This window comes from Chiloscyllium punctatum, chromosome 29, assembly GCF_047496795.1.
Source record: "Chiloscyllium punctatum isolate Juve2018m chromosome 29, sChiPun1.3, whole genome shotgun sequence".
NCBI classification, from domain to species: domain Eukaryota; kingdom Metazoa; phylum Chordata; class Chondrichthyes; order Orectolobiformes; family Hemiscylliidae; genus Chiloscyllium; species Chiloscyllium punctatum.
The window spans coordinates 77,432,442-77,576,620 of record NC_092767.1 but is presented as its reverse complement, the minus strand read 5'-3'; the positions used below and the strand labels follow the sequence as shown (position 1 = coordinate 77,576,620).

Genomic DNA, 144,179 nt, shown 5'->3' with positions numbered 1-144,179 from the left:
GCCTGCACACACTCTTTCTATCTCTCTCTCTCACACACACACATCTTCTTACACACATACACATGCACATTATTTCTCATAGAGACACACTCATTCTCTCACACACGCAGACACACACGCACACGCACACACACGCAGACACACGCGCACGTACACACACGCACACACACACAGACACACACACGCAGACACAGAAATACTGTTCCCTATTGTTTCTCCCTGTGATCCTGAAGACCTTGGCTGAAGGTCCTCTTCATCTTTTCTCAAATCTGCCAGCAGTGAAAGTTTCCTCAGATGGTGGGTGAAGGAGGTGTAACCCAGTGCAGTAAGATTCACTCGCTGTGGGGTCGAAGGCTGATTGGTTAAATAAACCCATGGCATTATCTCATCGTACAAGTCCCTCCTGGACTTGCAGAGCTGTATCTGACGGGGATCTGTGGGACTTGTTTCTGAACATCAGGAGAAGCTAGTTTCAATTAAAATGATGATGGGATCGTGTAGGGGGACGAGCTGAGAATAGTTCACAGGTCGGCGCAACATCGAGGGCCGAAGGGCCTGTCTGCTCTGTATTGTTCTATGTTCTAAAACTGCGAGAAGTTTCCATCACTGTCAGTTAGAGGCTAGGTGTTGTAATCACAAGGTCACTCTCAGTCTAAACCATTCACCTCGGATGTGGGAAGATGCTGTTCTCTTCAGTTAATGTTCAAGAGCAGTTATCCAGGACAGGGCAGATTGCTCTTTGGTATTTCCCGATGTAGATGACTCTGTGCTGAGTATTTTTTAAAGAACAAAAATGGTCTGAGTTTCCGTGTTTCTGGCCTTCTGTCTCCTGCAGCTGGACTGAATGCTGTCCCTTGGCACTGACTGATCTCTCAGTGCTTTCTGTATCCTCAATCCCCTCAATTCACACCATCTCTTTGATGCTGCAGAGTGGGAACAGACCTCACTGTGCTATATCTACATTTTCAATTTATCTGTGGGATGAGATCTTTATTATCCCATCCCTAGTTGCCCCCTTGAGAAGGTGGGGGTGAGCTGCCTTCTTGAACCCGCTGCAGTCCGTGTGCTGTGGGTTGACCCACAGTGCCCTTAGGGAGGGAACACCAGGATTCTGACCCAGTGACACTGAAGGAACGGCCATATTTCCAAGTCAGGATGGTGAGGGGCTTGGAGGGGAACTTGCAGGGGGATGGTGTTCCCATGTATCTGCTGCCCTTGTCCTTCTAGATGGAAGCGGTCGTGGGTTTGGAAGGTGCTGTCTGAGTCATAGAGTGATAGAGATGTACAGCATGGAAACAGACCCTTCAGTCCAACAAATCCATGCTGACCAGATATCCCAACACAATCTACTCCCACCTGCCAGCACCCGGCCCATATCCCTCCAAACCCTTCCTATTCATATACCCATCCAAATGCCTTTTAAATGTTGCAATTGTACCAGCCTCCACCACTTCCTCTGGCAGCTCATTCCATACCCGTACCACCCTCTGTGTGAAACGTTGCCCCTTAGGTCTCTTTTATATCTTTCCCCTCTCACCCTAAACTTATGCCCTCTAGTTCTGGACTCCCCGACCCCAGGGAAAAGGCTTTGTCTATTTATCCTATCCATGCCCCTCAAATTTTGTAAACCTCTATAAGGTCACCCCTCAGCCTCCGACGCTCCAGGGAAAACAGCCCCAGCCTGTTCAGCCTCTCCCTGTAGCTCAGATCCTCCAACCCTGGCAACATCCTTGTAAATCTTTTCTGAACCCTTTCAAGTTTCACAACATCTTTCCGATAGGAAGGAGACCAGAATTGCATGCAGTATTCCAACAGTGGCCTAACCAATGTCCTGTACAGCCGCAACATGACCTCCCAACTCCTGTACTCAATACTCTGACCAGTAAAGGAAAGCATACCAAACACCGCCTTCACTATCCTACCTACCTGTGACTCCACTTTCAAGGAGCTGTGAACCTGTACTCCAAGGTCTCTTTGTTCAGCAACACTCCCCAGGACCTTACCGAGGAAGTGGGTGTTTGAGCTGGTGGATAACGCCATAAGAAATTGGAACAGGAGGAGGCCATTCAGCCCCTCGTGCCTGCTCTGTCAGCCAATTGGATCATTGCTGATCATCCAACTCAGTCCCCTGTTCCCACTTTCTCCTTGTCCTTTGATTCCTTTAGCAAGATTTACCCAGATGTTGCTGGGAATGGAGGGCTTGAGATGTGAAGGAAGGCTATGAAGAAGCTTAGGAGGTTAAGGGGTGACCTTACAGAGGTTTATAAAATCACGAGGGGTATAGATAAGGTGGATAGCAAAGGTCTTACCCTGGGGTGGGGGAGTTCAAAACTAGGGGGGTGCATGTTTTTAAGGTGAGAGGAGAAAGATTTAAAAAGATGAGGGGTAACCTTTTTGCACAAAGGGTGGTTTGTGTGAGGAATGAGCTGCCAGAGGAAGTGGTGGATGTGGGTACAGGTTCAACTTTTAAAAGATATTTGGATAAGTTCATGAATAGGAAAGGTTTGGAGGGAGATGGCCCATGTAAGTGGGACGAATTTAGTTTGGGATTATGGTCAGCATGGACTGGTTGGGCCGAAGGTTCTGTGTCCGTGCTGTGAGATGGGTTAAAAGAAATGTTTCCATCTCTGAGTGGATTACCCCCCCTGCTCCTCCCGCATGTCCCCTGTCCTGTGAGTTAATCCGAGTGCCATGGAAGTGGAGGAGATGGGATTTCAACTTTGTTCTGATGATTTCCTTGTTTGGTTTTTGCACAGTGTTTGGTCTCAGAGGGTTTAATCACTGCTGTCACAATGATGTCTGCACGAGAGCTGTGCGGGTGTTAAACATTCAAAGCAGTGTCCTCGTGTACACACGTGCCCGTTGATGAACTCTGAGCGGTGAGGTAACCAGCATTGACTCAGCTTCAGGGTGAGGTCCCCCAGGGCTGGGCTGTGCGCATCATCGGTACGCCCTCCCCAAGGGCATTGTGGGTCTTCCTACACGCCACACACTACAGCTCAGCACCCCCTTGAGTCTGAAACTAGAGTGGCAGGAGAGTGGAAACCAGAGCTACAGATCAGAGGATGGAGGAGGTACTGAACAACCAGGTACAGTTTATGTGAGGAGGGATAGACAGTTGATTGGGCAACATTGCAGTCAGTGTGATGGGTTGAGGTGTGTCTGTTTTAACACTGGAAGTGTCAGGAATAAGGGTGATGAACTCAGAGCATGGATCAGTACTTGGAACTATGAGATTGTGGCCACTGTGGGGATTTGGATATCACGGGGATAGGAACGTTGGATGTTCCAGGGTTTAGATGTTTCCAAAGGGATGGGGGTGGTAAAAGAGATGGAGGAGGTGGCATTACTAGACAGGGATGGTATCACAGCTGCAGAAAGGGAGGTTGTCGAGGAAGGTTTGTCGACTGAGTCAGTATGGGGGCAAGTCAGAAACAGGAAAGGAGCAGTCACTTTCTTGGGAGTCCCCCAATAGCAACATAGACACAGAGGGGCAGATTAGGAGGCAGGTTTTGGAAAGGTGCAGAAACAACAGGGTTGTTGACATGGGAGACTTTAACTTCCCTAATATTAGTTCAAATTGTTTGGATGGAGCAGTTTTTGTTAGGTGTGTCCAGGAAGGGTTCCTGACGCAATATGTAGATAGGCCAACTAGAGGGGGAGGCCATATTGGATTTGGTGCTGGACCATGAACCATGCCAGGTGTCAGATCTCTCGGTGGGAGAGCATTTCAGTGATAGTGCTCACAACTCCATGACCTTTACCACACGCATGGAGAAGGATAGGAGCAGATGGTATGGGAAAGTATTTAATTAGGGGAAGGGGAATTACAATGCTATTCAGCAGGAACTGGGATGCCTAAATTCGGAACAGAGGTTCTCAGGGAAATGTACGTCAGGAATGTGGAGGTTGTTTAGGGAGCACTTGCTGATACTGCTGGACAGGTTTGTCCCACTGAGGCAAGGAAGGGATGGTAGGTTGAAAGCATCTTGGGTGACAAGGGCTGTGGAACATCTAGTCAAGAGGAAGAAGGAAGCTTACTTAAGGTTGAGGCAGTAAGGATCAGACAGGTCTTTAAAGGGTTATAATGTATCCAGGAAGGAACTGAAGAATGGACTTAGGAGAACTAGAAGGGGCATGAAAAAGCTTTTAGGGAGTAAGATTAAGGAAAACCCTAAGGCGTTCTACACTTATGTGAGGAACAAGAGGATGACCATAGTGAGGGTAGGGTCAATCACAGACACTGGTGGGAATTTGTGCCTGGAATCAGAGGAGGTAGGGGAGGTCCTTAATGAGTACTTTGTTTCAGTCTTCATTACTGAGAGGGACTTTGACATTTCTGAGGACAGTATGAAACAGACTGATATGCTAAAACAGATTGATGTTAGGAAGGAGGATATGCTGAAGATTTTGAAAAGCATAACAATAGATAAATCCCTTGGGTCTGACGGGATATACCCTAGGTTATTACAGGAAGTGAGGGAAGAGATTGCTGCACCATTACCGATGATCTTTACATCCTCACTGTCCACTAGAATAGTGCCAGATGATTGTAGGGTTGCAAATGTTATTCCCTTGTTCAAGAAAGGGAATAGGGATAATCCTGGGAATTACAGACCAGTCAGTTGGCTACATAGTCAGTTGGTCCATCTTCCGTAATTACACCGGCACCACTCCCCCCCCCTTCCTCCGCTACATTGATGACTGCATTGGCGCCACCTCATGCTCCCACGAGGAGGTTGAGCAATTCATCAACTTCACCAACACATTCCACCCTGACCTGAAATTTACCTGGACCATCTCTGACACCTCCCTCCCCTTCCTGGACCTCTCCATCTCCATTAATGATGACCGACTTGACACTGACATTTTGTACAAACCCACCGACTCCCACAGCTACCTGGATTACACCTCTTCTCACCCTATCTCCTGCAAAAATGCCATCCTGTATTCCCAATTCCTCCGCAGTATCTGCTCCCAGGAGGATCAGTTCCACCACAGAACACACCAGATGGCCTCCTACTTTAGAGACTGCAATTTCCCTTCCCACGTGGTTAAAGGTGCCCTCCAAAGCATCTCATCCACATCCCGCACCTCCGCCCTCAGACCCCACCCCTCCAACCGTAACAAGGACAGAACGCCCCTATCTACGCATATCTCCCCTAAACCTTTCCCCTCTCACCTTGAACTCGTGACCCCTTGTAATTGAGTCCCCCTCCCCACTCTGGAAAAAGGTTTCTTGATATCCACCCTGTCTATACCTCTCAGGATTTTGTAGACCTCGCCTCAATCAGGTCCTGCCTCAACCTCTGTCTTTCGAAAGAAAATAATCCTAATCTACTCAACCTCTCCTCATAACTACCACCCGCCATCCCAGGCAACAGCCTGGTAAGCCTCCTCTGCTCCATCTCCAAAGCACCCACATCTTTTTGGGAATGTGGCGACCAGAACAGCATGCAGTATTCCTAATGTGGCTGAACCAAAGTGTTATACAACTGTAACATGACCTGCCAACTCTTGTACTCAGTACCCAGTCCGATGAAGGGAAGCATGCCATATGCCTTCTTGACCACTCACTGACCTGCGTTGCCACCTTCAGGGAACAATGGACCTGAATACCCAGATCTCTCTGTACATCAATTTTCCCCGGCACTTTTCCATTTACTATATAGTTCGCTCTGGAATTGCATCTTCCAAAATGCATCACCTTGCACTTGTCTGGATTGAACTCCATCTGCCATTTCTCTGCCCAACTCTCCAATCTATCCATATTCTGCTGCATTCTCTGACAGTCCCCTTCACTGTCTGCTACTCCACCAATCTTAGTGTCATCTGCAAAACACGTCAATCGGACAATCCATACCTTCCTCCAAATCATTTATGTATATCACAAACAGCAGTGGTCCCAGCACGGATCCCTCTGGAACACCACTGGTCACAGGTCTCCATTTTGAGAAACTCCCTTCCACTCCTACTCTCTGTCTCCTGTTGCCCAGCCAGTTCTCTATCCATCTGGCTAGAACAACCTGGACCTTCTCCATCAGCCTACCGTGGGGAACCTCATCAAACGCCTTCCTGAAATCCATGTATATGGCATCTACATCCCTTCCCTCATCAATCAACTTTATCACCTCTTCAAAGAATTCTATAAAGTTGGTAAGACATGACCTTCCCTGCACAAAACCATGCTGCCTATCACTGATTAGCCCATTTTCTTCCAAATGGATATATATCCAGTTCCTTAGAATCTTCTCCAGTAGCTTCCCTCCCACTGTCAGGCTCACAGGTCTGTAATTATCCGGATTATCCCTGCTACCCTTCTTAAACAAGGGGATAACATTAGCAATTCTCCAATCCTCTGGGACCTCACCCGTGTTCAAGGATTCTGTAAAGATATCTGTTAAAGCCCCAGCTATTTTCTCTCCCGCTTCCCTCAGTAACCTGGGATGGATCCCATCTGGACCTGGGGACTTGTCCACCTTAATGCCTTTTAGAATACCCAACACTTCCTCCCTCCTTATGCCAACTTGACCTCGAGTAATCAAACATCTATCCCTAACCTCAACATGAGGGGTGACCTTATAGAGGTTTATACAATTATGAGGGGCATGGATAGGATAAATAGACAAAGTCTTTTACCTAGGGTGGGGGAGTCCAGAACTAGAGGGCATAGGTTTAGGGTGAGGGGAGAAAGATATAAAAGAGACCTAAGGGGCAACTTTTTTCACACAGACGGTGGTACGTGTGTGGAATGAGCTGCCAGAGGAAGTGGTGGAGGCTGGTACAATTGCAACATTTAAAAGGCATTTGGATGGGTATATGAATAGGAAAGGTTTGGAGGGATATGGGCTGGGTGCTGGCAGGTGGGACTAGATTGGGTTGGGATATCTGGTCGGCATGGACGGATTGGACCGAAGGGTCTGTTTCCATGCTGTGCATCTCTATCACTCTATCCACCATGTCCCTCTCCCTGGTGAATACTGATGCAAAGTACTCGATAAGAATCTTACCCATTTCCTCTGACTCCCTGCATAACTTTCCTCCTTTGTCCTTGAGTGGGCCAACTCTTTCCCAAGTTACCATCTTGCTCCTTATATATGAAGAAACGGCTTTGGGATGTTCTTTAACCCTGCTCACTAAGGATATCTCATGACCCCTTTTCGCCCTCTTAATTCCTCATTTCAGATTGGTCCTACATTCCTAATATTCTTCCAAAGCTTCGTTTGACTTCAGTTGCTTAGACCTTATGTATGCTTCCTTTTTCCTCTTAGTTTCTCAATATCACCTGTCATCCATGGTTCCCTAATCTTGCCATTTTCACAGGAACGTATCTCTCCTGAACTCTAATCAACCTCTCTGTAAAAGCCTCCCACATATAAAATGTGGAATTCCCTTCAAACAGCTGCTCCCAATCCACATTCCCCAGCTCCTGGTGAATTTTGCTATAGTTGGCCTTCCCCCAGTTTAGTGCTCTTCCTTTAGGACCACTCTGAAACTTCACCCACCTGGCCGGGCTCATTCCCCAACGACAGGCCCAGTATGGCCCCTTCCCGGGTTGGGCTATTTACATACTGCTCTAGAAAACCCCCCTGGATGCCTCTTATAAATTCTGCTCCATCTAAACCTCTAACATTAAGTGAATCCCAGTCAATGTTGAGAAAATTAAAATCTATCGCCACCATCCTGTTGTTCCTATGTCTTTCCATAATCTGTTTACATATTTGTACCTCTATCCACGCTCACTGTTAGGAGGCCTGTAGTACAGCCCTGACATAGCTACCGCACCCTTCCTATTTCTGAGCTCTGTCCATATTGCCTCGCTCCTAGAGTCCTCCATAGTGCCTTCCTTCAGCACAGTTATGATATCCTCTCTGACCAGTAATGCAACTCCTCCACCCCCGTTACCTCCCTCTCTCTCCCACCTGAAGCATCTACATCCTGGGATATTTAGTTGCTAATCATGTCGTTCCCTGAACCAAGTCTCAGTAATAGGAATACCATCATACTCCCAGGTAGTAATCCAAGCTGTAAGTTCATCTGCCTTATCTACTACACTTCTCACATGAAACCAAATGCACCTCAGACCACCAGTCCCTCTGCATTCATCATCTGCTCCCTGCCGACTCTTCCCCTTAGTCACGCTGACTTCATTAGCTAGTTCCTTACAGGCTTTAGTTACTGCCTCCTTCCTGTCTATTAATCACCTCATTTGGTTCTCATCCCCCACAGCATTAATTTAAACCGTCCCCAACAGTATTAACAAAAGCACCCTCTAGAACATTGGTTCTAGTCCTGCCCAGGTGTAGACTGTCCAATTTGTAATCATCCCACCTCCATCAGAACTGGTCCTAATGTCCCAAAAATTTGAATCCCTCCCTCCTGCACCACATCTCAAGCCATCCTGAATATTTGTTCATTTCTACTCTGGCTAGCACGTGGCACTGGTAGCCATCCTTAGATGACTATTTCTGAGGTCCTACTTTTTAAGTTGGCTCCTAACTCCCTAAATTCTGCTTGTAGGAACTCCTCCCATTTTTTTACCGATATCGTTGGTGCCTGTATGCACCATGACAGCTAGCTGTTCACCTTCCCCCTTCAGAATATTCTGCAGGCGATCTGAGGCATCCCTGACCCGTGCACCGGGGAAGCAACATACCATTCGGGAGTCTTGTTTTTGCCCACAGAATCGCCTATCTACTCCCCTTACAACAGAATCCCCCATGACTATAGCCATTCCACTCTTTTATCCCACCCTTCCGAGCCAGCCACGGTGCCATGAACCTGGTTACCGCTGCCTTCCCTTGGTGAGCCATTTCTCCCAACAGTATCCAAAACGGTAATCGAGAGATGACCGCAGGGGACACCTGCACTGCCTTCCTCCTATTTCCCTGCCTTTTGGTCACCCGTTCCCTTTCTCCCTCAGCACTCCTAATCCGCGGTGTGACCACTTCGATGAACGTGCAATTCACATCCTTCCATCCGCAGCTCCAGAGCCAACATGCTGTCTAACAAGAGCTGCAACTGGACACACTTCCTGCACATGAAGGAGTCACGGACATCAGCCGTGTTCCTGAGCGCTCTCATTGAGCAAGAGAAGCATAACGTGGGTCTGAGATCTCCTGTCATTTTTACTCTTAAGCTTAACTTAGTCGAACTATAATATCAAATAATAGATAAATGAAAAAAGAAATTTTTTTTCCAATCGCACAATAAAAAAGGAGAACCATCAGCCACTGCCCAAATATATCAGTTCACACACCTTCCCTGAATGCAATTCAAAAGCTCACACTCAGCCCCTCACTCTCCCCTCTCCCACTCAGCCCCTCACTCTCCCCTCTCCCACTCAGCCCCTCACTCTCCCACTCAACCCCTCACTCTCCCCACTCCCACTCAGCCCCTCACTCTCCCCTCTCCCACTCAGCCCCTCACTCTCCCCTCTCCCACTCAGCCCCTCACTCTCCCACTCAACCCCTCACTCTCCCCACTCCCACTCAGCCCCTCACTCTCCCCTCTCCCACTCAACCCCTCACTCTCCCCTCTCCCACTCAGCCCCTCACTCTCCCCTGTCCCACTCAGCCCCTCACTCTCCCCTCTCCCACTCAGCTCCTCACTCTCCCCTCTCCCACTCAGCCCCTCACTCTCCCCTCTCCCACTCAGCCCCTCACTCTCCCCTCTCCCACTCAACCCCTCACTCTCCCCTCTCCCACTCAGCCCCTCACTCTCCCCTGTCCCACTCAGCCCCTCACTCTCCCCTCTCCCACTCAGCCCCTCACTCTCCCCACTCCCACTCAGCCCCTCACTCCCCCCTCTCCCCCTCAGCCCCTCACTCTCCCCTCTCCCACTCAGCTGCTCACTCTCCCCACTCCCCCTCAGCTCCTCACTCTCCCCACTCCCACTCAGCCCCTCACTACCCCCTCTCCCACTCAGCCCCTCACTCTCCCCTCTCCCACTCAGCCCCTCACTCTCCCCTCTCACACTCAGCCCCTCACTCTCCCCACTCCCCCTCAGCCCCTCACTCTCCCCTCTCTCTCTCAGCCCCTCACTCTCCCCCCTCCCTCTCAGCTCCTCACTCTCCCCTCTCCCACTCAGCCCCTCACTTCCCCCTCTCCCCCTCAGCCCCTCACTCTCCCCCCTCCCTCTCAGCCCCTCACTCCCACCTCTCCCCCTCAGCCCCTCACTCTCCCCCCTCCCTCTTAACCCCTCACTCCCCCCTCCCCCTCAGCCCCTCACTCTCCCCCCTCCCTCTCAGCCCCTCACTCCCCCCTCTCCCCCTCAGCCCCTCACTCTCCCCCCTCCCTCTCAGCCCCTCACTCTCCCCTCTCCCCCTCAGCCCCTCACTCTCCCCTCTCTCTCTCAGCCCCTCACTCTCCCCTCTCTCTCTCAGCTCCTCACTCTCCCCTCTCTCTCTCAGCTCCTCACTCTCCCCCCTCCCTCTCAGCCCCTCACTCCCCCCTCTCCCCCTCAGCCCCTCACTCCCCCCTCTCCCCCTCAGCCCCTCACTCTCCCCTCTCCCCCTCACCTCCTCACTCTTCCCTCTCACACTCAGCTCATCACTCTCCCCCTCCCACTCAGCCCCTCACTCTCCCCTCTCCCCCTCAGCCCCTCACTCTCCCCTCTCCCCCTCAGCCCCTCACTCTCCCCTCTCCCCCTCAGCTCCTCACTCTCCCCTCTCCCCCTCAGCTCCTCACTCTCCCCACTCCCCCTCAGCTCCTCACTCTCCCCTCTCCCCCTCAGCTCCTCACTCTCCCCACTCCCCCTCAGCTCCTCACTCTCCCCGTTCCCCCTCAGCCCCTCACTCTCCCCACTCCCCCTCAGCTCCTCACTCTCCCCATTCCCCCTCAGCCCCTCACTCTCCCCTCTCCCACTCAGCTCCTCACTCTCCCCTCTCCCCCTCAGCTCCTCACTCTCCCCACTCCCCCTCAGCTCCTCACTCTCCCCGTTCCCCCTCAGCTCCTCACTCTCCCCACTCCCCCTCAGCTCCTCACTCTCCCCTCTCCCACTCAGCCCCTCACTCTCCCCTCTCCCACTCAGCTCCTCACTCTCCCCACTCCCCCTCAGCTCCTCACTCTCCCCGTTCCCCCTCAGCCCCTCACTCTCCCCTCTCCCCCTCAGCCCCTCACTCTCCCCTCTCCCCCTCAGCCCCTTACTCTCCCCTCTCCCCCTCAGCCCCTCACTCTCCCCCTCAGCCCCTCACTCTCCCACTCAGCCCCTCACTCTCCCTCTCAGCCCCTCACTCTCCCCCTCAGCCCCTCACTCTCCCCCTCAGCCCCTCACTCTCCCCCTCAGCCCCTCACTCTCCCCTCTCCCCCTCAGCCCCTTACTCTCCCCTCTCCCTCTCAGCCCCTCACTCTCCCCCTCAGCCCCTCACTCTCCCTCTCAGCCCCTCACTCTCCCCCTCAGCCCCTCACTCTCCCTCTCAGCCCCTCACTCTCCCCCTCAGCCCCTCACTCTCCCCTCTCCCCCTCAGCCCCTCACTCTCCCCCTCAGCCCCTCGCTCTCCCGGTGAAGTCAGCCTGTGGGTTAGTTAAAAGTGATGCTCCTTCACATCCCCAGATGTGGCAATGCTGGCTCTTACGCCTGTACCTCAGCCTCTCCCCGAGCTCCCCTCCTCCTGAGGCACTGTCACTGAGTACTATCCTGATATCTCAGCTGTGATGGTATCGCACTCCCTCTGGAGATGGGGAAAGTGAGGACTGCAGATGCTGGAGCTCAGAGTCGAGAGTGTGGTGCTGGGAAAGTACAGCAGGTCGGGCAGGATCCGAGGGGCAGGAGAATCAACGTTTCAGTCATAAGCCCTTCATCAGGAATCTCGGGGTGGGGGCAAGGGGGCTGAGAGATAAATGGGAGGGGTGTGGGCTGTGGGGTTGAGGTAGCTGAGAAGGCGATAGGTTGATGAAGGTGGGGGAGAAGGTGACAGCTCGGAGAGGAGGGTGGAGTGGATAGGTAGAAAGGAAGATGTACAAGTAGGACCATTCAAGAGGGTGGTGCCGAGTTGGAGGGTTCAAGTTTGGGTAAGATGGGCGGAGGGGAGCTGAGGCAACCGGTGAAATCCTTATTGATGCCCTGGGGTTGGAGGGTCTTCCCAGGGGGACACTAGTCAGTCCGACGTAACAGGGTGTCATTAACTCCTGAACAACGCTGTCCTTGGATGCTGCAGGATGTACATTGGTACCATTTCCGGCATCATGAGAGTTCAGGACACAGCGAGATCAATCATCCCGGGGACAGGACAGGTGCTAGATAAAGGCAAAGCTTTCAGCCTGACAAATAGATTTGATTCAGGCCTGAGCAAACAGATGTCTGGCAACGGTGTGACACACATCGAGTGCAAAGCTCAAATTAAAACCAAATCCAAAAGGTTCAGAATCATTCTGAGGATGATAAATATTTACCCTTTATTTTCTCTTCAGTTAAAATACCTTCCAAACACTGCACGGTGTGATAAAACACCAAACTGGGGAGCTTGGAGAGAAACAAAGAGAAACATATTCCTCCAAATTGGCTTTATTTTATTCAATCCTCGTTCAGCTCAGAATTAAATATCAATCTGTTCAGGTTGCCGGGGTAACCATTCCACAACCGACCAGATTTTTGCAATTGTTTGAATTTTTCTCATCACGACCTTTGCTCTGAGAGAATTAAATCACACATTCGGAGACAGGGCAAACAATCCAGGGTCAGTGCTGAGGGAGTGGGCACTGTCGGAGGGTCAGTGCTGAGGGAGTGGGCACTGTCGGAGGGTCAGTGCTGAGGGAGTGGGCACTGTCAGAGGGTCAGTGGTGAGGGAGTGGGCATTGTCGGAGGGTCAGTGCTGAGGGAGTGGGCATTGTCGGAGGGTCAGTGGTGAGGGAGTGGGCATTGTCGGAGGGTCAGTGCTGAGGGAGTGGGCACTGTCAGAGGGTCAGTGCTGAGGGAGTGGGCACTGTCGGAGGGTCAATGCTGAGGGAGTGGGCACTGTCGGAGGGTCAGTGCTGAGGGAGTGGGCATTGTCGGAGGGTCAGTGCTGAGGGAGTGGGCACTGTCAGAGGGTCAGTGCTGAGGGAGTGGGCACTGTCGGAGTGTCAATGCTGAGGGAGTGGGCACTGTCGGAATGTCAGGGCTGAGGGAGTGGGCACTGTCGGAGGGTCAGTGCTGAGAGAGTGGGCACTGTCGGAGGGTCAGTGCTGAGGGAGTGGGCACTGTCGGAGGGTCAGTGCTGAGGGAGTGGGCATTGTCGGAGGGTCAGTGCTGAGGGAGTGGGCACTGTCGGAGGGTCAGTGCTGAGGGAGTGGGCACTGTCGGAGGGTCAGTGCTGAGGGAGTGGGCACTGTCGGCGGGTCAGTGCTGAGGGAGTGGGCACTGTCAGAGGGTCAGTGCTGAGGGAGTGGGCACTGTCGGAGGGTCAGTGCTGAGGGAGTGGGCACTGTCAGAGGGTCAGTGCTGAGGGAGTGGGCACTGTCGGAGGGTCAGTGCTGAGGGAGTGGGCACTGTCAGAGGGTCAGTGCTGAGGGAGTGGGCATTGTCGGAGGGTCAGTGCTGAGGGAGTGCCGCACTGTCGGAGGGTCAGTGCTGAGGGAGTGCCACACTGTCGGAGGGTCAGTGCTGAGGGAGTGCCACACTGTCGGAGGGTCAGTGCTGAGGGAGTGCCGCACTGTCGGAGGGTCAGTGCTGAGGGAGTGCCGCACTGTCGGAGGGTCAGTGCTGAGGGAGTGCCGCACTGTTGGAGGATGAAGTCCACATTCCTGTCAACCCTGGTCAGTCTCTTACTGGCTAAGAATTTCTCTCCCTCTGCCATAAAAATATTCAAGGAGTCTACTTTCCACCAGTTGTTCAGGGACGGAGTTCCAAAGACTGAAGACCCTCTCATGACCCTCTGCGGGAAATCCCTTTCCTGACCTGACATGGATGAGGCTCAATTTTACAGTGTCCCCACATTCTCCCGTAAGGAAACATTATCTCCCACACCTCTCGGACAGTTCTTTGCCTGGTATTGTGTGTTCCCCAGGGTTCAGTGCGGATTCTCCTGAACTCTGTTGTGTACATTGCAGGGTCGGGGGGGGGGGGCGTTGGGATCCGAATGAGGTGTATAAACTTCTAAGGGACATATACTGGGTCGATAGGGAGACACCTTTCTCTCCTCGGTAGAGGGGTCAGTGAGCAGGGGACAGAGGTTCAGGTCAGGAGCAGGAAGTTCAGACGGAATTTGAGGAAAATGCTTTTCACCCAGAGGATGGTCGGAATCTGGGAACTCAGTACCTGAGAAAGGCAAGAACGCTTGGGATATTTAAGATTAGATTCCCTACAGTGTGGAAACAGGCCCTTCGGCCCAACAAGTTCACACCAACCCTCTGAAGAGTAACCCACTCAGACCCAACACCCTCTGACTAATGCACCTAACACTATGGGCAAAACATGGCCAATTCACCCTAACCTGCACATCTTTGGACTGTGGGAGGAAACCCACACAGACACAGGGAGAATGTGCAAACTCCACACAGACAGTCACCAAAGGCTGGAATTGTACCCACGTCCCTGGTGCTGTGAGGCAGCAATGTTAACCACTGAGCCACCGTGCCACTTAGGCAGCTAGGGACAGGCAATAAATGGGATAAGAATTGATGATGACCAGTCTGGGTACGATAGACCGAAGGGCCTCGCTCTGTGCTGTAAAAAGCCTGGTGGCTCAATAAATGATCGAATACAGCTTGGCTTTGTTACCCCATCCCCTTCCCTGCTGGGGTTTTGTTTTGTTTGATTGTCAAAAGATCAGTGCAAATAAACACCATTGTAACCCGCAGAATTAAAGAAGCAGGGATTCTGGAAGTGGTTTGCTCTGAGAGTAAAACTCCATTAGAGAAACAGCTTTGAATATCACTGCTTTCTGATCTTTATCTGACGCACTTTGCTGTATTGATGTGGCCGCCATTATAAGGGAGAGAGGGAGGTTCTGTCCAAGTTCGGCTGCTGCTGTTTGATTACACAGTCATCTCTTTAGAGGTGGTGCTCTCTGTCTCAAACACAAGGCCCTTTGATGTGAACTTGCAAATGAACTGTTCAGTGAATTTCACCGGCTTTGAATTCAGGTTGTGATTTATTTCAGTATTAGATAGCAATCCAGCCTTTGTCTGCTCCAGCAAGCTGCCCACACTGATCACTCCCAGCATCTCAGGGCTTGGGTGCTGTCTGTGGGGAGAGTGCATTTGGTACCAGTCTTTGTCAACATGAAGGGCAGGGCTCTGTCAGACAGTGAATGACTGGATTCACTTTACTGTCATGTGTCCTCACACAAGTCCAGTTGCTCTTAGGTACAAGGGGTACAGAGTCTGGTTTGCAAATGCTGAGGGAACAATCATAGAAAAAAAATCAAAGTAATAGGAAGTTCAGAATTTAAGACCAAATGACAAAATCTGCTCCCGTGTGTAGGGTTTGTAGGGTACAATTTGCCTGTACAGCACACAAAACCACACTGTTCACTGTACCTCGGCACATAGAACAGTACAACACATGAACAGGCCCTTCGGCCCACCTGACGCCAAGTTAAACTAATCCCTTCTGCCTGCCCTTGGTCCATACCCAGTGGCGAAAGTGAGGCCTGCAGATGCTGGAGATCAGAGTCAAGATTAGAGTGGTGCTGGAAAAGCACAGCAGGTCAGGCAGCATCCGAGGAGCAGGAGAATCAATGTTTCGGGCAGGAGCCCTTCATCCTGAGGCCTCATTCCTGATGAAGGGCTTTTGCCTGAAATGTCGATTTTTCCTGCTCCTCAGATGCTGCCTGACCTGCTGTGCTTTTCCAGCACCACTCTAATCTTGACCTTGCCCCTCACATCTCCTTTTGAACTTTTCCTCGCTCACCTTAAATCCATGCCCCATAGTATTAGACATTTCAATTCTGGGGAAAAAGATTCTGACTGTCAACCCTATCTATGTATCTCATCATTTTATAGACTTCTATCCAGTCTCCCCTCAGCCTCTGCTGCTCCAGAGAAAACAGCCCGTGTTTGTCTAGCCCCTCCTTATAGCTCATACCCTCTAATCCAGGAAGCACCCTGGTAAACCTCTTCTGCACCCTCCCCGAAGCCTCCACATCCTTCCTGTAATGTTAAAAATCACACAACACCCGGTTATAGTCCAACAGGTTTAATTGGAAGCACTAGCTTTCGGTTGTGGTCTCCACAACCACCTGATTAAGGAGCAGTGCTCTGAAAGCTAGTGCTTCCAATTAAACCTGTTGGACTATAACCGGGTGTTGTGTGATTTTTAACTTTGTACACCCCAGTCCGACACCGGCATCTCCAAATCATTCCTGTAACGTGGGTGACCCAGAACTGTGACAACAAGAAATCAAATTAAGATGTCCTCCACTTGCCCTTCACATGACTCATGTTTGCATGTCAGAGGGAGACAGAGAGGCTGGGGAGTATGGACGCAGGGGCGGGGAGAGGGGGGTGGTGAGGAAGGAAAGGCAAATGCAAAATGACAACACATACCTGACAAAATGAGCTTTACCCTCATCTGCTCATAAAATATTTTGTAATACACGTTCTCCAGCCATCGAGAATATGCTGAAATCCTCCAGGCCTTGATCTGTGACCGGTAACTATATTCTCCAGAGAATGAGGCAACATTTTGGAAAGCATCTTTAATATAAAAGGATTAAAGTTCCATCATCGTCATAAAACAAACAAATCAAAATAAATGAAATCAGAGCAGGAGGAGCCCATTTGTCCCTTTGATCCTGCTCCCCCACTCAGTACGATCATGGTGAATCATCCAATTCAGGTCCCACTTTCTCCCCCATATCCTCTGATCCCTTTAGATTAGATTCCCCATATGTGGAAACAGGCCCTTCGGCCCAACAAGTCCACACTGACCCTCCGAAGAGTAACCCATCCAGGCCCATTCCCCTATCCTATATTTACTCCTGACCAATGCACCTAACACTATGAGCAATTTAGCACGGCCAATCCACCCTGATCTGCACATCTTTGTGACTGTGGGAGGAAACTGGAGCACCCGGAGGAAACCCACGCAGACATGGGGAGAATGTGCAAACTCCACACAGACAGTCGCCCCAAGGTGGGAATTGAACCCAGGTTTCCTGGTGCTGTGAGGCAGCAGTGTTAACCACTGAGCCACCGTGCTGCCCCAAGAACTATCTCTAACTCCTTCTTGAAAACATTCAATGTTCTGTTTTCCTGTGGCACAGAATTCCCCAGGCTCCCCATTCTCTGGATGAAGACAGTTCTCCTCAGTTCAGTCCAAAATGGCTGACCCCGCATCCTTAGACTGTGACTCCCCGGTTCTGGATTCCCTAGTCACTGAGATCATCCTTCCTGCATTAACCCTGCCCGGTCCTGTTCGAATTTTATACGTTCCGATGAGATTCGTCCCACATGTTCTCAGCTCCAGTGATCACAGTCCTAACTGATCCAGTCTCTCTCCATCCGTCAGTCCCCCCATTCCGGGAATCAGTCTGGGAAAACTTCGCTGCACCCCCTCCATCACCCTTCCTCAGATACGGAGAGGGAGATGTTGCCAAGTGCAGAATAGCTGCAGTTGCTTTTCCTGTGTTAACACCTCATTCATTGGCCGTTAGGTGGTTGGAGATGTCTCTGATGGTCATGATGCCAAAAGGCCCAATAGAAACGTGGGTCTTGCTTTTGCTTGTTGAGGGACCATGAAGCCCTCTCAGGTGGGAGCCCCCTGCCCTCTCAATCAAACCCCCACACCCTTTACCAAGACTCCTTGCAATGCCCTCTCCCTCCTCTCTCTCCCCACCTCTCTTCTTCTCTCTCTCACTCTCTCCCACAGTCTCCCTCTCTCTCCCCCTCCTCCCTCTTTCCTTTCTCCCACTGTCTCCCTCTCTCTCTCCTCACTCCTCCCCCTCACTCCATCTCCATCTGCCCCTCCATTTTGTCTCTCCCTCTCTGTCTCCCTCTATCTTCCCCCCCCACACTCTTTCCCTTTCTCTCACCCTCCCAACCTCCCTCTGCCCTCTCACTCTCTTTCTATCTTTCTCTTTCTGTCACTTTCCCTCCCTCCCTCCACTTTCTCCCACTCTCCCTCTCTCCCTCCCTTTCTCCCCCTCTTTCTCCCTCTCACTCCCTCTCCCATCCCAACCGTTTAAGTGTTGAGCCCACGTAGAGTTGAATTCCCTCCCTCAATCCCTCTGCTCTCTTCCACCTCCCCCTTCTCCCCGACACCCTCCTTAGACCTCACCGTACGGAGTCAGCCTCCCCCCAGGTGAGGGCTGTTTTCGATTGGCTCCCGACCCATTTCCCTCACCTCCGTGATTCTCCCTCTACTCGAAGGCAGTATGTAAATGCGAGTTGTTGTTGTCGCTCGGGTTTCCATTCCCCAGACCTGACCCGCAGGAGGGTTGACGCCAGGTTGATGTCGGGTGTGTGGAAGACCTGGTCTCGGCTCCTCTCCCAGATATTTAACGAGCTGGGTGTGGTGGGGGGTGAGGGGGGTGAGGGGATGGAGTTCCCACCCATCGACTTGGAATTTCCCCGGCAGGGGGATGTGGTGCCTCATGCCTTCAGGGGAGGGGTAGAGCAGCCAATGGTGGTGACTGAGAGCCATCAGGAAGGTCAGGCACTAACAATAGTTTTTGTCTCCTCTCTCCTTGCCTCTCTCTCCTACATCTGGTAACAGGAGCACAGCTGAAGGTAAGAGAGTTCTGACTCTATTTCCTCTTGGCCTTGTTCGAGTGTCACCATCACAAGATTGTAAGATGTAGGCCATTCAGCCCATCGACACCAGGTTATAGTCCCAACAGGTGTGTTTAAAATTACCAGCTGCTCCTTCCTTAGGTGGAGTCCACTCCCAGGGGCAGCGCTCCGAAAGCTTGTGATTTCAAATAAACCTGTTGGACTGTAACCTGGCGTCATATGACCTCTGAACCTTTAGACCGAAATACTGGAGGGAAAAAAAACTTGCTTAGTTTGGGAACTATGTACTTGCTTGGCATCAAGTTGCCTGACCTGACTTCGTTTTTAGGAACAGGCAGGAATCAATCGCTCTGTCAGTCCATCACCACACTGACCTTCACTTCGGGACGGGGAATATTCTCGATTGATCCAATCACACGGATGCTTGACTCTACCCAGCGACACTGCCCCTCTGTTATTGGAGGCATCATTACTCTTCCTGTGATTGATGTGGACAGAGGACGGACAGAGAGCCCCCAGTTCTTGCTTTCTCAGTCACTTGCCTGTTCTGTTTACAGCACACACTCCCTACATAGAATCCCTACAGTGTGGAAACAGGCCATTCAGCCCAACAAGACCGCACTGACCCTCCAAAGAGCATCCCAGCCCCCCCCACCCTACCCATGGCTAGCCCACCTAAGCCTGCACATCCCTGAATACTATGGGGTAATTTCCCATGGCCAATCCACCCTAACCTGCACGTCCCTGAATACTATGGGGTAACTTAGCATGGCCAATCCACCCTAACCTGCACATCCCTGAATACTATGGGGTAACTTAGCATGGCCAATCCACCCTAACCTGCACATCCCTGAATACTATGGGGTAATTTCCCATGGCCAATCCACCCTAACCTGCACGTCCCTGAATACTATGGGGTAACTTAGCATGGCCAATCCACCCTAACCTGCACATCCCTGAATACTATGGGGTAACTTAGCATGGCCAATCCACCCTAACCTGCACATCCCTGAATACTATGGGGTAATTTCCCATGGCCAATCCACCCTAACCTGCACATCCCTGAATACTATGGGGTAATTTAGCATGGCCAATCCACCCTAACCTGCACGTCCCTGAATACTATGGGGTAACTTAGCATGGCCAATCCACCCAAACCTGCACATCCCTGGATACTATGGGACAATATAGCACAGCCAATCCACCCAAACCTGCACATCCCTGGATACTATAGTACAATATAGCACAGCCAATCCACCCAAACCTGCACATCCCTGGATACTATAGTACAATATAGCACAGCCAATCCACCCAAACCTGCACATCCCTGGATACTATGGGACAATATAGCATGGCCGATTCATCCTAATCTGCACATCTTTGGACTGTGGGAGGAAACCAGAGCACCCGGAGGAAACCCATGTAGATGCGGGGAGAATGTGCAAACTCCACCCAGTCACCCGAGACTGGAATCGAACCCGGGTCCCTGGCGCTGTGAGGCAGCAGTGCTCACCACTGACCCTCCGCACCCCCTTGATAACCAACGACCTCCCTCCCGTCCGGAGCTCCTTAGCCAGTCTGCCTGAAGGTTTGGACCCATAACCCCATGGATTGGCATGGTCCACCCAGGGCAGCGGTACAGTCAAATTACTGGACGTACCTGAGAGATTTCCTGATCACTGGGTCCAGGTTTATAAAATCAGGAGGGGCATGGAGAGGGGGGAACTAGAGAAGGTCTTTTCCCTGGGGTGGGGGAGTCCAGAACTAGAGGGCGTCGGTTTAGGGTGAGAGGGGAAAGATATAAAAGAGACCTAAAGGGGCAACTTTTTCACACAGAGGGTGGTACGTGTATGGAATGAGCTGCCAGAGGAAGTGGTGGAGGCTGGTACAATTACAACATTTAAAAGGCATTTGGATGGGTATATGAATAGGAAGGGTTTGGAGGGACATGGGCTGGGTGCTGGCAGGTGGGACTAGACTAGGTTGGGATATCTGGTCGGCATGGATGGTTTGGACCAAAGGGTCTGTTTCCATGCTGTACATCTCAATGACTCTGTATCATTCAGGGAGTAGTTAAGGTGACTAATCTAGACAATGACTTTGTGGTGAATGGAGTAAAAGGAGATTGAGATAAAATAGCAACATGGCAGTGAGCCAGGTGAAGAGCCATGATCATATTGAATGATGGAGCAGATTTGAAGGGCTGAATGACCTATTCCTAATTTCTATGGCATGCTGATTGGGTGAGATGGAGGGAAGGGTGTGAAGTATAAGAGCCAGCATGGATCAGATGGGCCGAACTGCCTGTTTCTCTTCTGGACATTCTGTGTCGGTGTTGACAGCCCAGTCTGTTCCCTCTCGTTTCCAGTACACAGGCAGTGAGGATGATTTACTCTCCAACATGGAGACGCTGAGCTTACTGGGTAGTGCCACCACACTGACATCCAGCATGGTAGAGATGGAGGTTGGCACGGAAACCAAGGCTGGAGACTCAGGTTCACTAGAGACGCCTGACTGTCCATTCAGAGATGAGGCCTCCCCAGACCGAATAGCCCAGAGCGGGGTGGACAAGCAGGAGGATGCGGAGCAGTATGAAGAAAGTCCAGAATTTGGTGGCATCGGCAACATTGATCTGGAGATGGAACAGGTTGGCGATGCTATAGTCTCTTCAGATTGCTCGCTGTCTGTTTTGAGTTGGTCTTTTCAAATTGGGATGGTGCATTTTGAGGGAATCGCTGGGTCAGCTTGCAGACAGATACGGGGTCAACTTCGGGTATTCCTGGACGGTACGCGGCAGAGAAGAGAGCTCCCACCCTCACAGAGACTGTGACCATAGGGGGACACCACCGCCGGGCTCAAAGATGGTGCCGTAAGTGGGGTGCGCAGGTGGGCGGGAGGAGGGAGCGTGGTCCGGGGAAGGAGTTACAAGGCAGAGGTCCTGTTTGCCCGAGGACTCAGGGAAGCAGAGGCTGATGGGGGAACCAGAAAGGCCAATAGAGGGAACATCGATCATAATATAAGCTGTGGTCACAATCGTGTGGAGCTCATGTAGGGGCTTCAAGGGATTCTCCCATCGGGCTGCTGCCAAAATTGGAAATGCTGTAAGATTGCTTGAAACCTTCTGAAATAATTCTGTGTTTCCTGTCTCTTATTGATGCACAGATATTTGCGAACATGGAGTTGTTGCAGAAGAAAGCCCCTGAAGATCTGGGCTCCATTGTGGAAGAGCCCTCATTTCAACTAGGAGCTGTGAGCGGGGGTGACTCCCTGCTGGATGTTTATGAGGACACCGATGTTGAAGTCTCCGGGATTTCACTGCTGGATATTGCCTACGTTAACGGGACGGAGGAAAGTCAGACCTGCAACAGTGAATCGTCTGAAGACAACGACCTCCAGAGGCAAACGCAGGGCGTGGGTGAGGCGGGGCGAGCTGCCCAGGGCTCTCGAGGTGTCTGCACGTGTTCTGAAGGTGTCGGCACGTGTTCTCGAGGTGTCTGCACGTGCTCTGAAGGTGTCTGCATGTGTTCTCGAGGTGTCTGCACGTGCTCTGAAGGTGTCTGCACGTGTTCTCGAGGTGTCTGCACGTGTTCTCGAGGTGTCTGCACGTGCTCTGAAGGTGTCTGCACGTGTTCTCGAGGTGTCTGCACGTGTTCTCGAGGTGTCTGCACGTGCTCTGAAGGTGTCTGCACGTGTTCTCGAGGTGTCTGCATGTGCTCTGAAGGTGTCTGCACGTGTTCTCGAGGTGTCTGCACGTGCTCTGAAGGTGTCGGCACGTGTTCTCGAGGTGTCTGCACGTGCTCTGAAGGTGTCTGCACGTGTTCTCGACGTGTCTGCACGTGCTCTGAAGGTGTCGGCGCATGTGCTAATGGAAGGCAGGCGTGTGGAGGCACTGCTTGTGAGGGTCAGAGGTCACCACTCGACCAGCACAGCTCCCGCCATGACGGTGAGGGGAGCCAATCAGGGAGTGAGGAGAGTTTCAAAGTTAACGGCTACCCCGCGGCGATGAAATTGGAAGGTCCCGCCCGGGGGGAGATGGAAGATGAGCCGAATAGTGGACACTCCAATGGCTTGGCTGAAGTGACTGGGGTTATAAAGGGCTCGGTCCGGATGGAGAATGACAGGCTGCTGATCGAGAAGATTAAGAAGTATTATGAGTCAGCAGAGATGGCCAACGACCAGTCCTATCTTCAGCGGAGGGAGAGCATCTCCTTCATTCCGACCGGCGTGGTGAGGGACTCCATCCTGCGGTTTAATTACCAGATGGCACATGAGAGCATTCCAGAGGGGCCGAGCGGCAAGGCTCCCGGTCACTCCCGCTCGGCGGTCAGCGGCTCAGACCCCCACCCCCCCCCGGGGAGCGGTCAGCTTCCACTGGGCTCGGTCCAAGTGCCCGCGACGCCTCGTGCAGCCGCTGAGCCACCACCGAACCTCCGCCCCGTTGAAGCCGGACCGGAGCTGGCGGAGTTCAAATCCTCCGCCGAGATTCTCAAGGTCTGGCGGGAAATGGAGAAAGCGGCTCATTTTTGTCACCGACACGAGGCGTGGGGTAGCTGCAGGAAGGCCGTGGCCGAGAGCAAAGGTCCCCGGCAGGGGGGCTACACCGAGCCCCTGCTCATCGTGGAGGACTCTGACCTCTGCCCCTCCGCAGACTTGGCCAAAGCACCGGCCGACAGGCTGGAGGGGACGGACGGGGATCCCGAGGTGGACGCCAGTCAGGGCGACGAGAACCTCCCGAGAGACGGGGTGCCCTGTACTCCTTGCTGGGTCAGCCACAGACCGCCCCGCTGTGGCGACGTCCACAGCTGCCTCTTCCAGAGCTCCGAGAAAATCAGGAGCAAAGTCCAAGTGCTGGCCAAGATGTACAGCCAGCGGGTCAGCAGGAGGAAGGCGGCGATGCCGCGGAGGATCTGGGAACTGGAGCCCCAGGCCAGAGCCGAAGACCAGCCGCGGAGGAGGAGGCCAGGGCTGAGAGTGACCAGAGCCCGTGAGGAGGTCTACGTGGAAACTGGCGGTGAGTTCCTGAGTGTGGGCGGCAAGAGGGACAGCTACAGCGACACACAGTGCGGATACAGACCCTTCGGCCCAACCAGTCCATGCCGACCATAACCCCAAACTCACCTAGTCCCGCCTGCCCCGCTCCTGGCCCATCCCCCTCCAAACCTTTCCTACCCATGAACTTAGCCAAATGACCTTGTAACTGTCCCCACACCCACCACTTCCTCTGGCACTTCATTCCAAACATGAACCACCCCCTGTCAAAACATTTGCCTGTCATGCCTTTTTCAAATCTCTCTACTCTCGCCTTAAAATGTGCCCCCCCCCCAGTCTTGAACTCCCCCACCCCAGGGAAAAGACACCTGTCATTCACCCTATCCATGTCCCTCATGATTTTATAAACCTCGAGAAGGTCACCCCTCAGCCTCCGACGCTCCCACTCTATCCAGCCTCTCCTTATAACTCAAACCTTCTGTTCCCGGCAACATCCTGGGAAATCTCTTCTGAACCCTCTCCAGATTAATAATCTCCTTCCTATAACAGGGTGACCAGAACCGGACACAGTATTTTCGAAAAGGCCTGACCAATGGCCTGTACAACCTCAACATGGCGTCCCAACTCTCTGGAACGCTTGGCCGTTCTGTGGTTGGCTCTGGGGTGGGACTTGTGAAGACGTCATTGTTTTAGCCTTCCCCATGTTGATTGATTGTGGGGTGGGCGAGTGGTCACTGCAGCATTATACCAATCCCCAACTCAGCTCACTAACACCCTCGAGTTAAGGCAGTAGCCAGTTCTCCTCAAACTCCAGGTAACTCCAGCCCCTCAATTTACTGCTCCTATCCCTGGAGACCAGAGATTTGGAGGCTGGGGGTGAGTAATATCAGGTGGGATATTGGGAAGCCAAGGTGCCACTCACTGGTGTCTTACCACCTGCACAGGTGGGTCTTGGATGATCCTGGGTGAGCTAAAGCAACCAACTAATGGCCTTCCTGTCCCTCAGCAGTTAACTGTCAATCTTTTCTCAGGCCAGACTCGGCAAGTGAAGACTGACAGTTCACTGTTCTGGCCACATCTCTGAGCTGATGATGCCCCAACCAATCAGGATTTGGAAATGCCGGTTTTGGACTGGGGACCAGGCAGATAGACCTGGGATATTGGTGAACACACTCAAGTGACCCTTGGACAGTGCCCAGCCACTCAGCACTGAACCCCCGACAGTTCAGCACTCCCTCAGCACTGAGCCTCTGATAGTTCAGCACTCCCTCAGCACTGAGCCTCCGACAGTGCGGCACTCCCTCAGCACTGACCCTCCGACAGTGCGGCACTCCCTCAGCATTGACCCTCCGACAGTGCCCAGTCCCTCAACACTGACCCTCCGACAGTGCCCAGTCCCTCAGCACTGAACCCCCAACAGTGCGGCACTCCCTCAGCACTGACCGTCCGACAGTGCAGCTCTCCCTCAGCACTGACCCTCCGACAGTGCGGTACTCCCTCAGCACTGACCCTCCGACAGTGCGGCACTCCCTCAGCGCTGACCCTCTGACAGTGCGGCTCTCCCTCAGCACTGATCCTCTGACAGTGCGGTGTTCCCTCAGATCTCACTCAAGAGTGTTACTTCATCGTGCGATTTGAACCTGACCCCTTTGTGACCTGGAGTACCCTCCCTCCGGTAGTGGAGAGTGGGAGTGCCCATGGTAGCCAGGCTGTGGTATTTGTTGGGGGGGGGGGGGCAGTGCAGAGCAGAGGAAGACATGTCCGATCTGCCTGTGCTCAGCACACAGCACCTCCTGCCAATGCTCCATTTCATTCAGTTGCAATCAAATCAGCTCCTTCCTTCAGGTCCTTAATGTTCAGAGTGAGCCCAATGTTGAAGCTTGTTACTCACAATGTTAATGCAAGATAAAAAAACTTCAACTGTAATAATTACTAGACAGAGTATTTTCCTTTGAAATTGCTTTTAACTGTAAGGCATCGTTGATCCGAGTCTGTCTCAAGTCTTCTTTGGACCATCTGAACTGCATAGTTACGCACTCAACTGAGATTAAGGTACAGCTTTGAGGAATTTCCACAGTTTTGCCATTTGGAAAAATTATGGAAATTAAAATGCAGCAATAAGTCCTCGAGGGAGCCTGTCTCTGCGCTCCCGTGATCCTCACGTGGGTTTGGAGTCATTTGAAGAGACAAGTGCTGAAAGTTCCTGGTCCTGAGAAATCTGTCCCCCGGGGGGTGGGAGGGGGGTTAATGTCACTTTAAATCAATGTTATTGTGTTTGTCAGCTTTTTACAGAGTGTGCTGCTGGGATCGTAGGGACAGGAGGGGCAGCCAAACCGCTCCCCGCCCTCTTCCAAAATTCGATTAAATTGTGTCGTAAAGTGTATTAAAAACTAAAACAGATTTTTTAATCAGGAAGGGAATCGAGGGTTATGGGGAAAAGGCAGGGAAGCAGATTTGAGGATGATCTGATAGCCATGATCGCGTTGAATGGGAAAGCTGACTCGATGGGCTGAATGGCCTCTCTGCATTCTTGTAGCTCATAGTCTGAGATGTGGGAGTTACTCTCCCAGCTATTTCCCAGATTTCAACAACAATTAATACTCTCTCTGAACAAATCTCTGCGTACTGATATTTCTAATTGACCCCCAGACTCCATAGTTTTTGGGTGGGGAGTGACTTAGGGATTTTCTAACAGCTCCCTGCTATTATAAGTGTGAAAAAGTTCTGTAGGAAGATGAAGCACGTCAACTCCACAAACACTTCCTTCTGTAAGTTAGCTCGCTGAGCTGGAAGGTTTGATGTCAGAAGTTTCGTCACCATGACGAAGGAACATCATCAAATAGAGAGATGAGCCATACCACCAGTGCTTCACCGGAGACTCTCCCTGATGATGTTCCCTAGTCATGGTGACGAAACGTCTGAAACTAAACCTTCCAGCTCAGTGAGCTAACTTATAGACTTATCATTAACCTGAGCTACAAATCTGCTCAAAAATCACTAAACACTTCGCTCCTTTTGATGAAAATGGGGACAGATTATTTTGGGATTTGAACATGTTTATGATGGTGATGGTTTGTGTTATATCAATGTTGGCTTGAACCACACTGGGAGTCATTTGAATTCCTTACACACTATAATTGCAGCACCCTGTACGGTCCCTCACTCCCTCTGCCATCAGATTACAGACCATTACAAACAGCTCATTGGCTTATGTTCAGGAAATGATCCCCTTCCCGCCCTTTTCCTTTACTAAAGGTACATTTTCCCCATTCATGTCCCAGCTCTCAGTCTCCAGGAAGGTGTCGGTCTTAAATCAGCTGCAGCTGAGCTTCAACTGAATAAACCTTCAAAAAAATTGCTGGAGAAACTAAGCAGATCAGGCAGCATCTCCCGAGAGAGAAACACACACAGTTAATGTTTCAGGTCTGTATTGACTCCTACAGAACTGGACATCTTCCAAGTAACCAAACTGGACTCAAAACATTTGCTCTGTTTCTCTTTCGAGAGATGTTGCCAGATCTGCTTGAGTTTCTCCAGCAATTTCCGGTTTTATTTCAGATTTCCAGCATTTTCTGTAGGTTGCTTTCACCAGAGGTTTATGCAGCCTCACCCTCCCTCCCAATCTCTGTCACCTCCTCCAGCCCCTCCCTATCTCTGTAACCCCTCCAGCCCCAACACCCCCTCCCTATCTCTGTAACCCCCTCCAGCCCCTACACCCCCTCCCTATCTCTGTAACCCCTCCAGCCCCTACACCCCCTCCCTATCTCTGTAACCCCCTCCAGCCCCAACACCCCCTCCCTATCTCTGTAACCCCCTCCAGCCCCAACACCCCCTCCCTATCTCTGTAACCCCCTCCAGCCCCAACACCCTCTCCCTACCTCAGTCACCCTCACCAGCTCCTACACCCCCACCCTATCTCTGTATCCCCCTCCAGCTCCTACACCCCCTCCCTATCTCTGTCACCCCCAGATGGGTTTTTCCAACAGATTAGATTCCCTATAGTGTGGAAACATGTCCTACTGCCCAACAAGTCCACACTGACCCTCCGAAGAGTAACCCACCCAGACACATTCCTCTATCCATGATTTACCCCTGACTAACACACCTAACACTATGGTCAATTTCCCATGGCCAATTCACCTGACCTGCACATTTTTTGGACTGTGGGAGGAAACCGGAGCACCCGGAGGAAACCCACGCAGACACAGGGAGAATGTGCAAACTTCACATAGTCGCCTGAGGGGGGAATCAAGGGAGGGAGCAGTACCTACCACTGAGCCACCCTGCTGGACAATGGATTCATGGTCATCATTAGATGCTTAATCTTTATTGAATTTACATTCTCCTTTGCAGATGAAGTGACGGCACTCCAGCACCCAGGTCCATTTGGACATGTGGTCATTCAAGATCCAACCCCTCTCCTCTACGCCCAGGAGAACATTGTCCAGCTCTCCGTTTCCAAAGCCAAGTCTGAAGTCTCCAGCCTGCAGCTGCACGATCCCAGAGAAGATGCATCATCACAGCAAAGAGCCAACTCAACAGCAAGGGGCATCTCCTCACTGGAGACCTCCTTACCCACAAGCCCTCAATCCCCCAACATTACCTCCCCTGACTCGCTGCCTCTTGGGGTCACTCGGATTAGCTCAGGACCCCCGTCACTGACTTCCACACCCCCTGGTTCCTCTTCAGCAAACCTTCCTGTGTCTGGAGTTGGCCCCTCATTGACGACAGGTCTCACAGCGCAGTCACCTACCTCAGAATGTCTGGCTCACACTCAGCACAGCCCACTCCCCCCGTGTAAGACCAGACCAGTTCCTCCCCCCTCTCAGACAGGTCCCAGAGCATCCTCCCCCCTCTCTGGGTGTTCCAGCCCACTGCCCTTGGTCAGACACATGGACCAGTCTCTGGTCTCGGACTGGTCCGATACGGCACTGAAGGGAACTTTACAAACAGGCACCCAGACGACAAACCCAAAAACTCCGCCATCCCTCTCTCCAACTCCTGACCACTCTCAGCCTCCGTCCTTGCTGCTCTGTAACCCTCTGGAACAGACCCCCCATGCCAGTGCTCTCAGGGGGTATGGTGTCAGGGAACTCCGCCCCAAGGGATGTGGTGTTGGGGAGACCTGCCCAGGTAGGTGTAGTTTGGAGGTGCCCCACCCTCATGGGTGTGGTTTGGAGGAGCCCTGCCCTGGTGGGTGTGGTTTGGAGGAGCCCTGCCCTGGTGGGTGTGGTTTGGAGGAGCCCCACCCCCAGGAGAGCGTAGCCGCTCATCGGGGCAGGGGCTCGGTGGCTCGCTCGTTGTCGTGCCCGGTCCCTGGTGCCACTCACGAGGCCGCTCTGCCCAAGCCTGGCAGCCCGCTGGCGTGCGGAGGCTCCGAGTTCTGCTGCTCGCTGCCGCCATGGGTCAGCCTACGGGGCAGGTCCCCATCCCCCTCTGCCATCCGGCAGCTGGAGCAGTCTGCCAGGGGCACCGCCAACCCAGGCCGTGCCACCCACACCGTCCAACCCTCGCCCACCATGGGTCCTGAGGCCAAGCCTCCGCCTTCCCCTCTGCCATCGCGGACAGACCCCTTCTCGCAGGTGTGCCCGCCCTCAGGGCCCGGGCCCCTGAGCTCCGGGAGCCGGGCAGGAGGTTCCCCTGGTCCAGGGGACAGTGTGGAGACCCAGCCTCTTTCGCTGAGCCTCCGCCTACGATCACCTTCCCCCTATCGACGTCAGCAGTGTCTGCGGGTACCGGACACAATGGGCGCCAACCCACGTGAAGAACTGCCAATGTTTAGCAATCTGAGGCCTGCCTCCCTCCAACTGTGCCCAGCCATCGGGCCCACGGTCCACTCCCCTCCACCCCGTGCTAGCCCTCCACCGGGACGGGCTCCCTCCCTGTTGGCTACAAATCCTCAGTCACCTTCTCCGGCTTTCCCTGTCCCCAGGCCTCAGTTCCCAAGAGGGGGAGTTAACTCCTTACCTTTGCCTGATGAGCCTCAGGCCTACCACTGGGACAAAGCGGACCAGGCCCAGTTTCCAGACTCCGGCCTCGGGGTCTGCTTACCTCCCCCCACGGTCAGATCCTGGTCAAGCCGAGACTCCTCCCTGAGGGGGTGCGAGGACCCAGGTACACCCTCCAGGCCTCACTCTCCCGGCGATCGGAATGTTCCGGAACCAGCCCCGAGGTTACGTTCCCCCTCTCCACCGTCTGGATCCCCCTGGCCGGAGTCCTCCTCTCCCCATCGTTCCGTGTTCCCGACACAATCCGACAGAAAGCTCAGGGAACGGCGCCCCTCGGAAGACACAGAGGTACCGGACGCAGTGGTCTCCCCTGGGGCCGGCTCGGCGCTGTGCTCGTCCGCTGAGGATCCGGAACTTTCCGTCAGCCCTCAGCCTCGCGCCAGTCCAGGGCGCCAGCCCCCAGTGCGCTCCGAGACCCCCAAAGATCCGGCGCCCTCGGTCAGGGGCCAGTCACTGACCTCTCCGTCGGCAACAGCCCCTGCCTGGGCACTCTGTTTGCCGACCCGTGGTCACTCAGTCGAGGTCTTCTGCCCCATGCCCTACCCTAGGCCCAGGGTTCGCTCCCCAGTGTCTGTCACGAGGCTTGACTTCACTTCCCCAGAAATGTCCGCCTCCAGGTGTCCATCTCCATCGCCCTCCCAGAGCTCCTCAAGGTCGGGCTCTCCTACCCCACCTTGGGCTGGACGGCAGAGCCAATCGCCACCCTCCTCATCCTCAGACCCATCGTCCTCCTGTCAGAGACCCACAGCAATGTCCCCAATGCCCTCTCCCTCCAGCCCAGGGACTGGGGCCTACCACTCAATGACTCAACAAACAGCCAACAGCTCTTGTGTTGGCGTCAAGGACCAATGGGGCACCCCGTTGGGCGGTAGTGTTGGCAAAGACTGTGCCCAAGTGCGATTGGAGCACAGGGAGCAGCCCTGCCCTGTCTCTCCCCCTCAGCCTCGGGCCGGGGGTGAAACTATCCGGTGGACTGAGGGTCTAGATGCTGTGGTGTGTCCCCTCATCAGCCCAGAGCCAGTCTCCATCGTGGGACCATCTCCATGTGACCAGGAGGCTGAGACGGAGGACGGAGACAGGGATATGTTTACGGGCGTGGAGTCGGCTCACCCTCCGAGCACCAACCCTAGCAGCGGTCAGATGGAGCAGTGCCATGTTCTGAGGCCTGGCAGGGAGCTGGGCAGAGAGAAAGGGAACATAAAGACCAGCTATTCGACCACAGTGAACCTGCAGATTGGGGGCAGTGGGAAGAGAGCGACTTTCAGCAGAGCTCAAGTCAGTCTAACCCAGATGTTCCTCCCAGCGGCTGGCCAGTCAATCAGGAAGGTCAACGGGAGCAGTGTGACCTCCCGGACAACGTGATGACAGACGGACAGCTTCAAACTGCCAAAGAACCTCATTTTTATTCCATTAGAGAAAGTCACAAAGAGCGAGCACACACACCAACCAACTCACACACACCAACCAACTCACACACATCAACAAACTCACACACACACACCAACCAACTCTCACACATCAACCAACTGTCTCTCACACGTACACACCAACCAACTCATACACACACTCAGACACACGGACACACACACACACATATACACACACATACACACACACATACACCAACCAACTCTCTCTCACACACACACACACCAACCAACTTTCACACACACCAACCAACTCACACACACACACCAACCACTCACAAACATCAACAAACTCACACACACTCAGACACACACGCTCACTCAGACTCGCGCACACACATGGACACGCACGCACACACACACACACACACACACACACACACACACACACACACACACACAGGGACACAGACAATCAGACACACAGAAAGTGTCCGGACTCACCAGCACAGGCTCTGGCCCCAACCAGGAAGACTGCTACATTCCAGAAACACTTTGGGGAAGAATGGAAATGATGAAACATTGACTTTGAGAACGTGGGAGCACCTTACTGCTAACGATGGAATCTGCACTGGAAACAAGGAACACTGGAGATCTGAGCAGGTCAGGCAGCACCAGTGCAGAGAGGGAAAGCTAAAGTCGAGTCTAGATGACTCTTCATCAGAACTGAGGGGAAGTGTGGAGAATTCTCACATTCCAATCATTTAATCTGAACCATCAACACCTTCCCTTCCACCTCCCCTGCACTATTGCATCAACGTTGCCCCCACCACTCTCCATCTCAGCTTGGATGAAGATTCAGCTAGATTCGAAATGTTCACTTGCTCTCTCTCTCTCTCCATGGATGCTGTCTGACCCGCTGTGATCTCCAGCATTTGTTGCTTCCAGTTGACTTTGAGAATGTGGGAATTATCAGAAAAGCGAGAGACATTTTGATGGGACTCTCCCGGGGGGGGGGCAGTGAAACGAAATGAGTATTCTGTGGGGGGGCTGATCCTAAACAAACAGGCAAGCTGCATGAATGTGACACAGATTGACGGAGTGGGCTGGGGTGGATCTGATTCACCAATAAAACCTTTCCTTTAGTGGGTATGACTTGACAGCAAGGAGGAAAATCAAATTCGAATTATCCGAACAGCGTAGAAATGGGCGACTCTCTGTCCCGAATTGGAACTTCCAAGGCTGAGATCAACAGGGTTTTTTTTCCCCCCTCCAGTTGGATTAATTTACCAAAGGATACGGAAGCAGAAGTTGGGAAGTAGAGCTGGATCAATCACGATCTCATCCATGTTGGTAAGGAGCCAGGGTTGGACTGGGGTAGACAAGGTCAGAAGTCACATGACACCAGGTTATAGTCCAGCAGGTTTATTTGAATAAATTTGTGGAGCATTAATAATAGAAAAGACATTTGAGCCTCTTACAGAGATTGGAGGACCTACAAAAACTCACTTCCAGGGATGATAAAAACTCACGTTGAGAACAGGAAGTTGAAATGACAAGATTAGCTGCAGAGATAATAGATTAATAAATAGTGCATAAACCGAAACCTACCTTCAAATTATTGCTCAAACGTGTTAGAATGAATCAAGCTTGTGATTTCAAATAAACCTGTTGGATTATAACCTGGCGGCGTGTGACCTTGACCAAATTCAATAGCACAGCAGACTCGAGGGGCTGAATGGCCTGTTGCTGTTTGCTGATTTTCGAAGGGTCAGGTAAGGTCAGGTTATACTGTAAGTGAAGGCAGGGATGTCTCCAGATGGCGATGGAATTGATAGAGACAGTTTGAGGATGTCTGAGATCGGTGTCGTGGGAGGAGTCAGAGAGTTCGGAGAACCGCTATTCAGCCGACAGCTCGGGATGGGGTGAGGACACTGCTCAGTGTGGTGCTGTAAGGCACAGCAAGAGTTCATCATTGGTCTAAGGTTCAAGAATCAGTGGGAGGACAGCACATCTATTGGCATCTTTTCATGTAGCTTCTCAAATAGAGACAGGAATCCCGACTTCGTTCTGATGCTCTCACACATGCTGTTCCAAACCTCTTCCCCCCCCACCCCCAAACCAAGTCAAACTGTCTGTCCATCAAGACTCATGTCGGTGAGTAATTCCCACATCCACCTTCCTCCCCAGCAAATTCCTCAACATTTCCAGTGCACTGATTTTCCCACTCTGAGTGCATTCCATGGTGCCTGTGGGACAGACGTGTAGATCTGACAGGAAACCTCCCCCCGTCTATTCCTCATCCTCAATCCATGAACACTGCCCAAGTGAGATCGCAGGGATACAGTGTGCCTCAGCTCCCGTCATTGGTGGAGGCGAGGGAGTCAGAGAGGGAGGATGGGATTAGAGATAGCAATGAGGATGGAGTGGGAGGGGAAAAGCACATGTTGGTCCAAATGGACAGGGTAGGACTGACTCCTTGACTCTAAGTGGAAGCATAACTAGCTGACTGGGAGCTGGTCTGTACCACACACACACACACGGGCTACAGTTAAATATGTTACAGTATTAATTCAAAATGTTCCTCATTATCCATGGAGCTGGCTAAAATCAGCACGATATCTTGGATTCAATCTAAACAATGGCCAAGTCTCAGAGAGCGACATTCCCTTGAATCCAAGAGAAGGCACTTAGCATTTTGACTTGCACTGTGCACCATGAAGGCCATAATGACATGGTGTCTGTGTGTGTGTCTGCCTGTGCCTGTGTGTTAGTGTGTGCGTGTGTGTATGTTCTTGTGAGTGTTTAGGTGTGTGTGTGTGTCTGTGTGTGAATGTATGTCTGTCTGCCTGTATGTGTTTGTGTGTATGTCTGTGTGTGTCTGTGAGAATGTGTGTGTGTGTGTGTCTGTGAGAATGTGTGTGTGTTTTTTCTAATACTTATGAGAGGCTTTGTTTTTGTTAACTGCGAAGTGCCATCTTTAATATGTACCGTTATTTGTCACGAACTGTTTATGAAAAAGACAAGGCACAGCTCTGTAAATATCACATCGAAATAATGTGCCATTTCAATCTTGTTGTTCTAAGATTCATTTTGTCTTTTCAATTTATATGACCTTTGTTGAAATAAAGGCAACTGTTAAGGCAACGTGATGTGACATGGTAACCTTCCTAGGTTAAGGTAGTGAATTCTTATTCTGACATTTTGTGTATTAATAGAGTCTGTCACAGCTCACGCTGAACCAACGGCTGCAGCTGCACAATGACTTTTGTACACAGCAACGTGACAATGACGGAGCTTCTTCAATTCAGTGCTGTTCGTTCCTGGATAAATCTCAGTCTTTTCTTCCAACTGAGTCATGGAATCCTTTGCATCCGGTCACAGACAGAGGCAGCCTTGAAACACGTTACCCGAGAGGTAGTTAGGGAGGGTCAGTCAGTCATGGCACGGGTGGGTGACCCTCTCAGGACATGACAGGATCAAAGCAGATGAAGAAAAGAAGGGGAAGGTTGTGACTCAGATATCCAGTGGGTCTCACTGTAAATAATGGAAGATGATTGGGAATAATCCATGTTCCAATGGATTAGAGAAAACAAGGGTGGCTAGGAGTTGGAGAATCTGACCTTCAATCACGAGAGTGGGTAACCACAGAGTGAGGAGTTAGCCGTTGAAGACAGAGGTGAGGAGGTGTCTCTCTGAGGAGGGTGAATCTGGGGAGTGAATCTGAAGGCTGAGAGAGATTCTTAAATCAGCAAGGAAAAGGCAGGAAAATGGAGAGCAGGATGATCAGGTCAGTGAGTGGTGCAGCAGACTCGATGGGCTGAATGTCCTACTCCTACAGTTTGGTGTCTGCAGGAAGTGGCTGAGAGATACCCTCAAAGACAGGCGTGCAGAAACCTGAGAGAGAACCGGCCATGACCTTCCCCAGCCCATGACACCCTCCACATCTTCTCCCAAGTCCCTGCTTACCCCCATCTCCTGGGTTCCCTCGATCTTGAATCTATTCTACAGCTGACCCCACAGAAGTAACTGGGGCAGAGACTTCCAACATTCCCTGTCCCTCCGAATGGAGATGCTTCTTCTCATCTCAATGTAGCCCTTACCCCGTGACAGTGGGCCCGAGACCTGGGCAGTCCAACCTGGCGAGATACTCTCTCTCTCTCTCTGTCTCTCTGTCTCTCTCTCTCTCTCTCTCTCTCTCTGTCTCCTTCTCTCTCTCTCTCTCTCTCTCTCTCTCTCTCTCTGTCTCAGTCTCTCCCTGTCTCTGTTTCCTTCTCTCTCTCTCTCTCTCTCTCTCTCCTTCTCTCTCTCTCTCTCTCTCTCTATCTCCTCTCTCTGTCTCCTTCTCTGTCTGTCTCTCTCTGTCTGTTTCCTTCCCTCTCTGTCTCTCTGTCTCTCTCTCTATCTGTCTCTCTCGGTCTGTCCCTCTCTGTGCCTCTCTCTCTCCCCTTCTCTCTTTTTTATTCATCCTCAGGATGAGGTTGTTACTGGTCAGCCCAGCATTTATTGCCCATCCCTAATTGCCCAGAGGGCAGTTAAGAGTCAGCCCCATTGCTGTGGGTCTGGAGTCACATGTAGGCCAGATCAGGTAAGGATGGCAGTTTCTTTCCCTAAAGGACATTAGTGAACCAGATGGGTTTTCCCAACAATTGACAATAGATTCATAGTCATCATTAGATTCTTAATTCCAGATTTTACTGAGTTCAAATTCCACCGACTGCCGTGGTGGGATTTGAACCCGGGTCATATAGTACAGAGCTGTACAGCATGGAAACAGACCCTTCAGTCCAACCCGTCCATGCCGACCAGATATCCCAACCCAATCTAGTCCCACCTGCCAGCACCCGGCCCATATCCCTCCAAATCCTTCCTATTCATATACCCATCCAGATGCCTTTTAAATGCTGTAATTGTACCAGCCTCCACCACTTCCTCTGGCAGCTCATTCCATACACATACCACCCTCTGGGTGAAAAAGTTGCCCCTTAGGTTTCTTTTATATCTTTCCCCTCTCACCCTAAACCTATGCTCTCTAGTTCTGGACTCCCCCACCCAGGTAACAGACTTTGCCTATTTATCCTATCCATGCCCCTCATAATTTTGTAAACCTCTATAAGGTCCACCCTTCAGCCTCCAACGCTCCAGGGAAAACAGCCTCAGCCTCTCCCTGTAGCTCAAATCCTCCAACCCTGGCAACATCCTTGTAAATCTTTTCTAAACCCTTTCAGGTTTCAGAACATCTTTCCGATAGGAAGGAGACCAGAATTGCACGCAATATTCCAACAGTGGCCTAACTAATGTCCTGTACAGCTGAAACATGACTCCCAGCTCCCTGTACTCAATACCCTGACCAATAAAGGAAAACATACCAAATGCCGCCTTCACTATCCTATCTACCTGCGACTCCATTTTCAAGGAGCTATGAACCTGCACTCCAAGGTCTCTTTGTTCAGCAACACTCCCCAGGACCTTACCAGAACATTGCCTGGGTCTCTGAATTAACAGTTGAGAGTGTGGTGATTAACAGTCTAGCCATAATCTCTCTCTGTCTGTCTCTGTCTCTCTCTCATCTGTTAAGAAACATATAAAGTTAAAAGAGAAAAAGTATAACATAGCAAAGATAAGTGGGAAAACGGAGGACTGGGAAGCTTTTAAAGAACAACAGAGGATTCCTAAGAAGGAAATACGCAGAGAAAAAATGAGGTACAAAGGTAAACTGGCCAAAAATATAAAGGAGGATAGGAAAGGCTTTTTTAGGTATGTGAAAGGCAAAAAAATGGTTAAGACTAAAATTGGACCCCTGAAGACAGAAACAGGGGAATATATTACAGGGAACAAAGAAATGGCAGAAGAATTCAATTGGTACTTCAGATCAGTGTTCACTGGGGAAGACACAAGCAATCTCCCTGAGGTAACAGTGTCTGAAGGACCTGAACTTAAGGGAATTTATATTTGCCAGGAATTGGTGTTGGAGAGACTGTTAGGTCTGAAGGTTGATAAGTCCCCGGGGCCTGATGGTCTACATCCCAAGGTACTGAAGGAGGTGGCTCGAGAAATCGTGGATGCGTTGGTGATTATTTTCCAGAGTTCGATAGATTCGGGATCAGTTCCTGAGGATTGGAGGGTGGCTAATGTTATACCACTTTTTAAGAAAGGTGGGAGAGAGAAAGCAGGAAATTATAGACCAGTTAGTCTGACCTCAGTGGTGGGAAAGATGCTGGAGTCTATTATAAAGGATGAAATTACGACACATCTGGATAGAAGTAACAGGATAGGTCAGAGTCAGCATGGATTTATGAAGGGGAAATCATGCTTGACTAATCTTCTGGAATTTTTTGAGGATGTAACTCTGAAGGTGGATGAGGGAGATCCAGTAGATGTAGTGTACCTGCACTTTCAGAAAGCTTTTGATAAAGTCCCACATAGGAGGTTAGTGAGCAAAATTAGGGCTCATGGTATTGGGGGCAAAGTACTAACTTGGATTGAAAGTTGGTTGGCTGATAGGAAACAAAGAGTAGTGATAAACAGCTCCATTTTGGAATAGCAGGCAGTGACCAGTGGGGTACCGCAGGGATCAGTACTGGGACCGCAGCTTTTTACAATATATGTTAATGATGTAGAAGATGGATAACATTAGCAAATTTGCTGATGATACGAAGCTGGGTGGCAGGGTGAAATGTGATGAGGATGTTAGTAGATTACAGGGTGATCTGGACAAGTTAGGTGAGTGGTCAGATGCATGGCTGATGTGGATAAATGTATGGTTATCCACTTTGGTGGCAAGAACAGGAAGGCAGATTACTACCTAAATGAAACCAATTTAGGTAAAGGGGCAGTACAGAGAGATCTGGGTGTTCTTGTACACCAGTCAATGAAGGTAAGCATGCAGGTACAGCAGGTAGTGAAGAAGGCTAATAGCATGCTGGCCTTCATAACAAGAGGGATTGAGTATAGAAACAAAGAGGTTCTTCTGCAGCTGTACAGGGCCCTGGTGAGACCATACCTGGAGTACTGTGTGCAGTTTTGGTCTCCAAATTTGAGGAACGACATTCTGGCTATTGAGGGAGTGCAGCGTAGGTTCACGAGGTCAATTCCTGGAATGGCGGGTTTACCTTACACTGAAAGACTGAAGCGACTGGGCTTGTATACCCTTGAGTTTAGAAGACTGAGAGGGGATCTGATTGAGACATATAAGATTATGAAAGGATTGGACACTCTGGCAGCAGGAAACATGTTTCCGCTGATGGGGGAGTGCTGAACCAGAGGACACAGCTTAAAAATACAGGGTAGACCATTTAGGACAGAGATGAGGAGAAACTTCTTCACCCAGAGAGTGGTGGCTGTGTGGAATGCTCTGCCCCAGAGGGCAGTGGAGGCCCAGTCTCTGGATTCATTTAAGAGAGAGTTGGATAGAGCTCTCAAAGATAGTGGAATCAAGGGGTATGGAGATAAGGCTGGAACAGGATACTGATTAAGGATGATCAGCCATGATCATAATGAATGGTGGTGCAGGCTCGAAGGGCAGAATGGCCTAGCACCTATTGTCTATTGTCTATTGTCTCACGCCCTCTCTCTCACTCTAGCCCTCTCTCTCTCTGTCTCTCTCAAGCCTTCTCTCTCTCAAGCCCTTGCTCTCTCTCTCCCACAGAGCAATATATTTTTTAATGTTTCCCCCTCAGTTCTCTGAACCCCAAAGAACATAAACTGTTTCACTTGAACGTTCCTCTGAGAAAGCCCTGTCATTTCAGGGAGCTAACCTCACCCTTTCCAACACCTCCACCTGCGGAATCTTATTGGAGGCTCACGTCCTGTTCTCATTCCCAGTGGTGTACCGTGGGGCTTTAAATCTCTGCAGCTGTCTTGTCTGGGAATTGCATCTGAACGCGACAGCTTTGAAATCGCATTTGGCACAGTCAACGGGAAGCGTTTCACACCTTCGAACAGGACTGTCATCCCTGCTTTTCACACAAGGCCTCACAATCTCAACGTGCATCTCCCAGGGCGATGGGGTAGGACAGGCTGAGAGACAACGAAAGAGAGTTTGACCGAGAGGACACACACATACAGTCATCCAGCACGGAAACAGACCCTTTGGCCCATTCAGTCCATACTGACCATAATCTCAAATTAAACTAGTCCCACCTGCCTGCTTCTGGCCCACATCCCTCCAACCCCTTCCCATTCGTGAACTTATCCAAATATCTTTTAAACATTGTAACTGTCCCCACAACCAACACTTCCTCTGGAAGTTCATTCCACACATGAACCAGTCTCTGTGTAAACAAAATGTCTCTCGTGCCTTTTTTTAAAGATGAAAACAGAAATTGCTGGAAAAGCTCAGCAGGTCTGGCAGCATCTGAGGAGAGAAATCAGAGATAACGTTGTAGTGACCCTTTGGAAGGTTCACCCGATCTGAAACGTTGACTCTGCTTTCTCTCCTCAGATGCTGCCAGACCTGCTGAGCTCTTCCAGCAATTTCTCTTTTTGTCTCAGATTTACAGCAGCTGCTTTTGGTTTTTATGGCGTTTTTAAATCTCTCTCCTCTCACCTTAAATAAATGCCCCCAAATCTTGAAACCCCCCCCCCCCCCCCACGCTGGGGAAAGGACACCTGCCATACACCTTCTCTATACCCCTCATGATTGTATAAACCTCTATAAGGTCACCTCTCAACCTCCTACACTCCAGTGTAGAAAGTTCCAGTCTATCCAGCCTCTCCTTATAACACAAACCCTCCATTCCTGGCAACAGCCTGGTAACTCTCTCCTGAACCCTGTCCAGTTTAATAATATCCTTCCTATAACAGCGACCAGAACCAGACACAGTATTCCAGAGTAGGCCTCACCGATGTCCTGTATAAGCTCAACATGATGCCCCAACTATTATAAGAACATAGAAACTAGGAGCAGGAGGAGGCCATCCGGCCCCTCGAGCCCACTCCCCCATTCTATAAGATCATGGCTGATCTTTATCAGGGACCCAGCTCCACTTACCAACCCCCTCACCGTAACCCTTCATTCCTTTACTGTTCAAAAATCTCTCTTTGCCTTAAAAACCTTCAGTGAGGAAACCTCAGCAGCTTCCCTGGGCGGGGAATTCCACACATTCACAACCCTCTGGGGGAAGAGGTTCCTCCCCAGCTCAGTCTGAAACCCGCTCCCCCGTTATTTTGAGGCAATACCCCCTGGTTCTAGTTTCACCTCCCAGTGGAAACACCCTCCCTGCTTCGATCTTATCTATTCCCCTCATAATTTTATATGTTTCGATAAGATCTCCCTCATTCTTCTGAATTCCAGTGAATGTAATCCCAGTCTACTCAGTCTCTCCTGATAAGCCAACCCCCTCAACTCCAGGATTAACCTGGTGAACCTCCTCTGCACCCCCTCCAGGGCCAGTATATCCTTTTTTAAGTAAGGAGACCAAAACTGCACTCAGTACTCCAGGTGTGGCCTCACCAGCACCTTGTACATCGACAACATAACCTCCCTGTTTTTAAACTCCATCCCTTTAGCAATGAAGGATAATGTTCCATTTGCCTTCCTAATGACCTGTTGTACCTGCAGACCAACCTTCTGTGATTCATGTACAAGGACACCCAGGTCCCTCTGCACAGCAGGACGCTGCAATCTTTCACACACTGATCTCTGTCAGGATGGACATCCTTTACTCATTGACAATAGGGCTCAGAGAGTATGGAGGAGAAAGCAGGAACCGGGGTTATGGTCAGGGTTAGGTGATCAGCCAGGACTGTATAGCAGGCTCGAGGGGCTGAATGGCCTACTCCTGTTCCTACTTTCTGTGTTTCGATACACGTATAATTTCAAAATTCACAGCTGAGGCTCCCTGAAGTGTTGTCAACAGAAGAATGACGAGATCAGAGCAATATCCAACAAAATAGCTACCATCTCATTGAGGGGCAATACATTACATTGGTGTCAGGCAGGGACAGCTCTGTAACAAACTCTCTCTCTCTCTCTCTCTGGCTGTCTCTCTCTGTCTGTCTATCTCTCTCTCCACATCTGTTCGTCTTTCTCTCTGGCTGTCTTTCTGTGTCTCTGTCTGTTTCCCTCCATCTGTCTCTCTCTCTCTCTCTGTCTGTCTCTCTCTCTCTCTCTCTGTTTCTCTCTCTCTCTGTCTCGCTGTCTCTCTCTGTGTCTCTCTCTCTCTCTGTCTCTGTCCCTCTGAGTTACTTTCCAAAGGTACTGTCTGAAAGGGGGTGGGTGATGGGTTTATCCCCCCAGTCCCAGAGGGCAGGATGGAGCGTGCTCTGTGACTCTGTGAAAGTCTGTATTGATGGTGATGGCTGAGACAGTGGGAAGCCAATTACAGGCAGCGAGCTAACAGCTGCTGACAGCACTGTCTCGGGGAAAACTGGGACCTGCACTCACAGTGCGATCAGGACAGGCTCATGTACTGCTCAAAGATTCATTAAAGGCCATCTGCATTCTCTCAACGGGGGAAAAACAATTATTCCAGACAGGCACTGCAGCTGCTAGTCCACTGCATCTCTCTATCAACTATACACTCACACAGACACACAAACATACTCACAGACGCACACACAGACACACGCAGACACACGCACACAGACACACATACTCACATTCAGATGCACACACAGAGACACACAGACACACACAGAGCCACACACACATCACATACAGACACACACATAGACAGACACACACACAGACAAACAGACAGACATACACATTCACAGATACACACACACTCAGAGACACACACATACAGAGACACAGACTCACTCACTCGCACTCACATACACACACACCCAGGGTTCGGTCTCACTTTGAGGAGGGCACACTGCCCAGATTGGGGGGGTGGAGGGGGGAGGTGAGGGTGGATGTACAAAACCACGACCGAGTCATGATGGGCCAAATGGCCTGGAACCCAACTGAATGGGGTTGTGGATGTTGGATAAACAACCTATCCCAAGACACCTCAAGTGGAACTTGAACCCAGGTCTCCTGGCTCTGAGAGAGGGGAGGTGATGGCCCAGCCTGTCAACCCAGAGACACAGATAATGTCCTGGGGACACGGGTTCAAACCCCACCCAAAAAAAAGGTGGAATTTGAATTCAATTTAAAAATCTGGAATTAAGGTCTAATGATGACCAGGAATCCGTTGTCAATAATTGGAAAATCCCATCTGGTTCACTAGTGTCCTTTAGGGAAGGAAACTGCCATCCTTACCTGGGAGCTCACTAGCTTTCAGAGCTTCCCTCCTTCATCAGATGGTATGACTACCACCTTCATCAGGACTATCACCTGATGAAGGAGCAGCGCTCCAAAAGCTAGTGCTTCCAATTAAACCTGTTGGACTATAACCTGGTGTTGTGTGATTTTTAACTTTGTACACCCCAGTCCAACACCGGCATCTCCAAATCAACCTTACCTGGTCAGACCTACACGTGACTCCAGACCCACAGCAATGTGTTTGACTCTTAACTGCCCTCTGGGCAATTAGGGATGGGGTAATAAATGCTGGGCTTAACCAGTGACAACCCTGAGTGTCAATCCCATTACACCAGGAAACAGCCTTCCAGTGAGATACTAACAGGCTCAGAACAATCCATCACTCTCCAAGTAAATGTCAACCAATTCAGATCAATTAACTGATAACAATCCAAACAGGAAAGTCACAGTAACCAGATTAATGAACATTAATCTCCTTTTCCGGGCTTCAATTTCATAAAACAATAGTTAACCAGGGCCATCTGGATTGAGACAGACAGTATTCATTAATCCAGTGACCTTTAGCATCATTGGAGTCTATCTTTCATTTGTAGAAACTCTCCAACTCTCCACTATCAGAACTGATTCTCCTGCTCTGAATGAGAGTGAGAGTAATAGTGACAGAGAGAGAGACAGAGACACAGAGACAGAGAGACAGAGAGAGAGAGCGAGAGAGGAAAGGGACAGACAGAGACAGAGACAGAGTGTGTGAGAGAGAGACAGAGAGAGAGAGAAAAAGCATGAGTGTGTGTATATGTGAGTGTGTGTGTGTGTGTGGGGGGGGGAGAGAGAGAGAATCAGTGAGTGTGTTTGTGAGAGACAGTGGGTGTGTGCATGAGAGAGAATGGGTGTGTGTGTGAGGGAGACAGTGGGTGGGTGTGTGTGAGGGAGACAGTGGGTGGGTGTGTGTGAGGGAGACAGTGGGTGGGTGTGTGTGAGGGAGACAGTGGGTGTGTGTGAGAGAGTGTATGTTGTGAAGAGAGGGAGGTGGGCAATGCTAGGGCAGGCGTCTGTCTCCCCGTCAGTTCAGTGAGACTGCTCCCCCCCTCCCTTTCAGCCCTGTGTCTGGTCTCTGAGTGTGACCCAGTCAATGGGGAAGGAGTCCTAGACTGAGAAACAGTGCCTTCACTGAGGCCCTGGGAACCCTAGAGCTGAAATACGTGCAGCCCAGCGTGAATAGACCTGTGGGGAAAGGCAGAGATCTGAGCACTAGACAGACAGACAGAAACTGCTGGAGAAACTCAGCAGGTCTAGCAGCATCTCTGGAGAGAGAGAGAGAGAGAGAAGCAGAGTTAATGTTTCAAATTGTGTTCGACTCTTCAAACAATTTGGATGAGAATATAGGAGGCATGGTTAGTAAATTTGTAGATTGACACCAAAACTGGACAGTGAAGAAGGTGGTCTAAGATTACAATGAGATCTTGATAAATTGGGCCAAAGGGCTGAGGAGTGGCAGATGGAGTTTAATTTGGATAAATGTGAGGTATTGCATTTTGGTCAAACAAACAAGGGATGGCAGGGCCCTGAGCAGTAGTGTGGAACACAGAGACAGGTCGTTCTGCTATAATGCACAAGGCGTTAATGGGAATTCACTGTCACGTGATTGATGAACTGGGGACACTGTTTCTAAAGCGCAACCTTTTAAAATGTGTGTTGGCTCTAACGTGATTACATCACCCACATTTTAAGCACTGTTTCTAAAGCGCGATTTTTCTATAATGGGGTGGGGAGGTTATGCAAGAGCACGATTATTGTGTTATAGGAGAACTACCCATACATAATTTTGCTTCACATTTAGACAGGGTGGTTAAGAAGGCATTTAGCACACTTGCCTTCATTGCTCAGTCCTTTGAGTACAGGAGTTGGGACGTCACGTTGAGGTTGTACAGGACATTGGGGGAGGTTTCTCCTGGAATACTGTGTCCAGTTCTGGTCACCCAGTTATAGGAAGGAGATTATTAAACTGGAGAGGGTTCAGAAAAGATCTACCAGGATGTTACCGGGGTTGGAGGGTTTGAGATATAAGGAGAGGCTGGGGCTGTTTTCCCTGGAGTGTAGGAGTTTGAGGGGTGACCTTATAGAGGTTTATAAAATCATGAGGGGTGTCAATAAGATTGAGCAGCATTGAGTCAACATTAAACCCAGACATGACGGTGTAGCTCTGACTCTGTTAAAACCAGCCAGCTGTGCTGGATTCTGAATGGGTTCAACCATCAACCTGCAAAAACTAGTCTGCAAGATGAGAGATCAGAGTCGAGAGTGCGTTGCTGGAAAAGCACAGCAGGTCAGGCAGCATCCGAGGAGCAGGAGAATCTACGTTTCGGGCAGGAGCCCTTCATCGGGAATGGGTGAGTAAAGTGTCAACAGCTGGATAACAACTGAAGAGATGGCTTATAATCTGATTAAATGATCCTGTGACTCCACTTGTTGAAGGAGCAGTGCTCCAAAAGCTTGTGATTTTAAATGAACCAGTTGGACTATAACCTGGTGTCATGTGATTTCTGACCAACTCCATTCACCTCTCTGACAATCTGCCAGATACTTGGCCTTATAGCTAACTCCTATGGGTGAAGGTGAGGGAAGTTTCTTGGTTTGCACTGTGGCAGTGAGCACTTACCACAAGGGTTTCACTTTCTGAGATGTAGTAAAGCACTCAGGGACTTAAGGAAAATCCGAGTGTCATTATCTCTAATTGGCTCATTGACATTCTAGAGAGGCACAGATTTCTTTTTGTTCTGGGTAGCTCAGAGACTTTATTCTCATTGTAAAGATGTCATTAGGAATAAAACAACAGGCAGGGGTCCACCTCCAGCCCATTTTTCACACTGCATGGAGACGACTTCATCAATCTGCATTGTCAGTGCTGTGTGCTGAAACCCTTCCTCCATCAGAGCTGGCCTTTGTAACAAGGACACCTGCGGTTTTCAGAAAGAGCTATGTGGCTCCAGAATGTTCTACGACATTACAAATCTGTGATGAAGAATAAAGAGGAAATGAAGTGCAGGAACCAGTCAGCCAGTGAGGCAGACACGGAGAGAGTTTGTGACTGAGCGTCAGTTATATTGAAGGCATGAGTGGTTTTCTTTGCAAAGGTATAGTGTGTCACCCAGTGAATATATCCCTGTCCCCTCACCACTCAGCTCAAACTGAAACCCTCACCCATGCTTCGAGAAACTCCTGCTGTCCTCTGGATCCCATTTCATTTCCCCTCCCTCGTGAGTTTGAGTTTCATCCAAGTGTTTGCCCATGTCCTGAACCCTCACCCCCATCACCCTTTCAGCTCCCTGAGCTACGTTGGCTCCTAATCATAGAGTCATACAGCGTGGAAACAGGCCATTTGGCCCAACGTGTCCATGCTGACCCGGTTTCCAAAACTGAACCATTCCCATCTGCCTGCCTTCGGCTCAGATCCTTCCAAGCCTTTCCTATCTATGTCCCTGTCCAAATGCCCTTTGTGGCTCAGTGGCTCAGTGGTTAGCACTGCTGCCTCACAGCGCCAGGGACCAGGGTTCGATTTCACCCTCAGGTGACTGTCTGTGTAGAGTTTGCACATTCTCCCTGTGTCCGTGTGGGTTTCCTCCTGGTGCTCCGGTTTCCTCCCACAATCTAAAGGTGTGCAGGTTAGGGTGGATTGGCCACGGGGAATGCAGGGTTACAGGGACAGGGTGGGATGCTCTTCAGAGGGTTGGCGTGGAGTTGATGAGCTGAATGCCCTACTGTTGGGATTCTATGAAATGTTGTAACTGTACCTGCCTTGACCACTTCATCAACATCTGAGTTTCTGTGGGATGTGGGCATTGCTGCCAGGGGCCTGTATTTGTTGCGCTCTCTAATTGCCCCTTGAGAGAGTTGGTTCAGAGGGCAGTTAAGAGTCGACACATTGCTGTGGGCCTGGAGACAAGTGTAGGCCAGACTGGGTAAGGATAGCAGTTTCCTTCCCTAAAGGACATCAGTGACCCAGGTGGGGGGTTTTGACAATCACCATGAGTCTCATTGGGCTAATAATCGAGAATAACATTCTGAGGTCAATGGTTCGAATCCCACCAGGGGAGATGGTGAAACATTTGTGGAATTAAAGGTTATTCTCAGTGATAAATATGGCTGAGGGACATAAAACCTCTTGCATCACTAATGTCATTCGGGAAGGAGGTCTGCCATCCTTCTCTGTTCTGGCCATTAATTGCCTTCTGGGCAATTAGGGATAGACATTAGCCACATCCCAGGAATGAACAAAAAGGAATGGGATAAAATCGAGTGCACAGGCTAAAAGTGAAAGTGGAATCATTTAAGAATTGGAAACTGCAAAGATAACTGGGCTGGAAGAATTGGCGGCATGTAATTAGGGTATCTAACAGAATGTTATCATTTATTGCAAGGGAAATTGAACAGCAAAATAGTAAGGATATATTTCAGTTAGTGGGTTTGGATTTGTAGCTCAGGTTGAGGTTCAGGATGTGGGTTTGCTCGCTGAGCTGGAAGGATCATTTTCAGACGTTTCGTCACCATATTAGGTAACATAGTGGGCCCAGTGCAGTAACATTACCACAAGTAATATCTGTGGACGGCACGGTGGCACAGTGGTTAGCACTGCTGCCTCACAGCACCAGAGACCCGGGTTCAATTCCCGCCTCAGGCGACTCTCTGTGTGGAGTTTGCACATTCTCCCCGTGTCTGTGTGGGTTTCCTCCGGTTTCCTCCCACACTCCAAAGATGTGCAGGTCAGGTGAATTGGCCATGCTAAATTGCCCGTAGTGTTAGGTAAGGGGTAGATGTAGGGGTATGGGTGGGTTGCGCTTCGGCGGGGCGGTGTGGACTTGTTGGGCCGAAGGGCCTGTTTCCACACTGTAAGTAATCTAATCTAATCTAATCTAATCGTGAGCCTAGTGTCGTAACATTACCACTATTAATATCACGGTCCTAGTGCAGTAACATTACTACTAGTAATATTGCAGGCCTAGTCCAGTAACATTACCACTAGTAACATCATAGACCTAGTGCAGTAATATTACCACTAGTAATATCATAGGCCTAGTGCAGTAACATTATCACTTATAATATCACGGGCCTAGTGCAGTAACATCACCACTAGTAATGTCATGGGCCTAGTGCAGTAACATTATCACTAGTAATATCGTGGGCCCAGTGCAATAACATTACTAGTAATATCACAGACCTAGTGCAGTAACATTATCACTATTAATATCACGGGCCTAATGCAGTAACATTACCACTAGTAATATCACGGGCCTAGTGCAGTAACATTATCACTAATAATATCACGGGCCTAGTGCAGTAACATTACCACTAATAATATCACAGGCCTAGTGCAGTAACATTACCGCTAGTAATATCATGGGCCTAGTGCAGTAATGTTAGCACTAGTAATATCGCGCGCCCAGTGCAGTAAATTACTAGTAATATCACAGACCTAGTGCAGTAACATTATCACTAGTAATATCACGGGCCCAGTGCAGTAACATTACCACTAGTAATGTCATGGGCCTAGTGCAGTAACGTTAGCACTAGTAATATCACGGGCCCAGTGCAGTAACATTACTAGTAATATCACAGACCTAGTGCAGTAACATTATCACTAGTAATATCATGGGCCTAGTGCAGTAATATTACCAGTAGTAATATCATGGGCCGAGTGCAGTAACATTATCACTAGTAATATCATGGGCCTAGTGCAGTAATATTACCACTAGTGATATCACGGGCCTAGTGCAGTAACATTATCACTAGTGATATCACGGGCCTAGTGCAGTAACATTACCACTAGTAATATCTCAGGCCTAGTGCAGTAACATTACCACTAGTAATATCACGGGCCTAGTGCAGTAACATTAACACTGCACCAGCATCACCTCTGAACAGCCTCGGGGGTTGGGGGAGGAGCTCCGTTGTAGGGGTATGCTTTGGAACTTGGAAGAATGACTCGTTGCTGTTCAAAAGTCAAGCAGGGGATATTCCTGAAAGTCTGGAGAAAGCAGTGGGCCTCGCTGTCAAAGGGGCTTCGTTATTTCCTGAGAAATCCACGACCCATAGCCCTGCACACCTCCCCGGAGCTAGACCCTAAAGAGCTGCAATTAGTTGCAGAATCTTTCTTCATCACGGCCAATAGCCAGATCTTCCAAAGCGGCATGCTGCAGAGATCTCCCCTGCTGACATCTAACCTTTGTAACGATATCATTGTGCATTAATGGGCAGCTCCTCTGTTGTGGGGATTTGCTGAGTGCCAGGAAACAGCTCAGATCAAAGGATCGAATAAACGAACTTGCCTCACCATTGGAGCAAGGTCCAGGCAGTGAGTAAGGACTCTCTGCATGGTCAGTGTCCCAGTGTCAGACAGAGCTTTTTTTTATTTCAAAAATATACTTTATTCATAAAAAGATTTGATGGTCTGTACATTTGATCATGCCATACATATGTCCACATTTCCAAACACAGATTCAAATTTATCAATGTCATTTACAATCCTGTGCATTTTCCAATCTTGTACATATATTTGGCTGAGGCATCAGCAGAGCCCAAAAAAAACGTCTGTATGGGCCCCCTGTTCTTCTTTCGGCAGGCCGATCTTACACGGTGGTCTTTCCCCACCGCGCCTTGGCGGCAGCTGCCCCAAGCTTCAGCGCGTCCCTCAACACGTAGTCTTGGACCTTGGAATGTGCCAGTCTGCAACACTCGGTCGGGGTCAACTCCTTCAGCTGGAAGATCAACAGGTTTCGGGCCGCCCAGAGAGCGTCCTTCACCGAGTTGATGATCCTCCAGGCGCAGTTAATGTTCGTCTCAGTGTGAGTCCCGGGGAACAGGCCGTAGAGCACGGAGTCCCGCGTCACGGCGCTGCTCGGGACGAACCTCGACAAGCACCACTGCATTCCTCTCCAGACTTCCTCTGCATAGGCACATTCCAGAAGGAGGTGTGTGACAGTCTCGTCCCCCCCGCAGCCACTTCGAGGGCAGCGTGCGGTGCGGCAGAGAGTCCGGGCGTGCATAAAGGATCTCACAGGCAGAGCCCTTCTCACCACCAGCCAAGCCACGTCTTGGTGCTTGTTGGAAAGTTCTGGCGATGAGGCATTCTGCCAAATGGCTTTGACAGTCTGCTCAGGGAACCGCACGACAGGATCCGCCCTCTCCTTTTCCCGAAGGGTCTCAAGGACGCTACGTGCTGACCACTTCCTGATGGACTTGTGGTCAAAGGTGTTTTTCCTCATAAATTTCTCCACGAAGGACAGGTGATACGGAACGGTCCAACTACTCGGAGCGTTCCGCGGCAGCGAGGCCAGGCCCATCCTTCGCAACACCGGGGACAGGTAGAACCTCAGTACGTAGTGACACTTGGTGTTTGCGTACCGGGGATCCACGCACAGCTTGATGCAGCCACACACAAAGGTGGCCATCAGGGTGAGGGTGGCATTGGGCGTGTTTTTTCCCCCATTGCACCGGTCTTTGTACATTGAGTCTCTTCGGACCCGGTCCATCTTTGATCTCCAAATGAATTGGAAGATGGCCCGGGTGACTGCGGCGGCACAGGTCCTGGGGATAGGCCAGACCTGTGCCACATATAGCAATACTGAGAGGACCTCACACCTGATGACCAGGTTTTTTCCCGCGATGGAGAGCGACCGTTGCCCCCATCTGCCTAGTTTCTGTCTCATCTTCCTGATCCGCTCCTCCCAGGTCTTGGCGCACGCCCCAGCCCCCCCGAACCAAATACCCAGCACCTTCAGGTGGTCAGTCCTGACGGTGAAGGGGATAGAGGATTGGTCGACCCAGTTCCCGAAGAGCATGGCCTCGCTCTTGCCTCGGTTTACCTTGGCCCCCGAGGCCCGTTCGAACTGGTCGCAGATGCACACGAGTCTGTGCACGGACAGCGGATCCGAGCAGAAAACAGCGACGTCATCCATGTACAGGGAGGCCTTAACCTGCAGGCCCCCGCTGCCAGGAATAGTCACCCCTCTCAGGCTCGCATCCTTCCTGATGGATTCGGCAAATGGCTCTATGCAACACACAAACAAGGCGGGTGAGAGGGGGCATCCCTGCCTGACTCCAGATCTTACAGGGAAGCTATCTGATTCCCACCCATTGATTGAGACTGCACTGACAATGTTGGTGTAGAGCAGTCTGATCCAATTTCCGATTCCCTCCCCAAAGCCCATTTTGGAGAGGACATCCCTCATATATGTATGCGATATCCTGTCAAAGGCTTTCTCCTGGTCCAGGCTGATGAGGCAGGTGTGCACCCCCCTGTCCTGCACGTAGGCGATCGTATCCCTGAGGAGTGCGAGACTCTCAGAGATCTTCCTGCCCGGTACAGCACAGGTTTGGTCCGGGTGGATCACCGATCCCAGAGCAGACCTGACCCGGTTGGCGATGACCTTTGACAGGATTTTGTAGTCTGCATTTAACAGTGAGATCGGTCTCCAATTTCTAATTTCCTCCCTCTCCCCCTTCCGCTTGTAGACGAGGGTGATGATGCCTTTCCTCATGGATTCACTCATGGTACCTGCCCGAAGCATACTGACATACACCTCCAGCAGGTCCTGGCCGATCAAGTCCCAAAGAGCGGAATAAACCTCGACCGGTAAGCCGTCGCTTCCGGGAGTTTTATTCTTTTCGAAGGACTCGAGGGCCTTGGTCAGTTCATCCAGAGATAGCGGCTGGTCCAGCCTCTCTCGTGTTCCATCATCTAGGACCTCCGTGATAGAGGACAGGAACGACTGGGAGGCCGCGCTGTCGGTCGGCTTCGAGTCATACAGGCTGGCGTAGAAGGATTTGCTGATCCTCATGACGTCAGCCTGAGATGACGTTACCGAGCCATCTTCTTTCTTCAGGCTGCTGAGCACGGAGCTCTCTTTGTGCACCTTCTGGAAGAAGAAACGTGAGCACGTCTCGTCCTGCTCCACCGAGCGGACCCTGGACCGGAAGATTATCCTGGAGGCCTCCGAGGCAAAGAGCGAGGCTTGCTGGCCCTTCACCTCCTTGAGGTCCTCCGTGACATCCACCCCCATCGTCTGCAGCAGGAGCAGGTTCTGCATACTTTCCTGGAGCTGGGACAGTTTTCCCCGCCTCTCTCTCGCCTCCTGGACACCTTTGAGGATAAAGAACCTCTTGATGTTCCCTTTTACTGTTTCCCACCAGTCCGCTGGGGACTCAAAGAGGGGCTTCACGGTTCTCCAACCTGCGTAATCCCTCTTGAGCTCTTCGATGTTTCCCGGGGTCAACAGCTTAGTGTTCAGTTTCCACGTTCCCTTGCCCGCCCGCTGTTCGTCCTGTAGGTGACAGTCGGCCAGCAGGAGGCAGTGGTCAGAGAAGAACACCGGCTTGACGTCGGTGGATCTGACCGAGAGCGTTCGGGACACAAACAGGTAATCTATCCTTGAGCAGATAGACCCGTCTGCCCGTGACCAGGTGTATCTACGCTGCGCTCCGTCTGCAGGGGCGCTGAAGACGTCGTGCAGCTTGGCGTCTTTGACCGTTTCCATCAGGGCCCTGGACGTAGCGTCCGGTTTACTGTCCCCCCCGCCGGATCGTCCATCTGCATCAATGATGCAGTTGAAGTCTCCGGCCAGAATGACCGGCCTGGACGTAGCCAGCAGCAGTGGAAGCTGTTGCAGGACGGCCAACCGTTCACTCTTACCCACTGGGGCGTACACGTTGATTTGTCTCACGGGAGCGTTTCTGTATTTGACGTCCACGACGAGGAGGCGCCCGCCCACCACCTCTTTAACCTCGGAGATGGTGAAGTTGCCTCCCCGCAACAGGATACCCAGGCCGGAGGTGCAGCTATCGTTGCCCCCCGACCACACTGACGGCCCGTGGGCCCACAAGCTCGACCATCTCCTGTAACTGCTGAGGTGCGGTATCCCACACTCCTGCAGAAACAGGACATCGGCTTTGACGTTGGCCAGGAAGGCCAGCGTTGAAACACATCGCGTAGCCGCTTTAATGCTACGCACATTTATGCTGGCAATTTTAAACCCCATTTTAACAGTTTACGGGGTTACCAGTGTCCATTTTCTTCTGGTCTTGCTCCAGTGGGGTAGCTGCGTGCATCCCCGTGGTGACAGCAAACTGCTGGACCTTCCCAGGGCTGAGGTAGTTGTCCGGCTCCACGCTGGAGTCATTTCCCCGCTCTGGTGTCATTGTGTCGGACCCAGGGTCCGCATCGCCCCGTTCTCCATCTGACAGCAGGGCTGTCACTGGGACGCTGCTCCCAGTTCCCTGGAGCTGTGGGCCGGTGGGTACCCCTTGGTTCTCACCGGGTAGGGGGAGGCCTTCACCCATCCCCTCAGAGGGATCGCCTTTTCCTTCTTGGGCGGTGCTGCCCTCCTTTCTCCCCACGGCGCTCTGCCTCTTCCTCCGGAGGCGACCCTTCTTGCGCCCGTCCTCACCCTCGGAGGAGCTGCCTGTATCCTCCTCTTGGAGGTGTCTCTTCCCCCTTCGCTTGGTGGCTTTGGGGCCCTCGAGAGGTTTCCTTTTCCTGTTTTTAACGATAATCCACTGCTCTGCCTCCTTTGATCCCTCCTCTTCCATTTCCTCCGTCTGTCCTGCAGGAGCTTGGGTCGGCTGCTGCATCTCCCCGCTGTCTGCCGCCTGCTCCTCTACAACCTTCCCTTCCTTCTGGGTGCCTCCAGGCACCGTTCCTTTGCTGATTCGCGGTACCTCGTTGGACTTTGTCGGTCCGCGGCTCGTGTTGCCACCTCCGGCCATCTGTGCGTAGGTGGCGGCTCCTCGTCTTGGGCAGGCCTTGTACATGTGGCCCGCCTCCCCGCACAGGTTGCAGCTCTTTTCCTCCCGACAGTCCTTTGTCAAGTGACCCTCCTGTTTGCAGTTCCTGCAGATGGTCACTTTGCAATCCACCGCCACGTGTCCCGACTTCCCGCAGGTTCGGCACACTTTGGGCTGCCCTGCATATGTCAGGTAGCCTCTGCTCCCTCCGATTGCGAAGCTCGAGGGTGGATGGAGGATGTTCCCACTGCCATCGGCCCTCAGAGTTACCTTGACCTGCCTCTTACTGGTCCAGATCCCAAAGGGGTCGATCACATCAGTGGCTTCTCCCTCAACTTGGACGTACCTTCCCAGGAAGGTCAGGACATCAGCCGCTGGAACGTAGGGATTGTACATATGGATTGTAACAACCCGATTCCTCTGTGCAGGAAGCACACACAATGGGGTCGCCGACAAGATGGAAAACAGCAGCTCCCCTTCCTTCTCCTTGAAGACCTTCAGGAGCTGTTCGCACTGCTTCACGCTTCTGAAGGTCACATCGAAGTAGCCTGCCCCAGGGAAATCCTGCAGGCAGTACACATCTGCGGCTGCAAGGCCGCAACACTCCAGCAGAACTTTCTTCACAAACACCCAGTGTCAGACAGAGCTCCTCGAATACACAATACCCGCACTTTCTCCATTGGTGCCACACAGCAGAACAGAAATCCCAGCCAACTCCCACCTATTCACCTCACACTCCCACTGACTGACTCCCCAAAACCTCCCCTACTCCCCCGCGCACTCTCACTGACTCCCCCAACACTCCCACTGACTCCCCCCAAATTCCCACTGACTCCCCGCGCACTCCCACTGACTCCCCGCGCACTCCCACTGACTCCATTCACTCCCACTGCCCCTTGACACTCCCACTGACTCCCCCAACACTCCCACTGACTCCCCCCAAATTCCCACTGACACCCCGCACACTCCCACTGATTCCCTACACACTCCCACTGACTCCCCCCAAACTCCCACTGACTCCCCCAACACTCCCACTGACTCCCTGCACACTCCCACTGATTCCCCGCGCACTCCCACTGACTCCATTCACACTCCCACTGATTCCCCCCACACTCCCACTGATTCCCCCCACACTCCCACTGACTCCCCCACACTCCCACTGATTCCCCCCACACTCCCACTGATTCCCCCCACACTCCCACTGATTCCCCCCACACTCCCACTGACTCCCCCAACACTCCCACTGATTCCCCCCACACTCCCACTGATTCCCCCCACACTCCCACTGACTCCCCCAACACTCCCACTGACTCCATTCACACTCCCACTGACTCCATTCACTCCCACTGCCCCTTGACACTCCCACTGACTCCCCCCACAGTCCCACTGACTCCCCAACACTCCCACTGACTCCCCCAACACTCCCACTGATTCCCCCCACACTCCCACTGACTCCCTGCACACTCCCACTGACTCCCCCCACACCCCCACTGACTCCCTGCACACTTCCACTGAGTCCCCCATCTCATCTCTCTCTTCAATCCACCAACCCCCAAACCCCTCGCCAAAACATTCCCCCCCTCCCCCCACCGAGATCTGCATGCTCCAGAGAGCAGACCCTTCTGCCCATCGCTGCACTGATTGCTGAAAGAGTGGGGGTGGGGGGGTGACGTGGATGCAGTGGGTGGTTGCCAATCCTAGCCCTGCACCTACTGGGATTCTGACCTCCCCCGGGCACAGGATCTTTCAGTGAACATTGACCCAGTCAGTCCCACTCCACCCTCTCTCCCTCGCTCATCTCTCCATTTCTCACTCCTCCGCTCAGACCCACACCTTCACTCAGTCAGCCTCTCATTCTCTTTACTCTCAACTATTCCCCCACTCACTCACTCACTCTCTCCCTTACTCTGTCTGTCACTCAGTCTTTCACTCTCCCACTCTGTTACTCCATCATAAACTCCTTTCTCGTCCTGTCTCTCTCTCTCCTATCACCTTTTCTTATCGTCCCTTTAATCTCTGTCTCTCCCCAACAGGCGCCTTTCTCTCATCTCTTCATTCTCTCTGCCCCACCCCCCCCACTAATTCTCCAATGCTGTCTCCATCTCTCAGTCTCACTCTCTCTCTCCCTCTGAGCCCCACTCTCTCGCTCTGCCTCTCCTTGCCCCTCTCTCTATCTCCCCTCTCTCTATCTCCCCTCTCTCTATCTCCCCTCTCTCTATCTCCCCTCTCTCTATCTCCCCCCTCTCTTTCCCCTCACTTGCCCTCTCCCTGATGTTCACTTTCTTTTTGCTTATTTCTCTCTCTCTCTGTCTGCAGCCCCCTCTCTCTCCCCCTTCCCTCCTTCTCCCTGGCACTGTATTCCTTGACTTCTCCTCTCCCTCCTCTCCCTCCCTCCCTCTGTTCTCCCACATTCTCCTTTTTATCTTCCCTCTCTTGCCCCCACCTCCCTCTCTCTTTCCCTTGCCCATCACAACCTTTCTCTATCCCTTTATCTTCTCTCCCCCTCTCTCTCTGGTTCCCCCCCCCCTCCTTTTCTCTGTCTCCCCTCTCTTCCCTCTGACATCTCTCTCCCTCTCTCACTTTCTCCAACCCTCACTCTCTCACCCCTCACTCTCTCCATCCATCCCTCACTCACTCCCCAATCTCACTCCATCGCTCACTCTTTCCAATCCCTCTCTGTCCTCTCCCACTCTCAACCCTCCCACTCTCTCCCCACCTCACTCTCCATTCTCCCTTTCTCTCCCTCTCTCCATCCCCCATTCTCTACCCGATTATCACCTCCTTCCCTCTCTCCCCCCTCAACCTCTCCCCACTTCACTCTCTTTCCTCCCTCTCCATCCCTCACTTTCTTCCCTCCCTCACCATCCCTCACTCTCCCTCCCTCCATCTCCATCTCTCACTCTCTTCCCTCCCTCTTCCTCCCTCGCTCCCTCTCCATCCCTCACTCTCTTCCCTCCCTCACCATCTCTCCCTCTCCATCCCTCACTCTCTTCCCTCACTCTCTTCCCTCCCTCCCTCCCTCTCCATCCCTCACTCTCTTCCCTCCCTCACCATCTCTCCCTCTCCATCCCTCACTCTCTTCCCTCCCTCCCTCCGTCACCATCCCTCCCTCCCTCCCTCTCCATCCCTCACTCTCTTCCCTCCCTCCCTCTCCATCCCTCCCTCTCCATCCCTCCCTCTCCATCCCTCACTCTCTCCTCCTTCACTCTGTCTCCCTCCCCACTCCCACACTCTCTCTCCTCCCCCCCCCCCAGCCCTCCCTTCCCTCCCCAGCCCTCCCCAGCCCGTCTCCTCCCCCTTGCTGTCGGTGTTGATGCTGTGCTCTGTTCCCTCAGTCTCTGAAGGGACTGTGTGAGTCTCAGTCTCCCCGAGAGCAGCGTGTTCGATCCCGGGCTGTTTCCGGCTCCGAGTGCGGCTTTCTCCGGGATTGGGGAATTTCAGGGGAAGGGGGTTTAAGGGAAGGTGGGCTGGGAATCATTAACTCGCCCGGATTTGAGGATGGGAGCGCTTTGAGTGGGTTGCAGCTCAGGAGAGATGCTGGGGGTTTAATAACAAGTGAATCTTTTTTATTTCTCGGTCGGTTGGGAATTTAATCTCGGGGGTTTGTGTGGGGGGTTTTTGGGGGGTGGGGGGGTGGGGAGTGCTAGGGTCGATCATGGGCTGTGCTCTGTCCGGGACTGGGCTCGATCCCGGGAAAGCCGCTGGGGATGTGAACGGTCCGGTTCCTCGCTCAGAGGCAGCAGGGTCAGAGCTGATAGCCTCGGACTCTGACCCCCCTCTGCCTCTGTCCGAGCAGCAGAAAGAGCTTATTCGGCAATCCTGGGTGGTCCTGCATCAGGATATCGCCAGAGTCGGCATCATCATGTTCATCAGGTGAGCTTTTCCACACCAGCAGCAGAATTAGGCCATTCGGCCCACCGCGTCTGTTCTATCATTCGGTCGTGGCTGATATGTTTCTCAACCCCATTCTCCTGCATTACTCTTCCTAACCCAAAACCGATCTATCTCTATCTTCAGTGCACTCAATGACTAGGTCCCCACAGCCATTGAGTCACACAGCACCCTTCAATCCAACCCGTCCATGCTGATCAGATATCCCAACCTAATCTAGTCCCATTTGCCAGCACTTGGCCCATATCCCTCCAAACCCTTCCTATTCATGTACCCATCCAGATGCCTCTTAAATGCTGTAATTGTACCAGCCTGAGGAGGGTCAGTGGTTCGCACTGTTCCCTCACAGCGCCAGGGACCTGGGTTCAATTCCAGCCTTGGGTGACTGTCTGTGTGGAGTTTGCACATTCTCCCCATGTCTGCGTGGGTATCCTCCCGCAGTCTATATATGTGCAGGTTAGGGTGGATTGGCTGTGGGAGATTGTCCTTCAGTGTCCAGTGATGTGCAGGCTAGGTGGGAGCCATAGGTATGGTAGGGGCTGGGATGCTCTTTGGAGGGTCAGTGTGGACTTGATGGGCTGAATGGCCTATCTCCACACTGTCTGGATTTTAAGAGCTCGTTTCATATATGCACCATGCTCTGTGTGAAAAGGCTACCCCTCAGGTCCCTTTTAAATTCTTTCTCCTCTCACCCTAAACCTACACCCTCTAGTTCTGGACTCCCCCATCCCAGGGAAAAGACCTTGTCTATTTATCCTATCCATGCCCCCCCCATGATTTTATAAACCTCTATAAGGTTACCCCTCAGCCTCTGATGCTCCAGGGAAAGATATGACAAATGATCCAGCCTGTCCTTATAATTTAAACGCTCTAGCTCCAGTAACATCCTAGTAAATCTTCTCTGCATGCTCTCCAATTTAATAACAATCTTCCTGTAGCAGGGTGACCAGAATTGTGCACAGTACTCTACAGCTCTGTGTGGGAAAGAGTTCCACAGAGTCCCCACCCTCTGGCTGAAGAGATTCCTCCTCATCTCAGTCCTAAAAGGAGGTCCCTTCACCTTGACACTGTGCCCTCGGGTCCTGGTCTCTCCTACTAATGGGAACATCTCCTCCCCTCGGTGTTCTAGAAGTTTCAGTTAGATCACCCCTTATCCTTCTAAACTCCATCGCGTACAGACCCAGAGTCCTCAAACGCTCCCTCATATAAGTCCTTCATCTCCGCAATCATTCTTATAAACAGCCCCCTGCCCTTTATTTCCTGTCCTTTCGCCCCCCCCCACCCTCAACTTACCAATATCTCCCCAAAATTCCATCCAAACCTTCTTTGTATTGTGACAAAACTCAGCCAACCGTTCAGTCCAGGAGGAGGCCATTCAGCCCTCTTTTGGTACCTCTGCTAGCACTTTGACAGACCCTTCCTGCTCCCCCTGCAGGGTGTACCCGCGCTCAGGGACTGCAGATGTTGAAAATCCGAGAACTCTCTAAAATTAAAAAAAAAAGAAAATACTGGAAATTCAGTGCAAAGGAAGGGGTTAAGTTTTAATGTGGATGACCTTGCAATTGGCACTGCCTTCTGTGAGGATTTGGTAAACAGTTTCCCCAGTTTACAGCAGCTTGGTCCAAAATCCACAATCCCATTCTGATCTTGTCCATTCTGTTTGAAGGGTAAACCTCTCCAGGTGGTTTACAGCACAGCTCAGGAGAAATGGTTAATTAACCCAGGTGTACTGGCTCAGGGTAAGGACACTACCACTGTCCACAAAAGCCCCTCCTCGTCAGATTTGATGAGAATATTTCTGATTCCAGTTTAATATTGCTCATAACCGAGAGTAGGAACCATCGTCATAGAGACACACAGCACGGAAACAGACCCTTCGGTCCAACCCATCCATTCCGACCAGATATCCCAACCTAATCTAGTCCCACCTGCCAGCACCTGACCCTTATCCCACCAAACCCTTCCTATTCATATACCCATCAGGTGCCTTTTAAATGTTGCAATTGTACCAGCCTCCACCACTTCCTCTGGCAGCTCATTCCATACATGTACCACCCTCTGTGCGAAAAAGTTGTCCCTTAGGTCTCTTTTATATCTTTCCCCTCTCACCCTAAACCTATGCCCTCTAGTTCTGGACTCCCTCACCCCAGGGAAAAGACCTTGTCTATTTATCCTATCCATGCCCCTCATGATTTTATAAACCTCTATAAGGTCACCCCTCAGCCTCCGATGCTCCAGGGAAAACAGCCCCAGCCTGTTCAGCCTCTCCCTGTAGCTCAAACCCTCCAACTTCTTGTAAAGCTTTTCTGCATCCTATCAAGTTTCACAACATCCTTCTGATAGCATTATTTACTTCTGAGTGTGGAACAGGATGGTTGGGGATTGGAGAGAAATCAGGAGATACTCAGAGCAGATCAGAGGGTTCCTCTGGAAATATCCTGGTGTATCTGGTGTGGTTGCTAATCGCTAGTGACTGGGACGAGACAACAGACAACAAAGGCTGAGGGAACGAATCAATCTCAAGCTTTAACATTATCTGAAGTCGCACAGACGTCGAGAGATGTTTTCTGAGAGTGTGAAGCAGAATGAAAGGGTCCAGGAATTTAAAACAATCACAAGTAAATCCATTTTAGAGTTCAGGAGAAATCTCCCTCCCCCCCACCGGCCACCTCGCAGAGATTGGGGTGAATGTGGGACTGACTCCCACAGGGAGGGGTGAAGGGGAGTGGTGTTGATGGGGCAGGTGGAGGGGAGACCAAGGTGGATAAACCCAGGGGAGAGAGAGGGATAGAAGGAAGCGAAGATGGGGTGAGATGATGAGAGGGTGGGCAAGGAGCGGAAGCCCCAGAAGATGGGCTGAATGGCCTGTTTCTGTAGATCCATTTCTCAGACTTGCTTCATTTGATTGAGTGAGGAAATTGATCAGTTTTGTTCCTCCTGGTATTATTTCTGGATGCTTTGTTTAACAGAGGCACTGCGCTTAAAAGACCAGGATCCAACACTATACAGCATGGACACTGACCCTTCGACCCAACCAGTCCATGCTGACCAGAATCCCAAACTAAACTAGTCCCAGCTTCCTGCCCCAGGCCCTATCCCTCTGAACCTTTCCTATTAATGTATCCATTCAAAAATCCTTTCAACATTGTAATTGCAAACATTGTAATTGCAAAGGCATCCATTTGCACAGGAGGTTCATTCCACACACGAATTACCCTCTGTGTACAAAATTTGCCTCATGACCCCTCTCACCTTAAATCTGTATCTCCACGTTTTGAAATACCCTCATCTGAGGGAAAAGGTAATTTCAGCCAAGCCAGTTCTAAAGAAATGTTCACTCACTGACGGTCAACAGGAACTTCCACCTGAATCTGGAATCACTGCTCTCCTCTCGCAATGATAACAATTAGGAGCTTGTTTATCACCATTAGGGACACGATGGGCTGAAGAGCCTTTTTCCTGTCCTGTTGATCGATATAACGCCATGATCCCCTCGCTTTATCTAACACCATGATCCCCTCACTCTATATAACACCCTGACCCCCTCACTCTGTATAACTCCCTGACCCGCTCACTCTATATAACACCATGAACCTCTCACTCTATATAACACCATGAACCTCTCACTCTATATAACGCCATGAACCTCTCACTCTATATAACACCATGAACCTCTCACTCTATATAACGCCATGAACCTCTCACTCTATATAATGCCATAATCCCCTCACTCTATATAACACCATGAACCTCTCACTCTATATAACACCATGATCCCCTCACTCTATATAACGCCCAGAACCTCTCACTCTATATAACGCAATGATCCCCTCACTCTTTATAATGTCATGATCCCCTCACTCTATATAACACCATGATCCCCTCACTCGATAAAATACCATGAACCCCTCACTGTATATAACGGCATGATCCCCTAACTCTATAAAGCACCATGATCCCCTCGCTCGATATAACACCATGATCCCCTCACTCTATAAAGCACCGTAATCCCCTCACTCGATATAACACCATGATCCCCTCCCTCTGTATAATGCCATGGGTGGTGGGGCTGGGTGATGGAGTTGGGTGGTGGTGCTGTAGGATGGTGCTGCGTGGTGGGGTAGGGTGGTGGGGTTGGGTGATGGGGTTGGCTGATAGCGTTGGGTGATGAGGTTGGGTGGTGGGGCTGGGTGGTGGGGTTGGGTGATGGGGTTTGTTGGTGGGGTTTGGTGATGGGGTTGAGTGTTGGGGTTGGGTGATGGGGTTGGGTGATGGGGTTGGGTGATGGGGTTGGGTGATGGGGTTGGGTGATGGGGCTGGGTGATGGTGCTGGGTGATGGGGTTGAGTGGTGGGGTTGGGTGATGGTGCTGGGTGATGGGACTAATTGATGGGTTGGGTGATGGGGCTGGATGATGGGACTAATTGATGGGCTGGGTGATGGGGCTGGGTGATGGGGCTGGGTGATGGGGCTGGGTGATGGGGCTGGGTGATGGGGCTGGTTGATGGGGCTGGGTGATGGGGCTGGGTGATGGGGTTGAGTGGTGGGGTTGGGTAATGGTGCTGGGTGATGGGGCTGAGTGAATGGGCTGGGTGATGGGGTTGGGTGATGGGGCTGGGTGATGGGGTTGGTTGATGGGGCTGGGTGAATGGGCTGGGTGATGGTGTTGGGTTTTGGGACTGGGTGATGGGGCTGGGTGATGTGGTTGGGTGTTGGTGTTGGTTGATGGGGCTGCGTGATGGGGCTGCGTGATGGGGCTGCGTGATGGGGCTGGGTGATGGGGCTGGGTGATGGGGCTGGGTGATGGGGCTGCGTGATGGGGCTGCGTACTGTGGTTGGGTCATGGGGTTGGATGATGGGGTTGGGTGATGGGGTTGGGCGATGGGGCTTGGTGATGGGGCTGGGTGATGGGGTTGGGTGATGGGGTTGGGTGATGGGGTTGGGTGATGGGGCTGGGTGATGGGGCTGGGTGATGGGGCTGGGCGATGGGGCTGGGCGATGGGGCTGGGCGATGGGGCTGGGCGATGGGGCTGGGCGATGGGGCTGGGCGATGGGGCTGGGCGATGGGGCTGGGCGATGGGGCTGGGCGATGGGGCTGGGCGATGGGGTTGGGCGATGGGGTTGGGCGATGGGGTTGGGCGATGGGGTTGGGCGATGGGGTTGGGCGATGGGGTTGGGCGATGGGGTTGGGCGATGGGGTTGGGCGATGGGGTTGGGTGATGGGGTTGGGTGATGGGGTTGGGTGATGGGGTTGGGTGATGGGGCTGGGTGATGGGGTTGGGTGATGGGGTTGGGTGATGGGGTTGGGTGATGGGGTTGGGTGATGGGGTTGGGTGATGGGGCTGGATGATGGTGCCAGAGGTTTGTTTGTGAAGCACTGCTTGTGTTGGTGTTCGCTCCCTGGCTTCTTCGAGGAAAGCCTTACATTCACGTAAGCGCCTCTTAGAACCTGAGAGACCAATTTACCACAATCCAACGCCCACTGGGTTGGTAGACATTGTTGTCATTTTGCAAAGAAAGTGGAGGTAGGTGTTAGATCACACCATCAGCAGCCTGACTCCTCACCCGAGCCCACTTATGTGACTCAGTACCAATCTGCTGCCTTTCCCCAGTATCCCCCCTGCCCATTCCCTCGGATTTCTCTGTTGAACCTGCCTCCCCCATATCTCTAGACAGTGCATTCCTGATCCTCACTGCTCCCCCGGTAAAGTTTTCTAATTCCATTTCAATTCACCTTCAATTTGAAGACTTAAGTTTATTGTTAGGTGTTGGGATGGGTTTTCGAAACCGACAAATCTCTATAATCAGAGAAACTACCCAGTTCGTCCCCTTCCTCAAAACAAGACAGGAAAGTATTCCTTGCAAAGATACTACAGACAGAGTGGCAAAGATACAACATTCCGAAATATTGCTGGAAAATCTCTGCAGGTCAGGCAGTGCCTGTTGGGAGAAATCAAAGTTCACGTTTTGGATTGAGAGAGTGTCCCTCAGAGTGCAGGCCTGGGGAATGAGGAATCGAAGCATGTAGGTCCATTATGATGATATTGAATGGCAGAGACTTGAGGGGCTGAATGGCCACCTCCTGTTCCTGTTTCTTAGGGACCCCAACAGTGTGGGTTCAATTCCCAGACCGCCTGAGATTACCAGGAAGGGTTCTCCTTCCCAACCTCTCCCCTCACCTGAGGCACAGTGACCCCCTGGTTAAACCATCCCCAGTCATCTCACTCTGAGAGAGCAGTCCCATGGTCTGGTGAACCCCCTGGTGAGTTTATCATTTCAGAATCCCCATTCACCTTTTCACAAATTCCACAAACACAGAGAGGTTTGACCGCTCCCTGCTCTCTCCATATTCACACTGTTCACTGAAAATAGAACTATTTTATCCAATGTCACTGTTCGTGAACAAGTGTGTCTGATCCATGTGTAAATCACTCACACACACACATATATACAGACACAGACACAGACATACACTCACCGCACCCCGCCACACACACACAGGCATATATACACACACTCACACAGACATATGCATACACACATACACAGACACACACTCAGACATACAGACATATATACACATTCGCACACACACACATACACATAGACATATACAAACAAACAGACATGCACACAAAGACATACACACATGCACTCACACAGACATACATGCATACACATACACAGACACACACACACACACACAGGCAGACCCACAGACACAGACAAACACAAACACACTCTCTTTCTCTCTCACACACACACTCTCTCACACACACACACTCAGACACACACACACTTTCTCTCTCACACACACACACCACACAGACACACACACACACACACACACAGGCAGACCCACAGACACAGACAAACACATACACACTCTCTTTCTCTCTCACACACACACTCTCTCTCACACACACATGCACACACACTTTCTCTCTCACACACAGACACCACACACACACACACACACGCACACACAGAAGTAGCTCCATTTCTGTTTTTTCTTGTAACATAAACACAGCTCCTATTTATTTCTGAGGCTGCAGGCTGAAAGATACAATGCATTTCTCAGGAGCTGACGACGTAAATGGACTGCTGACTCACTGCCTCAATCAGGGAAAACATATCGCTAATTCTCTCATTGTTAGGTGGATTTGTAACCCAGTAAAAGCTCACTAACTGGCTCCCCTGGTGAAAATGGAGAAGAAGTGAATGTTCTGTCTGAATGCCTTGTCCTTTATATTCCAATAACTGCGGGGTTCTCTGCAAATGTTCACAATTTATTCTCTCTCCTTTATTGTGAACCTCAGAGGATGGGCATTGGTTGGAGATGCCTGTGTGTTCTTGCCCAGTGTAACCACCCAGTAACATTCACCAGTGTAACCACCCAGTAACATTCACCAGTGTCACCACCCAGTAACATTCACCAGTGTAACCACCCAGTAACATTCAACAGTGTAACCACCCAGTAACATTCACCAGTGTCACCACCCAGTAACATTCACCAGTGTAACCACCCAGTAACATTCACCAGTGTAACCACCCAGTAACGTTCACCAGTGTCACCACCCAGTAACGTTCACCAGTGTAACCACCCAGTAACATTCACCAGTGTCACCACCCAGTAACATTCACCAGTGTCACCACCCAGTAACATTCAACAGTGTAACCACCCAGTAACATTCACCAGTGTCACCACCCAGTAACATTCACCAGTGTAACCACCCAGTAACATTCACCAGTGTCACCACCCAGTAACATTCAACAGTGTCACCACCCGGTAACATTCACCAGTGTAACCACCCGGTAACATTCACCAGTGTCACCACCCAGTAACATTCACCAGTGTAACCACCCAGTAACATTCACCAGTGTCACCACCCAGTAACATTCACCAGTGTCACCACCCAGTAACATTCAACAGTGTCACCACCCAGTAACGTTCAAGAGACAATAGACAATAGGTGCAGGAGTAGGCCATTCTACCCTTTGAGGCAGCACCACCATTCATTATGATCATGGCTGATCATCCTTAATCAGTATCCTGTTCCTGCCTTATCTCCATAACCCTTGATTCCACTATCCTTAAGAGCTCTATCCAACTCTTTCTTGAAAGTATCCAGAGGCTGGGCCTCCACAGCCTTCTGGGGCAGAGCATTCCACACACCCACCACTCTCTCGGTGAAGACGTTTCTCCTCATCTCTGTCCTAAATGGCCTACCCCTTATTTTTAAACTGTCCTCTGGTTTGGGACTCACCCATCAGCGGAATCATGTTTCCTGCCTCCAGAGTGTCCAATCCTTTAATAATCTTATACATCTCAATCAGATCCCCCCCCCCTCAGCCTTCTAAACTCAAGCGTATACAAACCCAGTCGCTCCAATCTTTCAACATAAGATAGTCCAGCCATTCTGGGAATTGACCTCGTGAACTTACGCTGCATTCCCTCAATAGCCAGAATGTCTTTCCTCAAATTTGGAGACCAAAACTGCGCACAATATTCCAGGTGCGGTCTCACCAGGGCCCTGTACAGCTGCAGAAGGACCTCTTTGCTTCTATACTCAATTCCTCTTGTTATGAAGGCCGGCATGCCATTAGCCTTCTTCACTGCCTGCTGTACCTACATGCTTGCTTTCATTGACTGATGTACAAGAACACCTAGATCTCTCTGTACTGCCCCTTTACCTAATTTGACTCCATTTAGGTAGTAATCTGCCTTCCTGTTCTTGCCACCAAAGTGGATAACCACACATTTATCCACATCAAACTGCATCTGCCATGCATCTGACCACTCACCTAACCTGTCCAGGTCACCCTGTAATCTCTTAGCATCCTCCTCACATTTCACCCTGCCACCCAGCTTTGTGTCATCAGCAAATTTGCTAATATTACTTTTAATACCTTCATCTATATCATTAATGTACATTGTAAAAAGCTGCGCTCCCAGCACTGATCCCTGCGGCACACCACTGGTCACCGCCTGCCATTCCGAAAGGGAGCCGTTTATCACTATTCTTTTTTTCCTGTCAGCCAACCAATTTTCAATCCATGTCAGTACTTTTCCCCTCATACCATGTGCCCTAATTTTGCTCACTAACCTCCTATATGGGACTTTATCAAATGCTTTCTGAAAGTCCAGGTATATGACATCCATTGGATCTCCCTTCTCCATCTTCAGAGTTACATCCTCGAAAAATTCCAGAAGTTTAGTCAAGCATGATTTTCCCTTCATAAATCCATGCTGACTCTGACCTATCCTGTTCAACACTGTCACCACCCAGTAATGTTCAACAGTGTAACCCCCCAGTAACATTCAACAGTGTAACCCCCCAGTAACATTCAACAGCGTAACCACCCAGTAACGTTCAACAGTGTAACCACCCAGTAACGTTCAACAGTGTAACCACCCAGTAACATTCAACAATATAACCACCCAGTAACGAGCAACAGTGTAACCCCCCAGTAACATTCAACAGTGTAACCCCCCATTAACGATCAACAGTGTAACCCCCCAGTAACATTCAACAGTGTAAGCCCCCATTAACGTTCAACAATATAACCACCCAGTAACATTCAACAGTGTAACCCCCCAGTAACATTCAACAATATAACCACCCAGTAACACTCAACAGTGTAACTCCCCAGTAACATTCAACAGTGTAACCCCCCAGTAACATTCAACAATATAACCACCCAGTAACACTCAACAGTGTAACCCCCCAGTAACATTCAACAGTGTAACCCCCCAGTAACATTCAACAGTGTAACTCCCCAGTAACGTTCAACAGTGTAACCCGCCTGTAACATTCAACAGTGTAACGCCCCAGTAACGTTCGACAGTGTAACCCCCCAGTAACGTTCAACAGTGTAACCCGCCTGTAACATTCAACAGTGTAACGCCCCAGTAACATTCGACAGTGTAACCCCCCAGTAACGTTCAACAGTGTAACCACCCAGTAACATTCAACAGTGTAACCCCCCAGTAATGATCAACAGTGTAACCCCTCAGTAACATTCAACAGTGTAACCCCTCAGTAACGATCAACAGTGTAACCACCTAGTAACATTCAACAGTGTAACCCCCCAGTAACGTTCAACAGTGTAACCCCCCAGTAACGTTCAACAGTGTAACTCCCCAGTAACGATCAACAGTGTAACCCCCCAGTAACATTCAACAGTGTAACCCCCCAGTAATGATCAACAGTGTAACCACCCAGTAACATTCAACAATATAACCCCCCAGTAACATTCAACAGTGTAACCCCCCAGTAACATTCAACAGTGTAACCCCCCAGTAACGATCTACAGTGGAACCACCCAGTAACATTCAACAGTGTAACCCCCCAGTAACATTCAACAGTGTAACCCCCCAGTAACATTCAACAGTGGAACCCCCCAGTAACATTCAACAGTGTAACCCCCAGTAACATTCAACAGTGTAACCCCCCAGTAACATTCAACAGTGTAACCACCCAGTAACATTCAACAGTGTAACCCCCCAGTAACATTCAACAGTGTAACCCCCCAGTAGTGTTCTCCAAATCAATGTGGAGTGAGTCATGTGACATCAGTTGCTGACCTACCACCTCAGCACATGAGCACTTCAAGCCATTCACTGCCAAGACAGGGGGAAAAGCAACCCTTGCATTTGGATAGCATCCTGCAATACCTCAGAGCATTGTATCAGTCAAGGGAGTAATGAAGAATGAAAGAATGTAGGGGAGAGAGCAGGTTCCATGGACCCAGGCGGACAATCAGCCATGATCATATCGATTGGAGTAAGCACATTCCCTCCTCCTGCTCCTATATTCGATTTTTCAGGATGAATATTGGGCCAGGAGTCATGGACAGTTGCCTTGCTCTTCATCAGAACAGTGAGCCTGCAATCATCAACTCCCACCTGCAAGAATAGGCAGGGTTTCAGATTAATGTCTGATCTGAAAAGCACAATATGTATCACAGAATCCTGCAGTGCAAAAACAGGCCATTTGGACCATCAAATCTGCACTGACCCTCCAAAGAGCATCCCACCCAGACCCACCCCATAATCCTACCTGCCTTTCCCATGGCTAACCCACCTAGCCTGCACATCCCTGGACACTATGGGCAATTTCCCAGGGCCAGTCCACCCTGACCTCACATTTCTGGACTGTGAGAGGAAACTGGAGCACTCAGAGGAAACCCACGCAGACACGGGGAGATTGTGAAAACTCCGCACAGTCACCTGAGTATAGGATTGAACCCGGGTCCCTGGCACTGTGAGGTAGCAGTGCTAACCACTGAGCCACCCATTTATAAAAGTGAAGCATGGGGCATATCAGTTTAGAGTTTGCACACAATTCACTGATGTAGGATTTGAACCAACAAAGCCGCTGAGTCAGAACCCAGAGTGTAACCCAGTGAAAGAGAGTTGATTGTAAAAGCACCTAAGTGATTCTCAGTGAAGGGAACCTCACCTGATGGAGTAGGGTTACAATGAACGCTCTGAGCAACTTGACTATTTAGTTTGAACTATGGGGAGAGGCTGAACAGGCTGGGGCTGTTTTCCCTGGTGCATTGGAGGCTGAGGGGTGACCTTATAGAGGTTTATAAAATCATGAGGGGCATTGATAGGATAAATAGACAAGGTCTTTTCCCTGGGGTGGGAACTAGAGGGCATAGGTTTAGGGTGAGAGGGGCAAGATTTAAAAGGGACCTAAGGGGCAACATTTTCATTCAGAGGGTGGTACGTGTATGGAATGAGCTGCCAGAGGAAGTGGTGGAGGCTGGTACAATCACAACATTTAAAAGGCATTTGGATGGGGACAAGAATAGGAAGGGTTTGGAGGGATATGGGCTGGGTGCTGGCAAATGGGACTAGATTAGCTTAGAATATCTGATCAGCATGGCCGAGTTGGGCCGAAGGGTGTGTTTCTGTGCTGTATGATTCTGTGATTCTATTATCTGCCTGTGCTTTCAGTGTCTATATGGTTAAACTTAATCTCCAAACGGTTAATATCCAGTGAACTTGTGCCTGATAGGAAAATACCTCGTTAAGCGCAGTGAATATTTAAACAGGCGAGTGGAATTCGGATTTGAATTTGCTGAATTTAATCACGGCAGCAGGAAGGGTCTTCATCGTCAACCTCAATGTTTCTTCTCCATGACTCACATCCATCTGATTAAACTATTTCCGGTCAGTGAGGGTTACATGGGGCAGACAGTGGGTAAGTGCAGGATCTACCTCAGCTCCCCTGCCCCTGGTTAAATAGGATGAGGACAGTCACAGTCTGAATCGAAATCGAAATCGACATGGACTGAAGCAACTACCTTCAGCCTAAACCTTTATCCAGGGAATCACACAGTACACAAGAGGCCCTTCAGTCCATCAAGTCTGTACTATGCCTGCAGTAGTCCCACTTTCCCACACTAGCCCCATAGACTTGAATGTTATGACCCTCCAAGCGCTTGTCCAAGTAGTTATTAAACATTGTGGGGTTCCCCTCCTCACCCCCACCCCCCACCCCCCCACCAGAGCATTCCAGAACCCCCCCCCTCACCCTCTGGGTGAAAAAGGTGTTCCTCAAATCCCCCCCCCCCCCCAAACCTCCCACCTTTCACTTTAAAGTGATGCCCCCTTGTTATTGACCCTTCGACTTAGGGGACCAACTGCTTCCCATCCCCCTGCCCCTGCCCCTCAGAACCTTATACCCCTCTATCAGGATCCCCCTCGGCCTTCCCTGCTCCAAAGAAAAGAAGCGGAGCTTATCCAGCCTCTCCCTGTCACTGAAATGCTCCATCCCAGGGAGCATCCTGGTGAATCTCCCCCTCACCCCCTCCAGTACAATCACATCCTTCCTGTAGAGCAGCACAGTGGCTCAGTGGTTAGCATTGCTGCCTCCCAGCACCAGGGGCTCGGGTCCGATTCCAGCCTCAGGTGACTGTCTGTGTGGAGTTTGTACATTCTCCCCGTGTCTCCCACAGTCCAAAGATGTGCAGGTCGGGGTGGATCGGCCATGGGAAATTGCCCATAGTGTACAGGGGTATGCGGGCTAGGTGGTTTAGCCATGGGGATTACTGGGATAACGTAGGGGTCTGGGTCTGGATGGGAGACTCTTCACAGGGTCAGTTTGGACCAAATGACCTGCTCTCACATGGTAGGGATTTTCTGATTCTATGACCAGAAATCCAGCTGAGGCCTCCCCAAAGTCCTGTACAACTCCATAATGACCCCCCTGCTCTTATAACCTATGCCATCTCTGATTAAGGCAAGTGTCCTGTCTGGTATCTTCATTCGGGCTACGAGCCTGTCCTGCCACCTCAGCGATCCATGGACACACATCCCAAGGTCCCTGTGTCTCTCTGAGCTTCCCAGTGTCTTTGTTATCCCTCACGCTGGACCATTCTATCATCCTGGGAGTCAAACATCCTGTCTCCTGTTGTACAGCCTCTCTCCATGCTCCACCCACCACCTCCTCACTCCAGCTTAAGATTTTCATCTCCCTTTTCCGATCCCTCCACAACCTCACCCTGTAACCTCATCCTGTCTGACAATGCTCTGGGATCTCTGTACCTTTTCAGTTCCTCCCCTTGACCACCAGCTGTTTTAATCCCGGGACTGCTGGCCGTGTTTTCGATAACCCTGAGACCAGAACAATGGGGTCCCCTTCGTAACTCTCTCTGTCTCTTTTCCTTCACTTGAGACTTTCTCTGGAACCAAACGGTTCCAACAGTTTCTTCCAACTTTGGAGTCTAGGTTTATTGGATTACATTTCCTGCCGCATGTTACAGTGTAAAAGCACGACTTTCACCATGGTTTCATCAGGGGGAGGTCATACCTGACAAATTTGCGAGAATCCTTTGAGGAAGTAACAAGCAGGTTAGACCAAGGAGAGTCAATGGATGTTATCTACCTGGATTTCAAGAAGGCCTTGGACAAGGTATCGCACAGGAGGCTGTTGAGTAAGATAAGGGCCCGTGGTGTCAGAGGCAAGGTGCTAGCATGGATAGAAGCTGGGCTGAATGGCAGAAAGTAGAGTGTGGGGATAAAAAAGATCCTTCTCAGGATGGCAGCCGATGACAAGTGGTGTTCAGCAAGGCTCAGTGTTGGGACCACAACTTTTTACCTTATACATTAACGATCGAGATGAAGGAACTGAGGGCATTCTGGCTACGTTTGCAGATGATATAAAGATGGGTTGAGGGACAGGTAGCACTGAGGAGGTGGGGAGGTTGCAGAAGGATTTGGACACGTGAAGACAATGGGCAAAGAAGTGGCAGATGGAGTATAACATGGGAAAGTGTGAGGTCGTGCACTTCATTCGGAAGAATAGAGGCAAGGACTATTTTCTAAATGGGGAGAAAATTCAGAAGTCTGAAGCACAAAGAGACTTGGGAGTTCTAGTCCAGGATTCTCTCAAAGTAAACTTGTCGGTTGAGTCAGTAGTTAGGGAGGCAAGTGCAAGGATGGCATTTAGTTTGAGAGGATTTTAATATAAAAACAGTCATGTACTTCTGAGGCTCTGTAAGGCTCGGTCAGACCACATTTGGAGTATTATGCACAGTTTTGGACCCCATATCTCAGGAAGATGTACTGGCCCTGGAACGTGTTCGGGGAGGTTCACGGGAATGGTCCCAGGAATGAAAAGCTTAATGTATAAGGAATGTTTGAGGACTCTGGGCTTAGACCCGATGGGAAACTAACTGAAAATACAGAATACTGAATGGTCTGGACAGAGTGGATGTTGAGAAGATGCTTCCATTGGTAAGAGAGACGAGAACCCAAGGACATTGCCTTAGAGTAAAGATTATTGAACTGGAGGGGCTTCAGGAGAGATTTACCAGGATGCTTCCAGGTCTGGAGGTTTTGTGTTATAAGGAGAGGCTGGATAGGCAGGGACATTTTCATTGGAGCTTCGGAGGCTGAAGGGTGACCTTATAGAGGTTATAAAATCTGGAGGGCCATGGATAGGATAAATAGACAAAGTCTTTTCCCTGGGGTGGGGGAGTCTAGAATTAGAGGGCATAGGTTTAGGGTGAGAGGGGAAAGATATAAAAGAGACCTAAGGGGCAACTTTTTCACGCAGAGGGTGTTGCGTGTATGAAGTGAGCTGCCAGAGGAAGTGGTGGAGGCTGGTACAATTGCAACATTTAAAAGGCATTTGGATGGGTATATGAATAGGAAGGGTTTGGAGGGATATGGGCCAAGTGCTGGCAAATGGGAGTAGATTAGTTTAGGATATCTGGGTCAGCATGGACGAGTTGGGCTGAAGGGACTGCTTCCGTGCTGTATGTCTCTATGACTCTCCATTTTAGACTGGAGATAAGGAGAAACATCTTCAACCAGAGGGTGGGGAATCTATGGAACTCACTTCCACAGAAGGATGTGGAGGCCAGGTCACTGAGTATATTTAAGACGGAGATAGATGGGTTCTTGAGTATCAAAGGGATCAAGGGTTATGGGGAGAAAGCAGGAGAATGGTGATGACAAATTGATCAGTCATGGCGGATAGGACCTGATGGGCTGAATGGTCTTATTTCTGCTCCTATGTCTTACTGTCTTATAGTGTAATTAAATACTAGTGTTGTTCCCTGAGGTCAATGTAGGCTTTGATGTATAGTGTTATTGTTAATGTTCTTTATTAATTTCTAACAGGTCCTGGGGAGAGCGATGAACTATCGAGGCAAGAGCAGATAACTGGACTGTTGTTAATTTGACAAATCACATTAGAGCAAAACATAATTCTCTCTTCGCAACAATTGCTAACGTTGCTTTCCTCTCTCTTTGTGAATCCAGCAAGTGCAGAGGAACAGCAGGGTATGTAGATCATTACAGTGTGTGAGTGAGGCTCTGTTATTGGGCTGTGTTACAGACCGGAGGCTCATTGGAGAGAGTAAGGACTGCAGCTGCAGAGTGTAGGAGTCAATGGATGTGACTGAAGCCCTGAAGAAGGGCTTATGCCCGAAACGTCGATTCTCCTTCTCCTTTGATGCTGCCTGACCTGCTGCGCTTTTCCAGCAACACATTTCTAAGCTCTGGATGTGAGGCTGGAAAACCACAGCAGGTCAGACAGCATCCGAGGAGCAGGAAAGTCAGGACTGATGAAGGGTTTCCAGACAAAACATTCACTTTCCTGCTGCTCGGACGCTGTTCGGAGGCTGGATGAATTTTGTTTCTTAGACTGAATGAATGAATATGTTTGGAGTTGTTGCTGAGAGAGTTAGTAACTGTGGGCAGCTCTCTCTCCCTCCCCTCCCCTTCCACCCCTGAGCCCTGCTCTCAGTCAGCAAGGCCACCCACGTTATTAACCGAAGGAAATCTCCTCACCTCTCAACCTCCACCCTCAGGAACTTTCCAGAGTGATTGTCGGCTCTTCTTGTGGAATTTGCCAAAGTTTCCTTAAAGTTTTAATACTCTTGACAAAGAGTTTTGTGGCCCAAAACGTGTCCCAGGCAATAGCTTCGAGGAAACGTGCAATACACAAGATTTTCAAATCAGTTCAGAGCGTTTTTACATTTCGAACGAGAGGGAGATTTACCCTACTTACGTTGAGCCCTCAGGTTTAACCTTAAGGGCGGCAGATTTAAAATGGAGAATCATAGAGATGTACAGCACGGAAAGAGTCCCTTCAGCCCAACCTGTGCATGATGACCAGATATCCGAAAACAATCTAGTCCCATTTGCCAGCACCCAGCCCATATCCCTCCAAACCCTTCCTATTCATATACCCATCCAAATGCCTTTTAAATGTTGCAATTGTACCAGCCTCCACCACTTCCTCTGGCAGCTCATTCCATACCCGTACCACCCTCTGTGTGAAAAAGTTGCCCCTTAGGTCTCTTTTATATCTTTCCCCTCTCACCCTAAACCTATGCCCTCTAGTTCTGGACTCCCCCCAACCCAGGGAAAAGACTTTGTCTAGCTACCCTAACCATGGCCCTCCAGCTTTTATAAACCTCTGTAAGGTCACCCCTCAGCCTCCAATGCTCCAATGAAAGTGTCCCTGCCTATCCAGCCTCTCCTTATAACACAAACCCTCCAGACCTTGCAACATCCTTGTAAATCTCTCCTGAACCCTCTCCAGTTTAATAATCTCCTTCCTGTAACAGGGCGACTAGAATTGGACACAATACTCCAGAAGTCGCCTCACCCAAAGGTCTGAGCAGTGAAAGTAAACGTGCAAAACACCTTCTTAACCACCCTGCCTAGACGTGAAGCAAACTTCAAACAATTATATACCAGAACCCAAGGTCTCTCAGATCGCCAACATGACCCACGGTTCTAGTTACTGGGTCTAAAGTCTGGAATTCTGGCTTTTCTTCATTCAGGGCATGTGGGGGTCACTGGCTGGGGCCAGCATTTATTACCCATCCCTAACTGACCCTTGGGAAGGTGGGGGTGAGCTGGTTTTGCAGTTTTCTGCAGTCTTTCTCCATTTAAATAATATGCTGTTCTTAATGTTGCCCCTTCCAAAAAGAACAACTTCACAATTTCTCACATTATATTCCTTTTGCCCACTTGTTGAACCTCACAAATCTCACTATAAACTGCCTTTCCTTCTATTTTGGTTTCATTTGCAAATCTGGCTACAGTACATTCAGCTCCTTCCTCCAATTCATTAATAAACATTGGAAACAGCAGGGGTCCCAATACTGATCACCGTGGAATTCCTTGGGTCACAGGTCACTAATCTGAAAGAAACACTTATCCCCACTCGCAGTTTCCAGGTCAGTGCTGAGAGAGCGCCGCACTGTCAGAGGGTCAGTGCTGAGGGAGTGTTGCTCTGTCGGAGGGTCAGTGCTGAGGGAGCGCCGCACTGTCAGAGGGTCAGTGCTGAGGGAGTGTTGCTCTGTCAGAGGGTCAGTGCTGAGGGAGTGTTGCTCTGTCGGAGGGTCAGTGCTGAGGGAGTGCTGCACTGTCAGAGGTTCAGTGCTGAGGGAGTGTTGCTCTGTCAGAGGTTCAGTGCTGAGGGAATGTTGCTCTGTCAGAGGGTCAGTGCTGATGGAGTGCTGCACTTAGGAGGGTCAGTGCTGAGGGAGCGCCGCACTTTGGAGGGTTACTGTTTTGAATGAGCCTTGAAAGTGGCTGTCTTTCAGTATTGATATAAACTCTCCTATTGGAAGGAGAGTGGGAGAGCTCGGTGTGTCACATTACTGCAGTGAGGTGAACGAGTGCAGCAATGGCGTACAGACATTTTTGGCCTCTCTGAAATCGTGGAAGACATGAACCCGTGAGCAACGAGAGTCCTGCTGTGAATACATATTAATGTCAGTGCGAAATCGTGTGTCAGTCAATCTTCCTTTCGACGTTAATGTGAGTGTGGATGTGTTTCTCAACCTATACCATACCCCTTCAACTAAATTCACATTACGATTGCGTGTTTGTAGTTTTCAATTACTCCTCATCAGTAAAACAATGATCTCGGGCAAGAGCATGGTGCATGCATGTTTTGGAATTGTAGCACAAATCTGAGCCTGTTCAAAACGTTCCGATATTTACTGTCAGCTTTCAGTCCTCTATGTTGTGGGCTTTCTGTGTTCAGACGTTGTGCTGACACTATCTGCACTGATACAGTGTAAGGCTGTGGTCAGGCTGGACTGAAATCCCAGGAATTGTGGTCTCTGTTCCCTGAACCTTAGTCCAGACCTCTGCGTTAGTATTGTTCAGTTACATCCCTGTTGGCTGTTGAAAAGCCGGATGCGCTCAGAAGTCCAAATGATCGACTCCACATCCTTTTTGAAAAGACTTTCACGCGTCTGATTCGAGTAAGGTGCATGTCTCATCTGCGGTTCACACATCTAACCCTCTGAGAAGTGATAGATCGGCCCCATTCCTAGCCGTTATCATACAGGCAGCAGCCGATGCAGTCAGCGGGACTTCAGACAAATCCAGCTATCATATCCTTCAATCTGCTTCTGAGAACTTCGATTCCGACACCATTGTGGTTGCATTCTGAGGATGGAGTTTCCCAGGACAGCTCAGGGCTGGCAAAAGGGCCAATGCCTTGCTGTCTAAAGGTGCTTTGAAATTGATTTTGAGGACAATATTCCCCCCTGGTCCCCACATTCCCCTAGGTGAAAGTGAGGAATGCAGATGCTGGAGATCAGAGTGATGTTGGAAAAGGACAGGACCTTGGGTGCTGCCTGACCTGCTGTGCTTTTCCAGCAGCACTCCAATCCCCATTTCCCCCCTTGCAGAGTAAGTTTAAAGCCCACCGAGGGCACTGGCAAAATACCCCTGAAGGAACTCAGTCCTCCTTCAGGTGGAACCCCGTCCAGTTGGTATTTGCTAGTGAAAGCTTCTTACATTCCTTCATCTGTTTGCTAGCACTGTGGGCCATCCCTAACTCTCCCTGAAGTAGCTGATGGTGATCTGGCCCCACTGCAGTTCCCATGGTGTGGGGTCAACTTCCCAGTGCTTTGAGATTAAAAACCGAAAACAAAAACTGCAGATACCGTAAATCAGAAACAGAAACACAGAAGCAGAAGGAGGCCATTCGGCCCTTCGAGGACTGCCCTACCATTCATCCCCCTCATGGCCGATTGTCCAGCCGCACAGCCTAATCCTGCCTTCTCCCAATAACCTTTGCCCCCAAGTGCTATATCTGGCTGCCATTCAATGTCTTCATAGAATCCCTACAGTGTGGAAACAGGCCCTTCGGCCCAACAGATCCACCCTTACCCTCTAAAGAGTAACCCACCCAGACCCATTCCCCTACATTTCCTCTGACTAATGTACCTAACCTGCACGCCCTGAACACTATGGCCAACTTAGCATGGCCAATCCACCCTGACCTGCACACCTTTGGACTGTGGGAGGAAACTGGAGCACCCCCACGCAGACACGGGGAGAATGTGCAAACTCCACACAGACAGTCACCAGAGGCTGGAATTGAACCTGGGACCCTGGCGCTGTGAGGCAGCAGTGCTAACCACTGAGCCACCGTGCCACCCTCTTGGCATCAGCTCCTTCCTGTGGTAATGAATCCCACAGGCTCCCCACGCTAGGGTGAAGAAATGTTTCCCCATCTCCATCCTAAATGGTCCATCCTGAATCCACAGACTGTGACCCCGGTTCTGGATGCACCTGCTATTGGGAACACGCTCCCTTCATCTACCCTGCCTCGTCCTGTTACCGTTCTAGCCCTCTATGTAACCAAGAGCATGTGCTAGTATTCCCTTTGTGCATGCTTTCTATTTCCACCTTGTTAATATTTCCCTCGATACCTGGCAATGTTGTCATTTCTCCTGTATCAATTGCTGTGTAGTTGCAGGCTATGGCCACTGGATGGTGGCGTGGTGCAAGTTTCAGTGTCTTTGCCCCAAACACAGTCACCATGTTGTATTTTAAATTTATTTATTGTATTTTGGAGATGCCGCTGTTGGACTGGGGTGGACAAAGTTAAAAGTCACACAATACCAGGTTATAGTCCAACAGGTTTATGTGGAAGCACTAGCTTTCACAACCACTTGACGAAGGAGCAGCGCTCCGAAAGCTAGTGCTTCCACATAAACCTGTTGGACTATAACCTGGTGTTGCGTGATTTTTAACTTTGCATTTTAAACAACTTGCAGACACAGGTTGTTCTGAAATAACGCTGGTTTTGTCAACGTGAATTTGCTGTAACGTGGTTGACGAATTGGGGACACTGTTTCTAAAGTGCAAACTTCCAAAATGTGTGTTGGCTGTAACGTGATTATATCACCTACACTTGAAGCGCTGTTGTTAAAACACGATTTTTCTGTGACATGGGGTTTGCACAAGAACAGAACCATCGCGTTATAACAGTACTTACCTGAACTGGCTGTGGGCAGTGCCTTCATGAATTCACTGGGATTAAAGAAAAACATGGAACCTTTCTAACTCTTTCCTGATCAGGCCACCCCCCCCCAGCTGATGCCAATGACTAATTAGGGGGAAAGTTCATTTCCTGGGAGACCGAGCACCCACAGACGAGAAGGGTCCCTAAACCCAGTGAGGTGCAAATTTGAGAATGAGCCTGGGCATCATGTTGGTGCTCCGAGCCAAATCCACACAATGGCCATTCTGACTGACCTGGGGTTACAGGCACAGGAAGGTCACCTACTCCCACCAGGGAAGCAGGTGGGTTAGCCTTAATGAAAACCTCTTTAACCGGGGATTGAGGACCCTAACTGACAGGTCAGGGCCTTTCTTCACTTGGCCAAAACCTGGGTTTGTAGGGGGGCTCTTCTAACCACCCGTTAGACCGAGAGGAGCTCCATCCAGCCCATCGAATCTGATGTGATTTGATTTGTTATTGTCATGTACCTAGGCACAGTGAAAAGTTCTGGTGTGTGTGCAGTACAGGCAGATCAAACCATACCAGGTGCAGGAGGGTAATGGAACAGAGTGAGGAATACAATGTTACAGCTGGAGAGAAGGTGCACAGTGAGTGAGATCAACACTAAATTTAAAATTTGAGAGCTCCATTCAGCAGAATAACAACAGAGAGGGAGAGGCTGTTCTTGAACCTGTCGGCCCGTGTGTTTGAGCTTTTGTATCTTCTGCCTGATGGAAGAGGGTGGGAGAGATTATAACCGGGGTGGGAGGGGTCTTTGATAATGTCGGTTCCTTTCCCGAGACAGCGGGCAGTGTAGACAGAGCCAGTGGATGGGAGGTTGGTTTGTGCGATGGACTGGGCTGTGTTCACAGCTCTCTGGCATTTCTTACTGTCCTGGGCAGAGCAGCTGCTGTACCAGGCCATGGTGCATCTGGATCGGGTACGTCTGTAAAAGTTGGTAACATGCTGAATTTCTTCAGCTTCCTGAGGCATTGCTGAGCATTCTTCACAATCATTCCAACGTGGGCGGACGAGGACAGATTGTTGTCAAAGCACAGAAGGTCAGGCAGCATCTGAGGAACAGATTCTCCTGCTGTTCGGATGCTGCCTGACCGACTGTGCTTTTCCAGCATCAGACTCTCAGCTCTGATCTCAGCATCTGCAGTCCTCACTACCTCCGAGATTGTTGGTGAAGGTCACTCCCGGGAACCTGTTGCTCCTGACCATCTCCACCCCATTGATACAGACAGGGGGCAGGCCCTGCACTCTGCTTCCTGAGGTCAATGACCAGCTGCTTTGTTTTGCTGAGGTTGAGGGAGAGATTGTTGTATTTACACCAGTCCACCAAACACTGCATCTCCTTCCTGGACCTATCTCACCCACAGCAGCGGTGTCCTCAGTGAATGTGTAGATGGTGGATGGTGTGTCATAACACACACACATACACACCCAGACCTCACTGGAGAAACTCAGCAGGGCAGGCAGTATCTATGCGGAGAGACAGAGAGAGAGAGGAAAAACACTGCTGTGACACATCTCTGGTGGGTCTTGAACCTGTGCTTTCTGGTCCAGAGGTAGGGACATTGCCACTGCACCACAACAGCCTGTTCATTCAGGGAATGTGGGCATCACCAGCTAGGCAAGCATGGTAGCCTAAAGGCTGTGGGTCTGGAGTCACATGTAGGCCAGACCACAGAAGGACGGCAGATTTCCTTCCCAAAAGGACATTAGTGAGGCAGATGTTCCCCAACAGTTGATCATCAATGGACCCTCAATTCCAGATTTTTATTGGATTCAAATTCAAATTAAACTGACTGCCGTGATGGGATCCGAATCGGGGCCTCTGGGTGAACAATCCAATGGCAATGCCATCAGCTCCCACCCTGATTCCGTGATGTGGCATCGATGGAGGAGAAATTGATGCTGGAGCGTGAACCCGTGACGTTGTCACGAGAGGGGATTGGTCCATCGCTCCGTGGCTTCCTATGGTTGGTTGTTTGGGTCTTTACCAGGAGTCGGCCATCAGGAAACTTCCTGGAGAGCGGAGCAGGTGGGTGGGTGGGGGATGACTGTCCCAGCACCTGAGAAAACCATGTCCCAAACCAACCAGGTGGATCCCAGATTGTGAAGTTCCCCTTCCTCTCGTCCTGGGCGATGCACCTTGCAGCTGAGCAGCTGCTCACTGAGGAAGGGTCTGAGCAGAGAAGGGCAAAGGTCTGACATGTTTACAGCCCAGAAACGGGCCATTTGGCCCATCTGTTCCACGCCAGCCTCTCTCCAGCCCGCCTTTACCCCCAACCGCCCTCCTCCCCCTCCCCCGTCCCCTCCAAAAATCCCCATCTGCTTCTCCTTCATTCTCCTTCACCAAATCCAAACCCCTCACCCTGCTCCACGGTATCAACTTCCACATTCCCAGCTCCCTCTCTGGGTCATTCCTGATTGACTTCATTAGGAACCATTACTGAAGCCTTTGACAATCTCGATCAGGCTGACCCCATCTGCGTTCTCTTTCCCAAGGGGAAGGGAACCATAAACTATTCAGTCTTTTGTTGAAAAATAGGAACAGGAGGAGGCCATTCGGCCCTTCGAGCCTGCTCCGCCCTTCAACGTGACCACGGCTGACCATCCAACTCAGTCTCCTGTTTCAACTTGCTTGCCCTATACTTTTTGATCTCTTTAGCCTTGAGGTTTAACTCTTTGAGAACCACTAGAGAAACTCAACAGGTTTGGGAGCTTGTGTGGAGAGAAATACGGGGGGGGGGGGGGTTAATTTTTTGAGTGAGCTTTTCAGATTGGTATCACAGGTCTTCTGAAAGGGTGGAACTGGATCACCTGAAGTGAAGGAACTCCACTGTGCCAAAGGTCCATCCCTCACCAGCCCCCAGAGGGAAAACCGTTTGGTGAGCTGGGACTCAGGAGAAATCTAATCCCTGTTTACCTCAGAGTACCTGGAGGTCACCTATTGTCTACTTGCCTCTAGCCTTCACAGAGAATACTATCCAACAGCTTCCCAAAATGCAGCTAGTTTTCAAACAGGTTAGACAGGGAGGAACTGTTCCCTCTCAGAAATGCAGCGATCAGCAGAGGGCCCGGGTTAAACAGAAGTTGTTCTGGACCAGAGCCATCAAAAATACATAGCCCCGATCCAAACTTTTTCTTACTTTCTCAAGTGCCTAGCATTTTGTTCCAGGTGCAATTTGATTGGCCAAACTATCAGATTTAAAGCAAAACATTGATTAATTCAGTTTGATTTGATTTGATTTATTGTCGTCATGTGTACCTCAGTACAGTGAAAAGTTTTGTTTTGTGAGCAGTACAGGCAAACAGGGACACGCAGATCACGGGTGCTGAGACAGAGCGAGGAATACAGGGTTACAGCTGCACAGGGCGTGTGCTAAGCAAGATCAAGGTTATTTGAAGTTAGAGATGTCCATTCAGCAGTCTGGGGGAAGAAGCTGTTCCTGAACTGGCTGGTGCCTGCGTTTAAACCTCTGTATCTTCTGCCTTCTCGGAAGGGGTTGTAGGAGAGTGTTACTGGGACGGAATGGGTCACCGATGATGTTGGCAGTCTTTCCATGACACGAGAAGTATAGATGGAGTCAGTAGGTGGAAGATTGGCTTCTGTGATGGTTGAAAAACAAAAAAAAAATTGGAATAACTAAACTCTATTAGAAAACTTAACAGAATAATAGATTATTTAACTATGAAACAGTAACTGTTCCAAGATAGTGACATCTCATAAACTCACCCTTGGCAAAGGCAAATTCAGAAAATAAAAATTGTCTCACATATAACTCCAGGAGCAGGAAAACACCAAGAGGAATCTCCAAGAGGGAGAGATGTTCAACAGCTTCCAAACCCCGCTGACACCCCAACAACAACCACAAAAAGCTAAAACTAAAAATTTTGGCTCTGTGGGAGCTTGACCACACTCAGTCAGGCTGCCGCTATTGTTCCAACATTTTGTTTTAAAACCCAAGGCCTCACAAGTTGTTTGTGAGTTTTTAATACACAGAATGGCACCTCTGCCTTAAAACCTCTCTTCAAACAAAACATGTTATGCATAACATGTACGGGGACTTACTGTCTCATCGAACAAGTGTAGGGTACAAATTCTTGTGGCTTGCCTTGAAATAAACCACAAAACAGAATTGGTTCATGTGCAGACAGGAAAAAAAAATCAGGAGCTGAAATGTTCTGGAGTCAAAAGTTCGCTGGCCTTTAGACAAACATTTGACTCTCACCTTCACTCTCAAGAGTAATTAGTCTGTGGATAAACTCAGCTGTGTTAATTCGACTTGAACTTTATAATCCAGCCTTAAAGACACATTCATCACTAACTTAACCTCGAGCTAAATGTCCAAAAATGTGCAGGTCAGGTGAATTGGCCATGCTAAATTGCCCGTAGTGTTAGGTAAGGGGTAGATGTAGGGGAATGGGTGGGTTGCGCTTCGGCGGGTCGGTGAGGACGTGTTGGGCCGAAGGGCCTGTTTCCACACTGTAAGTAATCTAATCTAATCTAATCTAAAGATTGAAAATTAATAATGGTGCTTTTGCTGCACAAATCGCAAATTCACATTTGCAAAGTAAGAGTAGAAATGGAACCTACAGCCCCTAATCTCTCAATCATATCTGATCAGATTAAACCAGATTTCTGCTTGCTTCCAATAATTTTTCACCTGCTTTCTTATGAAGAATCTATTGAACTTTGGGTTCAAAAATAGTCCTGTCATCTGCTTCCAGCCCTTTTACAGTAACAAGGTACCAAAGACTCATTAGTTAGAAGCACTGACTTATCACTGGCAGAGCTGTGAGAGGGTCACAAATGTGTGTCTCAATACAGACAGGTTCTGATGTGAATGGGTGACCTACTCCTGTTCTCTATGTTTCTACGAAGGGCTGAATAGTCTGCTCCTGTATCTAGGTGAAAGTGAGGACTGCAGATGGTGGAGATCAGAATCAAGATTAAAGTGGTGCTGGAAAAGCACATCTCGGATGCTGCCTGACCTGCTGTGCTTTTCCAGCCGCACTCTAATCTCTACTCCTGTATCTATTTCCTTACCACAGCTCAGAGTGTCTGAAATGTATTGAGAACAGAAAACTAGGACTGAATGCATGCAGTTGTGTGATTACCTGGGGTTATGTGATTTTGAACTTTAAGCTGTTCTTTGCTGGGCTGGTTATAAAGGTGCTTAATCACATTTGCCTTCATTGCTCCTCACCTGAGGAAGGGGCAGCGCTCCAAAAGCTTGTGATTTCAAATAGACTGGTTGGACTATAATCAGTCGAGAGAGTGGTGCTGGAGAAGCACAGCAGGTCAGGCAGCATCCGAGGAGCAGGAGAGTCGACGTTCCGGGCATAAGCCCTTCATCGGGAATATCCTCGACACTGATCTCCAGCATCTGCAATCCTCACTTTCTCCTTCTGGACTTTAAGCTGGTGTGGCTTCAAATTTTTGTTAAGCGAGGGGAGTGAGAGGTTATCGGAGGGTAGGTGGGAGGGAAGATTTGGGTTTCTAGTCAGATCGGCCATGATGGTGGAGCAGGCTGGAGGGGCTGAATGGTCTACTCATGCTGTTATTTCCTCCGCACATTTCTTTCCCATCTTGGTGGACTGTTTGGGGGTTTGCAAACTGGAGAGATGCAGCAACCCTGGGGTTGCCTTCGACAATGTCCTTTTTTTTGGCAAATGAGTACAGACCCGGGCAGACAAAGATTAGACCGTACAGTGGAGTCTAGCATCGGACCCTCAGTGTTTGGATATATCCCCTGCCCGTCTGAACTGAGCAATGCCAAGGAGGGTAGTCAGGCCTGCTCTGAAAGCTCTCTTCACTCCTTTTTGCAGGTTGTTTGAAACTCACCCTGAATGTAAAGATGTCTTCTTCCTCTTCCGTGACATTGATGATCTTCAGCAGCTGAAGATGAGCAAGGAGCTACAATCTCACGGGCTCCGGTCAGTAAATGTTAACACGATGGTGGCAACTGGGCTTGGGGGAGTGGGGGAGGGGCGTGGGAGGGGTAATAACCTGCTGCTCGCATTTCCAAGGGGCAGGAATTGGGTGCTAGGGTGGCAGGGGAATGTGTTTACAGACCAGGCCTGACACCCTCAAAACATTTCAAGAATGGAGCCCAGGCCCTAGAGTTTCTTGTTGTTTTAAGCAGGAGTAAAGTGGATATTCCAGGAGTGATGCAGCTCGCCCAACCACTCAGTTTTAAATAAAACAGAGTTTATTTACAGACTACTGACTGAAACATGAACAGAAGAGAACACAATATAGAGTAACTTAACCTGTCTGAAAACCCATTCGACTCTACCACAACTTAATGAGGCTGTGCTGAAAATGTGTTGCTGGAAAAGCGCAGCAGGTCAGGCAGCATCCAAGGAACAGGAGAATCGACGTTTCGGGCATGAGCCCTTCAGGAATCTTCCTGAAGAAGGGCTGATGCCCGAAACGTCGATTCTCCTGCTCCTTGGATGCTGCCTGACCTGCTGCGCTTTTCCACCAACACATTTTCAGCTCTGATCTCCAGCATCTGCAGTCCTCACTTTCTCCTCCTTAATGAGGCTGTTCCAATACTTGCAACAATCCCCATAAACACCCCCTTGGCACAAAAAAGGTAAACTCAAACACGGGTTCTAACAGGAGAGAGACAGAGAGAGAGAGAGAGAGAGAGAGAGAGAATAAAATAATCTTTTTATAGTGACAACAATATCACACCGGGGCTGGACTGGGGTGGGGAAAGTCTGAAGTTACACAACGCCAGGTTATAGTCAAATGAACCTGTTGGACTGTAACCTGGTGTTGGGTAACTTTGGACTGAGGTTGTCATCCATCACCCATTCCGAATTGGTAGGATTTAAAAAAGCCCCTTTGGTCTCAGTTACTTCCATCGTCTGTTTCACTGCCCTCAGTCATAGTCCAGTCAGTGTGCTGTACCCGGTCAGCTCTGTATCCAGTGCTGGTTAGGGTTGGTAAGCATTGTCAGCTCCACTCAGCTGGTAATTTGAGCTCGACATGAAAAAGTAACTCAACCACTTCACTCACACTAGCCTGAGCTAGTATCACATCTCTCCGGGGACAGAGCATTGCTTTTGTTATTAGTCACTCATGGGGTGTGGATGTCACTGGGTTGGTCTAACATTTATTGCCCGTCCCTAGTTGCCCCCCTTGAGAAGGTGGGGGTGAGCTGCCTTCTTGAACCGCTGCAGTCCGTGTGCTGTGGGTTGACCCACAATGCCCTTAGGGAGGGAATTCCAGGATTCTGACCCAGCGATACTGAAGGAAGGGCAATATATTTCCAAATTAGGATGGTGAATGGAGGGGAACTTGCAGGGGGATGGTGTTCCCATGTATCTGCTGCCCCTTGTCCTTCTAGATGGAAGTGGTCGTGGGTTTGGAAGGTGCTGCCTGAGGATCCTTGGTGAGTTTCTGCAGTGCATCTTGTAGATGGTACACACTGCTGTTACTGAGGGTCGGTGGGGGAGGGAGTGGGTGTTTGTGGGTGTGGGGCCAATCAAGTGGGGGCTGCTTTGTCCTGGATGGTGTTGAGCCTCTTGAGTGTTGTTGGAGCTGCCCCCATCCAGGGCAAGTGGGGAGTATTCCCTCACACTCCTGACTTGTGCCTTGTAGATGGTGGGACAGGCTTTGGGGGAGTCAGGAGGTGAGGTACTCGCTGCAGGATTCCCAGCCTCTGTGCCAAGTCTGTGTTGATCAGCTGACATGATCAGTTACAACACGAACACAGCCTTCCGTGAGGGAGATGACAATTCAGCGAAGGTTTGAGATTTCGGCAATATGCCCATTCACTTTAATGTCTTTGGCTGGAAAGTTAGTTGAGAAAGTTTCATGGCAATGTAATCAGAGCTCACCTCGAATGAGTCCTGGCAGGTAGGTGATGTCAGTTTGGAGAGGTAGTTGGCTGGGATATTTCTGCAGGGATTCTCGGAGGATGTTAGCCGGCTAATCACGACAAGCAATGCCCATACCACAGTCACCAACAAAAGCAGAAATTGCCGGAAAAAGATCAGCAGGTCTGTGGAGAGAAATCAGATTTAACGTTTCCCATCCAGTGACCCTTCCTCAGAACGGGCGGGGTTTGGAACCCCAGGGTTAAGTCACTGAATGTAAATGCATCTCCTTTCTGCTGTGGGACCTGAACCTCTGCTCTCAGAGTCTGAGCTTCTGTGTTACTAACCCAATGTTACCACCATCGACCTTCAACCTGCCCTGTTTCTGTGACTAACCATCTACAGAATCTCAAACGTATTATCCTCAGGAAGATAAAATCCAATAGAACTATGGGTCGCTGTAAATCAGAAGCAAAACCAGTGATTGCTGGAAAAGCTCAGCAGGGTGGCTCAGTGGTTAGCACTGCTGCCTCATAGCGCCACGGACCCAGGTTAATTCCAGCCTCGGGCCACTGTCTGTGTGGAGTTTGCATATTCTCCCCGTGTCTGCATGGGTTTCCTCCGGGTGCTCCGGTTTCCTCCCAGAGTCCAAAAATGAGCAAGTCAGGATGAACTGGCTGTGAGAAATTGCCCATCACGGATGGGCAAATGTGGAGTAATAAAGTAGGGAAATGGGTCTGGTGGACAGCTCTTCAGAGGTTCGGTATGGACTTGTCGGGCCGAATGGCCCGTTTCCACACTGTGGGGATTCTAAGATTCAAGATCTGGCAGTGTATGTGGAGAGAAATCAGAGCCAACATTTCGGGTCAGGTAACTCTTCCTTGGCTCCTCTGAAGACGAGTCACTCAACCTGAAACGTTGATTCTGATATCTCTCCACACATGCTGCCAGACCTGCTGAGCTTTTCCAGCAATCTCTGTTTTGGTTCTCCATAAGATAACCACTTCTCCAACTTAACCAATCAAGCGAGGGCTGCTTTGTCCTTGGATGGTGTCGAGCTTCTTGTGTGTTGTTGGAGCTGCCCCCATCCAGGGCAAGTGGGGAGTATTCCCTCACACAAAGCGTGGGACCATTGAAGCAGATATCGAGAGCCTGGATATTTTTGATGATAGATTTGTCTGAGGTGGGTTGGGATCCATACTGTAACCCAATAGCTTCTGTGTTCACCCTGTGAGCACTAGTCCCAGAGAAGTGCATTGTGAGGAGTCAGGGAAGAAACGGGCTGAGATACAAGGTGGCCATCATTGTCTCGGTGTAACGGGAGACGTGTCTCTTCCAGTGTAATGTCCTTCATCGAGAAGAGTGTGGCCCGACTGGAACAGGAAGACAAATTGGAGCAGCTAGCTTTCGAACTTGGCCGAAGCCATTGCAGATACAATGCTCCCCCGAAGTATTATGAGGTAAGGTTTGTTCAGAGCTGCACTGTGGGCAGCTGTCTGCATTGGGCACGGCTTCCTCCAGGCACAACCGGGGGCAAATTAACAAAGCTGTCTTTCATGGAATTGCTGGCACATTACAGAAAGACACCATCCCTCAGCACTGACCCTCCGACAGTGCGGCACTCCCTCAGCACTGACGCTCCGACAGTGTGGCACTCCCTCAGCACTGACCCTCCGACAGTGCGGCACTCCCTCAGCACTGACCCTCCGACAGTGCGATACTCCCTTGGCACTGACCCTCCAACAGTGCGGCACTCCCTCAGCACTGACCCTCCAACAGTGCGGCGTTCCCTCAGCACTGACCCTCTGACAGTGCGGCGTTCCCTCAGCACTGACCCTCTGACAGTGCGGCACTCCCTCAGCACTGACCCTCCAACAGTGCGGTGCTACCTCGGCAATGACCCTCCTAATAGTGAAGGAAGAGTCTGCTATGCTTTCCTGTATTGGTCAGAGAATTGAGTGTCAGGATTGGGAAGTCATGTTGTGACTGCACAGGACATTGCTTCGGCCGCTTTTGGAAAACTGCGTTCAACTCTGGTCTCCCTGCTGTAGCAGAATGATGTTGTGAAACTTGAAAGGGTTCAGAAATGATTTACCAGGCTGTTACCTGGAATGGAGGGTTTGAGCTATAGGGAGAGGCTGAAAAGGCTGGGACTGTTTTCCCTGGAGCATCGGAGGCTGAGGGGTGGACCTTATAGCGGTTTATAAAATCATGAGGGACATGAATAGGGTAAATAGACAAGGTCTTTTCCATGGGGTAGGAGAGTCCAGAACTAGAGGGAATAGGTTTAGGGTGAGAGGGGAAAGATATAAAAGAGACCTAAGGGGCAATGTTTTCATACAGAGGGTGGTACGTGTATGGAATGAGCTGCAGAGGAAGTGGTGGAGACTGTTATAATTACAGTAGCGCCTCGACTTATGAACTTAATCCGTTCCAGGACTGGGTTCGCGAACCGAAAAGTTGGTGAACTGAATCAATTTTTCCCATTGTTCAGATAGCGTAAGAATGATTGGACAGCTGCTCACTGCGCACGCACCAAAGGTGGACTGAGTGAGATCACGTGGGGCCCGAGAGCTTTTGCGATCAACAAGCGCGTAGCAAAGCAGAACAATGAAACCACGTGGTCGCACACGGGCTTTTTGTGTTCGTACCTTGAATTTCATACATACGTTGAAGCAAAATCTTACGTACCATCCTGTCCGTGAACCGATTTGTTCGTGGACGGGGTCGTTCGTATGTCAAGGCACTACTGTACAACGTTTAAAAGGCATCTGGATGGGTATATGAATATGAAGGGTTTAGAGGGATATGGGCCAAATGCTGGGAAATGCGACTAGATTGGGTTGGGCTATCTGGTCGGCATGGACGGGTTGGAGTAAAGTCTCAGTTTCTGAACTATACAGCTCTATGAATCCATACATCAGCTGCAGTCAAATTATACACACTATTTGATGCAATTCGGTTTTGTCACACTGGAAACTTGAAGTGACCTCACCCTACCAGATGATATCCCCACACTGCAACAAGTTATCCCCACCCTGCAACACGTTATCCTCACGCTGCAACACGTTATCCTCACGCTGCAACATGTCATCACACACTGAAACATGTTATCCACACACTGCAACACGTTATCCACATGCTGCAACATGTTATCCCCACGCTGCAACACGTAATCCCCACTCTGCAACACGTTATCCTCACGCTGCAACACGTTATCCCAACCCTGCAACACGTTATCCCAACCCTGCAACACGTTATCCCCACACTGCAACACATTATTCACACACTGCAACACGTTATCCCCACGCTGCAACACGTTATCCCCACGCTGCAACATGATATCCCCACACAGCAACACGTTATCCCAACCCTGCAACACGTTATCCCCACGCTCCAACACGTTATCCCCACGCTCCAACACGTTATCCCCACGCTGCAACACGTTATCCCCATCCTGCAACACGTTATCCCAACCCTGCAACACGTTATCCCCACGCTCCAACACGTTATCCCCACGCTCCAACACGTTATCCCCACGCTGCAACACGTTATCCCCATCCTGCAACACGTTATCCCTACCCTGCAACACGTTATCCCCACGCTCCAACACGTTATCCCCACGCTCCAACACGTTATCCCCACGCTGCAACACGTTATCCCCATCCTGCAACATGTTATCCCAACCCTGCAACACGTTATCCCCACGCTGCAACACGTTATCCCCACGCTGCAACACGTTATCCCAACCCTGCAACACGTTATCCCCACGCTGCAACATGTTATCCCCACCCTGCAACATGTTATCCCCACCCTCCAACACGTTATCCCCACGCTCCAACACGTTATCCCCACGCTCCAACACGTTATCCCCACGCTGCAACACGTTATCCCCATCCTGCAACACGTTATCCCAACCCTGCAACACGTTATCCCCACGCTCCAACACGTTATCCCCACGCTCCAACACGTTATCCCCACGCTGCAACACGTTATCCCCATCCTGCAACACGTTATCCCTACCCTGCAACACGTTATCCCCACGCTCCAACACGTTATCCCCACGCTCCAACACGTTATCCCCACGCTGCAACACGTTATCCCCATCCTGCAACATGTTATCCCAACCCTGCAACACGTTATCCCCACGCTGCAACACGTTATCCCCACGCTGCAACACGTTATCCCAACCCTGCAACACGTTATCCCCACGCTGCAACATGTTATCCCCACCCTGCAACATGTTATCCCCAACCTGCAACACGTTATCCCAACCCTGCAACACGTTATCCCCACCCTGCAACACGTTATCCCCACGCTGCAACACGTTATCCCCATCCTGCAACACGTTATCCCCACGCTGCAACACGTTATCCCCACGCTGCAACACGTTATCCCCACGCTGCAACATGTTATCCCCACGCTCCAACACGTTATCCCAACGCTGAAACACGTTATCCCAACGCTGAAACACGTTATCCCCACGCTGCAACACGTTATCCCCACCCTGCAACACGTTATCCCCACGCTCCAACACGTTATCCCAACGCTGAAACACGTTATCCCAACGCTGAAACACGTTATCCCCACGCTGCAACATGTTATCCCCACGCTGCAACACGTTATCCCCACGCTGCAACACATTATCCCCACGCTGCAACACGTTATCCCCACCCTGCAACATGTTATCCCCACGCTGCAACATGTTATCCCCACGCTGCAACACGTTATCCCCACGCTGCAACACATTATCCCCACGCTGCAACACGTTATCCCCACGCTGCAACACGTTATCCCCACCCTGCAACATGTTATCCCCACGCTGCAACATGTTATCCCCACCCTGCAACACGTTATCCCCACGCTCCAACACGTTATCCCCACGCTCCAACACGTTATCCCCACGCTCCAACACGTTATCCCCACGCTGCAACATGTTATCCCCATCCTGCAACACGTTATCTCAACCCTGCAACACGTTATCCCAACCCTGCAACACGTTATCCCCACGCTGCAACACGTTATCCCCACGCTGCAACACGTTATCCCAACGCTGAAACACGTTATCCCCACGCTCCAACACGTTATCCCCACCCTGCAACATGTTATCCCCACCCTGCAACACGTTATCCCCACGCTGCAACATGTTATCCCCACGCTGCAACACGTTATCCCCACCCTGCAACATGTTATCCCCATGCTGCAACATGTTATCCCCACCCTGCAACACATTATCCCCACGCTGCAACACGTTATCCACACACTGCAACATGTTATTCATACACTGCAAAAAGTTATCCACACACTGCAACATGTTATCCCAATGCTGAAACACGTTATCCCCACGCTCCAACACGTTATCCCCACCCTGCAACATGTTATCCCCACCCTGCAACACGTTATCCCCACGCTGCAACACGTTATCCCAACGCTGAAACACGTTATCCCCACGCTCCAACACGTTATCCCCACGCTGCAACACGTTATCCCCACCCTGCAACACGTTATCCCCACGCTGCAACACGTTATCCCCACCCTGCAACATGTTATCCCCATGCTGCAACATGCTATCCCCACCCTGCAACAAGTTATCCTGACATTGCAACATGTTATCCTGACATTGCAACATGTTGTCTCCACCCAAGAACAAGTTATCCCAACACAGCAACACGTTATCCTGACATTGCAACTAGTTATCCTCACCCTGCAACGAGTTATACTAACACTGCAACAAGTTATCCCCACGCTGCAACACGTTATCCCCACACTGCAATATGTTATCCTGATGCTGCAATAAGTTATCCCCACCCTGCTACAAGTTATCTCAACCTGCAACAAGTTATTCCCACCCTGCAACTTGTTATCCCAAGGCAGCAACAAGTTATCATGACACTGCAACATGTTATCCCGACACTGAAATGCGCTATCCCAAATATGCAATAAGATTTCCCAACACTGCAACAAGTTATCCCCACCCTGCAACAAATTATCCCCACCCTGCAACAAGTTATCCTGACAGTGTAACAAGTTATTCCTGAACTGAAACAAAAATTCCCCAAGGTGTAACAAGTTATCCCAACACCGCTACAAGTTATCACCACACTGCCACAGGTTATCCCCACCTTGCAACAAGCTATCCACATACCTCAACAAGTTATACCGATATTGCAACAAGTTATCCCCACGCTGCAACAAGTTATCATGACAAGGCAACAGGTTATCCCCGAACTGAAACACATAACCCACGCAATGCTACAATTGTTGCAAAATTGCCAGAAGTTATCCCCATAATATAACAAGTTATACCAACACTGCAATACATTATCCCCACCCTGCAACAAGTTATCCCCACCCTGCAACAAGTTATCCTGACATTGCAACTAGTTATCCCGACATTGTAACATGTTGTCTCCACCCAAGAACAAGTTGTCCCAACACAGCAACAAGTTATCCTGACATTGCAAGAAGTTATCCCCACCCTGCAACAAGTTATCCCCACCCTGCAATGAGTTATCCCCACCCTGCAACGAGTTATCCCGACCCTGCAATAAGTTATCCCAACACAGCAACAAGTTATCCTGACATTGCAACAAGTTATCTCCACCCTGCAACAAGTTATCCCCACCCTGCAACGAGTTATCCCCACCCTGCAACGAGTTATCCCAACACTGCAGCAAGTTATCCCAACACTGCAGCAAGTTATCCCTGCACTGCAACAAGTTAACCCAACACCGGAAGAAGTCATCCCCACCCTGCAACAAGTTATCCCAAATATGCAATAAGATTTCCCAACACTGCAACAAGATATTCCCACCCTGCAACAAGTTATCCCCACCCTGCAACACATTATCCCCACACGGCAACACATTATCCCCACACGGCAACACGTTATCCACACACTGCAACACGTTATCCCACACTGCAACATGTTATCCCCACATGGCAACACATTATCCCCACATGGCAACATGTTATCCCCACCCTGCAACACGTTATCCCCACACTGCAACAAGTTATCCACACACTGCAACAAGTTATCCCGACATTGTAACACATTATCTCCACCCTAGAACAAGTTATCCCAAAACAGCACAAATTATCCTGACATTGCAACTAGTTATGTGAGACATTGTCTCAGCCTGCTCCTGCCCCACCGAACTCATCTCTGCATACCTCAACACGGTCCTATCCCCCTTTAGTCCAAGAACTCCCCACCTACGTTCGGGACACCACCCACTCCCTTCACCTCCTCCATGATTTTCACTTCCCCGGCCCCCAACGCCTTATCTTCCCCATGGACATCCAGTCCCTGTACACCTCCATCCCCCATCACGAAGGACTCAAAGCCCTCCGCTTCTTCCTTTCCCACCGTACCAACCAGTACCCTTCCACTGACACCCTCCTTCGACTGACTGAACTGGTCCTCACCCTGAACAACTTCTCTTTCCAATCCTCCCACTTCTTCCAAACCAAAGGAGTAGCCATGGGCACCCACATGGGCCCCAGCTATGCCTGCCTCTTCGTAGGATATGTGGAACAGTCCATCTTCTGCAGCTACACTGGCCCCAGCCCCCACCTTTTCTTCTGCTACATCAATGACTGTATCGGCGCTGCCTCGTGCTCCCGCGAGGAGGTTGAACAGTTCATCCACTTTACCAACACCTTCCACCCCGACCTCAAATTCACCTGGACCATCTCAGACTCCTCCCTCCCCTTCCTAGACCTTTCCATTTCCATCTCGGGCGACCGACTCAACACGGACATTTACTATAAACCGACCGACTCCCACAGCTACCTAGACTACACCTCCTCCCACCCTGCCCCCTGTAAAAACGCCATCCCAAATTCCCAATTCCTTTGTCTACACTGCATCTGCTCCCAGGAGGACCAGTTCCAAAACCGTACCACCCAGATGGCTTCCTTCTTCAAGGACCGCAATTTCCCCTCAGACGTGATCGACGATGCTCTCCACCGCATCTCCTCCACTTCCCGCTCCTCCACCCTTGAGCCCCGCCCTCCAACCACCACCAGGACAGAACCCCACTGGTCCTCACCTACCACCCCACCAACCTCCATATACATCGTATCATCCGTCGCCATTTCCGCCACCTCCAAACGGATCCCACCACCAGGGATATATTTCCCTCCCCTCCCCTATCAGCGTTCCAAAAAGACCACTCCTTCCGTGACTCCCTCGTCAGGTCCACACCCCCACCAACCCAACCTCCACTCCCGGCACCTTCCCCTGCAACCGCAAGAAATGCAAAACTTACGCCCACACCTCCCCCCTTACTTCCCTCCAAGGCCCCAAGGGATCCTTCCATATCCACCACAAATTCACCTGCACTCCACACACATCATTTATTGCATCCACTGCACCCGATGTGGCCTCCTCTATATTGGGGAGACAGGCCGCCTACTTGCGGAACGTTTCAGAGAACACCTCTGGGACACCCAGACCAACCAACCCAACCACCCCATGGCTCAACACTTCAACTCCCCCTCCCACTCCACCAAGGACATGCAGGTCCTTGGACTCCTCCATTGCCAGACCATGGCAACATGACGGTTGGAGGAAGAGCGCCTCATCTTCCACCTAGGAACCCACCAACCACAAGGGATGTACTCAGATTTCTCCAGTTTCCTCATTTCCCCTCCCCCCACCTTGTCTCAGTCCCAACCCTCGAACTCAGCACCACCTTCCTAAACTGCAATCTTCTTCCCAACCTCTCCGCCCCTACCCCCACTCTGGCCTATCACCCTCACCTTAACCTCCTTCCACCTATCACATTCCCAACGCCCCTCCCCCAAGTCCCTCCTCCCTACCTTTTATCTTAGCCTGCTGGACACACTTTCCTCATTCCTGAAGAAGGGCTTATGCCCAAAACGTCGATTCTCCTGCTCCTTGATTGCTGCCTGACCTGCTGTGCTTTTCCAGCAACACATTTTCAGCTCTGATCTCCAGCATCTGCAGTCCTCACTTTCTCCTATTGCAACTAGTTATCTCCACCCTGCAACAAGTTATCTCCACCCTGCAACAAGTTATCCCCACCCTGCAACAAGTTATCCCCACCCTGCAACAAGTTATACTAACACTGCAACAAGTTATCTCCACCCTGCAACAAGTTATACTAACACAGCAATAAGTTAACCCAACCCTGGAGCAAGTTATCCCAACAATACAACAGGTTATCCCAACCCTGCAACCAGTTATTCCAACACTGCAACAAGTTATCCTGACACTGCAACAAGTTATCCCCACATTGGAACAAGTTATCCTGATAGTGTAACAAGTTATCCCTGAACTGAAACACAAAATACCCACAGTGTAACAAGTAATCACGATACTGCAACAAGTTATCCCCACCCTGCAACAAGTTATCCCCACCCTGCAACAAGTTATCCACACACTACAACAAGTTATCCCCATCGTGAAACAAGTTATGCCAACACTGCAACAGGTTATCCTCACCTTGCGACAAGTTGTCCTCACCTTGCAACAAGTCATCCCCATACTGCAACAAATTATCCCAACACCGCAACAAGTTATCCTCAAACTGAAACACATAATCCACGCAGTGCAACAAGTTGTTGCAACATTGCAAGAAGTTATCCCCACAATGTAACAAGTTATTCCAAGGCTACAACATGTTATCCCCACATACAACATGTTATCCTGACATTGCAACAAGTTATCCCGACATTGCAACAAGTTATCCCAACATTGTAACATGTTATTTCCACCCTAGAACAAATTATCCCCACCCTGCAACACGTTATCCCCACACTGTAACAAATTATCCCCACCCTGCAACATGTTAACCCCACACTGCAGCACATTATCCCCACACTGTAACAAATTATCCCACATTGCAACACGTTATCCCCACACTGTAACAAAGTATCCCCACCCTGCAACAAGTTATCGCTACACTGCAACATGTTATCCTGATGCTGCACTAAGTTATCCCCACACTGCAATAAGTTATCCAAAACTGCTACAAGTTAACTCAACCTGCAACAAGTTATTCCCACCCTGCAACTTGTTATCCCAGGGCAGCAACAAGTTATCATGGCACTGCAATACGTTATCCCAAACCTGCAACCGTTATCCCCACAGTGCAGCAAGTTATCCCCACACTGCAACACGTTATCCCCACCCTGCAACACGTTAGTCACACGCTGCAACACGTTAGTCACACATTGCAACACGTTATCCCCAACCTGCAACATGTTATCCCCATCCTGCAACACGTTATCCCCACACGGCAACACGTTATCACCACCCTGAAACAAGTTATCCCCACACTGCAACACGTTATCCCCACATTGCAACACGTTATCCCCAACCTGCAACACGTTATCCCCACCCTGAAACAAGTTATCCCCACACTGCAACACATTATCCCCACACTGCAACAAGTCATCCCCACCCTGCAACAAGTCATCCCCACCCTGCAACACGTTAACCCCACACTGCAACACATTATCCCCACCCTGCAACACGTTAACCCCACACTGCAACACGTTAACCCCACACTGCAACACGTTATCCACACACTGTAACAAATTATCCCCACCCTGCAACACGTTAACCCCACACTGCAACACGTTATCCCCACACTGTAACAAACTATCCCCACCTTGCAACATGTTAACCCCACACTGCAACACGTTATCCCCACACTGTAACAAACTATCCCCACCCTGCAACATGTTAACCCCACACTGCAACACGTTATCCCCACACTGTAACAAACTATCCCCACCCTGCAACATGTTATCCCCACACTGCAACAAGTCATCCCAACCCTACAACACGTTATACCAACACTGCAACACATTATCCCCACCCAGCAACAAGTTATCCTCACCCTGCAACATGTTATTCCCAACCTGCAACACGTTATTCCCACCCTGCAACACGTTATTCCCACCCTGCAACATGTTATCCCCAACCTGCAACATATTATTCCCACCCTGCAACATTTTATCCCAACACTGCAACACGTTATCCCCACCCTGCAACATGTTATCCCCACCCTGCAACACGTTATCCCCAACCCTGCAACAAGTTATTCCCACCCTGAAACAAGTTATCCCAACACTGCAACAAGTTATCCTCACCCTGAAACACGTTATCCCCACACTGCAACACGTTATCCCACCCTGCAACACGTTATACTTACACTGCAACAAGTTATCCCAACCCTGCAACAAGTTATCCCAACACTGCAACAAGTTATTCCCACCCTGCAGCAACTTATCCCAACAATGCAACAAGTTATCCCAAATATGCAATAAGATTTCCCAACACTGCAACATGTTATCCCCACACTGCAACAAACTATCCCCACCCTGCTACAAGTTATCTCAACCTGCGACACGTTACCCCAAACCTGCAACACGTTATCCGAAACCTGCAACCGTTATCCCCACAGCGCAGCAAGTTATCCCCACACTGCAACACATTATCCCCATACTGCAACACATTATCCCCATACTGCAACACGTTATCCCCATGCTGCAACACGTTATTCACACACTGCAACACGTTATCCCCACACTGCAACACGTTATCCTCACCCTGCAACACGTTATCCCCACGCTGCAACAAACTATCCCCACCCTGCTACAAGTTATCTCAACCTGCGACACATTACCCCAAACCTGCAACACGTTATCCGAAACCTGCAACCGTTATCCCCACAGCGCAGCAAGTTATCCCCACACTGCAACACATTATCCCTACCCTGCAACACATTATCCCCATACTGCAACACGTTATCCCCATGCTGCAACACGTTATTCACACACTGCAACACGTTATCCCCACACTGCAACACGTTATCCTCACCCTGCAACAGGTAATCCCGACAGTGTAACAAGTTATTCCTGAACTGAAACAAAAATTCCCCAATGTGTAACAAGTTATCCCAACACCACAACAAGTTATTCCAGCAGTGCAACACATTATCCTCACCCTGCAACAAGTTATTTCCACCCTGCAACAAGTTATCCCAACACTGCAACATGTTATTCCCACCCTGCAACACATTATCCTGACACTGCAACTCGTTATCCCAACACCACAAGTTATCCCAATCCTGCAACAAGTTATCCCCACCCTGCAACAAGTTATCCTGACAGTGTAACAAGTTATTCCTGAACTGAAACAAAAATTCCCCAAGGTGTCACAAGTTATCCCAACACTGCAACAAGTTATCATGACAAGGCAACAGGTTATCCCCGAACTGAAACACATAACCCACGCAATGCTACAATTGTTGCAAAATTGCCAGAAGTTATCCCATAATATAACAAGTTATCCTGACACTGTAACTTGTTATCCCAACACCACAAGTTATCCCCACCCTGCACCAAGTTATCCCCACCCTGCACCAAGTTATCCTAACAGTGAAACAACTCATTCCTGAACTAAAACAAAAATTCCCCAAGGTGTAACAAGTTATCCCAACACTGCAACAAGTTATCCCAACACCGCAACATGTTATCCCAACAGTGCAACACATTATCTCCACCCTGCAACAAGTTATTTCCACCCTAGAAAAAGTTATCCCAAGTTATCCCAACACAGCAACAGGTTATACACAAACACGGCAACAAGTTATCTCCACCCTGCAACAAGTTATTCCCACCCTGAAACACGTTATCCCAACACTGCAACATGTTATCCCAACACTGCAACAAGTTATCCCAACACTGCAACAAGTTATCACCATGCTGCGACAAGTTATTTCCACCCTGCAACAAGTCATCCTGACACTGCAACTCGATATCCCAACACCACAAGTTATCCCAACAATGTGACTAGTTAGCCCCACCCTGCAACAAGTTATCCCCACCCTGCAACAAGTTATCCTTACCCTGCCACAGGTTATCCCCACCCTGCAACACATTATCCCCACCCTGCAACAAGTTATCCCAACACTGCAACAAGTTATCCTCACCCTGCAACAAGTTATCCCCACCCTGCAGAAGTTATCCCAATCCTGCAACCAGTTATTCCCACCTTGCAACAAGTTATCCTGACAGTGTAACAAGTTATTCCTGAACTGAAACAAAAATTCCCCAAGGTGTAACAAGTTATCCCAACACTGCAACAAGTTATCCTCACCCTGCAACAAGTTATCCCCACCCTGCAGAAGTTATCCCAATCCTGCAACCAGTTATTCCCACCTTGCAACAAGTTATCCTGACAGTGTAACAAGTTATTCCTGAACTGAAACAAAAATTCCCCAAGGTGTAACAAGTTATCCCAATACTGCAACAAGTTATCACCACACTGCAACAGGTTATCCCCACCTTGTAACAAGCTATCCACATACCGCAACAAGTTATACCGATATTGCAACAAGTTATCCCAACACTGAAACAAGTTATCATGACAAGGCAACAGGTTATCCCCGAACTGAAACACATAACCCACGCAACGCCACATTTGTTGCAAAATTGCAAGATGTTATCCCCATAATATAACATGTTATACCAACACTGCAACAAGTTATTCTCACCCTGCAACAAGTCATCCTGATACTGTAACTCGTTATTCCAACACCACAAGTTATCCCAACAATGCGACAAGTTATCCCCACCCTGCAACAAGTTATTCCCATCTTGTAACAAGTTATCCTGACTGTGTAACAAGTTATTCCTGAACTGAAACAAAAATTCCCCAATGTGTAACAAGTTATCCCAACACCACAACAAGTTATTCCAGCAGTGCAACACATTATCCTCACCCTGCAACAAGTTATTTCCACCCTGCAACAAGTTATTCCAACACTGCAACATGTTATTCCCACCCTGCAACACATTATCCTGACACTGCAACTCGTTATCCCAACACCACAAGTTATCCCCACCCTGCAACAAGTTATCCCCACCCTGCAACAAGTTATCCTGACAGTGTAACAAGTTATTCCTGAACTGAAACAAAAATTCCCCAAGGTGTAACAAGTTATCCCAACACTACAACAAGTTATCACCACACTGCAACAGGTTATCCCCACCTTGTAACAAGCTATCCACATACTGCAACAAGTTATACCGATATTGCAACAAGTTATCCCAACACTGCAACAAGTTATCATGACAAGGCAACAGGTTATCCCCGAACTGAAACACATAACCCACGCAATGCTACAATTGTTGCAAAATTGCCAGAAGTTATCCCATAATATAACAAGTTATCCTGACACTGTAACTTGTTATCCCAACACCACAAGTTATCCCCACCCTGCACCAAGTTATCCCCACCCTGCAACAAGTTATCCCCACCATGCAACAAGTTATCCTGACAGTGAAACAAGTCATTCCTGAACTAAAACAAAAATTCCCCAAGGTGTAACAAGTTATCCCAACACTGCAACAAGTTATCCCAACACCGCAACATGTTATCCCAACAGTGCAACACATTATCTCCACCCTGCAACAAGTTATTCCCACCCTAGAAAAAGTTATCCCAAGTTATCCCAACACAGCAACAGGTTATACACAAACACGGCAACAAGTTATCTCCACCCTGAAACACGTTATTCCCACCCTGCAACAAGTTATCCTGATCCTGCAATAAGTTATCCCCACACTGCAAAAAGTTAAACTAACACTGCAAGAAGTTATCTCCACCCTGCAACAAGTTATCCCGACACTGCAACAAGTTATCCCTAACCTGAAACAAGTTATCCCAACACTTTAACATGTTATCTCCACACTGCAACAAGTTATCCCCAACCTGCAACAAGTTATCCCCACACTGCAATTAGTTATACCACTAACACTGCAACAAGTTATCTCCATCCTGCAACAAGTTAACCCCACACTGCAACAAACTATCCTGACATTGCAACTAGATATCCCAACCCTGCAACAAGTTATCCTGACATTGCAACACGTTATCCCAACCCTGCAACAAGTTATACTAACACTGCAACAAGTTATCCCCAGCCTGCTCAAGTTATCCCCACCCTGCAACACGTTATCCCCACACTGCAACAAGTTATCCCCACCCTGCAACACCTTATCCCCACACTTCAACAAGTCATCCCCACACTTCAACAAGTTATCCCCACCCTACAACATGTTATCCCCACAATGCAAAAAGTTATCCCCACCCTGCAACACCTTATCCCCACACTTCAACAAGTTATCCCCACACTACAACACATTATCCCAACCCTGCAACACATTATCCCCACACTGCAACACGTTATCCCAACACTGCAACAAGTTATCCTCACCCTGCAACAAGTTATTGCCACCCTGCAACAAGTTATCCCCACGCAGCAAGAAATTATTCCCACCCTGCAACAAGTTTTCCTGACACTGCAACCCGTTATCCCAACACCACATATTATCCCAACAACGCAACAAGTTATCCACACACTGTAACAAGTTATCTTTACCCTGCAACACATTATTCCCACCCTGCAACAAGATATCCCCACCCTGCAACACGTTATCCCCACACTGCAACAAGTTATCCCCACACTGCAGCAAATTATCCCCACACTGCAACACGTTATCCCCACGCTGCAACATGTTATCCCAACACTGCAACAAGTTATCCCAACACTGCAACAAGTTATCCTTAACCTGTACAAGTTATCCCCACCCTGCAACAAGTTATCCCCACACTGCAGCAAGTTATCCCCACACTGCAACACGTTATCCCCACACTGCAACACGTTATCCCCACCCTGCAACAAGTTATCCCCACACTGCAGCAAATTATCCCCACACTGCAACACGTTATCCCCACGCTGCAACATGTTATCCCAACACTGCAACAAGTTATCCCAACACTGCAACAAGTTATCCTTAACCTGTACAAGTTAATCTCACCCTGCAACAAGTTATTCCCACCTTGCAACAAGCCATCCTGACACTGTAACTCGTTATCCCAACACCACAAGTTATCCCAACACTGCAACAAGTTATCCCCACCATGCAACAAGTTATCCCCACCCTGCAACAAGTTATCCTGACGGTGTAACAAGCTATTCCTGAACTGAAACAAAAATTCCCCAACGTATAACAAGTTATCCCAACACTGTAACAAGTTATCCTGACACCACAACACATTATCGCCACCGTGCAACAAGTTATTCCCACCCTCGAAAAAGTAATCCCAACACAGCAACAGGTTATCTCCACCCTGCAACAAGTTATCCCAACACCGCACAAGTTATCCCGACAGTGCAACACATTATCCTCACCCTGCAACAAGTTATCCCCACTGCAACAAGTTATTCCCACTGCAACAAGTTATTCCCACCCTGCAACAAGTTATCCCAACACTGAAACACGTTATCCCAACACAGCAACGCATTTCCCCACATTGCAACAAGTTATCCCCACCTTGTAACAAGTTATCCTCACCCTGCAATAAGTTATTCCCATCTTGTAACAAGTTATCCTGACTGTGTAACAAGTTATTCTTGAACTGAAACAAAAATTCCCTAACGTATAACAAGTTATCCCAACACCACAACAAGTTATCCTGACACCACAACACATTATCTTCACCCTGCAACAAGTTATCCCAACACAGGAACAGGTTATCTCCACCCTGCAACAAGTTATCCCGACACTGCAACAAGTTATCCCCACCCTGCAACAAGTTATTCCCACCCTGCAACAAGTTATCCCCACACTGCAACACGTTATCCCAACACAGCAACGCATTTTCCCCACACTGCAACAAGTTATCCTCACCCTACAACACGTTATTCCCACCCTGCAACAAGTTATCCCGACACTGCAACACGTTATCCCCACCCTGCAACAAGTTATCCACACCCTGCAACAAGTTATCCCCACCCTGCAACAAGTTATCCCCACACTGCAACAAGTTATCCCCACACTGCAACAAGGTATCCCCACGCTGTGACAAGTTATTTCCACCCTGCAACAAGTCATCCTGACACTGCAACTTGATATCCCAACACCACAAGTTATCCCAACAATGTGACTAGTTATCTCCACCCTGCAACAAGTTATCCCCACCCTGCAACAAGTTATCCTAACAGTGTAACAAGTTATTCCTGAACTGAAACAAAAATTCCCCAAGGTGTAACAAGTTATCCCAACACCGCTACAAGTTATCACCACACTGCAACAGGTTATCCCCACCTTGTAACAAGCTATCCACATACTGCAACAAGTTATACCGATATTGCAACAAGTTATCCCCACCCTGCAACAAGTTATCATGACAAGGCAACAGGTTATCCCCGAACTGAAACACATAACCCACGCAACGCCACATTTGTTGCAAAATTGCAAGATGTTATCCCCATAATATAACATGTTATCCCCACCCTACAACACGTTATCCCCACACTGCAACAAGTTATTCCCACCCTGAAACAAGTTATCCTGACAGTGTAACAAGTTATTCCTGAACTGAAACAAAAATTCCCAAGATGTCACAAGTTATCCCAATACTACAACAAGTTATCACCACACTGCAACAAGTTATCATGACAAGGCAACAGGTTATCCCCGAACTGAAACACATAACCCACGCAACGCCACATTTGTTGCAAAATTGCAATATGTTATCCCCATAATATAACATGTTATACCAACACTGCAACATGTTATTCCCACCCTGCAACAAGTTATTCCCACCCTGCAACAAGTTATTCCCACCCTGCAACAAGTCATCCTGACACTGTAACTCGTTATCCCAACACCACAAGTTATCCCAACAATGCGACAAGTTATCCCCACCATGCAACAAGTTATCCCCACTGTGCAACAAGTTATCCCCACCCTGCAACAAGTTATCCTGACAGTGTAACAAGTTATTCCTGAACTGAAACAAAATTTCCCCAAGGTGTAACAAGTTATCCCAACACCGCAACAAGTTATCCCAACACCGCAACAAGTTATCCCGACAGTGCAATATATTATCTCCACCCTGCAACAAGTTATTCCCACTCTAGAAAAAGTTATTCCCACCCTGCAACAGGTTATCCCCACCCTGCAACACGTTATACTAACACTGCAACAAGTTATCCCCACACTGCAAAAAGTTATACTAACACTGCAATAAGTTATCCCCACCCTGCAACACGTTATACTAACACTGCAACAAGTTATCTCCACCTTGCAACAACTTATCCCCACACTGCAACAAACTATCCTGACATTGCAACTAGTTATCCCAACACTGCAACAAGTTATACTGACACTGCAACAAGTTATCCCCACCCTACAACACGTTATCCCCACACTGCAACAAGTTATTCCCACCCTGAAACAAGTTATCCTGACAGTGTAACAAGTTATTCCTGAACTGAAACAAAAATTCCCAAGATGTCACAAGTTATCCCAATACTACAACAAGTTATCACCACACTGCAACAGGTTATCCCCACCTTGTAACAAGCTATCCACATACTGCAACAAGTTATACTGATATTGCAACAAGTTATCCCAACACTGAAACAAGTTATCATGACAAGGCAACAGGTTATCCCCGAACTGAAACACATAACCCACGCAATGCTACAATTGTTGCAAAATTGCAAGAAGTTATCCTCATAACATAACATGTTATACCAACACTGCAACACATTATCCTCACCCTGCAACAAGTTACCCCACCCTGCAACGAGTTATACCACTTACACTGTAACAAGTTATCTCCACCCTGCAACAAGTTATCCTGACATTGCAACCAGTTATTCCAACCCTGCAACAAGTTATCCCCACCCTGCAACACGTTATACTAACACTGCAACAAGTTATCTCCACCCTGCAACAAGTTATTCCCATCTGAGAAAACGTTATCCCCACCCTGCAACAAGTTATCCCGACACTGCAACAAGTTATTCCCACCCTTAAACACGTTATTCCCACCCTGCAACAAGTTATCCTGACCCTGCAACAAGTTATCCTGATCCTGCAACAAGTTATCCCCACACTGCAAAAAGTTATACTAACACTGCAACACGTTATCCTGACAGTGTAACAAGTTATTCCTGAACTGAAACAAAAATTCCCCAAGGTGTAACAAGTTATCCCAACACCGCAACAAGTTATCCCAACACCGCAACAAGTTATCCCGACAGTGCAACATATTATCCTCACCCTGCAACAAGTTATCCCCACACTGTGACAAGTTATTCCCACCCTGCAACAAGTTATCCCAACACTGCAACAAGTTATCCCCACACTGCAACAAGTTATCCCCACCGTGCAACAAATTATCCTGACAGTGTAACAAGTTATTCCTGAACTGAAACAATAATTCCCCAGGTGTAACAAGTTATCCCAACACTACAACAGGTTATCCCCACCTTGCAACAAGCTTTCCACATACTGCACAAGTTATACCGATATTGTAACAAGTTATCCCAACACTGCAAAAAGTTATCATGACAAGGCAACAGGTTATCCCCAAACTGAAACACATAACCCACGCAACACCACAATTGTTGCAAAATTGCCAGAAGATATCCCCATAATATAACAAGTTATACCAACACTGCAACAAGTTATCCCCACCCTGCAACAAGTCATCCTGACACTGTAACTCGTTATCCCAACACCACAAGTTATCCCAACAATGCGACAAAGTTTTCCCCACCCTGCAACAAGTTATCCTGACAGTGTAACAAGTTATTCCTGAACTGAAACAAAAATTCCCCAAGGTGTAACAAGTTATCTCAACACCGCAACAAGTTATCCTAACACCACAACAAGTTATCCTGACAGTGCAACACATTATCTCCACCCTGCAACAGGTTATTCCACCCTAGAAAAAGTTAACCCTACACAGCAACAAGTTATCCCCACACTGCAATGAGTTATACCACTAACACTGCAACAAGTTATCTCACCCTGCAACAAGTTATCCCGACACTGCAACACGTTATTCCCACCCTGCAACAAGTTATCCCAACACTGTAACAAGTTATCCCCACACTGCAACAAGTTATACTAACATTGCAACAAGTTATCCCCACCCTGCAACAAGTTATCCCCACACTGCAACACATTATCCCCACACTGTAACAAGTTATCCCCACCCTGCAACAAGTTATCCCCACCCTACAACACATTATCCCCACACTTCAACAAGTTATCCTCACCATGCAACAAGTTATCCCCACCCTGCAACAAGGTATCCCCACGCTGCAAGAAGTCATTCCCACCCTGCAACAAGTTATCCTGACACTGCAACCCGTTATCCCAACACCACAAGTTATCCCAACAACGCGACAAGTTATCCCCACCCTGCAACAAGTTATCCCCACCCTGCAACACGTTATCCATACACTGCAACAAGTTATCCCCACCCTGCAACAAGTTATCCTTACCCTGCAACAGGTTATCTCCACCCTGCAACACATTATCCCCACCCTGCAACAAGTTATCCCCACCCTGCAACAAGTTATCCCCACCCTGCAACAAGTTATCCTGACAGTGTAACAAGTTATTCCTGAACTGAAACAAAAATTCCCCAAGGTGTCACAAGTTATCCCAATACTGCAACAAGTTATCACCACACTGCAACAGGTTATCCCCACCTTGTAACAAGCTATCCACATACTGCAACAAGTTATACCGATATTGCAACAAGTTATCCCAACACTGCAACAAGTTATCATGACAAGGCAACAGGTTATCCCCGAACTGAAACACATAACCCACGCAACGCCACATTTGTTGCAAAATTGCAAGATGTTATCCCCATAATATAACATGTTATCCCCACCCTGCAACAAGTTATCCCGACATTGTAACAAGTTATCCCGACATTGTAACAAGTTACCTCCACCCGAGAACAAGTTATCCCCACCCTGCAACAAGTTATCCTGACATTGTAACAAGTTACCTCCACCCGAGAACAAGTTATTCCCACCCTGCAACAAGCCATCCTGACACTGCAACTCATCCCAACACCACAAGTTATCCCAACAATGCGACAAGTTATCCCCACCGTGCAACAAGTTATCCTGACACTGCAATAAGTTATCCCCACCCTGCAACAAATTATCCTGGCAGTGCAACAAGTTATCCCGACATTGTAACACGTTACCTCCACCCGAGAACAGGTTACCCCCATCCTGCAACGAGCTATACTAACACTGCAACAAATTATCTCCACCCTGCAACAAGTTATCCCCACACTCCAACAAGTCATTCCCACCCTGCAACAAGTTATCCCCACACTGCAACAAGTTATTCCCACCCTGCAACAAGTCATCCTGACACTGCAACTCATTATTCCCAATACCACAAGTTATCCCGACCTTGCAGCAAGTTATCCTCACCCTACAACACGTTATTCCCACCCTGCAGCAAGTTATCCCAACACTGTAACAAGTTATCCACACCCTGCAACAAGTTACCCCAACACCACAGCAAGTTATCCCAACACTGCAACTAGTTATCCCCACACTGCAACACGCTATCCCCACCTGCAACAAGTTATCCCAACATCACATGTTATCCCCAACCTGCAACACGTTATCCCAACACTGCAACTAGTTATCCCCACATTACAACAAGTTATCTCCACTCTGCAACAAGTTACCCCCACATTGCAACAGATTATCCCAACACTGCTACAAATTATCCCCATCCTGCAACATGTTCTGCCCACCCAGGAAACAGAATTGGGTGCATATATGTACATGTCGCCATTCATAAACTGGTTCCACATTTCGTTGTTTTGAAGCAACATCATAGATTGTTCCTGGTGCCAGGATGAAATGTGCTTTCCTTGGCAGCTTCCAGTTTCATATTTGCAGCTGCTGCACTGCTTGGTTAGCAGCTTGAAATGCATGAGATTATCAAACAGTAGCCTGGAACCTGTTTTCTATTCACCTCAAACAACCATCAATCTTCCCAGCTCCTACATTTCCATCATGGACTCTCCTCGCTACTGTGCACAAGACTGAATCCAGTTTCTGGAGATTTCAGGATGATCCTGGGCAACTTGTGACACCGCACATCCCATTTTTGTTGCGTGTGTGTGTCTGTCTGTCTGTGTGTGTCCCTGTGTGTGTGTGTGTGTGTGTGTGTGTGTATGTGTCTGTCTGTGTCAGTGTGTGTCCCTGGGTGTGTGTATGTGTCTATTTGTCTGTGTCTGTATGTGTCCCTGTGTGGGTTTGCGTGTGTCTGTGTGTGTGTGTCTGTGTGTGTGTCTGTGTGTGTGTCTGTGTGTGTATGTGTCTGTCTGTGTCTGTATATGTCCCTGTGTGGGTGTGCGTGGGTGTGTGTCTGTGTGCGTCCCTGTGTATGTGTGTCTGTGTGTGTGTGTGTGTGTGTGTGTGTGTGTCTGTGTGTGTCTGTGTCTGTGTGTGTATGTGTCTGTGTGTGTCCCTATCTGTGTGGATGTGTCTGTCTGTCTGTGTCTGTATATGTCCCTGTGTGGGTGTGTGTGTGTGTCTGTGTGTGTGTCGGTGTGTGTGTCTGTCTGTGTGTGTATGTGTGTGTGTCTGTGTCGGTGTGTGTGTCTGTCTGTGTGTGTCTGTGTATGTGTCTGTCTGTGTGTGTCTGTGTCGGTATGTGTGTCTGTCTGTGTGTGTGTCTGTGTGTGTGTGTCTGTGTATGTGTCTGTCTGTGTGTGTCTGTGTGTCCGTGTCTGTGTGTGTGTCTGTGTCGGTGTGTGTGTCTGTGTCGGTGTGTGTGTCTGTGTCTGTCTGTCTGTGTGTGTGTTTGTCTGTGTGTATCTGTGTCTGTGTGTGTGCGTGTGTGTGTCTGTGTCTGTGTGTGTGTCTGTGTGTGTCTGTCTCTGTGTGTGTGTGTGTGTCTGTGTCTGCGTCTGTGTGTGTGTGTGTATCTGTGTGTCTGTGTGTGTCTGTGTCTGTGTGTGTCTGTGTCTGTGTGTGTGAGTGTGGTGTCTGCTTTGTGTCTGTGTTGGGTTGTTGGTGCGTACCATACTCTCCTGGCCTCACATCTCTCACCCACCAAGTTCCACCTCTGTGACACTACTGGGCTTCCGTCCAGGCCCAGCTGAACTGCTGCTCAAACGCTCACTCAATCCTTTGCTCCCTCTCGACTTGGCTAGTCTAACCCCCTTGAGGGTGGGGATGTCAGGAGAGGGGGATTACATCAGCACTATAAAAGTTAGCTGCTTGGGATCGCCTGCATGTTGCGGTCTCATGCTTGGATGAGCCAACAGGACCATGCTGTGGGCAAATACATTCATACTTGCAGACGTAATGCAATAACTTTTCCAAACAACACTACAAGTGTTTCTCATTTCTCAGAAATGCTAGAATCTTTCTCTCAATTTACAGCTTGCAGTGACCCAGTAGGGGAATCACTGTCAGACCTGGGACTACACAAGGATGGTCTGTCTCTACAGTAATTGAAGCACTGTTGTGTTTATCTGCAGTTTCTCTTGCAAAGACTGTCACCTACAGTATCTTCATTATAGTTATTTGTCCTCACATATCGTGGTGTTTTTTTAAATAAAGGCACATGCTTTCATTATTTAACTCTTGGTCTCTCAGTTTTAATTGCAAGCTGTTATCACCGGACTCTGGATGTGTCACTCAGTCTGGATTAAATGGGGCAGAAGTGCAGGCAGTTCTTCAAAGTTGCGGTCCTCCCAATACTGACGGTGTTGCATGTTTCTCTTCAGTACGTAGGAGTACAGTTCATTGCGGTGGTGAAACCGATCTTAAAAGAGAAATGGACAGCAAATGTGGAAGAAGCATGGGAGGTGAGTAGGTCAGCACCGAGTGCGGGATGTTCAGTTCCAACCGATCCATGGTCCAGTCCATCATTTCATAGAATTCCTACAGTGAAGAAACGTCCGCACTGGCCCAACACGTCCGTACTGGCCCACTGAAGAGCACCTACCCAGACTCATCCTCCTACCCTATCCCTGCACTTCCTGTGGACAATCCACCTAACCTACACATCCCTGGACACTACAGGCAATTTCCCACGGCCAATCCACTATAACCTACACATCCCTGGATGCTATGGGCAATTTCCCATGGCCAATCTATCATAACCTGTGCATCTTTAGACTGTGAGAGGAAACCTACGCAGACACGGGGAGAATGTGCAAACTCCACACAGTCACCCGAGGCTGGAATCGAACCTGGGTCCCTGGCGCTACGAGGCAGCAGTGCTAACCACTGAGCCACCGTGCCTCTGTCATCTTTATCCGGGCACTTGTGTGGTGCTTTAAAATATCGGTGAGGAAGAGAGGGGTAGGGAGAGATTGGGAAAATCAAGGATTTTTGCAGAGTGGGATCATTAAGTCTAATGGAACAAAGTCTATTTAGAAGATGGGAACAAATAGCTGAGACACTGGAATCTGAACAGAAAACAAATGCTGAAGATCACAGCAGGTCAGGCAGCATCTGTGGAGAGAGAGACAGCAAGCTAACGTATCAAGTCGAGGTCATTCCTCAGTCATCCAGATTGGAAACGTCAGCTTGCTCTCTCCATATGGGCGCTACTTGACTCACCATAATCTCCTGTGTTTGTTGTTTGCGGTTCTATGCAGACTGCCATGCCTGATTAGACCCACTTCCCTGCTTTTGCCTCAACAAGACAACGTTTTCAAATGTTTATCTGGTTTCCTTTCAGACGGTACAATTAAAACATTGCTGTCATCGTTTGAAGGCAGCACATTCTAAATTGCAGCTCCTCCCTGCACAAGAAAGTGCTGTGCACACATCTTCAAATCAATTTTGAAGTGTAATTAATATTACAACATTGGAGACGTCAAAGCCAATATGCACACAGCCAGCTCCCCTGGCCAGTAATATAATCACAACCGGAGAGCACCTTTTTAATAATGAGGCCGATTAAAAGATAAATGTCAGCTTGGTTTCTCTGTTTCAGTCTCTGCAGTGTGTGAACTGTCAATTAAACAGAAAATGTTGGGTGCGTAATAGATCAAGGATGCACTCTCCTCAAATAATCACCATCCTTCTCTCAAATAGTAGAAATTATTTTGTTCCCTTCGAAATTCGGTGTTCTTGCATTGCTCCTGATCAACGCAAGATAAAAAACATCAACACCTTGTCAGGTTTTTCTTTTCAGATGAGATCGAACAATTCAGTCAGAAATGAGCAAAAAGCTTTTAATGCCGCTTGCTATTTTCGTGAGGAGTTCCGTGCAGAAGAAATCCTTGACCTTTGACTCTTCCCAGGAAGAAACAAAGGGATTTGCCAAGGAAACTGTTTCAGCTTAATGTCCTGTTAATCCAGAGTTTGCAAATCTTCTTGAGACTGGAGGATGGTATTAGTCTGTATCCTGTGTTGATTGCAGCCTGACCACACAGTTGGAAGGGTGGCAAATTCTCAGTTTTCCAGTGAATTGCTTTGAACAGAATGCTTCGATACAAGAAACCAAATCAAACAAACAGTCAGAATTGCCAGGGGAACAGCCCTGGAACAATAGAAGTCATGCCAGGAACAGCAGCAGGCATGCCTGATGGTGAGGTGTCAATCTGATGAAGCTACCAAACAGGACTGTTTGCTTTGCCAAACAGCGTAAGCAGCAAGTGATAGAGCTCAGTGATCCCAAGACCAATGGATTAGATCTAAGCTCTGCGGTCCTGGTGGATGGTGGTGGACAATTAAACAACTCACTGGAGGAGGAGGCTCCACAAATATCCCCCACCCTCAATGAAGGAGGAGCCCAGCACATCAGGGCAAAAGATAAGGCTGAAGCTTTCACAGCAATCTTTAGTCAGGAGTGCTGAGTGGATGATCCATCTCGGTCTCCTGCAGTGGTCCCCAGCGTTACAGATACCAGTCTCCAGCAAATTCAATTCACACCACGTGATGCCAAGAGACACTGGATACTGCAAAGGCTGTGGGTCCTGACAACATTCCTGTAATAGTACAGAAGACCTGTGCTCCAGAACTTGCTGCTCCCCGAGCCAAGCTGTTCCAGTACAGTTACAACATCGGCATCTACCCGATATTGTGGAACGTTGCCCAGGTATGTCCTGTACATAAAAAGCAGGACAAATCCAACCTGACCAATTACCGCCCCATCTCCGTCATTAGTAAGGTGATGGACAGTGTCAGTAACAGAGCTATCAAGCAGCACCTGCTCGGTGACACCCAGTTTGGGATCCCCCAAGGTCACTCAGCTCCTGACCTCATTCCAGCCTTGGGTCAGACATTGATAAAAGAGCTGAATTCCAGAGGGGAGGGGAGAGGGACAGCCCGTGACATCAAGGCTGCATTCGACTGGGTGTGGCATCAAGGAGCCCCGGCAAAACTGTATCAATGGGTATTGGGGACAAACTCTCTGCTAGCCAGAATCATACCTGACACATAGGAAGATGGTTGTGGATGTTGGGGGGGGTCAGTCATCTCAGCTCCAGGACATGTCTGCAGGGGCTCCTCAGGGGAGTGTCCTCGGCCCAACCACCTTCAGCTGCTTCATCAATGACCTTCCCTCCATCAGAAGGTCAGAAATGGGGATATTTGCTGATGATTGGACAGTGTTCAGCACCATTCGCGACCCCTCAGATACTGAAACAGTCCGTGTTCAAATGCAGCAAGATCTGGACAATATCCAGGCTTGGGCTGACAAGTGGCAAGTAACATTCAGGCCACACAAATGCCAGACAATGACCATCACCAATAAAAGACACTCTAACCACCACCCCTTGACATTCAATGGCGTTACCATCACTGAATCCCCCACTACCAACATCCTGGGGGTTATCATTGACCAGAAACTCAACTGGACTCACCACATAAACACAGTGGCTCCAAGAGCAGGTCAGAGGCTGGGAATCCTGCAGCGAGTAACTCCCTTCCTGACCCCCCCAAAGCCTGTCCCACCATCTACAAGGTACAAGTCAGGAGTGTGAGGGAATACTCCCCACTTGCCCTGGATGGGGGCAGCTCCAACAACACTCAAGAAGCTCAACACCATCCAGGACAAAGCAGCCCCCACTTGATTGGCCCCACATCCACAAACACCCACTCCCTCCCCCACCGACGCTCAGTAGCTGCAGTGTGGACCATCTACAAGATGCACTGCAGAAACTCACCAAAGATCCTCAGACAGCACCTTCCAAACCCACGACCGCTTCCATCTAGAAGGACAAGGGCAGCAGATACATGGGAACACCACCCCCTGCAAGTTCCCCTCCAAGCCCCTCACCATCCCGACTGGGAAATATATCGCCGTTCCTTCAGTGTCACTGGGTCAGATTCCTGGAATTCCCTCCCTAAGGGCATTGTGGGTTAACCCACAGCAGGGGGACTGCAGCGGCTCAAGAAGGCAGCTCACCCCCACCTTCTCAAGGGGGGCAAATAGGGACAGGGTAATAAATGTTGGCCTAGCCAGTGACACCCACATCCCACAAGTGAATAAGAAAGAAGATAGTTAATCTACTTTCTGGAAGGCCTTAGAAAAGGTATCACACAGGAGGCTGCTGAATAAGCTAAGAGCACGTGGTGTTAGGGGCAAGGGACTGACATGGATAGAGGATTGGCTGACTGGCAGAGGGCAGAGAGTGGGGATAAGGGGGTCTCTTTCAGAATGGCAGCTGGTGACTAGTGGAGTTCCGCAGGGGTCAGTGTTGGATCCTCAGTATTCACGTTACGTATTAATGAAGGAACTGAGGACATTGTTGCTGAGCTTGCAGGTGACACAAAGATAGGTGGAGGGACAGGTAGTGGGTAGGGAGTGAGGAGGTTGTAGGAGAACTTGGTCAGGTTGGGAGAGTGGGCAAAGATGCTTCAGGTGAAATACAATGTGGGAAAGTGTGAGGTCTTGCACTTTGGTCGGAAGAATAGAAGGGTAGAATACTTTCTAAATGGGGAGTCCTAGTTCAGGATTTTCTCTTCAGGTTAACGTGCAGGTTCACTTGGAAGTTAAGAGTGCAAATGCAATGTTAGTATTCATTTCGAGAGGGTTAGTGTACAGGAGCAGAGATGTACTGCTGAGGCTGGATAAGGCTCTTGGTCAGAGCCTTATAGTGAACAGTTTTTGACCCCGTATCTAAGGAAGGATGTGTTGAAGAAAGTTGCCTACTTCATGAGATTAGATTACTTACAGTGTGGAAACAGGCCCTTCGGCCCAACAAGTCCACACCGACGAACAACCCACCCAGACCCATTCCCCTACATTAACCCCTTCACCTAAATCTACGGGCAATTTAGCATGGCCAATTCACCTAACCTGCAGATTTTTTTTTGGACTGTGGGAGGAAACCGGAGCACCCGAAGTAAACCCACGCAGACACGGGGAGAACGTGCAAACTCCACCACACAGGCAGTTGCCTGAGGTGGGAATTGAACCCGGGTCTCTGGTGCTGTGAGGCTGCAGTGCTAACCACTGTGCCACTGTGCCGCCTAGGGAGGTTTACAAGAATGATCCAGAGATGAAGGGCTTGTCATCTGAGGAGTGATTGAGAACTGTGGGTCCATACACAATGGAGTTTGGAAGGATGGAGTGTGGGAGAGGGGGTGGTGGATCTGATTGAAACTTACAGAATACCAAGAGGCCTGGATAGAGTGGACATGGAGAAGATGTTTCTAGTAGTGGGGAGAGACTAGTACCCCAGGGCACAGCCTCAGGGTGAAGGGATAATCTTTAGGACTGAGATGAGGAGGAATTTCTTCAGCCAGAGGGTGGGGACTCTGTGGAACTCATTGCTGCAGAGGGCTTAGTCATTGAGACCAAGTCATTGAGTGTATGTGTTTAAGACAGAGATGGATAGGTTCCTGAATAGTAAGGGGGTCAAAGGTTATGGGAAGAAGGCAGGAGAATGGGGTTGAGAAACATTCCAGCCATAATTGAATGGCAGAGCAGACTCGATGGGCTGAATGGCCTGATTTCGCTCCTATCTTACGATCTTACAGTCGGTCTAATATGCAAATTTTAATGGGGGTTTCAGACCTGCCCCACCCTAGGGTAATATCCACCGGTTTAGAAAGGAGTTTACCCAGGATTCCGTCGCTCCCAGGTGGTAAACACACAGGAAATGGCCAAACATTTTGGAATTCCTGTTTGGACAGACTCTACCCCGATTTGTTCCTGGGAATGATTCTCAGGTACTTGAATAGAAAGCTGCAGTGAGCTGAAAATGTGAGAAACCCTGGCACTCTCACAGCAGCATCAGACTGGAAACCACCAGAAACATTATCACAGAAGCACAGAGTCCTCGCAGCATTTCCACAGTTTCTCGCTCAGTGTCACGTTTCCAAAGTCAGCTCCATCTGGGACAATTCCAGCTGATGCCAAACGCCCTGAGCAGGGATGACCCCAAGACTAACACAGCAACAGCTGAGTACCCTCCCTTTCTGCAGTGTGGATGTAATCTAGCAACCCACTCTATAAACCGGAGTGAAAACATACCAACCCAAACCCCACCCTCCAGACCCTCCCACTCCCCACCCTCCTGACCCTCCCACTCCCCACCCCATACCCCCACCCTCCCACTCCCCAACCTCCTGACCCTCCCACTCCCCACCCTCCTGACCCTCCCACTCCCCACCCTCCTGACCCTCCCACTCCCCACCCCATACCCCCACCCTCCCACTCCCCACCCCATACCCCCACCCTCCCACTCCCCACCCTCCTGACCCTCCCACTCCCCCCCTACTGACCCTCCCACTCCCACCCTCCAGACCCTCCCACCCCCCCACCCTCCAGACCCTCCCACCCCCCCACCCTCCAGACCCTCCCACCCCCCCCACCCTCCAGACCCTCCCACTCCCCACCCTACTGACCCTCCCCCTCCCACTCCCACCCTCCAGACCCTCCTGATCCTCCCACTCCCCACCCTCCTGACCCTCCCACCCACCCACCCTCCAGACCCTCCCACTCCCCACCCTACTGACCCTCCCACTCCCACCCTCCAGACCCTCCCACCCCCTCACGTTCCTGACCCTCCCACCCCTCACCCTCCTGACCCTCCCACTCCCCACCCCATACCCCTACCCTCCCACTCCCCACATCCCACCCTCCAGACCCTCCCACTCCCCACCCTCCAGACCCTCCCACTCCCCACCCCCACCCTCCCACTCCCCACCCTCCAGACCCTCCCACTCCCCACCCCCACCCTCCCACTCCCCACCCTCCAGACCCTCCCACCCCCCCACCCCCACCCTTCCACTCCCCACCCTCCAGACCCTCCCACTCCCCACCCCCACCCTCCCACTCCCCACCCTCCAGACCCTCCCACCCCCCACCCCCACCCTTCCACTCCCCACCCTCCAGACTCTCCCACTCCCCATCCCACACCCACCCTCCCACTGCCCACCCCCACCCTCCAGACCCTCCCACTCTCACCCGCACCCTCCAGACACTCCCATCCCCACCTCCACCCTCCCACTCCCCACACCCACCCCTCACCCTCCAGACACTCCCATCCCCACCTCCACCCTCCAGACCCTCCCACTCCCACTGTCACCACTCACCCTCCAGACCCTCCTACTCCCCACCGCCACCCTCCAGACCCTCCTACTCCCCACCGCCACCCTCCAGACCCTCCTACTCCCCACCCCTCACCCTCCAGACACTCCCATCCCCACCTCCACCCTCCAGACCCTCCTACTCCCCACCGCCACCCTCCAGACCCTCCTACTCCCCACCCCTCACCCTCCAGACACTCCCATCCCCACCTCCACCCTCCAGACCCTCCTACTCCCCACCGCCACCCTCCAGACCCTCCCACTCCCCACCCCCACCCTCCCACTCCCCACCCTCCAGACCCTCCCACCCCCCCACCCCCACCCTTCCACTCCAGACCCTCCCACTCCCCACCCCCACCCTCCCACTCCCCACCCTCCAGACCCTCCCACCCCCCACCCCCACCCTTCCACTCCCCACCCTCCAGACTCTCCCACTCCCCATCCCACACCCACCCTACCACTGCCCACCCCCACCCTCCAGACCCTCCCACTCTCACCCGCACCCTCCAGAAACTCCCATCCCCACCTCCACCCTCCCACTCCCCACCCCACACCCCACCCTCCCACTCCCCACACCCACCCCTCACCCTCCAGACACTCCCATCCCCACCTCCACCCTCCAGACCCTCCCACTCCCACTGTCACCACTCACCCTCCAGACCCTCCTACTCCCCACCACTCACCCACCAGACCCTCCTACTCCCCACCGCCACCCTCCAGACCCTCCTACTCCCCACCGCCACCCTCCAGACACTCCCATCCCCACCTCCACCCTCCAGACCCTCCTACTCCCCACCGCCACCCTCCAGACCCTCCTACTCCCCACCCCTCACCCTCCAGACACTCCCATCCCCACCTCCACCCTCCAGACCCTCCTACTCCCCACCGCCACCCTCCAGACCCTCCCACTCCCACTGTCACCACTCACCCTCCAGACCCTCCTACTCCCCACCACTCACCCACCAGACCCTCCTACTCCCCACCGCCACCCTCCAGACCCTCCTACTCCCCACCCCTCACCCTCCAGACACTCCCATCCCCACCTCCACCCTCCAGACCCTCCTACTCCCCACCGCCACCCTCCAGACCCTCCTACTCCCCACCCCTCACCCTCCAGACACTCCCATCCCCACCGCCACCCTCCAGACCCTCCTACTCCCCACCCCTCACCCTCCAGACACTCCCATCCCCACCTCCACCCTCCAGACCCTCCTACTCCCCACCGCCACCCACCAGACCCTCCCACTCCCCGCCCCCACCCTCCAGACCCTTCCACTCCCCGTGAGGGAAGGGAAGGGGTGAGGGAAGGGGATGGAGGGGTATGAGGGACAGAAGAGGAGGGGGACTGTGAGGGAAGGGGATGGCTGGAGAGGGTGAGGATGAGGGATGGGGAGGGATGAGGAAATGGACTGTAGGGGAGGGGGAAGGAAGAGGGTGGAGGGAGAGGGAAGGGGAGGTTGGGGTGGGGGAGGTTGAGAGAGGGAGGGGGGAGGGTAATGGAGGGGGAGTGTGAGGGAAGGGGAGGCAGGGTGAGGGAAGGAGGGGAGGGTGAGGGATGAGGATGAAGAGGGAAGAGCGAGGGAAGAGGAGGGACGGGTAAGGTGAGGGAAGGGGATGGAGGGGGACAGTCAGTAAAGGAGAGGAAGGGAAAGGGGAGGGTGAGGGAGGTGGAGGAAGAGTGCGAGATAAGCAGAGGGGGTGGAGAGGGAAACGGAGGGAGAAACAGGGGTGAATGTTGGGGAGGGTGAGGGAAGGGGAGAGGGAGGGAGAAGGAGGGAAGGGGATGGAGGGGGAGAGGGAGTCAGAGGGAGGGGGAGGGGGAAGGGTGCCTGGAGGTTGTGAGGGGGAACAGAGCAGACGGTGATCACTGACTAACTGCAGCGTCTTTGCCCCCTCACCTACAGGGTCTGTTTGATTATTTAACGTGGACGATGAAGAGGGGTTACCATGACGCTGAGCAGAGCAACAACATCAACCAATCGAGTCACACAAAGCGGAGAGCTCAGTCTGGGCTGAAGGCCAATCAGAACGCGGTGTAATACCCACACTATCCCTGGGGGGGGGGGAGGTCGAGGGTCGAGGGTCGAGGGTCAAGGGTGGTCGGGGGTGTGGAGGGTAGGGAATGGGAGCGGGATGGGAGAACAATCTGAACCCCACCACTGCACATTGACTGCTCCCCCCTCTTGTTGCCACTGTGGGATCTTTCTGTGCGGCTGTTCCCCTGCAGGGAGCAGTGACCTGTTACCACTCTTTTATTTCACTCATTCACAGGAATGTGGGTGTCTCTGGTTAGGCCGAGCATTTGTTACCCCATCCCGAATTGCCAAGGGGGCAATAAAGAGTTGACCCCATTGCCATGGGTCTGGAGTCACGTGTAGGCCAGACCAGGTAAAGATGGCAGTTTCCTTCCCTGAAGGACATTAATGACCCAGAGGTCAGTCCGGGTTGATGGGTTGGAGTTCCGGAAAGGTGATTGAAGTTTACTCAGGAATCGGTGTTGCCCCACAGCGATGGAGAGAGTGACTTTTACGTTGCTATAGGAACCTGGGTGAAAATCCGCTGGTCTTGTCTACATGTGACTCCAGACACACAGCAACAATGGTGCTGGAGAAGCACAGCAGGTCAGGCAGCATCCAAGGAGCAGGAAAATCGACGAATGAAGGGCTTTTGCCCGAAAAGTTGATTCTCCTGCTCCTCGGATGCTGCCTGACCTGCTGTGCTTTTCCAGCACCACTCTGATCTAAACTCTGGGTTCCAGCATCTGCAGCCCTCACTTTTGCCTCACAGCAACAGTGCTCACTCCTAACTACCCCTCGAAATGACCTGGCAAACCATGACAGCGTGGAAAGAGGCCATTCGGCCCATCAAGTCTGCACCAACCCTCCGAAGAGCATCCCACCCAGACCTCCATCCAATCCCTATAATCCTGTATTTTCCCACGGCTAACCCACCTCGCCTGCAGATCCCTGGACACTATGGGTAATTTCCCATGGCCAATCCACCCTAACCCGCATATCTTCGGACTGTGGGAGGAAACTGGAGCACCTGGTGGAAACCTGCGCAGACACTGGGAGAACGTCCACACAGACAGTCGCCCGGGAATGGAATCGAACCCGGGTCTCTGGTGCCGCGAGTCAGCGGTGCTAACCACTGAGCCACTGTGCCACCCCTAAACCACTCTGTTCAAGGGCAGTTAGGGATGGGCGACAGATTCTGACCTCATCAGTGACACCCACAACCCACAAGAGAATCCTTTCAAAGGTTTACTGAGTCTGAGACAGACAGCACCGAGTGAGACTTCTGTGGGATTTCTGAAGGAGAAACCACTTCCTCTTTGACTGTATCATTAAAGCTTACTCCCTTTCTCTCTTATTTTGCATGATGTCTCGTGGACAAATAAAATGATCATTTCTCCACAAAGCATTGAGACTCTGAGTTCATGTAACTTGGGAAGGATGAGCAAGGCTGGCAGGACTTGCTGAATGTTTCTCAGGGGTTGGAGTAACGATGGAGTCAGAGTGGTGCCTGATAGGGACAGAAGTAGGTCATTCAGTCCCTTGGGCCTGTTTCGCCCTTCAATGAGATGAGGGCTGATCTGTGTCCTTTACACCATAATCCTCCCGTTGGCCCATATCCCATACCTTTGCTGAACAAGATTTATTTTGCTCAGGTTTAAAACTAACAATGGATTCAGCATCCACGGCTGGTTGTGGAAGAGAGTTTCAAACCTCTCCCAGCCCTTGTGTGTGGAAATGCTTCCTAATATTTCTCCTGAATGGCCTGGCCCTCATACTCAGACTGTTCTCCAGAGCTCTGGATATAGCATTGAAGCAGTCCAACGAGTCCGTTCTGGATCAAGTGTCCCCAAACTAAACCAGTCCCACTTACCTGCGTTTAACCTCTATCAAGGGATCATGGAATCCCTAAAGTGTGGAAACAGGCCTTTCAGCCCATTGAGTCCACCCAGCCCCAGCCTGCATTCCCCAAGACTAAGCCTGCATATCCTGGACACTTTAGCCTGGTCAACCCACTCTAACCTGTACATCTTTGGACTGTGGGAGGAAACCCATGCAGACACAGGGAGAATGTATAAACACCACCCAGACATTCACCCGAGGGTGGAATCGAACCTGGGTCCCTGGCGCTGTGAGGCAGCAGTGCTAACCATGGAACCACCGCTCCCGAGGCTATGGATTTTACTTGTGTTTTTTATCCCAACCTTTCCCAGTTGTGATGCTGACATTTCCTACTGTTGCAATGCCATTGAGCCACTGTGCCACCCTGTTAAATCATTCCTATTCATGCACCTATCCAAAACTCTTTTAAATGAACCTACACCCACCACTTCCTCTGGAAGTTCACTCCACACATCAACCACTCTCTGTGTGAAAACATTGCCTCTCAGGTCCTTTTTAAACTCTGTCCTGCCACCTTAAAAAATAAGCCCCCCAAATTTTACAGTCCCCGACCCTGTGGAAAAGATCTTTGCTATTCACCTTATCTAGAGCCCTCATGATTTTATAAACCTCTGTAAGATTACCCCTCAGCCTCCAACAGCCTAGGAAAAGAAGTCCCAGCCTAGCCAGCCTTTCCGTATAACTCAAACTTTCCAGATACCTCCCCTATCCTGTCCTTTCAGGGTCACTGGGTGACAGAAAGTAAGGTTGGAGACCATAGAGCAGATAGGCTGGGAGAGATTATAAGGTTATTTTTAGACAAATGAGGTTATTCTTTTCCCTTACCTCTCGGAGTGAATTTAGCAGCTGCGTGCTAGTAGTTCTGCTGGTGAAAGTATCAAGATCAGATTTGAACATGTACGTGTTGTGTCTCTCAGTGTCAGTGTAACTGCATCTACAGAATCACACCCATCACACACATATCTCCCTGTGATAGCAATCAAACATTCTGCAGATATACATCATCCAACACAGCTTACAGAAAGGGGTATTGTCAGACTGTCTGAAGAGCTGGAACACAGCTGGCCAGGAACTGATTCCATGTGTAAAGTGTTCCAGTGGGGATGTATTCATGGCTGCACCAGAGAGTCAGGTTTTGTGCAACATGACACTGGCTGAACCAGTCGCCCAGCTTTGAGGCATAGCAACTCAAATTCATGACAAAGATTTTAATTCTAAAATGAGAATCTTTTCAAACAGTGGGGAATCAGGAAGCAAGCAGAACACAGAAGAGTAATGAACACCATGTTGGTTTTTACCATGAGGGTCCAGCAGTTAGAGAGAAACTCCTTCTTTGGGCAAGTCCACAACGAAAGACTGCAGTGTTAGGATGAGAGATAATGGGGGTCGGGTCCACAAACTATACCAAGGGCCAGGCAATGACCATCTCCCACACGAGAAGATCCAACCATCACTCCTGACAGTCAATGGCATTCCCATCACTGAAAGCTCCATTACCAACATTCTGGTCCATAAGACCAGGTCAGAGGCTGGGAACACTGCACTGAGTAACTCACTTCTTGGTAGGTGAGCACTTTGGGGACAGTGACCACAATTCGGTGATTTTTACTCTAGCGATGGAGAGGGATAAGTGTGTACTACAGGGCAAGAGTTATTGCTGGGGGCAGGGAAATTATGATGCGTTGAGGCATGACTTAGGATGTGTGGATTGGAAAAGTAGATTCCAAGGCAAGAGCGTAATTGATATGTGGAACTTGTTCAAGGAGCAACTATTGAGTGTCCTTGATAAGTACGTACCTATCAGGCAGGGAGGAAAGGGTCGTGTGAGGGAGCCGTGGTTTAATAAGGAATTGGAATCCCTTGTTAAATGGAAGAGGGCGGCCTTTGTAAAGATGAGGCGTGAAGGTTCAATAGGGGCGATTGAGAGTTATAAGGTAGCCCGGAAGGACCTGAAGAGAGAGCTAAGAGCAGCAAGGAGGGGACATGAAAGGTCCTCAGTTGGTAGGATTAGGGAAAACCCTAAGACTTTCTATAGGTATGTCAGGAATAAAAGAATGACTAGGGTAGGAATAGGTGCAATCAAGGATAGTAATGGGAAGTTGCGTGTGGAGGCTGAAGAGATTGGGGAGGCACTGAATGAATACTTTTCGTCAGTATTCACTCAGGAACAGGACATTGTTGTCGATATGAATACTGAGGCACGAATAAGTAGAATGGATGGCTTTGAGATATGTAGAGAAGAGGTGTTGGAAATTCTGGCAAGGGTGAAAATAGATAAGTCCCCTGGGCCTGATGGCATTTATCCTAGGATTCTCTGGGAAGCAAGGGAGGAGATTGCAGAGCCATTGGCCTTGATTTTTGTGTCCTCTTTGTCTACAGGAGTAGTGCCAGAGGACTGGAGGCTAGCAAACGTGGTTCCCTTGTTCAAGAAGGGGAGTAGAGATAATCCTAGTAACTATAGGCCAGTGAGTCTCACTTCTGTTGTGGGCAAAGTCTTAGAGAAAATTGTAAGGGATAGGATTTATGCACATCTGGATAAGAATAATGTGATCAAGGATAGTCAGCATGGTTTTGTGAAGGGCAGGTCGTGCCTCACAAACCTTATTGAATTCTTTGAGAAGGTGACTAAGGAGGTAGATGAGGGGAAAGCGGTAGATGTGGTATATATGGATTTTAGTAAGGCGTTTGATAAGGTCCCCCATGGTAGGCTACTGCAGAAAATACAGAGATATGGCATTGAGGGTGAGTTGGAGGTTTGGATTAGGAATTGGCTGGCTGGAAGAAGACAGAGGGTAGTAGTTGATGGTAAAGGTTCATCTTGGAGTGCTGTCACTAGCGGTGTTCCGCAAGGATCTGTTTTGGGACCATTGCTGTTTGTCATTTTTATAAATGACCTGGAGGAAGGGTTAGAAGGTTGGGTGAGCAAGTTTGCGGATGATACGAAAGTCGGAGGAGTTGTAGACAGTGAGGAAGGATGTGGCAGGTTACAGCGGGATATAGAGAAGCTGCAGAGCTGGGCAGAAAGGTGGCAAATGGAGTTCAATGTAGCTAAGTGTGAGGTGATTCACTTTGGTAAGAGTAATAAAAAGATGGGGTACTGGGCTAATGGTCGGATACTTGGTAGTGTGGAAGAGCAGAGGGATCTTGGTGTCCATGTACACAGATCTCTGAAAGTTGCCACCCAGGTAAATAGTGCAGTGAAGAAGGCATATGGCGTACTGGCTTTTATTGGTAGAGGAATTGAGTTCCGGAGTCCTGAGGTCATGCTGCAGTTGTATAAGACTCTGGTGCGGCCGCATCTGGAGTATTGTGTGCAGTTTTGGTCACCATACTATAGGAAGGATGTGGAGGCACTGGAACGGGTGCAGAGGAAGTTTACCAGGATGTTGCCTGGTATGGTAGGAAGATCCTATGAGGAAAGGCTGAGGCACTTGGGGTTGTTTTCATTGGAGAAAAGAAGGTTTAGGGGTGACTTGATAGAGGTGTACAAGATGATTAGGGGGTTAGATAGGGTTGACAGTGAGAACCTTTTTCCACGTATGGAGTCAGCTATTACAAGGGGGCATAGCTTTAAATTAAGGGGGGGTAGATATAGGACTGATGTTAGGGGTAGGTTCTTCACTCAGCGAGTCGTAAGTTCATGGAATGCCCTGCCAGTAGCAGTGGTGGACTCTCCCTCTTTATGGGTATTTAAGCGGGCATTGGATAGGAATATGGAGGATAGTGGGTTAGTGTAGGTTAGGTGGGCTTTGATCGGCGCAACATCGAGGGCCGAAGGGCCTGAACTGCGCTGTATTCTTCTATGTTCTATGTTCTATGTTCCTCCTGAATCCTGACCGCCATCTCCAAGGCACAAGGTCAGGAGTGTGAGGGAATACTCCCCACTTGCCCTGGATGGGGACAGCTCCAACAACACTCAAGAAGCTCAACACCATCCAGGACAAAGCAGCCCCCACTTGATTGGCACCACATCCACAAACACCCCCTCCCTCCCCCACCGACGCTCAGTAACAGCAGTGTGGACCATCTACAAGATGCACTGCAGAAACTCACCAAAGATCCTCAGGCACCACCTTCCAAACCCACAACCACTTCCATCTAGAAGGACAAGGGGCAGCAGATACATAGGAACACCACCCCCTGCAAGTTCCCCTCCAAGCCCCTCACCATCCTGACTTGGAAATATATCGCCGTTCCTTCAGTGTCACTGGGTCAGAATCCTGGAATTCCCTCCCTTAAGGGCATTGTGGGTCAACCCACAGCACATGGACTGCAGCAGTTCAAGAAGGCAGCTCACCCCCACCTTCTCAAGGGGGGTAACTAGGGATGAGCAATAAATGCCAATGGCACAGCCATGATTAAATAAAACAAAATTGTGTTGGGCTTCGAGGAGACTGTACTTGGTAGATTGTGTGCAGTTACGGTCTCCTTAACTGGCTTTTCAACCTGGAACTAAGTGCAGCAGTCTCAAAATAAGGGACGGTCACTTTTAACCGAGATGAGGAGAAATATCTTCATCTAGAAGTTTGTGAATTGTTGGAGGGCGTCTGCTCCAGCGAGATGTCAATGGTCAGGGGTTCAGTGGTCAATAAGTTAAACAGTAAACTGAAACAAATACAGACATTACTGATGTAACCCAGCAGGTCTGGCAGCATCGTGGGGAGAGAGAGAGAGAGAGAGAGAGAGAGAGAAAGGAACAGAGTCAATGCTTCGAGTCCAGTGAAGAAAGGTTGACTTTGCTTTCTTTCCACTGAGGCTGCCAGACCTGCTGAGTTACATCAGTAATTTCTGGGTTTGTTTCAGAGGACAACAGAGCATGGACGCTGAGGGAATCAAAGAACATAGGAAGCAGGAACGGTGGGTGTGATCTCATGGTGATGAAAACTTTTAAATCTCGGCTAAAAGCTGGAACTCCTGACAGCACAGTGCTCCTTCCGCACCTTACTGGAGAATCAGCCTGATTATGTGCATCATTCACACAACCAGCCTGTGAACATCTTAGACTCAACAAACCCTCATTTTAACTTGGAAGTTGGATATCTTAAAATGCAAAAATAAACCAGACTCTCTGCTTTGCAAATGTTCACCAGCAATGATCTGAGTACAGCTGCAAATGGTACACTTACATAATCGGAAATGACCTTCCTAACATGACTTTAAATGGAAAAACTTGAGTTAAGCTGAATTGACTGAACTAAATAATGGCAAGAGCACTTTAACTCGTTACCTGGGGTCGTGCTTTCGATTGTCAGATGTATCAAGTTTCCAAACGAGATGGGCATGGTAACCCAGCCTGGATTGAGAATGGGCCAACCCAACTTTAGAAATTTGTCAATGTGCACAATCTAATCAAGGCGGTGAAGACAATTAGATTTGTTTTGTTGGCAGGGTGGCCAAATGCCTTGCATATTTCAGGGAATTCATTCCTCCTCATTCCTTCATTCCAGGCTGGGTTATCTGCAGCAGGAATGCTACATGCCTGACATTTTTGGCACTAGTTCCCCAAGTATCCACTCACTCCCACCGGTCTGTAAAGTCCCGTTCCCTCCCACTCCTCCCCCCACCCAGATGCAAACTCAATTCCCCAAGAGCTGATCGGCCCAGCTGTACAGAAGATTGTTTTTGTTGAATGGAAATATAATGCAGATGGATAAAGCTACTCTGTATATCGTCCATGTGGGAACAGGGTAGGAGTCTGTGGCTCTACCCCGTCCCTGTCTTGTTATCTCTCTGTCAAACACAGGGGTTTGGTTTGTGAAGGACTAAGCTTTTGTAAAAGCCAAGAGGTCAGTCAGCGACAGAGGTCCTCCTGTTTCCAGGTGGAGTCTGAGTGAGATTGCACGAGGTCATTGAAATGAACTAGTGTTAACACTCAGGCCAGCAATTTCACTGTCACCCTGAGATTCAGAGTTTCCTGGGATAGGATGGAACCTCCTCAGAAAGGTTTCCTTGGGTTCTGAGGAAGAGTCACTGAAATGTGCCAGTGTCTGTGGGAGTAGGCTGAATGCACTCACTACTGATAGAACCTGCCTTGGAGTTACGTTCACCATCCTCCAATCTGCATCTGAAACATTAACTCAGTGTGTGTCGCTCTCTCGATGGATGTGACCAGACCCATTGAGTTTCTCCTGTCTTGAAATCCTTACTGCCTCTATCTAGATTCAAAATTCTCTCTCCTTCGCTCAATACACAATAACACCAGCCCCATACTGGATTAGTGGTGCTGGAAGAGCACAGCAGTTCAGGCAGCATCCAAGGAGCAGCGAAATCGACGTTTCGGGCAAAAGCCCTTCATCAGGAATAAAGGCAGTGAGCCTGAAGCATGGAGAGATAAGCTAGAGGAGGGTGGGGGTGGGGAGAGAGTAGCATAGAGTACAATGGGTGAGTGGGGGAGGGGATGAAGGTGATAGGTCAGGGAGGAGAGGGTGGAGTGGATAGGTGGAAAAGGAGATAGGCAGGTAGGACAAGTCCGGACAAGTCAAGGAGACAGTTACTGAGCTGGAAGTTTGAAACTAGGATGAGGTGGGGGAAGGGGAAATGAGGAAACTGTTGAAGTCCACATTGATGCCCTGGGGTTGAAGTGTTCCGAGGTGGAAGATGAGGCGTTCTTCCTCCAGGCGTCTGGTGGTGAGGGAGCGGCGGTGAAGGAGGCCCAGGACCTCCATGTCCTCGGCAGAGTGGGAGGGGGAGCTGAAATGTTGGGCAACGGGGCGGTGTGGTTGATTGGTGCGGGTGTCCCGGAGATGTTCCCTAAAGCGCTCTGCTAGGAGGCGCCCAGTCTCCCCAATGTAGAGGAGACCGCATCGGGAGCAACGGATACAATAAATGGTATTAGTGGATGTGCAAGTAAAACTTTGATGGATGTGGAAGGCTCCTTTAGGGCCTTGGATAGAGGTGAGGGAGGAGGTGTGGGCACAGGTTTTACAGTTCCTGCGGTGGCAGGGGAAAGTGCCAGAATGGGAGGGTGGGTCGTAGGGGGGTGTGGACCTGACAGGTAGTCACGGAGGGAACGGTCTTTGCGGAAGGCGGAAAGGGGTGGGGAGGGAAATATATCCCTGGCCAGCGCAGGTCGAGGTATACAGCTCACTTACCCTTGGGCTGGTGCCAGGGCTCCATAAACTGGAAGCAGTTTCTCCCAAACCATTCTCGGAGCCACACAGTCACCCCTCTCGGTGATATTTGTACATGGCCCAGGTTATAATCTCGAGGTTTGTGTCTTAATTTGGCACTTGGCACCTCACAGTGACTTTGTAAAGCCTCCTTCCCTGTCCTGACAATGTCCCGACACTGAGCACAGTGACTGGATCTTCCTGCTCCGACTACGTGCTCCTCTCCAAGCCTGAGGAACTGCCCAAAACCTTGGCAACAGCAGGAACATCACCATCTGCCCACAAGCTCTTGGCTGGAGGACATAATATCAATCCCTCCATAAATACAACCCCCTCCCCACTATAATCAGAGTAAGACATACATACTGAATGCTAAGGTCCTGGGGAGTGTTCTGAACAGAGACCCTGGAGTGCAGGTTCATAGCTCCTTGAAAGTAGAGTCACAGGTAGAAAGGATAGTGAAGAAGGCGTTTGGTATGCTTTCCTTCATTGGTCAGAGCAGTGAGTATAGGAGTTGAGAGGTCATGTTGTGGTCGTACAGGACATTTGTTAGACCACTTTTGGAATATTGTGTGCAATTCTGGTCTCCTTCCTATCGGAAGGGATGTGGTGAAACTTGAAAAGGTTCAGAAAAGATTTGTAAGGATGTTGCCAGGTTTGGAGGATTTGAGCTACAGGGAGAGGCTGAACAGGCTGGGGCTGTTTTCCCTGGAGCGTCGGAGGCTGAGGGGTGACCTTATACAGGTTTATAAAATCTTGAGGGGCAAGGATAGGATAAATAGACAAAGCCTTTTCCCTGGGGTGAGGGAATCCAGAACTAGAGGGCATAGGTTAAGGTTAAAAGGGAAAGATATAAAAGAGACCTTCGGGGCAACAATTCCACTCAGAGGGTGGTACGTGTATGGAATGAGCTGCCAGAGGAAGTGGTGCAGGCTGGTACAATTACAGCATTTAAAAGACATCTGGATGGGTAAATGAAAAGGAAGGGTTTAGAGGGATATGGGCCGGGTGCTGGCAAATGGGACTAGATTGGGTTGTGATATCTGGTCAGCATGGACGGGTTGGACCGAAGGATCTATTTCTGTGCTGTATATCTCTCTGACTCTATGATTACTGCATTCCCTCTTGCACACCCCACACCTCGAATGTCCTTCTCACACTAAGGTGACACGGTCAGTAATTCCGTCTCCTGTGCAGTGCTCATTACTCAGAAAGTAATTGGGATGTGGAACGCACTGCCTGTAATAGTAGTCGACTCGCCAACATTTAAATGATCTTTGTATAGACATATGGACAAGGATGGAATAGTGTAGGTTGGATGGGCTTCAGATTGGTTCCACAGGTCGACACAATATTGAGGGCTGAATGGCCTGTATTGTGCTGTGATGTTCTATGTTCTATGAGGGTGTGACAGCTGTATCTAGACAAACTGAAGGGGAACCTCAAACCCTTTCCATAATACGCAACAGAACTATGTGCTCCTGCCCCTGTCTCTCTCCACTCTCACTCTCACACCCTCCTGTCCCTGTCTCTCTCCTCTCTCACTCTCACACCCTCCTGCCCCGTCTCTCTCCTTTCTCACTCTCACACCCTCCTGCCACTGTCTCTCCTCTCTCACTCTCACACCCTCCTGTCCCTTTCTCTCTCCTCTCTCACTCTCACACTCACACGCTCCTGCCCCTGTCTCTCCTCTCTCACTCTCAAACTCTCCTGCCCCGTCTCTCTCCCTTCTCACTCTCACACGCTCCTGTCCCTGTCTCTCTCCCCTCTCACACTCACACGCTCCTGCCCCTGTCTCTCCTCTCTCACTCTCAAACTCTCCTGCCCCGTCTCTCTCCCTTCTCACTCTCACACGCTCCTGTCCCTGTCTCTCTCCCCTCTCACTCTCACACGCTCCTGTCCCTGTCTCTCTCCCCTCTCACTCTCACACCCTCCTGCCCCTGTCTCCTCTCTCACTCTCACTCTCACACGCTCCTGTCCCTGACTCTCTCCTTCTCACTCTCACACGCTCCTGTCACTGACTCTCTCCTTCTCACTCTCACACCCTCCTGCCCCTCTCTCTCTTCTCTCTCACTCTCACACGCTCCTGTCCCCGTCTCTCTCCCTTCTCACTCTCACACCCTCCTGTCCCTGACTCTCTCCTTCTCACTCTCACACCCTCCTGCCCCTATCTCTCCTCTCACTCTCACACTCTCCTGCCCCTGTCTCTCTCCCATCTCACTCTCACACGCTCCTGTCCCTGTCTCTCTCTCCCCTCTCACTCTCACCTGCTCCTGTCCCTGTCTCTCTCCCCTCTCACTCTCACACCCTCCTACCCCTGTTTTTCACACTCTCACTCTCACATGCTCCTGCCCCTGTCTCTCTCCTTCACATTCTCCCACCCGCCTCTCCCTGTCTCTCTCCTCACTCACTCTCACAACCTCCTGTCCCTGTCTCTCTCCTCTCTCACTCTCACACCCTCCTGTCCCTGTCTCTCTCCTCTCTCACTTTCACACCCTCCTGTCCCTGTCTCTCTCCTCGCTCACTCTCACACTCTCCTGTTCCTGTCTCTCCCACTGTCACTCTCACAGCCTCCTGCCCCTGTCTCTCTCCTCTCTCACTCTCACACCATCCTGTCCCTTTCTCTCTCCTCTCTCACTCTCACACCCTCCTGTCTCTGTCTCTCTCCTCTCTCACTCTCACACCCTCCTGTCCCTGTGTCTCCTCTCTCACTCTCACACTCTCCTGTCCCTGTCTCTCTCCTCTCCCACTCTCACACCCTCCTGTCTCTGTCTCTCTCCTCTCACACCCTCCTGTCCCTGTCTCTCTCCTCTCTCACTCTCACACCCTCCTGTCTCTGTCTCTCTCCTCTCACACCCTCCTGTTCCTGTCTCTCCCCTCTCTCACTCTCACACCCTCCTGCCTAATCTCTCTCCTCTCTCACTCTCACACTCTCCTGTTCCTGTCTCTCCCACTGTCACTCTCACACCCTCCTGTCTCTGACTCTGTCCTCTCTCACTCTCACACCCTCCTGTCCCTTTCTCTCTCCTCTCTCACTCTCACACCCTCCTGTCTCTGTCTCTCTCCTCTCTCACTCTCACACCCTCCTGTCTCTGTCTCTCTCCTCTCACACCCTCCTGTCTCTCTCCTCTCCCACTCTCACACCCTCCTGTCTCTCTCCTCTCCCACTCTCACACCCTCCTGTCTCTGTCTCTCTCCTCTCACACCCTCCTGTTCCTGTCTCTCCCCTCTCTCACTCTCACACCCTCCTGCCTAATCTCTCTCCTCTCTCACTCTCACATTCTCCTGTCCCTGTCTCTCTCCTCTCTCACTCTCATACCCTCCTGTCTATGTCTCTGTCCTCTCTCACTCACTCTCTCTTCTTCCTGTCTCTCTCCCTTCTCACTCTCACACCCTCCTATCCCTGTTTCTCTCCTCTATCACTCTCACACCCTCCTGTCCCTGTCTCCCTACTCTCTCTCTCTCACACCCTCCTGCCTCTGTCTCTCTCCTCTCTCACTCTCACTCCCTCCTGTCCCTGTCTCTCTCCTTTCTCACTGTCACACCATCCTGCCCTTCTCTCTCTCTTTCTCACTCTCACACCCTCCTGCCCCTGTGTCTCCTCTATCACTCTCACACCCTCCTGTCCCTGTGTCTCGTCTCTCACTCTCACACCCTTCTGTTCCTGTCTCTCTCCTCTCTCCTCTCTTACACCCTCCTGCCCCTGTCTCTCTTCTCAATCACTCTCACACCATCCTGTCCCTGTCTCTCTCCTCTCTCACTCTCACACCCTCCTGTCCCTGTCTCTCTCCTCTCTCCTCTCTTACACCCTCCTGCCCCTGTCTCTCTTCTCAATCACTCTCACACCATCCTGTCCCTGTCTCTCTCCTCTCTCACTCTCACACCCTCCTGTCCCTGTCTCTCTCCTCTCTCGCTCTCACACCCTCCTGCCCCTGTCTCTCGCCTCTCTCACTCTCACACCCTCCTGCCCCTGTCTCTCCCCTCTCTCACTCTCATACCCTCCTGTCCCTGTGTCTCCTCTCGCACTCTCACACCCTCCTGCCCCTGTCTCTCTCCTCTCTCACTCTCACACCCTCCTGCCCCTCTCTCTCTCCTCTCTCACTCTCACACCCTCCTGCCCCTGTCTCTCTCCTCTCTCACTCTCACACCCTCCTGTCCCTATCTCTCTCCTCTCGCACTCTCACACCCTCCTGCCCCTCTCTCTCTCCTCTCTAACTCTCACACCCTCCTGTCCCTGTGTCTCTCCACTCTCTCACTCTCACACTCTCCTGTTCCTGTCTCTCTCCTCTCTCACTCTCACACCCTCCTGTCCCTATCTCTCTCCTCTCTCACTCTCACACTCTCCTGTCCCTGTCTCTCTCCCCTGTCACTCTCACACCCTCCTCTCCCTGTCTCTCTCTCCTCTCTCACTCTCACACCCTCCAGTCCCTGTCGCTCTCTCCTCTGTCACTCTCACACCCTCCTGTCCCTGTCTCTCTCCTCTCTCACACTCACACTCTCCTGTCCCTCTCTCTCTCTCTCTCTCTCCTCTGTCACTCTCACACCCTCCTGTCTCTGTCTCTCCCCTCTCTCACTCTCACACTCTCCTGTCCCTCTCTCTCTCTCTCTCTCTCCTCTGTCACTCTCACACCCTCCTGTCTCTGACACTGAAGACCATCTTCAAACAGTAAATATTTCAGGCCATGAACTTTGCCGCTGAAGCTGGCTTCCTGCACTCAATTACGGAAAACAAATGTGTCTCCTGGTGATGGTCCTCACTCCAGCTTGGAGAAAGATAACTTTGGATCTGTGTAACTGTTGTTGTGGTTGTGTTCGCCAAGCTGGGAACTTGTGTTGTATCTGTGTCACTGTGGCCAACTCGCTTATGTACCATCATGGAATCATAAAATAGCACTGTCTGTGAGTCTATTCATCCCATCTGGTTTTACTTGCTTTTTCTGAGGAGCTGTCCAGTTAGTCTCACTTCCCAACTCTTTTCCCCCAACTCCGTAATATATTCCTGAAAGAGGAACGAAGAACTTTATAGCACAGGTACAGGTCTTTTGCTCCATCAAGTCTGCACTGACACATAATGTCTTTCTCTATTAAAAACTGTTTGCCCCTGTTATGGACTAGGCCAGACCACTCAAAATGTTCTTAAGCAGGCAGCCCTAGACCATAACTTTGCAATTTGTTTCGTTAAGTGTACAGTGAAAATTACCCAGAGTAAGTTTGTGAGGTTGATTATCAGGTTTTAAAACAGACAAAAAGTCATTCACAAAATTATTCAATGAAACACAAAGAACAGAATAATGAATCCTTACAGATCTCAGTCCATCCAAACTGGAATTAACTATGCTATTCCAAATATACACAACAAGGCATTCCAACCGGAACTCTATCAACAAACATATTGACCTGGATCCCATTTACCACCCTCTGAGAAAAAGAACAGGAAATGACATCACCAACCCAAATAGAAAGCAGGAATCATCAGCAGTGCTTCATGAAGGTTACCTCAGATTACAACAGGTTCTTGACCAGATGGGCCAATGGGCTGAGAAGTAGCAGATGGAGTTTAATTCAGATAATTGTGATGTGCTGCATTTTGGGAAAGCAAATCTTAGCAGGGCTTATACACTTAATGTTAAGGTCCTAGGGAGTGTTGCTGAACAAAGAGACCTTGGAGTGCAGGTTCATAGCTCCTTGAAAGTGGAGTTGCAGGTGGATAGGATAGTGAAGAAGGCGTTTGATATGCTTTCATTGGTCAGAGTATTGTGTACAGGAATTGGGAGGTCATGTTGCGGCTGTACAGGACATTGGTTAGGCCACTGTTGGAATATTGTGTGCAAGATGTTGTGAAACTTGAAAGGATTCAGAAAAGATTTACAAAGATGTTGCCAGGGTTGGAGGATTTGAGCTACAATTGAGTTGGGATATCTGGTCGGCATGGACAGGTTGGACCATGCTGTTTCCATGCTGTACATTCTATCTCTCTATCTCTCTCTATCTGGAGGCTCACTGAAGATATTATGGATCACAAAACATCTGAAAATGAACCTTCCAGCTCAGCGAGCAAACCTACATCCAGAACCTCAACCTGAGCTACAAATCTTCTCAAAACGTGATATACACAACATTCCCAATAAGCAAACCCCCTTAAAAACACAGTAAAAATGGAACAAATGCTTCAGGTTGAAGTTAGAAGGGCAGAAGGAGAGAGAGTTTTTGCAGCCTGTTCACACAGTCCACTGTTGAACTTCTAACCAGTTCTGGACTGAACTACTCAGCTAGAGAGCTGACCACACCCTATCATTCTACAGGTCACTTCTAAAGCATGACCACTTTGGCCTGAAGTTTCATCTATTTACATATAAACAAAAGGTCTCTCAAAATCCTTTCTCATCTCTGCACCAAACTGACTACCTCAGAGCTGGGAGAGTTTTATGACCCTTCTGAAAACAATCAATGACACAGTATCCTTGAGAAAAATAACTGGTTTTAGAAAAATGGACCAGCTTTGTGATACCCCATGTTTTCTATATCCCTCTGTTCCCTGTCTATTTGATTAGATTCCCTGCAGTTTGGAAACAGGCCCTTCTGCCCAACCAGTCCACACCGACCCTCCGAAGGGTAACCCATCCAGACCCATTTCCCTCTGACTAATGTACCTAACACGAGGGGCAATTTAGCACGGCCAATTCACCTGACCTGCACATCTTTGGACTGTGGGAGGAAACCGGAACTCCAGGAGGAAACCCATGCAGACACGGGGAGAATGTGCAAACTCCACACTGACAGCTGCCCGAGGCTGGAATTGAACCTGGGACCCTTGTGCTGTGAGGCAGCAGTGCTAACCACTGAGCCACCATGCCACCCCAGTTATCCATGTATCTGTAAGAATGCTTCTTCGATGCTGCTATTATATCTGCTTCCACCACCTTCTCTGGTAATGTGTTCCAGGCACTCACCACCCTCTGTGTAAAATACGTGACTCATACATCTCTTTTAAACTTCCCTCCTTTTAGCTTAACCCACTATCCCTGAGTTAAACATTGTACAACACCAGCTTATCATCCAGCGGGTGTATTTGGAAGCACAAGCTTTCGGAGTGCTGCTCCTTCACTGTGTAGCTAGTACAGCAGCATTATAGGACACAGAATTTATAGTAAGTGATAAAAGTGTCATTAAACTGATGCAATGTATTGAACAAACCTAAATTGCTGTTAAATTATTTGATATGCTTTTCTTTATTAGTCAGAGCATTGAGTGAAAGAATTGGGATGTCATGCTGCGGCTGTACAGGACATTGATTAGGCCACTTTTGGAATACTGTGCGTGCAAGCTGGTCTCCCTGCGACAGGAAGGATGTTCTGAAACTCGAAAGGGTTCAGAAAAGATTTACAAGGATGTTGCCAGGGTTGGAGGATTTGAGCTACGGGGAGAGGCTGAACAGGCTCGGGCTGTTTTCCCTGGAGCGTCGGAGGCTGAGGGGTGACATTATAGAGGTTTGTAAAATCATGAAGTGCATGGATAGGATAAATAGACAAAGTCTTTTCCCTGGGGTGGGGGAGTCCAGAGCTAGAGGGTATAGGTTTCGGGTGAGAGGGGAAAGATATAAAAGAGACCTAAGGGGCAACGTTTTCACTCAGAGGGTGGTACGTGTATGGAATGAGCTGCCAGAGGAAGTGGTGGAGGCTGGTGCAATTGCAACATTTAAAAAGCATCTGGATGGATATATGAATAGGAAGGGTTTAGTGTTGACCCTTAACTGCTCTCAGGGCAATTAGGGATGGGTAATAAATGCTGGCCCAGGCAGACACCTCATGAATGAATAAAGGGAAAACAAAACAGGAACCTGAGTATTGAGCACCGTGCTGGTCTCCCTATACAAGGAAGAATGTAATTACACTGGAAACATCTCACAGAAAAGATGGATAGACTTCTGAGGGAGCGTTCAACTGGTTGGGCTTGAACAATCCTCTCGGGTCTTGACCAGGGGAATGTGGGGAAGCTGTTTCCTCTTGTGGGCGAATCCCCATTAACAGCAAGAAAACAGTTCTCCCTGAGGGCTGTGGGACTTTGGAATTCTGTCCCAGAACAGGCAATGGAAGCAGAGAACTTGAATATTCCTAAAGCAGAAGCAGGATGATTCTTGATAAATGAGAGGGTTATGGAGTGATATCAAGGGCAAGATGGTCTAGCCTGTGAAATACACTTCGCAGATGCTTTGACAAGTTTATTCCTCATAAAACACATTCGTATGAGGGAAACAAAGAATTGCGGTCCACACTAAGCTTAATCGATGACAGTTGCAAGTTAAAAAGACAACCTTCTTAAAAATTCAGTTAACTCTTCCTGATGAAGGGCCCGCAGTATTGACTGTCCTGCTCCTCGGATGCTGCCTGACTTACTGTGCTTTTCCAGCGCCACACACTCGACTCTTCCTGACCTCGATGTGCTGCCTAAAAACCACACTGAGTACATGGTTGGCTCTGGTGAACGTGACTGAGCTGCTGTAGCTTCCACACAGTTTGAGCTGAGATCACGCACAGGGACAAAACTACAGTCTCCACAACGACAAATAGCCCTCGAAAATGAAGCAAATTAGCAAACCTTGCCCAGAGCCTGAAGTTATGAAATACCTTCCCCTCTGCGTTGTGCAGGTGTCACACATTAGATTGGTTCCACCTCAATCCTGGATTCTCTGGGTCTATTTGATTTTTCACTATACCCAGAATCTCTCACACAACTAATCTAATTTGCCACCACCAAAATCACCGTGAGCTTTTCTGTTTTATTTTCCATTTTTATTTTGTTTTAAACTAGTAACCACCAGCAGTAAAAAAAAACCCTGTCACCTATCGGGCATACACAGACAAAGCCCATAATGGGCAGTGGACCTGCTTTTCTAGGGCCTGAGGGCACAGCCTTGGAGTAAAGGAAAGACCCTTTGGAACGGAAATAAGGAGAAACTCCTTTAGCCAGACAGCAGTGAATCTCCGGAATTCACTGCCAATAGGAGGCCGTGGAGGCCAGGTCATGAAGTATGTTTAAGATGGAGATAGGCTCTTGATTGTCAGGGGGATCAAGGGTTACGGGGAGAAAGGAGGAGAGTGGGGTTGAGAAACTTATCAGCCTTGGGTGAATGGTGGAACAGACCTGATGGGCCAAATGGTCTAATTCCTGCTGTTACGTTTTATGGTCTTGCTAAGAGCTCGGGTGATGAGTTCCAGTTACCAAGGGAACTCGTACTTAACAAGCTCCTTCAGGAGATTCATTCGTGACTCCCCCTGGGTTTTGTAGGGCAGATCAGACTGTTCTTGTTTGAATTGTTGTGATATCAGCTGCAGCTAATTTGCCTCATTGTTTTTGTCTGCTGTTGATGTTCTTGGATTTATAACCAACCAGATCATTCCCACTTGATTTGTTCTGAAGGCTGGTTCTAATTTGCTGGAGCAGATCATCAACAATTAAACAAATACATTTGCAGCTGATGTGCTCACTGCCTAGCTTTCGGGTCTGTTTGAAATCCCAGCAGTTTTCTCCATGTCACTCTGATCAATCCAGTCCACTGTATTCTCTGCTCCCAATGTGTTCTCCTCTCCATGCTGGGGATCAAACACATCGGGTGACTGCTTCACAAAACACTTACGTTCTGTTGACAAAAAAGACCCTGAGCTTCCAGTGCCCAACAGTGCTTCAACACCCCACCCTGTTCCCAGGCTGACATCTCTATCTCAGGCTTGCTGCAGTCTTGGGGTGAAGCTAGAAGAACAGCATCTCATTTTCTGATTGAGTCCAGGCAGCTGTAGCGTCTGCAATCATTCCAAGGCCTGAACACCTCCTTTCAAGTCCTTGACTAACCCCCACAGCCCAGGCCCCGTCACCCACACAGACCGCTTGCAAAACCCTTTCTCCCCCATTCACGGCCCCCATGACAATTGTTTCCTTCTCCATGACTTGCCATAATTCATCCATTTGTCTGCCAACCTGTCTGTCTCTCCCTCTCTCTGTGGGCTCTGTCTCTGCCTATGTGCTCAGTACTTTAACCCCCTCCCCCCCGCCGTCCCCATCTTCAGCATCAATACCACCTTTTCCCAGTTACGATTAATGGTGGCTCAGTGGTCAGTGCTGCTGACTCACAGCGTCAGGGACCCGGGCTCGATTCCAGCCTTGGGTGGCTGTCTGTGTGGACTTTGTACATTCTCCCAGTGTCTGCGTGGGTTTCCTCAGAATGCTCCGATTTCATCCCACAATCCAAAGGTGTGCAGGTTAGGGTGGATTGGCCATGGGAAATTATCCTGCAGTGTCCAGGGACGTGCGGGTTAGGTGCATTAGTCAGGGGTAAATTTAGGGTAGGGGGAATGGGGTCTGGGTGGGGGTTACTCTTCGCAAGGGTTTGTATGGATTTGTTGGGCTGAAGGGCCTGTTTCCACACTGTGGTGATTCCATGATCTATGACTCTGAAGGTGGCCAGGATGGGGAAATGCTGCTGTCGGACTGGGGTAGTCAGGGTCAGAAGCACATGCCACCAGGTTATAGTCCAACAGGCTGGTTTGAAATCACGAGCTTTCGGAGCGCTGCCCCTTCATCAGGTGAAGGGGGTGCGGTGTCTGACCTTCGCACTGGATGTGAAGCATGACCTCTGCTTTCTGTCTGCACGGTTGCTGCCAGACCCCCAGCTGTGACTCTCCGGCATTTTCTGTTTACATCCTGTTGTCAACAGTCCTTGTTGCCTCTGGTTACTGGTAAAGGTTGGATCGTGTTTTTGTTATTTTGTGCAACGTGCCTTGGCCAAGTTGGATGGCTGTGATTTGTTTGCCAAAGGAAGGGCTGTGTCTCTGCCTTGATCTGACTCACTCCAGTTATAGCAGCTGACAGGGAGAAACCCGTGAGGCAGCTTCATTGGCTGGGACCCTCCAGTGCTGAAGGTCAACCTTTACAAACCCTGGGCTGGAGTAGCTCCTAGACACTGGAAACGAGGGTTCGATTTCTGGCTTTCCCTGAACCCTTCTCTTTGCCAGAAATAAAACCACTTGAATTTGGAGAGGGTCAGACAAAGGCCATTGCGTTAACCCTCCCGCAGCATCCCTTCAGCTAATGGATCCTCATGCTGCTTTTCCAATGAGCTCAGGATGGGGTCATGGAACCTTCAGGAATCGATGTAACAGAGTCGGCAAGCCTTCACTCCCACCCCCATACCAACAAATGTTCTCTCCAACAGTCCCCTCCCCATCCTCGGGGGGTGTTGTAGAACAGAGAGACGTAGGGGTCCAGGTATATAATCCTTTGATGTTTGTATCGCAGGTCGACAGGATGGATCAGAAGGCGTTTAGCACACTTGCCTTCATTGCTCAGACCTTTGAGTACAGGAGTTGGGACGTCATGTTGAGGTTGTACAGGACATTGGGGGAGGTTTCTCCTGGAATACTGTGTCCAGTTCTGGTCACCCAGTTATAGGAAGGAGATTATTAAATAGGAAAAAGTTCAGAAAAGATTTACCAGGATGTTGCCAGGAATGGAGGGTTTGAGTGATGAAAATAGGCTGGGGTTGTTTTCCCTGGAGCGTAGAGGGGTGACCTTACTGAGGTTTATAAAACCATGAGGGGCATGGATAGGGTAAATAGACAAGGTCTTTTCTCAGGGGTGGGGGAGTTCAAAACAAGGGGACATAGTTTTAAGGTGAGAGGAAAAAGATTTAAAAAGGACTTGGAGGGCAACATTTTTACACAGAGTGGTTCGTGTGTGGAATAAAGTTTCAGAGGAAGTGGTGGATGTGGGGACAGTTACAATGTTTAAACGACATTTGGATAAGTTCATGAATAGGAGAAAGTGAGGACTGCAGATGCTGGAGATCAGAGCTGAAAATGTGTTGCTGGAAAAGCGCAGCAGGTCAGGCAGCATCCAAGGAGCAGGAGAATCGACGTTTCGGGCATGAGCCCTTCTTCAGGAATGAGGAAAGTCATGCCCGAAACGTCGATTCTCCTACTCCTTGGATGCTGCCTGACCTGCTGTGCTTTTCCAGCAACACATTTTCAGCTAAGTTCATGAATAGGAAATGTTTGGAGGGATATGGGCCAGGAGCAGGCAGGTGGGTCTAGTTTAGTTTGGGATTATGGTTGGCATGTACCAGCTGGGCCGAAGGGTCTACTTCTGTGCTGGATGACTCTATTACTCTCTGGCTTTATGACATAGATAGGTTAAATGAGTGGGCCAAGGTCTTGCAATTGGAGTATAATGTTAAAAAACAGGTCTTGTTGACAATAGGAAGAAGTAAAGTGGTAAATTAGGAACAGGAGCTGGCTGTTCAGCCCATCAAGCCTGCTCCACCATTTAATGCAACCGTGTCTGATCGAGCAGTTCAATGCCTTTAATCCATATTATCCTCATTAACCTTCATGCCATTGATAACCAGAAATCTAACCTTTACCTTAAACAGTCTCCAAACCTGAGATTCCACAGCTCTCTGCTGAAGAGAATTCAAAAAAGTTCACAGTTTCAGAGTGAACACATTTCTCCTCACTTTGGTCTTAAAATGTGCTTGATTCCTAAATGCCCTCTGGGTTGCCAGCCTAGCCAGTTACACCCTCATCCTGTGAATAAATGAAAAGAAAAAGGTATCCCTTGTGTATTCCTAAATTCTGTCCCCAGTTCTAGAATCACCCACCACCAGCAAAACAAACGTCATTTACAAGATAACATTGCATCGGACAAACTCTCAGGAAACTTGCCATCAGGATACAGGAACACCAACTGGCCACTAAAAGACATGATCCACTATCACTAGTTTCTATACATACAGACAAAGAAGGACATCATTTTGACTGGGACATCACACACTTCCTAGGACAGGCGAAACAAATACACGCACGAGAATTCTTAGAGACATGGCATTCTAACCAGAACTCCATCAATAAACACATCGATTTACATCCCATCTACCTTCCCTTAAGAAACCAAGACATATAAGTAGAGAGGAGGGTCATACCACCAGCACTTCACCAGAGATTCTCCCTGATGATGTTACCTAGTATGGTGACGAAATGTCTGAAAACAAACCTTCCAGCTCAGCGAGCTAACTTACAGACTTATCATCAACCTGAACTATAAATCTCAAAAATTGCTCACCCACTGCTTATCCCTTTAAGCATTTTGTAATTTTCAATGAGATCACCTCTCATTCTTTGAAACCTGTGAGAATACTGGCCCAGTTTGTTCAATCTGTCATCATCGAACAGTCCCACCCTCCCAGGGACAAGTCTGAGGAACTTTACCAAAACTGCACACTGTGCTCCAGATGTGGTCTAACCAAGCTCCTACTGAATAGAGACACATTTCCAACACTACTGCACTCAAACCCTCTCACAAACTCCATTCACCCTCTTAATGGCTGACTGCCCCTGCAAGTCTGCCTTTTGACATGGACACCAAGTCCCTTTGGACATCTACATTTTTCCTCTGATGGTGATGGCTAGCACGAGGGGACATAGCTTTAAATTATGGGGTGATAGATATAGGACAGATGTCAGAGGTAGTTTCTTTACTCAGAGAGTAATAGGGGCGTGGAATGTCCTGCCTGAAACAGTAGTAGATCTGCCAACGTTAAGGGCAACGTTAAATGGTCATTGGATGAACATATGGATGAAAATACAATAGTGTAAGATAAATAGGCTTCAGATTGGCTCCACTGGCCTGTGCAACATCGAGGGCCGAATGGCCTGTACTGCTCTGTAATGTTCGATGTTCTACGTTCTATTTTCCCACCTCTTACTATTTAGAAATACCCTGTGCATCTGTTCCTCCTACAATACTGGATAACCTCACAGTTTTCCACACTATGTTCTATCTAACATGTTCTTGTCCAAATCTTCATTATATCATCCTCAACATTCTCAGTCAGTTCTGTACCATTTTTGAGTCGAGAAATACGACGTTTGGTTCTCCATGTCTAAAGTATTCATGTCGGTTATGACTCGCTGAGGTGCAAGTGATGGCCTAGTGACATTATCACTGTGCTGTTAATCTAGAGACCCAGCTAATATTCTGGAGGACCTGGGTTCGAATGCTACCATGGCAGATGGTGATATTTTAATTCAATAAAGATTTTATTATGACCATGAATCCATTACCAATTGTTGGGAAAATCCCATCTGGGTCATTAATGTCCTTCAGGGAAGGAAACTGCCATCCTTACCTGATCTGGCCTACACGTGACTCCAGGCCCACAGCAATGGGGTTGACTCTTAACTGCCCCCTGGGTAATTAGGGATGGGGTAATAAATGCTGGGCCTCGCCAGCAATGCCTGCAGTTGTAAATTTTTTTTTAGACATCCTCCTGGTTACAGTCTGCTACTGTGAGAATGCCTCATTTTGTTCCCTGTCTGTTTTCTCTCTGTCAGCAAATCCATATTGAAACAACCTGTGTTTTCATTTGTCTAAAAGCTCTCCAGTGGGGAACCTTATCAAAAGCCTTCTGAAAGTCCAATATGCCACATCCATTGTCTCTACATCATCAATCTTATTAGTAACATCCTTAAAATAAACTGAACCAGTTTGTCAAACATGACTTTCCACTCACAAATTGACACTGGTTATGCCCACAGTTCATTTTTACAGTCACTTGTGCATCACTTTTGGCAATGATCGTTACACCCTCACTGTCCACTGAAGTAGTGCCAGATGATTGGAGGGTGGAGAATGTTATTCCCTTGTTCAAGAAAGGGAATAGGGATAATCCTGGGAATTACAGACCAGTCAGTCTTACTCTGTGGTGGGCAAAGTATTGGAGAGGATTCTGAGAGACAGGATTTATGATTACTTGAAAAGGCATAGTTTGATTATAGATAGTCAGCATGGCTTTGAGAGGGGCAGGTCATGCCTCACAAACCTTATTGAGTTCTTTGAGGATGTGACAAAACACATTGATGAAGTTCGAGCAGTGGATATGGTGTATATGGTTTTTAGCAGGGGGTTTGATAAGGTTCCCCATGGTAGGCTCATTCAGAAAGTAAGGAGGCATGGGATACAGGGAAATCTGTCTGTCTGGATATGGAATTGGCTGGCCCAGAGAAGACAGAGGGTGGTCGTAGATGGAAAGTATTCAGCCTGGAGCTTGGTGACCAGTGGTGTCCCCAGGGCTCGGTTCTGGGACCTCTGCTCTTTGTGATTTTTATAAATGACTTGGATGAGGAAGTGGAAGGGTGGGTAAGTGAGTTTGCCGATGACACAAAGGTTGGTGGAGTTGTGGATAGTGTGGAGGGCTGTTGTAGGTTGCAGTGGGACATTGACAGGATGCAGAGCTGGGCTAAGAAGTGGCAGATGGAGTTCAACCAGGAAAAGTGTGAAGTGATTCACTTTGGAAGGTCGAATTTGAATGAGGAATACAGGGTTAAAGGCAGGATTCTTGGCAGTGTGGAGGAACAGAGGCATCTTGGGGTCCATGTCCATAGATCCCTCAAAGTTGCCACCCAAATTGATAGGGTTATTCAGAAGGTGTGTTGACTTTCATTAGCAGGGGGATTAAGTTGCAGAGCTGCAAGATTATGTTGCAGCTCTCTAGAGCCCTGGTTAGACCACATTTGGAATATTGTGTTCAGTTCTGGTTGCCTCATTATAGGCAGGATGTGGAATCTTTAGAGAGGGTGCAGAGGAGATTTACCAGGAAGCTGCCTGGACTGGAGGGCATGTCTGATGAAGCAAGGTTGAGGGTAGTAGGGCTTTTCTCATTGGAGCGAAGAAGGTTGAGAGGTGACTTGATAAAGGTGTACAAGATGTTGACAGGGGTAGGTAGAGTGGATAGCCAGAGACTTTTTCCCAGGGCAGAAATGTCTATCATGAGGGGGGTATAATTTTAAGCTGGTCGGAGGAAGGTTTCGGGGAGATGAGAGAGGTAGGTTATTTATGCAGAGAGTGGTGGGTGCGTGGAATGCACTGTCAGCAGTGGTAGTAGAGTCAGAGACAGTAGGGACATTTAAGCGACTCTTGGATAGGCACATAAATGATAGTAAAATGAAGGGTATGTAGATTAGTCTGATCTTAGAGTAGGCTAAAAGGCCAGCACAACATCGAGGGCCGAAGGGCCTGTACTGTGCTGTACTGTTCTATGTTCAATATTCTATTTTTAACTGTGTCCATACAAATGCCTAGAAGTGGCTTCCCAGTCTGAAAAGCAGAACAAGAGTTTTGCAGACACAAGGCACACGACACCAAGTTATAGTCCAACAGGTTTATTTGAAATCACAAGCTTTCGGAACACTGCTCCTTCGACGGGTGAAGTGAGAGAGAAGCACACAGATACAAGACCTTGATCAGCTGGGGAAGTGGGCCGAGAAATGGCAAATGAGTTTAATACAGATAAGTGTGAGGTCTTGCATTTTGGAAAGTCAAATCAAGATAGGAGTTTCATGGTGAATGGTAGGGTGGGAGGGCCTTAAGGAGTGTAGTGGAACAGAGTGACTTTGGAGTTCAGGTGCACGGTTCTCTGAGAGTGGAGTCCCAGGTAGACAGGGCAGTGATGAAGGCTTTTGGCGCACTGGCCTTCATCAGACAGGGCATTGAGTATAGAAGTTGGGAAATTATTTTGTAGTTATAGAGAATGTTGGTGAGGCTGCACTTGGAATATTGTGTTCAGTTTCGGTCAACTTGTTATGGGAAGGGTGTTATTAAACTGGAAAGAGTGCAGAAGAAATTTACAAGGACATTGTCAGGACTCAAAGGTCTGAGTTATAGTGAGAAATTGGACAAGAGAGAGATAGGACCTTTTTCTTTAGAGACTGAGGGGGTGCCCTATAGACATGTATAAGATCATAAGAGGCATGGATAGGGTGAATGCACTTGGTCTTTTATTCCCCAGAGTTGAGGAATCGAGGACTACAGGACATCAGTTGTAGGTTAGAGGGGAAAGAATAAAAGGGAACTTGAGGGGCAACGTTTTCACACATGAGGGTGGTACGCATATGGAATGAGCTGCCAGCGGAAATGTTTGAGGTGGGTACATTAACAACATTTAAAAGGCATTTGAACAAATACATGGATAGGGAAGGTATAATAGGATATGGGCCAAGTGCAGGGATATGGGGTTAGTGTGGATAGAGGTTTTGATCGGCATGGACCAGTCTGTGCCGAAGGGCCTGTCTCTGTGCTGTAGGGCTCTATGAATCTATGAGATCCACTTATTTGAAAGTGGAAGTAGAAGGCATGAAGACTATTGTAAAATCAAATTGCACCAGTGTGTTTTTA

At 49.8% G+C, this 144,179-nt stretch overlaps 2 protein-coding genes and 1 long non-coding RNA gene across 6 annotated transcripts in view; 2 read left to right on the top strand and 1 right to left on the bottom strand.

Annotated features, from left to right (window-relative positions):
• The window catches only part of LOC140454634 (uncharacterized), a 222,696-nt gene extending 188,523 nt beyond the window's left edge, over positions 1 to 34,173 (top strand). For all 3 annotated transcript variants that reach the window (XM_072549541.1, XM_072549542.1, XM_072549540.1), the window contains 4 exons: positions 18,637 to 18,650; positions 21,022 to 21,300; positions 21,816 to 23,664; positions 27,996 to 34,173. In XM_072549541.1, the coding sequence (XP_072405642.1) occupies positions 18,637 to 18,650; positions 21,022 to 21,300; positions 21,816 to 23,664; positions 27,996 to 31,012 (5,159 nt within the window). In that variant the 3' untranslated portion in view covers positions 31,013 to 34,173. The remainder of the gene's footprint in view (positions 1 to 18,636; positions 18,651 to 21,021; positions 21,301 to 21,815; positions 23,665 to 27,995) is intronic.
• Positions 34,174 to 56,649: 22,476 nt separating this feature from the next.
• xgb (x globin) lies at positions 56,650 to 119,356 on the top strand. The gene is made up of 5 exons (XM_072549539.1): positions 56,650 to 56,878; positions 83,529 to 83,636; positions 86,872 to 86,992; positions 109,165 to 109,245; positions 117,838 to 119,356. The coding sequence occupies exons 1-5, from the start codon at positions 56,661 to 56,663 to the stop codon at positions 117,970 to 117,972; spliced, it is 663 nt and encodes a 220-aa protein (XP_072405640.1). The 5' UTR covers positions 56,650 to 56,660; the 3' UTR covers positions 117,973 to 119,356.
• LOC140454633 (uncharacterized) lies at positions 80,941 to 108,548 on the bottom strand. Of its 2 annotated transcripts, none has more exons than XR_011952730.1 (3): positions 108,454 to 108,548; positions 85,554 to 85,717; positions 80,941 to 81,305 (listed from the first exon to the last, which is right to left on the bottom strand). It is a non-coding gene; the product is annotated as an uncharacterized lncRNA (long non-coding RNA). The 2 variants fall into 2 exon arrangements; XR_011952729.1 differs by lacking the exon at positions 108,454 to 108,548 and adding an exon at positions 107,207 to 107,295.
• Positions 119,357 to 144,179: the final 24,823 nt, after the last annotated feature.

What these genes read in the sequence shown, in the direction of transcription:
- xgb (XM_072549539.1), top strand. Translation starts at nt 56,661, where the DNA reads ATGGGCTGTGCTCTGTCCGGGACTGGGCTCGATCCCGGGAAAGCCGCT. An exon ending in GGCATCATCATGTTCATCAG is followed by an intron (nt 56,879 to 83,528) that starts GTGAGCTTTTCC and finishes TCCTTTTTGCAG; the next exon opens with GTTGTTTGAAACTCACCCTG. An exon ending in CTACAATCTCACGGGCTCCG is followed by an intron (nt 83,637 to 86,871) that starts GTCAGTAAATGT and finishes TGTCTCTTCCAG; the next exon opens with TGTAATGTCCTTCATCGAGA.